The sequence below is a fragment of the Hemibagrus wyckioides genome, linkage group LG03 (genome assembly GCF_019097595.1).
Source record: "Hemibagrus wyckioides isolate EC202008001 linkage group LG03, SWU_Hwy_1.0, whole genome shotgun sequence".
Classification (NCBI taxonomy): Eukaryota; Metazoa; Chordata; class Actinopteri; order Siluriformes; family Bagridae; genus Hemibagrus; species Hemibagrus wyckioides.
Genome location: NC_080712.1, coordinates 11,816,054 through 11,960,232, shown reverse-complemented (window position 1 = coordinate 11,960,232; position 144,179 = coordinate 11,816,054). Strand labels below are relative to the sequence as shown.

Below are 144,179 nucleotides of genomic sequence, written 5' to 3'. Positions count from 1 at the left end.
CATATTGGTATTATTTTTGGGTGGCTGGAACGGATTATCCGCATTTACATTATTTCTTATGGGAAAACTCGTTTTGCAATACAAATTCACCTTGAACTCTCCTTCAGAAAGAAATTAAATCCATATGCCAAGGTTCCATTGTAAATAACTTATATACTGTATATTTAAATGGATATTCAGGTTATTTATGCAGACAGTAATAAATCCTGCTAAATACATGCAGTTGGTATCTGATTTTAATTTGTTGTAAATATTTAAAATACTGTAATTCCGCATGAAATTTGTGCTATAAACTTGCAAACTACAGGTAAACATCTGACTAGAGGTTGCCTTCATGCATTAAATACCAGTCTTAAATTAAATGTCTAATCTAACCAAGTGTAGAAAAAAAAATGAAGAGGAAAGAGCACAGAAACTATAAGCATTTGCTTTAGTGATTAAAGAAACAGACACAGTTCCATACACCTTAATATCTGAAACTTATTGTCATTTAACAACTGTTTCCATAACAGTTTACATTTGAACTCATTAAAGATGAACCATAATAAACATTCAAGGCAATTTATGAAAAGTCTTGGCATCCGGAGTACAGCCTGTAATGTACTATAGTGTGGAATAATACTTTGTTCAGGACGTCGTGATTGTTATTTCGTGGATCCGTCCCGATCGAACTTGAGCAGCATTGAAACATTAGTGCCTTATTAAAAAGTTTTGCCCGTTTGAGAGGCATAGTGCATCTCAGACAGGCACACATTCATTTTTAATACAAAATAAACGTCGCTAAAATCTCCCTCCGTATTTTCATAATACAGCTTTTCGTGATTTAACACTGTACGCAAGTATGTACTGTTCGCCCTGCGTTACTCACAACACAGACTGGAATGTCACTTGTTTGGAGTATTAGTACACTTTAGTGCTGCTCAGTTGTAGTGCTGAAGGCAGTGGACTATCATTTAAAAAAAGAAAAAAAAAAGAATACAAGGACTTGAACCAGTATGTTTCACCATACCCACGTCCTTCACTGGGCACTTAACATGAAACAGCTACCTCATTTCCACGCTGTCCATGGGGAGAACTGCTGCGTGAAATGTAAACTTCAAACACTGGGAAACAGCCATTTTGGTCACTTGTGTTATAGCTTGACACACTTGAAGGAAATCACGGCACTCCGAGTTTAAAGCCAAAGCCGGCCGTTTGGGCAGCACACACCGATGTACGTCTTATGTGGCGTTGGAGGAGCAGCGCTGGAGCAGCAGAGCATGGCACGTATCGCACACTCGCACAGGCTTCGGGGAAGCAGGGAGGGGTAACTCGTTATCTGAGCAAGCATTGCAGAAGATTTCTCCGCAGTTCCTACAGTGATGCTGTGAAAGGACAGAAGAGCAATAAGGAGAATGATGCAAACAGCAGTGGAGGCATTTCGCTGGAGGTGCATGAGATTCTTTAACTTGTGGAGAAACAGGTCTGAGATGTTTCCATGTAAGAACTGACTCATTTAACTCTAAAATGATCATTTATGAATACATTACTAAATCTTTTCATAAGTCGCTTTAAAAAGAAATTTTGTTAAACCATTTAGCATTAAAAAAAAAAAAATTATTTAAGCATTTATCAAGTCCAACTTATTTTTGGGTGTGTAAAGGGGATGTAAAGAGTAAAGAGCAGGTGAGTTGTGGTCTGTGGCTCTGACCTTTCTTCTGGAGATGGAGAACTCTTTCTCGCAAAGTTTGCAGTGTGTGGCATCTTTGTCCTTTAGCCATACCTGCCCACCCTAAAATTCCAACCAGTGTACAGTACAGTCAATCTGCATCAATTACAGCTACGATTAGTAATGCATCAATTTTATTTTCAAACATTTCTGATATCAGAGATATGACCACTGGCCAGTGCTACTGAGGAGTTTAAGCTTTGGAATTGTGCATGCTTATTTATACCTACAGTGAATGTGTGAGGAAGCATGGGGAGAACATGCAAACTCCACATACCACTGGTCATAAAACGTGTCAGTGAATCCACCTGGAAAATGTGCTCTAATGTCAGTCCAGCATTTCAGGCTGATCTCAGTTTCTGCTCCTGTTCTCAGTCTCAAATCGATACATTACTAGTTAGGTTAAAGCTTGCTAAAGCTTCAGAATCATATTGGGGATGTGGTAAGCTTAGAGTTTAAGGCACTGGACTACTGATTGGAAGGTTGTGAGTTTGAATCCCACTAGGACCCCTGAGCAAGACCCTTAACCCCTAATTGCTCAGTTGTATAAAAATGAGATGTAAATGTAAGTTGCTCTAGATGAGGGTGTCTGCTAAATGCCAGAAATGTTAATAATCACGATATTTGATGAAGCACAAACCTGAAGTGCTTTGTTGGCCTCCTTTATGTCCTCGATTTTCAGTTTTGACCTAACACGAAAGACAACAGGTATAATCACAGGTATGATCCGTGGTTTTCTCTCGAGGACACCACTAAGTTGAAACAGTTATAAATAACGTGATTATGAGAACTCACTCGCTGAGTTTGCAGCCCAACTCTTCTAGTGCCTTTTCTTGCTCCACACAAATCCCCTTCAGCTGTGTGTTTTCATCCTGCAATCTGTGAAACTCCTAAAACAGCACAACAATTTACACTCCATTACCATCCAGCACGAGACATGTTTTCATTACTGTTCACACCAACGTCTACTAGATATGTGTAAAAGCTCTGGTTCTGTTATGACTGTAGGTATCATGCGGAGATGTTCTGCTAAAACTTTTGCACAGATTTTTCTGGCTGTTATGAAACATTGGTATCCTGATGGAATTCCTAATGGGAGTCTCCTATGATGACTCCACCCACACCTACACTTACTGAAGGGATCGGAGAGGATGAAAATGATGTAAATCATACACTATGGCCTTCACAGTTGCCAGATCAGGGAGATTTTGGAGTTAAATCACAACCATCTCTACAGCAAGACATTAATAACAGTTGTAGGAATAACAGTGTTCTATGCTGCAGTACAGCTCCAGAGAATGTTTTTCTTTGTCCTTTGTCACCTGATTGATTTGCAGCATCTCCTCCTTCAAAGGGCACAAGTGGACCCAAAGCAAGCCAGACAAACGTGCCTACATCATTTTATTTACTTCCTATTTATTTACTTTGCTATTAGGAATAATTTGTTTTTTACCTTCTTGAGCACATTAATATTCTGTGCTTCGGCTCTCAGTTGGCTGATGGTCTCTTGCTCTCTTTCCAGGTCGTTCTGTAGAGTTTGTCGCCATTCCCTCTCGATTTTCAAGTCTGTCTCCAGCTGCAACCTACAGAAACCAGGAACATTTCAAATGAAACAGCTCAGGATTTCTAGTATTTTAAATGTTTAGTACTAAATCAACACATCTGACAGGCGTCATCATGTCAGTTACCTTGACCTGTGAGTGCTAGTTAAGATGAATATGATTTCACCGAGTAAAACACACACAAACAGAAACAGACACACACTAAGGAAGACGTAGCATTAATCAATTCGAAAAGTTTTAAAAGCACAACTTACATCTGTTTCTCTCTCTGGGCGATCTGCTTTTGGAGGCTGTCTGCTTTGTTGGCAAAGTCCTGCTTGAATCTGCGCACTCCGTCCTCGGTGCCGAGTCGCTCCCTCTCCGCTTCCTGCAATCTGGTGTAATTCAAACCAACTGGGTAAAACTGAGGCTCCGATCACAAGGGTAAAGGGGGTGGGAATGGGATGGAACAAATAAGGGGAAAAAACAAAAAAGGAGGGCTAAAACTCAACAGGCAAGCTACCTCATGATAGGACGCCAACAAATATGCCAAAAAGCCATATGAAAGGGGAAAGAAGGAAGCTGAACTGAAATCCGAAAAGAGGTCATTTAAAAGATATATCGGGTTCGTTTTCGGTAAGAAAATCCACAATAAATAAGGATTATTTTAAAATGTCAAATTTATTGATGAGCTGAATAAAAGACAAGATTAATCATAGCTTCGCCTTAAAATTGTACATTAGTACACTTGCCATGTTACAGTGCCACAAGAAAGAAGTCTGATGACATTATTAATTAATCAAATGGGAAAAAAATATCCATTGAACAAAACCTTAAACAGAAAATGCCACTATAGGGAAGTAAATCCTGTTACTTTCACAATATATATATATATATATATATATATATATATATATATATATATATACTGCCAAATGTTTTGTTTAGAGGAAAAGAGTAAATTGATCTTAAATTCAGAAAGAAATATCTTTAACAAGTTTGTACTGATGTTCTGTATCCGTACTGGCACATTTTACAAAGGACATGGCAAGAGTTCGTGTCTGGCTGAGCAGATCCTTATCACTAGGTTGTGTGATAAAGCAGGAGGTTTTAGAACATTAAACAAAAAAAAAAAAAAAAAACATGGCGTAAAATGATGATGTTGAAATAGGGTAGTGGATGAGGAGAAAGAAAACCAAAAGAAAAGGGAAGAACAAAAAGGGAAAGAGGATGTAAACATCAGTGAATTTCCATGTCATCCAAAGCTTTGAAAAGTCGTTCAGCAATGCATTCTTCAAATAAGCACAACCAAGATGGAGGTAAATCAATGAAGAATAAAGAGGGAAAGATGGTGTGTGTGTCTGTGTGTGTGTGTGTGTGTGTGTGTGTGTATAAACAGAATCAGCTTTGCAGCTCTGACAGCATCACACCACAAAAAAAAAACAAACAAAAGACTAAAACACTAAGGCATGAGTGGCAACATGGAAGAAAGGACTTCAAGTACGAATACGAAAAGCACAACATGCAGAAATAAAGTGCATGCAGTCAGGCAGAGAGGAAACGCTCCAAAGGAGTCTCTTTAATCTGGTGCAGTTACACGCATGTCTGTTTTACATTGGATGTGTAAGCTGAAGAGTATTCCTGCTGATTGGATCACGCAGCTGAGCAGCTGTCTCGCGTACAAGAAAGTTTGCGCTGCAACGTTGCATTGTTGCAAAAGTCAAGTAGAAGGATGAGACACAGATTTTGGGTTCAGTCATCCATCCTGCCATGCTTTTTTAAACACCAGAAGCATTTTCTGCAGCGATGTTATACTATAACACACCCCCACTAACCCCACCACCACCACCCTAATATATAAGCACGTAGCCAACTGTGTAGATGTTGTTTATTTTTTAAAAATATCATCTTTAATTTAAGGTAGACTTATATATTAAATCATTTAAATGTGTTTTTGTGTTTGCATACAACATCAAGTATTTTTCACAGTGCTGAAACTAATATATTGACTGTGTGGATCACTGAAATCACTTACATAATTGTATTCCTAATCTTTATGCTTATTTTTGACCCAAAACTATGCATTATCACTTGAATACAGCATGAGCCATACAGCAAAAATAGACTCACTCCACCTTAGTGTTCTAACCTGTTAACATAAGTGCTGAAATATATATGCGCTGCTTTTGCTTTGCCTGTGCATCCAGTGTGAAACAGGCCCTTACGCTGACCTTAGCGGAGGATGGTGTTTATTCACGTGAGAAGCTGTGTTTTTGCTTCTTAATTTTTCTCTGATGTTCTTAGATGTTTACATAGACATACGTCATTTTAATTCAAACTAGCACAAGCTCGATTAGAACATTTTTTTTGTAAACACTAATTTGCTTTAACCGAACTAATGATGAGATTCATCCAGCGATAATTAGGAGCAGTCGTTTCCTGCTGCTAAAACATAGCCGTCTGCACCAGTGGAATATGACGCGGCTTAATGTCGGACAAAATGTCGTTCGGTATGACATTAAACATCGCTCACCTTTGCTCTAGCTGTTTCATGGTAGCCGTTATCTGATTGGTCTTCTCCTCCAGTCGTGCGATCATGTCGTTCTTCTGCTTCATGCCATCATCAGATGTCTGGTGACAAATACAGTTTTTACCGTGAGGTCTTCAAAGAAGGTACATCCGTTCAACGTTTCACTTTTAGCATTGAAAACGCTTTACAAGTCTACCTGCATTTTCTGGTACATTTCCACATTGATGGCTTTAACCTCGTCTAGTTGTTGCCGAAGTCCGATCAAAGTGTCCTGCTTCTCATGGATGTCCTTCTCTAAGAGCTTCATGGCCAGTTCCATTTCCTGCTTCATGCTAACCTGCACCACCAGCTCATTCTCCACATCCTACAATACAGCGGTATTGAAGCTTAAAACAAAAACAGTCAACTTAGTATTTCATTCTAAAAGAAATCTTGGATGCCGCTAAAGATCAGATGTTAAATGTTAAGATTGTTTTCATTGAAGGGCACTCGATCGTTTAGATGCAAACCATTAGAGAACAACATCCTGATTTTCAAAACATACTATAAAAAACATTGAAGGTCATGTAAAGAGACCTGCCGGAGCTGACACTCCTCTTTAAGCTGCCTCCGTGCCTCGTTGTACATTTCGTCCAGGCCCTGCCTGGACTGTTTATAGGTGTCCAGCTCACAGTTTACGTCCCCCTGCGTAACCTGAGCACAGCAGAGCAACATTTAGCCTCGAACTATTTTCATTAAAATCACCAATACACTGTTATCTCAAGCTGCTTATTTAGTTTTAAGCAATTAAAGTATATATAGTATATAAATGTATACCATTTCCTATAGAGTGTATATATATAGTACATTAAATTATAGTATTTCTAGTAAAAGATTAAAACAACAAAAAGCCTATTTCTAGACACATTTTACTATGTGTAAGCTTTCTTGCTCTATTACAAGATTCTTTTGCCAATTTTTTTACAATTAATATCTAGAAAAATCATAATTTTCTGCCAATGGAATAAGAACATTTAAAGCTTAAAAATAGTAAAATATCCCTGGAATAATCCATGGTTTACTGTAGTCTTATAACAGGTAAATAGTCAAATTTGACTAAATTAAAGATATTATTAAAGATCACCATCACATTTTTTTACTGTACATTTTAGTAATTTCCTGTTCTGGTGCAACACCTCAACTTTACCTGATCCCTACTGTACACTGAGAACACTTTACTCTGTATTGTGTGCATAACTCAGAGAGGAGGAGACGCAAGATCACAGCAAACCTGGTCTAAAATTCAGAGAGAATCATTACAGTATTCGAAAAATAATTTACGATTATTACTTGAATTTTTTATGCAGTGCAGCTCCCCATAAAATCTACCGAGCAGGAATGATGAAGGCTAATATGTTACTCCTCTGAGACATGTAATGCAACTTTTCAAACTTCTGCATCAGTGTGCAATGTAACACTTCTGCCTGCATGAGCTCATAGATCCCCACGAGTCCCGGGTATGACATCCCTTCTATCCAGACAGCACAAATGTTGTGCTCTTGGGCTCGTGGTCAGATATGTCTGTATCATCTCTGGGATTTGATTTTTAATTGGCTTTGTATTCATTTAACCTCATTCTAGCAGGAACAAGAACACACCGTATTTGTCTGCAGGAAAACACACGACACAGTTACCTCAAGACGGCGCTGAGCCTTCATGATAATTAAGGAATTCTCATTTCTTAGTTGATGGTTCTCTTCCTGTAGTTTGATGATGTTGTTTTTCGCTATTGCCAACTAGAGGAGAAAAACAGAAGAGCTGAGATCATACCAGGATCATTCATGACACTGAGACTTACTCCACATTGTTACTGTAAACATTCATACCTCCTCGATGAGTTTGGAATTTGATTTCTCTAACGAGTCCACACGTCCCTGCAGACCTTGAACAGTGGAACTAAGGCGGGAAAATGGTTTGTTTTCAGTTTTAAAAAGACATTAAAATGAATATTATCCTACATCTGTTACAGGCTGGGTTTAGAGAACAAGAGTTGCTTACTTGAGCTGCCTGTTTAGTTCTTCAACGTAGTTCTTCTGGTCCAATATTGCAGCGATCTGCCCATTTCTATTGAAGGAATGATAAAATACACTGTTATTAGATTTGTAATTTATATGTAATACTCCATGTTCTTCTCACAGTGTAAAATGAAGACCGGACATGAGCATTGTATGTGTATACAATGTGTATACAATGTGTATACATTGATTGCTCCAATGATCATTAGAGCTGTACAATTAATGGAAATCAAATGAAACTAACTGACTAACATTAGATTATACTGCTGCATTAAAACCCAAGCTCCCATGCATGCATTTCATGGTGTTGGTGCATGCTCTGCTTGCTTGAATACAAGTCTGTATGTGTAGTTATACATTTACATTTCTGACATTTGGCAGACGACCTTATCCAGAGCTAGTTACATTTTTATACAACTGAGTAGATAATTGAGCAACTGAGGGCTAAGGGCCTTGCTCAAGGGCCAAGCAATGGTTGCTTGGTGGACCTGAGATTCAAATTCACAACCGATCAGGGGTTCAATGCTTTAACCACTAAGCTACCACATCCCTAGTTCTATTTATCTCATTATATTTATTGCAATGTGTAGTTCTATTTATTTCTTATAACTACATTTATCTGGAATATTTACTGGATACACTCAATAGGACTAAATTCATTTTAATTTAAAGACTTCTACATTTGAATCTTTACTTAAATACATTAATTAATAAATAAACGTATTGACTTCATTAGAATACAGGAATATAAGCTTATAATGTACAAAATAAAACAGAAAACCTGCTTTCTTCTAAAAATGATTTACACAATAAGATAATCTTTATTTCGATATTAAACTAAACGATCACAAAGACCATTTTAGTCATTATTTTTGCTGCTCTATATACGTCATAATTTATTATAACAACATATTAATTACAATCTATACATTTCAACAGCTTTCTGGAAGAAGGAAATGATTCTTTACCTCTCTTCACTTCTGAAGTCATCGATGTCATTTTTTAAATACATGGAAAAGTCAATCACCCCAACCTGTGAAGATAAATATGTTACAAATGTTATGTAAAATATATATATGCATGTGGACAAAATAGCTGCTTCCCTTCTGTTAAAGAAAGAAAAACCCACAATGGTCACTGAAATAACTTGAAACTGAGAAAAATAAAAATGTACTGAAAATTGGCTAAAGAAAATCAGACACTGATTTTGAATTGTGGTTTAAAGAAATAAACTAATGAAACTGGCCTGGACAAAAATGATGGTACCCCTAGACATTATTGAAAATATTTTGACCATAGGGACAAAATAATTAGCTGATTTAACTGATTTTCATTTCAAACATTTCGGTTTTCATTACGTTTTTATTTATTATTATTAATATAATTAAATAATTGTTCTTTCAATAAATAAATAAATAAATAAATAAATAAATGTTCTATACATAAAAATGCATCAACAATGGGTGTTGATGCATTCCTAAACTTCCTACAGCAGATGGAGCTAATCTGCTTAAATATTCTCCTCTATCTATAAAGGTTCAAGTGATATCCTCTGAAGAGCAGATAATATATGTTGTGAATGTAGCTGTTTATTGCATTTTACTCCCAGTTTTGTTAATTTGCCACCTATGAGCTGCACTGCAGAAAACAACATCAAACTAAAATATCTTGAATACAGTCAAAAGTGTTATAGTACATAAAAGTATAGTATTTCCTATAAAGTATATATTTCATATATTAAAGTACAGTATTTCTGGTAAAAGGATTAACTGAAATTATTAAGCCTATTTCTTATTATTTATTTTGTCTTACTGCTTATTTTACCTATACATAAAGCATATTTACATGTAACTTTAGTCTAAAGCATATTAAGCACAATAAACATGGCTTTAAGGAAACACAACCTAAATAAACCAAAGCATCTCAGCACTATATGTAAAATAGATACATAGGTCAGATATCTAATGTAACCCCTAGTATAAGAAAACAAATCCAAGAGAATTCTCCGTACTTGGGTGTCCAGGTCCTCGCCCTTCACACACAGGTTGGCATCGATGACGTTGAGTCCCACCAGGAGACCAACGATGACGGCTCCCTCCTCCTCCAGCATGACTGCCGAGCTTTCATAGAAATCACTATGCGGCACAAAACAGAGCCAACAACGTACTTATGACACTGACTCATGCTTTAGCACAGCTTTAAGAGAGCAGCTTGATGACACACTCCTTAGCAGGAAATGAGGGTTGTGTCAAATCATGTGCAGAGGAAAATTAGATTTACTCTGGAGCACTCCAGGCGTCTCTGCTATTCTGCACATATGTGATACTGAACAAAGAAAACAAGGAATTTAATTCGCTGCTTCACATATGCAGTCCTGAAAACTCCATTTACCGTGCTATTTGCATTTCCTCTGCTCTTATTCAACAGCTTATAAAAATGCTTAATAATTATCAGATGACTTTTTAAATAAAGTATTAAGCAAAGCTTTTCTAAAACTTGACTGAGTCAAAATAAAATATTTACCTCAGTATGTCTTTCCTGGTGATGAGTACGCGCAGGTAGTCCGCTAATCTCTTCTGCATCAGTGCCAGTCGCAGCCAAGCCCTTGCTCGACCCAGTGGAGTCCTGACAAATATGTATGCATATCTCGTGAGTGGAAAAAAAGCCCTTGTGTACACAATCCAGTCACCTCAAACACTGTGTACTAACAAGCGGAGACATTCGGTAGTAGTAAGCAGTAAGAGTGAAAGATATATGGGTACAATATATTAATATTAGTAATAATTAATTCATTTAAATGACTGGAATCACAGCATCACAGCCAGCATTCAGATCTGATGCCTGTATGTCCCATGTTTTCAGTGACACACATGTGTTACATAAACTCAGCTCCAGTATGATTCCAGTATGGTGTGCAAATACATTTGAATTAATCTGATATTCTGGGAGCTCTTTCTCTCTCTCTTGCCTTTAATATTACAGATTAGATTGCAAGTAATGTGTATTTATATATAGTGTTTAGCTTGTTTTTCAAGTCTCCAGCAGGGCGAAACAGACTCACATCAACGTGTTCAGGTAAAACACAGCACAAACCACAACAAAAACTTTCCATACCCCTAACCTAATTCATCTTTAAAAGTGACACGCATCAAGAAAACAAGGTTGGCAGCAGAGGCAAAGAAGAAAAAAGCAGCAGTGAAAACAATGCAGTCCATCCGTCAGAGCTCAAACAACACAAAGACATGATTTTCCTTCCCTCTTGTTAACTGTAAGCTAACATTATATCTGATTTAGATGTGTCATAGCTTTGTACAGTTATCCAGTGGGACATCTTTCTGACAAGATCTGGCTTATCTAACATTCTCTGTGCTTTGCATAGCGGTTACAATAGCTTATTTAAAGGGGAACCAAAGAAAAGCAGCCAGTTCCAGTCAACAGTCAATAGTAAGGTGTTAAGTGTTGGCTCCTGTTCTTGGCTCAGAAATCTTCCTGTAAATCTCTGGACTTCGGTTTATTTTTTCTTAGTAAAGGATTAATGACAAAATGCATGTTGAATCTGTTTATAGTTATGTTTAATGTTGTGGAACGTCTGTGAAACAGTTAGTTCCTGTTATCACATCACATACTGCAAAAATTTGATGTCTCGCTGGCCTCTGTTTGCTATGTTACAGAGAAACCACACAACCCACTTTCCCATGCTGGAAACTTTCCCATGTTGGAAAGCTTAAAGTTACAGATCTGACTGCTACTAAGAACAAAACTTGCCTGCATATTAACACTAACACATTATTGTTAATCATTTAATGCAGAACATTCACTCTGTGTAAGCTGTTACTCTCGAAATAACAATATATTAAAATGAGCACTTTTATATTATAAACCTGTGATTTTCCACGAACTGCTCAGAGCTGTTGTCAGAGAAAATTAATTCTGACCAATCAGAAACAAGAATTCAACGGGGTTGCAGTATAAAAACACTTATATTGTGGCATTTACTGACTATGTTGCTTTGAATCAGTCTCTAGATTGTGTTACACATGCAAATGAATAAAAAACAATGCACTAATCTTGCTCAAAACAAGTGGCACAAAAGAATAACGTGGCTTTTTATGCTTGCAAGTTTCATGTCTGACAGGGAAACTGAACTGACACCTACACTTCCTCTTTCAGATAAATTTATCTACAAAGAGCAGTCCTGCACACAGGAAAAGGGCTGTTTTCCACAGATGGCTACAGGTTTCAGTTGCCTGTCAAGCTCTTTCGATCTAAAATGAACGTACAGAGGGCAGGAGAACATGACAGAGGATCTCTTTAGGAATCTATAAACAACACGTCTGTTTAATATTTTGACCATAAACATAGGGGATGCTATTTATATGTTGCCCTGAGAATATAACACTGAGCAATTTTCTCTAATGTCCAGCAATGTAGTAGACACTTATAAAGGGATCTTGGTCATTCTTCCATGCACAATATTTCTATATTATTTATATTTTGAATTTTAAGAATCCTGTTGAATTCTGCAGATTTTTGATATGGCTCAAATGCAGAACATCCTGCAAACACTAGGATCATTATCTAGTTGAAGAATCTACAGCCATGTTTTAACCTTCTGGTAGCAGTAACCTGCATAACATAGCCTGGTAATTATAATGCCATTATTCTTCACATGATCTCCTTAACCACCTGCTGGTACTTTTCCTTTTACTGAACTGATAAAAACCCTTTTTTTATCCAAGAATAGCATTGTGTGACCAGCTAAGAACATCTCTTCTATCTACATCACACCATTCTAACTAACTGTAGTTCCAATACTGCTTGGAGAAGTTCAGGCACTGCAGTTTGTCTTTGAGAGTTTTTGCACTACTGAAGTTAGCTTGTTGCTATACAGACAGCATAGTTGATTTTTAGTTTTTGGTTGATTTTTAGAGCACGATTATTACAGCCACAATAATAAGCTAATCTGAGCATTGTATTTTTCCTGGCAAATGCTCAACTGTTTGTTTGTTGTTTTTGTGATGGTACATTTAATGACATTTAAACTGCAATCTATCTATCTGTCTGTCTGTCCATCCATCCATCCATCTATGTCTCTCTCTCTCTCTCTAGCTACACATGCTACTCCTTAAGAGTTTTCATCACTTGGAAACCAATTGCTGCTGCTGAGGATGACCTCAGATGGATTAGAATCTACCAAATGCTGTGGGTGGTACCACATAGAAACTACACAGGTACCACAGAATGAAGATATGTATATTATACAGAATTGAATTAACTGTAGAAATTTGCACATGTAAAAGATCAGAGTCTTGAAGCTGGTTTTCATTTAACTGTTAATCAAATGTACCACTATTTAACTGAATTGAAGCTGTGGTGTTGATAGCATTAAAATTCACTTTGCATGATGGTTATGGCAGTGAGTGAGTGTGTTTGTGTGCATACTTGAGGCCGGGTAAGTCTCGAACACTGGCTGCAATCTCCCCTGCCTCTGGGCAGAGCTTCTCCACCATCTCCAGAGGCCCCCATAGAGACTTGTTGTATCCAAGAAACGTCTTCTTCACTGGAGCAGAGACGAATTATTTTTATTGCACAGAACTAAATTTTTAATAGCAGAAGCACATGCAAGTCAGAAGTTCAATCCATCAAAGGCATCTTCTGTGCATCAGTCCAAACCCTAGGAAATTAATGCTCTTAAACAGTGTGTTCAATGTTTCCAGCAGCTCCTATGATTTAGTAGCTAAACCACAATATGATTTTTTTCCAATACTAAAAATAAGGACGAGATACATATCTAACATGAGTGACAATATATTTGCCTTGTGAAAATTAAGCAAGAACAACTCAATAATAACTTTACTATGTTGCAGACCATTGTACCTTTAAGGCCGTGTTTCAAACAGTGCTCCATGACCACAAAGAACTGCTGTAGTGGAGGATAATCGGAGTCCAGCGTTCGACCGAAGCTTAGAGCTGACTCGATCAGCCCTTTAATGCTGAGCTTGGCCATGTTGAGCAAGTTGGCCCTCTCCATAGCCATAGGATCCCGGAAGGCTAGACATCAGAGACAAAAAGAAAACTGTATTTGGATGTACCTTAACAAAAAAATGTTGACTGACTGAGATCCTGATTAAAAAAAGGCTTATTACAGATGTTCAGGAAATGCATTAGCAGAAACTAGAATAACACAAACCTCAGTCATGTGGCCAATCAGTAGCCAACTCAGCTGACTTGGGTAAAAGCCAAACCTAATCTTTAACCTTTAGGTGGGTCTGTGTGTGTGTGTGTGTGTGTGTGTGTTCACTGATGTGTGAAGCTGTAGTTTGCAGTCTGGTGTCACATTTCCTATTCCTTGCCTGCTTTTGTACAACAATCCCTGAATCTAACAAACATATACATTAAATAATGCCTCTGCAGCGCTCTATATAGTCAAGGGAAAAAGGTTTCCATGCCCTTAGGACAACATGCAGAAAAAATAAATACAGTTAAAGTCTCATCACAGATTTTTCATTCAGTATCCTAATCGCTCGAGTATTCCTACGCTAAAATACAAACATATGAAAACAAATATCTGTTGTTCTAAATGCTTCCAACCTCTTTCTACCCCTGTATTCTCCAAACAGCTTTAAATGTGTTTTCTCAATAATATTTACTCCACCACCCACACATTCTTCCTGACATTTCTGTTCCAGATGTCATACACTGCCTTCTTCAGATCAGATCAGATCGAGGAGGTTATGACAAATCTTTGTTTTCTTTCTCTTGCTTCTTTTCAAACATTTTGATCATTTTTTTATTCTTTGTTTTGTTGTAGGATACAGTCCTATTTCCCCCTTTTAAGAAATTATAAACAATTTCTGCAATTTAAAAATCATGAAAATACAAATTGTAAATAGCTCTTTTTGCACTCAGGCTATGCCATATGACACATCTTCATTCAAATGCAATTTCAATAGATGAGCGGTTCTCACTGTGGGGTCCAGAGGATGCCCAAGGCTCTGTTAGAAATCACAACCCACCATTATCGAAGATATTTTTTTTAAACAGTTTTAGCTTATATGACTGGTTGTCGTTTTATCTGAATGGATTCACCCATCAACATCAAAACAATCTATGTACACAATAACCAAGCAGAATGATGGTTTATTTTTTAAAGTTACAGGGATCGGCAAAAGGTTCAAGAACAGAGATCATATGAAGGATCTGCCTTTAACAGCAGCTGGTTAAAGGTGTCGTCATGCGTACAGATGTGTCCGAAACACGGTGATTGGACAAAATCCCAACCACGTGGTATGATACATCCTGACTATTCCTCACATGAAGGCCAAATCCCGGATGCCTCCATCAACAATGCCTGGGGTATAAAATAAAGCCTTTTACACATTAAGAGCTCCATACGCCCAAATATAAACAAGTCTGCTATTTAGCCTACTTATAAAAATATGACTTTGTGGAATATTCCATAACGTTTATAAACGCTATTTAGATTTATCATATATATAAGCATCATTAATATTAATAATCACCATATCCACAGTATACAGGCTTTATCGTGCGCTTTCCTTCGCTTTTAGTTCTTCCCTAAATGGCAGAAAACTCACCCTTGACGCTCCATTCCTCTGTAAAAGCGCACACTTTAGGCTCGGCCACTTTGGGCAGGACGTGAATTCCGCTTGAAAGGGTTTCCGAGGCTTTCCGAGCTAACGCGAATATGGGCGCCTGCCATCTCCCGTCGGTTCTACTGCTGCTGCTGCTAGCACTAGTGTTGCTTGTGGCTTTCTCACCGCCGCATTTACTCTCCTCCTGCAGCCGAAGAATCCCAAAAACCTGCGATTTGTCTTTGCCGGAGTCCGCCTCCGACAAGGTGAGATCCTCTGCAGGTGCGGCCATCGCTGCCCGGGAACGCGCCTGTCACACGGCCGGGAGGAGAGCCGCCTTCACCTCACACACCGCGGTGGACATTTGAAAACGACGCGGAGAGACAGAGAGAGAGAGAGACAGAGAGAGAGAGAGAGAGAGACAGAGAGAGAGAGAGAGAGAGAGAGAGAGCAGACGACGACGAGGCTCGTGCTAGAAGACAACACGCCTAAAACTACGACGTCTGATTTATGCAAGACCGACTGTGTGGATAGAAAAGGCGCAGAATGAAACGCTACATGGCAGATTTTTGTTTACAGTCAGAGAGAGAGAGAGAGAGAGAGAGAGAGAGAGAGAGAGAGACACGTTCACACAAGCGCTGCTCTGCTCGCTGACGTCATCCTGTCGCGATTACAGCGGGATCTGCTTCCCTCTGCTGTTGGGATCAACACCAGCAGCACATGGTGCACAAACATCATGTTGATGAAACTGCACACAAATGTACACTCAGCACTTTACACGTGAAAACATTCCGCGTGAACATGTTTGTTCTGAATCTTTTAGACTTAGGGGGTTGTTAACTGTTTTACAGCCTAGAAATGAGTGTAAATCTTCCTGAGGCTCTCAATTTAATAATTTACAGTGATGTCATAAATATTTACTAGCATCAATGAGGTTTTTTTTTTTTTTTTTTTTTAATCAACAGAATACATAAGGCACGAGTTGATATTATTTAAAGCGACGATGCCAACCCTGTGTGGACTTTGAGGACGACGACAACCTCCTAATTAATGCACACAATAACATTCTACATACACTGCATCTGCATCACACAACTCCAACTGACTGTACATGAGTGTAGAAAGGACAATGTTCATAATCACACTAGTAGAATAATTTATAATCACACTCTCCGCTGTCACCCAAATGAGGATGAGGTTCCCTTTTGAGTCTGGTTCCTCTCAAGGTTTCTTCCTCATACCATCTAAGGGAGTTTTTCCTTGCCACCGTCACCTCAGGCTTGCTCACTAGGGATGAACATTAATCTAGGACTTTTGTACTATGTTTCTTATGTTCTGTAAAGCTGCTTTGAGACCATGTCCATTGTTAAAAGTGCTATACAAATAAAATTGAACTGAATTGAAATTGAATTTAAAGGTCTGTGTCACTGAGTTTTGGATTAAATCTATTCAATTAGGCTGAGACCATAACGTTTATATTGTTTTAATGCCATGTTAGCTTCAATGGCTATATTATGGCAAAAGTTTGAATGTAGTTAAAACATAGCGTGATATTCAATAGATAGGGTTACACTGATATGTAAGATAGCAAGAAGAGTTTATATAAGTTTTTTGAGGTTTATGAGACCATAACGTATATATAACTTTGTATAATACTAGGTTGTATTAACTAAATGAACTAATCTCTGACCCCATGGCTATGTGTCACAGACCTCACTTTGTAGGTGACATCGGCTAAAGGAAGTGTGAGGCAACTGACGAGCATGATGCAAACCAAACAGCTATTACTCTTACTGTGAGCAATTACTCAGCTGCAGGGTTATTTCTTAGAAAAAGTACAGAATTTACAGCAATACAAAACGCTCATTTCCATGCCCCCAAAAATTTTAAATCATAAACCATTCAGGAAAATAGAAAATGGCATAATACTGTCTCAGACTGTACAGTTCCATATTAGTGCATGTTTTTATTGTTTTATAATAAAGGTAATGACCTTTGAAAGATAATGACCACAAATAAGGAACTGACTTTTGTTTGCAAATCTAGTTAAAGCCTTGAAAAGGATTGCAGTAAAGTAAATAAACCACTAAACCGGGTGTGTTTGGAGTTGTAAGACGTCTGCGGTCTATGCATCTCATAGAGCAGCTGTAAGCTATAGCAGAAATCATATCACTGCTTGTGTGATGCATGCAGATTTTTTTTTATGTCAATCAATGGTCATCTCCCTTATTTGGATACAAATGTTTGTCTACGTCAACTATTGACTGAATGAGGAAATCAATTGATAAACCCCTGTATGATTTTTTTAAAGCTCTTGTATCTGAGTGAGAGGATTGCTTTTTGAACTGTATTATTGTAAATCATTTTATTTGCCTGCTCTGAAGTACACTGAACCTAATATTAACAAGTTATAAATTATTATTAGGGTATTCTCAGCCACCACAGTCTGTGCAAATGGCGGCTAGGGGCAATAGAGAGACATCACTGGGAGTTAATGATCATGAGCTTCCTCATGTGTCAAATGTAGCTTATAATCTAAACTGTTAATAGTAAAAAAGCAAATTAACCCTATAGTGGTGTATCTTACCTTGACAGTAGGCAAGGCGCTCTATGCTTTCGCTGTGAGTGATGCCCCAACGATGCAGACTCTGGGGCGAGTACATGACTGCTCCACCTCTGGCCTACTCCTTTTCTTTCCACAGTTTTAATAATCCTTACTCAGACCTCAGCCCTCGGGATCCAGTCCACTGATTCCAGTGACCTAACACAAACAACACTGTTCTCTTCAAACTGGTCTAGTGGAAAATTCTCAGTTTTCTCAAGTTACATGATACAGCTTTCGAGCTGAAGCTTAAACAAGACATAACTAGTCTAAACTGAGGTTTGGTGTTTATAAATCATCTTAGTATACCAAAGCAGGAAATGCTGAGTGTAATGGTATTATAAAACAACTGCTGACTTGGATCTACTCCTCAGCAGGACTTACACAGTGAACACTATGCATTCATACTGCCCTGCCCTTAGTATCACATGACTCTTATTTCCTGCATCTCCTTCCTCATGGATTGGGATCAGTACAAATTTGGACTAGAATGAAAACACTGCATTTACAAAAGACCAGAAAGCTATGTATGGACATATGCATGTTCACATTAAGCATGTATACACACCTGGAAGCAATGCATCTTCTGTGGCCATGAAATGCATACAACCTCTCTCTCTCACACACACACACACACACACACACACACACACTCTCTCTTACCGTTCTCAGGCTGAACCCGGCTGCATGAAACCGGCTCTGGTTGCACTACCCATGAAATGATGGAGCCTCATTTGCTGCAGTAGCAGTGGTTGATGGGGAGGAGACGTCTCCTGCTGGAACGCAGCACAGAACTATGGGGGAGAGCACCAGCATGGCTGGAGGTGGAGCTTCACTCACACTGTAACAGGGGGTGGGTAAGCAATGGGGCGGGGCAACCGTGCAGACCTGCCAGCCAATCAAACGCAAGCACTGTCATTGCGGAAGTGGAGCTGACAGAGTGACGGTGCACTGCATTTAGTGTTTGTCTAGCTAAGCAGAAAAAAAGGCAAAACAATTGATAAAGGATGAGAATTTATGTTTTTGAATTGTATTTATATCTGTGTATTGAGTATTGTTAAAGGCTGTGTGTTAACATGAAATGGATAAAATAACAGAAAATCCATACAACTGACTGAAGATTTCTTCCTCTTAGACACATCATGAATAAGAGACTGGATTAAAATGGTTAATGTGAAGCCTAGAATCTGTTTCAATATTATTTTTGATGGATTTGATATGGACTAATAAAAACATCACAGAAGGTGATGTGGCATTTCTAATCCAGAAGATGGCAGTGTTGACAAGAAAGAACATTTTAGCCTTCATGAGAAAAGGCCATATTGGTAACTCACAAATCATGTGTATTTGTTTTAAGCACGTTTCTTTCACTACCTCTTTTTCTTACCACAGGATGCCCAGCAGAGGCCCACAGGCTCCTGACATCCTGAAGACAAAATATCTTGTCCTGGAGTTTATCTAGAAAATAAAATTCAAGCGTTAACTCATTAGATAACCATAGATCCACTGCATTGCCAAACGTGTTGGGAAGTCTGCTTTTACATGCACGTGAATGTAATATGGAGTCGGCCTGCCCTTTGCAGCTATAACAGCTTCAACTCTTCTGGAAAGGCTTTCAAGGTTTAGGAGTGTGTTTATGGGAATTTTTGAGCATTCCTCTAGAAGATCATTTGTGTGGTCAGGCACTGATGTTGGACGAGAAGGTCTGGCTCACGGTCTGTGCTCTAATTCATCCTAAAGGTGTTCTATGGGGTGAGGTCAGGACTCTGTGAAGTTCCTCCACACCAAACTCGCTCATCCATGTCTTTATGGACCTTGCTTTGTGCACTGGTGTGCAATCATGTGAAACAGGAAGGGGTCATCCCCAAACTGTTCCCACAAAGTTGGGAGCATGAAATTGTCCAAAATGTCTTGGTATGCTGAAGCATTAAGAGTTCCTTTCACTGGAACTAAGGGGTCAAGCCCAACCCCTGAAAAACAACACCTGAGTTCATTGATTTGGAGGGGTGTCCCAAAACCTTTGGCAATATATTGTATACACAGAGCTGCTGGAAACATCATTATACAGTATAATAGCAAAAAACCCCGTCCATGAATTACCATCGACATGAAGATAGGGTCTAAGGTGTGGTGCACTGGCATCAGGTGTGAGTGAATAACTGTGAGAAATATTGTTGGGTTCCTTAATCATAGAAAGCAGGGATCTTCAATCTCATTCTCAAAGGAATGATGAACGAATTCCATCAGCTTAATCAGTTAATCTTGATTTCAATTGACCATTAGATATGGCTCTTATCTGACTGGAATGAAAGCCTGCAGCCGCACGGACCCTGATAAGATTGAAGACCCCTGATCTAAACCTTCCAGAATGTTCAGGTCTGAATACTGACAAACACTTTGGCCTGAATTAATGACCAACTGCATGTTTACTACAGTCTGTGTGTATTTATGTATGTACAGTATATATAAATGTATGTATGTATGTGAGTACCTGTTTGTCTGTCTGTCTTTTATTGAGGAGCTATTATAACCTAATGAGCAGGATTAATATGGGTAAGAAGTTGACAAAAATTCATGAGTATGACTGTTTATAAGATGTACAAATTTGATCATTCTATCATGCCTAATAATGATGAGAAGATTACTGCTTGATGCCTGAACCCTATGTCACCAACATGTTATGCTCTGATCGACATTGTTCCAACTTGCTTCAAGATTTAGCTCACAATCCATATGCTCAATTTCCTAATTGAACCTACATGCCAAAAGCTGTGGTGGAAAAATGTTTAAAATGTTTACATGTATTTGGATATCTACGCTGTAACAACATGGACATGAAGGTTTTTCCCTCAAGCGATTTAGCAAAGTCAGTTAGAGTGGACTGCCTTGTGCTAAACTGCTAGAATACTGAACATGGTCAATTTGCAAACAAAACCATCAGAGAGTCTGCACTATGGGGTTTGCTGCCTATTTGAACCATATCTTGATATCCACTTAAAGTCATGTTCTAATTCAGAAGGTGCAGAAGGAACTCAATCATTTTTTACTTCTCTATTAACATGAAAACACATTTGATTAAAGCTGGAGGGTCCTTCAGGCATTAAACCTACGGCATTGGTGTTTGATTACACTTGTGCTCTCTGTTCTGCTGGTGTGGTTGTGTTTAAATATAAATAGCACTGCTCTTTTACTCTGCTCTGTGTGTGTGTGTGTGTGTAAAATAACATTATTTTATTCATTTATATTCTGTGCTTCAGTTCTCAGTTGGCTGATGGTCTCTTGCTCTCTTTCCAGGACATTCTGTAGAGTTTGTCTCGATTTTCAAGTCTGTTTCCAGCTGTAACCATTCAACATTTCAAATAAGGCAGCTTAGGATTTCTAGTATTTTAAATGCTTAGTGGTAAATCAACTCATTTAACAGGCTTCATCATGTAAGGGCTAGTTAAGATTAATGTGATTTCACTGAGAGAAACACACACACACAGTTAGAATGATTTATTTCATAGAAAGTAATACAAAAATAATACTTGACTAGACTGGAGTTTGTTTCACTTATGCATGATTTCTCAGTACTCCACTCTTTCACTGTATAATCTCCTGTCAGTGTGAAAGGTCAGCAGCAGCAGCAGTCATCAACTTTAAATGCATTCAGGAGGCTTCCATAATATTCATCAGTTAATTATTCATTCAAGTATTATTCAGGATGATTCAGATAGACTGGCTCTTTCAGACACAAACAAAAAGACAGATCCTAATCTGTATACCTGATCTGTAATGAAAGGATGTTATCAGACAATTATTCCCAACAACAAATATTCAAAACCAAATCCACACGGACACAGAGATAAGCTTTGACCACCAAAAGTCATCACTGAGAATTGATTCATTAAGCTGAGGTTTCATGTTTAAGACTGTGCTATTTACCAGGGTGTGGAAATGGGGGAGCAAAACAGAAACTATTGTTTTCAGTATGAGATGCTGCAATAAAAGTATTGTATTTTTGCACAATACATGTTGTCAGGTCTCAAAGTTGTACATCATTTCATTTTATTTCATTTCATTTACATTTCATTGCACATGTTCTTTTTCTTTTTTCGGCGCTAAGTGTCCTTAGCAAGGTTCATAAAGACATGGATGAGCGAGTTTGGCGTACTTAATAGCATTAATAGCATTCAGTGTAAAGACGCTGCAGCTAATATAATCACAATTCCACCCTTATTTAATATTCATATCATGAGGTTGGTTATACGTTTTTTTAGGGATTTTTTTAGAGTCTATGTCATACTATAGATCTTTGAAATGTAAAGGTGTTCATTTGTTCTATGAAAATTGTAAAAGAAATGTGAACTAAAGGTGAAAAAGGGGTTCATTCAACTTTATATGTCATAGAGATACGCCTGCTTTCCGTAAGTTTTTGCAGAAAACTTTCTGTTCATCACATGATCACAGCTCCAGCATTATATCATCTTTAAAGATGAGTAACACTCCTTAAAGCATATTTTAGGATTATAGACACTTCTTATTTTGTCTAACTATTGTCCTTCACTCTGTACAGTAAAAGTAAACCACTGTGTCACATACATTCCAGTATGTTGGATGAATCCCAACACACACACACACACTTGACTGATTTCACCTTCCATCTACAACAGTGTTCATAGACCTGTCTAAGTCTTTTTACTTAGAAAAATTCATTAAAGATACTGGATGATAGGTGGACGTTTGGGGCAAATTAATGCTCCATACTTGAACACATATAGATAGGATTGCAGAAATGAAATCGATTGTTCCTTGTCTTGCAATGAAATTCGTGTCCTTGAAGGGCAGTGGTTCTCAAAGCAGTGTCCAGGGCAGCATAACCAGTTAAGATGTTAAAATACTTCTACAACCCATTATTATCCACATTATTGAGTTTTTATATAAACCAAGTGTGTCTATAAACAATGTCAGCATGAGTCTAATGAGGTGCCTCGATGGAAAATCCAGGACATAGAAGCTCTATGACTCTAATAAATAGCCAGAATATTTTTTGTACACTATTGAATAAGGGGTTTAATATTCATATAGCAGAATTCCATTCAGAAAATTCAGACAACCTGGACTGGGTGGGTTTGTGATATTCATTTTACAGTTAATGCTCCACTGACTGCAAAACTCTAAAAGCCCCTGCTGTAGGGAATGTATTGTGCTGTCAGGATGTGATCATATTTAGTACTCTTTGTACAATTTCATCAAATCAGAATAACAGTTGTAGTGAGTAGAAGACCAGCACCTGAGATGAGCTTGAACGTAGGAGACTAATCCTAAACCTCATTAAAAATAAGGCACAAAATGTACAAGGGATATAAAAGTCTACACATTCCTGTTAGAATGGCAGGTTTTTGGGATGTGATGTCAGAACATTTTTTTTTCTATTTGTTGATGATGGCCTTCCATGCTATATTTAATGCTGTGGAAATTCTTTTCTACCCCTCTCCTGACTCGATACCTTTCAAGAAGTCAGATAGCATGCATGCTTTGTAAGATCTGTGCGAACCATGATTTCAAACCAAGAGGATGTGAAGAAAATTCTATAGAAGCAGCTGATGTTTATTAAGAGGTTAATCAGAAGGATTTAATTGATGACATAATAATTGAATTACTTTCAAACATTTCTGGTATGTAGCAGAAGCCTTATCCAGAGCAACTTATTTCATTTTATAAAACTGAGGGTTAAGGGCCTTAGAAATAGCAGAAATAGCCTTTATTTGTCACATATACATTACAGCACAGTGAAATTCTTTCTTCACATATCCCATCCTTGGAGGTTGGGGTCAGAGCACAGGGTCAGCCATGATACAGCACCCCTGGAGCAGAGAGGGTTAGGGGCCTTGCTCAAGGGCCCAACAGTGGCAACTTGGCAGTGCTGGGGCTTGAACCCCTGATCTTACAGTCAACAACCCAGAGCCTTAACCACTTGATCCGCCACCATCCTTAAGCCTTGCTCAAGGGCCCAGCAGTGGCAGCTTGGTGGACCTGGGATTGAAACTCACAACCTTCTGATAGGTAGTCCAATGTCTTTAACCACTAAGCTACCACATCCCCCCCTTTGAAACACAAGATTGAATGTGATTCTAAGCACAGGCACATCTCCCAGTTATAAAAGGGTTACAAACTACACCAGGTTATTGTAATTGTTCCTAAAAAAATGATTCAAAGTTTCCATTAAAAAAGTTCTGATTGCTTTTCAGGTTAATTTTTAAACGTTATAATTTCACATTGAGGCTAAAAAAAGTTCTGCCAGGACTGATTTGGTTCCATTTATCAGGGCTGTGTATACTTTCCATATCTATTGTAAATAGTTTATACACATACAGGTTAGTGTCAAATTTCTTTTTAGTGTCATTCCCAGCTCTGCTAATGCTTGAAGAGGTTTAATCTAATCTCAAAATGCAATCACATGACGCCGTTTGATTAGACTTGTTCTTTAATCTAAATGGACAAACAGCATCGCAGCAGCACACGGAAAGCAAACATCGCCCGCTCTCTTGCTCTTGAACTTCACAAGAACAGCACATATTAAATGCCCGTAATGTAAACAGCAAACTGTATCAGGTATAGCATGTAACACCTAATGACCCACCCTCCCAGGTGACCTCATTTCCGGGAGATCATGGCATCGATGCACCAAACGAGTAAACATGCGTCATCTTCCCTTGCACCTGTGGGCTGAATGGGAGAAGGGTGTCTGATGAGAAGTCACCCAGGGAGCGCCATTAATGTCAGAGGGGGTTGATTCCCATATCCTGATACCTGGGGAGGCAGATTCATTATACGCTGTTAAACAGTAGGGGTGAAGAGGAGATGAGGGCCGGAGTTGAGATGCAGCAGGATAGCCTCTTGGCTAATTGGAATGACATCCCAACCTCCCATGAGCGTGACCCTTACAGACAGAGACACCAACAGGAACAGTGCCCTTTTGTTTACTTAAAGGAAAGACATGCACTGTTTCATGTCTCTAAAATGGCAAAATAAAATCTTTTAAATAACATTTATAAGTATTGTTGCAAACTACTAACATACTGAGACTACACAATTATCAGCACCATTCGCACCTTACTTGCACACTCCTTATATTTTGCACACCTTTCATTTACAGTCAGCATCTGTTCCTCTTTTTAACTACCTCAATATGCTAATATATAGATATGCACACATTCATATACCGTGTATACTATTCTTAAGTCTTTCTTTTTATTTTAGCTGTTTTTGTTGCTTAAATTATATTGCTGTAGTTTGCCTGAGCATCACCTAAGCATTTTATTGTACAAACTGTCACTGACATCTGTACATACACTGACCAGGCATAACATTTTGAGCACAGACAGGTGAAGTGAATACCACTGATTATCTCATCATGGCACCTGTTAGTGGGTGGGATATATTAGGCAGCAAGTGAACATTCTGTCCTCAAAGTCGATGTGTTAGAAGCAGGAAAAATGGGCAAGTGTAAGAATTTGAGCGAGTTTGACAAGGGTGATGGCTAGACGACTGGATCAGAGCATCTCCAAAACTACAGCTCTTGTGGGGTGTTCCCGGTCTGCAGTGGTCAGTATCTATCAAAAGTATCCTTTAAGTCCTGTGAGTTGTGAGGTGGGACCTCCTTGGGCAACTTACAGGACTTAAAGGATCTGCTGCTAACATCTTGGTGCCAGATATCACAGCACACCTTCAGGGATTTAGAGAGTCCATGCCTCGATGGGTCAAGGCTGTTTTAGTCATTATATGACACCATTTTACTTTATATATATATATATATATTACTATGACACCATTTATTTGGTTAGTCTTCTCCAGATACAAAAAACAAACTATTTAAACATGATTAAATCATAAGGCACACACTTTGAGGAAGTTTTTTTTTCATCCATGATACAGTGCCCTTGAAGCATAGAGAATTAAGGGCCCTACTCAGGGGCCCAGCAGTGGAGGCTTGGAAGTGCTGGGTCTTGAACCGATGACGTTTTGATCAGTAACCCAGAGCCATTAACTTCAAGCCACCCTTGCCTTTAATTAAATAATTATTACAAAATTTAATGAAAAAAAAACAAACAACAGTTCATACATTTTATTACTTTATTATGACATTTAATGTATTGGAAGGTGTGTAAACATGTTACATCTTGTTATAACATACACTATAGCAGAAATAAACATTCCTTACCTAATTTTTCTAAAAAGGTACTAGATCTAAAACTATGGAGTTACAGAAAATTGATCAACACCTTGTGAGCAGTCAGAATCGAGGATTCAGCAGTGGTACAGTATAGGATGAAAAAATTAAAATCCAACACAGAGCTTTTTAAATCATCAAATTAAATAGAGAGAAAAAGACAAAGCTTCATTTATTCATTTTCAGCAAGATTAAAATAGTACTGATAAAGCAGACAACTGAGTAATAAAAAAAAGGAAATAAAATGTTTTATAATCTCATTCACCCATAACCCGTATGTCCACAAAAAACATTTATAGAGTAGAGAACTGAAATCTGTAATTAGTCTATTTTATTTATTAAAAGTACTGAATAGAAAATATCGTTTCTCATGATGTGCAAAAGCAGTATGGAAACTTTTTAAAAAGAGTCACATTATGGAAAATGATAAAAATCACCCATAAGACAAATTTCATTAAACGATCATTACACTAGGAGTGAAACTGATGCTAATGAAGCTGCATGTCACTAAAGCTCATTGTTTTAAAAACTGCTTCTTATTATGCTACCTTCCAACTCTGTCAAATTCAACAAAATACAAAGGTGGTGTTGGTGTTAGGAAAGTCTCAGCAGGTGCTCGGGCGAATGGGAGCGAGTAATCGTGCAGGTTTAAACATTTGCTCTGAGCTGTATTAATCTCATGGCTCTGCAAAACTATTACACCGTGATGTTAATCATGTCAAATACACCAGATCGGGGGATTTAAAAAGGTCAAGGCCAATTATATTTAACATTCAGATATGCTAAATGTGGATAAATCAGGATAATTAATATGTATGGTCTGAGAAAACCTTTCCCACTGTCTGAAATCTAGATAAAACAGAAATGTTTCTTTGGTATGTACCTCACATGTAGAGTCACAATATTTTTAAAACTCTGGTTAGCTGCAGAAGTGAAAAAGGGAGGAAGTTTCTGAAGTTTGTTGGACAGGATGATAGGAAGTAATTGAACCGATTAGATTTAGGCACGATTTCTATGGCATGTAACTATGACAACTTGCTAAAAACCGAACGTTCACTCCGAGGAAATATCTACGTTCAGATTTGCAGCTTCATTACACAATTCAGATTTTGTGCTGAGATACTGTAGGCGCATCTTAAAATGGACATTTCATATCCATCTCCTACACGTTCACATTGAAACCAGCAATGCATGATTCACATCGACTAAATAGATTACAGAGATTTGTGAGAATCCATTAAATAAATGTGCTAGTGGCATGCGATGCAATTTGCTCTAAAAGTCAGTAAACAGCTCGTCTGCTGCACACGATCAAGTGTTTTTGCAGCTATTGCTGGCACCTCTGCACAGACAGATGTGTTGGTACCAGAGAGAGGAAGAGGTGGTGGTGGTGGAACAGTGGTGTGAAGAGGATTTATATGGGAGAGGATTTATTTAGAACTGTACACATGTCTGTTTTCGGCTGTGCTCTCGCACTTCTTGGGCAAGTGTTTTAAACACTACTCAGTGTCTGTAGCAATTGTTTAAGTATTAAGCAAGTCACTAGTTTCCATGTCCTTTCACTGTGCTCTATTGTTGGTCTGCTAATGCTATATGATAAAGACGACAGTGATATGCGTGGCCAATCTCCCGTTCACGTGGCGAGGCCAAATATCGGACATGTATCTGATCTAAGATGACATACAAAAGTGTCTCAATTGAATTGAAAAGATCAAATTTGTGAATCCTGGGTGCAATAAAAAGCAGATTTGGGTCAACCTGCTAACTTAAACCCAGCCCTCTTTAGGCAGACTGACTGTTTTACTGCTTCTTTTGTGAAACTTGCTCTTGATTACTCAATCTCAGATTTCAGCCACAGGAACATCCACTGGTGGTTTTCCCAAAACCACCATAAACATTACTCAGTGAATCAAAAGGTAGCATTTTTTCCTTAATGCTTTAGAAAACGGTTAAAGCTAGATATACTGGTTACAGTACTAAAGCTTATATTAAAAAACAAAAGTTATGAGAAGCAAACCGTTCAACTTTCACATCGCTTAGAATAAACGTCATGTTTTGAAACATAAAAAAAAAAAAAAAAAGAGTTGTACAATGTATATAGTGGTTCATTTTTTAAAAACTTGTATCAATAATAAAATTATACTAAAACATTAAATATTCCATGTCATTATCTACTTCTGAAACTGAAAATAGTATCATTTATCCAGTGCAACTGTGAAGAAGTGTCCAATCTGTACAAACATAATGAATTATAACAGGGCTACACACTATGATGTCCAAAAGTTTTACCTTTAAGACAATGAAAGTATATTAAAGCATTAACTGCTGTCTTTAGCCACAGTAAATAAAAATTCGACTGGTGGCTCAGAGAACCCTGAGGACTGTCTAAAATCAGCAGCAATACAAACCCTGTAAAAGCATAATTTAATGTGAAAGTAACACGTGTGTGGTTCATGGTGAATAAGATCAGGTACTTTAGGCTGAAGTTTTTTGGTTCAAGTGTCAAAACTCACTTAGTCAAACAGAGGCATGCATTTACAGCACTTGGCCAGCTTGCCCTGTTTCTTGGAGGTGATCAGGTCGTCCTGATAGTTCCCGTAGTCCTCGATGGCATCTTCCACGCGAGTGATGTACAGCCAGGTCACAATCACACCAAAGAACTGAAAAATAAATACACAGACAGAGAACAATACACAGACTGGAGTTTTAAGCTGACCTTACTTGTGTTTGATTTTGATCTTTAAATCTTCACAGTGGAAAGAAAACGGTGTTTACTTTTGTAACTGATATCAACAATGGAAGTCGAGTCATGTTAACTGGACTTCTTTCCAGTTAGGCCAAAACGTTTCACCACTCTCCAGACCGAAGAAGCAGCTTGGATGAATAGTGAAACGTTTCGATCTAACTAGAAAGTCGTCCAGTTGACATGACTCAACTTCTAGATAACTGCACCTGGATGACTGAGAATCTTCATAGACTGATATCACAATAAAAATGATCCTTAAAAATATTTTGTGAGTATTCACTTTATTTCTCCAGTGCCACTGTGACACAATATGAATTATGTCCTAATATAGCTAGACACTGGAATATTTAATGGGATTTTTAAACCTTAAAGTAAGAAATTACATTAAAAAACTTCGTTTTGAGGTTATTAAGGAAGAAAATACCCCCAAGTCAGCTATAACATTAAAACCACAGACAGACAAAACGTGACTAGCATTGATTATAACAGTGTCTGGGTATGTGTGCATGGCTTGTCTGAGGAAGAGATGGCACCAGGATGCAGTATGGGAAGAAAGCAAGCTGGCAGAGTCAGTGTGATGCTCTGGGCAATGTTCTGCTAGGAAACCTTGTGTCCTGGCCATCTACCACTGCCGGACCACCTACCTAAACAGTACTCCATGAAAGCAGTGTCCAATTTCAGTAAAATAATGCTTGCTGCAAAAATTGCTCAGGAATGGTTTGAGGAACATGACAAAGAGTTGACTATTCCTCAGATCTAAATCTGATCCAGCATCAGTGGGATGTGCTGGACAAACCAGTCTGATCCATGGAGCCCCACCTCTCAATTCAACGTATCTGATACCAAAGCACACCTTGAGAGGTCTTGTGGAGTCCATGCCTTGATGTGTCAGAGCTGTTTTGGCAGAATAAATGGACCAACACCATAGGAGGCAGGTGTATTTAATGTAATGGCTGATCAGTGTATAACTGTGCCATTCTGAGCAACCTCTAAATCTAGAATTCACATGAATCGACAATGTCTGCGTAATTTGGTTTGGTTTCATTTTTTAAACAGTGGCTGTGGCACTTATCAGTTATGAGACAGGCATTCCCAAATGTTTAATATTAACAGATTAACACTCAGGGGTAAATATATCTCAAGTCGGTCCATTTCAATGTCATTGACTGAAAGCGCTCATTCAGTAAACCATGCACAAGTTCACTGCTGATAAGGTACTCAGCAAATCTCTCTCTCTCTCTGTCTCACACACACACAGCAGATTTATTCCATCCTAACCTTGCACTCTGCTGCATCTTGTTTCTGTTTAATGACAAAAATTGATTTTTTTCTATAATACACACAATGAAAGCTCATTTAATATATCTAACTAATGTTTATGACCAAAGAAAGTTAATATCTTTTAAACATTAATAAATCCATACATTTGGAACAACAGACGGATCAATTTTACTGTTGGTCAATGTGATCAAATACATAAAACATTTCACAAACAAAAAGCTGAGAACGTTCTATGTATCATAAAAAGAATAACCGTATTCTGTTCATCTTTATGCTTGTAGACGGATAGATCAGTGTGTGGAACTTCATTTTAGCACCGGAGAGACAGACACTTAAAATTCTTCAGCCGTTTCGTCGTGATGGCAAAGTGCTCATCATAGCTCGCTCCTCGCCTCCTCCCTGCCTCATTTCCTGTCGAGTGACTGTCTACAGACACACAGCGGCTAGGCTAATGTAAACTCCATCGTGTTTGTACTCCGCCGACATACCCGGTTCTGTAAAGTGCAGCAATTGGAAAGTGGATTTGCAGAAAGCAGCAAAATACAACCCCACAGCCATGAGAATGGCAAGTAGGCAAATCTACCAGCATACGATGATGCACATCTTCCTCAGTATTTACTTAGCTCCGTGCTACGATGATCACTTCATTAAACATTCTTCTAAAATCAGAGTTTGGTGTGTGTGATGCACGGCAGACATCAGGTCTCAAAGGGAGGCGTTTATTTAAAGTGCTAATCTGATGGAACATCAGCACTTGCCCCCTTTTAAGCAGAACAGCCATTTTATTTAAAGTGCGCTCTGCTAAAGCAGGGTGTTACATAATGAGCCTGTTCATTTGAACACAGCAGGAAACATGAGCTGCATTAATACTCCAATAAACAGGATGAGGTTTTTTTATCGAAGTCAACCATTCAGAAACTGTAATTAACGGAGACAAAATACATGTATAGCAGCGCATAATTACTGGAGGGTCATAGACTAGGGAGGGGGAAAAAAAAAAAGATTTTATCGTGTCGAACAGAGGAGCGAAAAATACTGTAGATGAAACGATCCGTGTCTGAAAAAAATTAAGCGATTACGGATTCTGTAGCAGTCCGGCTTGTTATGGATAATCACGCTCGTTTATGCAAATGATCTAGCTGAAGGCAGCTCATCAAGAACCAGAGGACTTTCATAGATATTTTTATTTAATGTCGTTTTAATGTCATTAATCTCTCCCCCAGAGCCGCTCAGAGCGCTAGGGCACGTGCTCTCAGGTTCGTCCTGTGTTCATGGTTCGATCACGTTGCCATGCGTGATGTTTTTGGTTCATGTCCCAGCTCCTCCACTGTATTGTCATTAGTTCCTGATTGAGTTATTGGTTGTGTCGTCAAACTCTCTGCCCTATTATTACTTCTGCTTTCTCCACAAAGCTGTCTGTATCATTTTTAACTGATTTATATTCTCAAAGTTTTTCTTTTATTCTGTTCCCCCTTACGTTAATCTGCATCCAGTCTGTCATCTTTTTCTTCCAAAAACTCCGGGAACATTTTAAGTGAGCATATTTTTCAGTCAGTATGTTTAGCCACCAGCTGTAGTATGCAGGATATGATGACTTTTTGTATTCAGATTTTTTCAGGGGATTTTGTGCTTTTAATGGAAAACTACTTTACTTGATGAAAACTAACCAATTAAAAAAATGTTATTAAAAACGTCAATGTGGATAAGGGTGTCTGCAAAATGCCAGAAATTGAAATGTAAATTAGTGAAACTGTAAATACACCATTCATCTTTTAAACTCCTATCAATGAAGACTCATATGTAACTTCTTTCTATACTAGCTGTGCTCATTTTTGACACACGTGAATCGAGGAGGTCTTTGGATGAATGCGTGTTGTGATGACGTCACACGTGTCTTGGACCAAATCTGCGGTAATTTAGAAGAATTGCAAGTTCATCGAAATATCACAGAGCTTGCAAAATTGAAAAAATCCTGGAGGGACGGACTCCCCCCCCTTGCTGATTACAGAAGCATTAACCAATCATCTGTCTGCTACATACATACACAGAAATGACAACTGTACATCACTTTATCTTATTACACTGCTGCTATAGCACAAAACCAAAATGCTATATGGCTCCGCCCTAAATCGTCTTTCCTACTGCACTTTATTCATTACAAAACTGTGTACTGATCTGCGCTGCACTGTCCCTTGTTGTTATTACACTGTACTATTTATACACATGCACGTTATGTTGTCTCTATAGTTCGGTATTGTCTCAAGTAGTTTTATGAACCATGAGTTTATTGTCTACTACATCAGCTGTATATGCTTAAAAGAATGACAATAAAAGCTTTTAAAACTAATATGACTTGAAAAAAGCGGAGTTAAAAAAAAAATCGGAGATGTTGATGTTTTTAATATAAGCCAAGATTAGTAATCTATTGTCTAATTCTAATTATAAAATTAAAGCAGAATTGATAAAATTGTGGCAAGCCATTCTGATAAATTAATAAATAAAGCAGGTTAAACATATAGTATCTTCCTGCTTGGTAATAAATATCCAGAACAATTCTTTCTGTACATTTGTGCAATTCCCAGGTAATTAATCAATCATAGGATGATGTGTAAATCACATGCAAGGAAACAAAGCAGGCAGAAACACACATGGAAATCACTTTGACTTGTCTGAGAGCGTGCTCAGGGTTCTGTGTGCTTTACCACCTAATAATGATCACCCAGCTGGGTCAAGATTCTGAAAGGTTTTAAAGAAAACGAGCTGAACATGAGCAGCAACCGCAATAACAAAGTGCCAGTCTGCAATATCACACAGTGTCTCAGCTTCTAGCCTGCAGTGATGACAGCACATCGGCAGACACAACACCTAGACCTGTAGCCTTTTAGGAAGAACAAAGTGTTCCAGTGTTTTAGAGAAAGATGAAATCAGCAGCTGCAGCTAACAAGAAGAAGATAATATATTTACTAAAAGGCAAAAAGACAGTTTTGCAGTTTCAGAGTCATAAGGCAGGTCAGGACCATAATTAAGACAATATTACCTGCTTCATATTCCCCAATCTGGAGTATTATATTTGTATTAATTATATTTGGACTAATTTTGCTACAGTGGCTTAGGACTAGTGGGAAGTAGGAGCTCAGAGGTTAAGAGGCTGTACTACTGCACAGAAGGTTGTGAGTTTAAAATCATAGGACCACCAAATTGCCACTGCTGGGCCCTTAACTGCTCAGATGTATAAATGTGATAAAGGTAAGTTGCTCTGGGTAAGACAGTCTGCCAAATGCCATAAAACATAAGACTACAAGTGCAGTATGATAGTTTGGGACTACAACTGCTATGAACATTTTTGCACCGACTTCATGAATTTCCTGGTTCACTTTTTTACCATATAGTATACAGTTATACACTGACCAGGCATAACATTATGAGCAGTGACGGGTGAAGTTAATAACACTGATTATCTCCTCATCATGGCACCTGTTAGTGGGCGGGATATATTAGGCAGCAAGTGACCATTTTGTCCTCAAAGTTGATGTGTTAGAAGCAGGAAAAATGGACAAGTGTAAGGATTTGAGCGAGTTTGACAAGGACCAAATTGTGATGGCTAGACGACCGGATCAGAGCATCTCGAACATCGCAAACTGCAGCTCTCGTGGGGTGTTCCCGGTCTGCAGTGGTCAGTATCTATCAAAAGTATCCTTTAAACCCTGGCTCATAGAGGTCCCACCTAGCAACTTACAGGCTTTAAAGGATTTGCACACTTTCAGGAGTCTAGTGGAGTCCATGCCTCGATGGGTCAGGGCTGCTTCGGCAGCACAAGCGGGACCAACACAATATTAGGCAGGTGGTCATAATGTTATGGCTGATCGGTGTATATGAGGATGGCTTTCCTTTTGTGTCTGGTTCCTCTCAAAGTTTTTCACCTCACCTCTTGTATCCCTTGTTCATTAGGGATAAATGCAAAATTTCTTTCTATTCTATAGCAATGTCCATTGTTAAAGGTGCCATACAAATAAAATGGAATTAAATTGAACTTCTATACATTGTAGCATTGTAGCAATATAAGCATATAAACTATAAACAGTTGAGGAAAGGAACTAGCCTCTGTTCAGAACATGCTTTTAGAGCGCCAAGCACTGAACAAACCATTTCTGAAAATATTTCTCACACTTCAAACAGAAAAATAACCTTATTTACTGTTACTCCAGAACAGAAATGTACCAGATTCGCCTTTTTACAATGCCGCTTTGTCAAATGGGAATATGAATTAGTTTATTAAAATACTACACCTGATGCTAAAGTAAAGAAAACGTTCCTTTCATGTTTGCCAATTTATCCTCACCTCAGATGGTTTAATGAAGCGAGGCGCGAGTACAGTATAAAACTGGCAGAATGTGAGCTCGAATGTTTCACTGTTGTTTTTAGGAACAATGGATTTGCATGAAAGCACAACAGCCTTTCAAAGGGTCTTTTCATCAGCCCATTCAGCCTTGTCTAATCAGACTCTGTGTCACAAACGTGAAGAGTTTTTGTTTTTTTTTTGCTTTTACAAACTCGCATGTATGTTGTATTGGAATGCAGTCGAACCCGTAACATTATGCCATGGATCGGGGAAGATTTTCTTCAGAGCTTCAAAAAGGATATTACGTAAGGAATAAAACCAGATGGCGTGTGCAGTTATAGGGAAATAACCCATGACGGGGTGATCCGACATGAAGCTTTTACCACCGTGAAATAGATTATTTTCCTCTAACAGCACACCTGAAGTGTTTTACTCGTCTTACACCACAGGAATTTGCCATAGAATAAAAAAGTTTAATGAGATTCTATTGTGGACTTATGGATTTAGAGGTTTAATCCAATTGCTAAAATGAAAAAATGCTTAAAAGCACGAGCTGGGGGAAAAGTCTGTGGATAAATGGTGGTAGAGGGCACTTAATAGTTGACATACAAGCACGATAAGTGTGCATCTAGGGTTCATACAGGGTTTTAAAACATTCCACAGAATTAACTCTTCCAGGGCTCGTCTCTCTGTAATACATCCTAATGTTGCTGACACACCTCATGTAATTTGATTTAGTTAACACTGTTGAGCTGTAACTAGGTCAAAAATCTTAGGTATCGGCATAAAGCTAGAACGATTTTTACTTCATATTTCACTTGGTGTAGGTTTTCACTTGTTTAGGCTACTGAGAAACCACTTCTGCCCTCCAGAACTGCCCGATCCTTCCATCCTGTCACTTATACAGAGTAAAATATTCCACAGAGATCACCACTCTAAGATTTAACTCTAATGCATCGATGACGATCTAATGCATTGATGACGTCACACTTTCCATGCATCCGAGTCACTTTTTTTTATCGGAGAAACTACTTTGAGACTATGTCCATAGTATTTAGAACCAAGGGTTGCTGTATGTTCCCAAGCTTTGGACTTGGCTTTCTTCCAAAGAGTTACATATATTAGCCTTCACCTCTTCCATTGGTGTTGGCTAATATATTAAATATATATAATTGATGGTCCATCAAACCACCAACTACTTCTCTATTTGTTGTTGATACTATGTTCTTTCTGAAGCTGAACTTGATATGATTTACTCGTAATGGCATCTATGGATCTTTCGAAGATCAATAGCAACCGCTTATCACTTATCCCCTAAACTTTGCACTCTGACTTGTTTTTGTTTTTCATCCCCCACTTTTTCCCCTCTATTTGTTTTAAAAGGTTAACAGATTTCTGTAAAGACAGAAGCTTTTCTCTCTTTTCATTCAACAAAAAATGTAAAAAATTCTTTTTAACCATTTATAGTTATAGCTAATGTTGTGGAACTTGTGAGAAAAGTTAGTTCTTGTCATCACTCACATTCCTTCACCAGCCTCTCTTTTATTATCTCTTGAAGCTAACAGGACAAAAATATTGTTAAAATAAATAATATTTTCATGTCACCAAGATACCCAAAGGCACCAGAACTGAAGACTTTCCCATAGTGGAAATCTTACGGTTATGTTAAACATCTTTTGACAGAAATCTTCACCATATCAACATGTTTTTAATTCTGTTTATTCCAAAGCTTTTACTTAAATCGGACTATATTTGGGGTTGGCTTCTGCCTTGTGCCACATCACAACCGTACAACAGCACAATCGATCACGTTATTCATTACTTACTATAATTTTAGCCTTAGATTATGGAGCAATCTCCTATACAATTCCCCGTGAATGAGCTGTTTATATACATATACACAAGAATAATTCAATAAAGAGATTGAATTAACATCCTCTTCCCAATCAGAAGCAAGAATTAAAAAGCATTGTGGTATAACCTGCAATAATAAATAGGCTTAACGGACTATAACCTCAAACCAGAATGATTTATTAGTAAGTATTAAGCTGAAAGAAGAGTGTGAAATTTTAAACAGCACACTTACACTATATTGCCAAAAGTATTCGCTCACCCATCCAAATAATCTGGAATCAGAATCAGGTGTTCCAATCACTTCCATGGCCACAGGTGTATAAAATCAAGCACCTAGGCATGCAGACTGTTTTTACAAACATTTGTGAAAGAATGGGTCGCTCTCAGGAGCTCAGTGAATTCCAGCGTGGAACTGTGATAGGATGCCACCTGTGCAACAAATCCAGTCGTGAAATTTCCTCACTCCTAAATATTCCACAGTCAACTGTCAGCTGTATTATAAGAACGTGGAAGTGTTTGGGAACGACAGCAACTCAGCCACGAAGTGGTAGGCCACGTAAACTGACGGAGCGGGGTCAGCGGATGCTGAGGCGCATAGTGCGAAGAGGTCGCCAACTTTCTGCAGAGTCAATCGCTACAGACCTCCAAACTTCATGTGGCCTTCAGATTAGCTCAAGAACAGTGCGCAGAGAGCTTCATGGAATGGGTTTCCATGGCCGAGCAGCTGCATCCAAGCCATACATCACCAAGTGCAATGCAAAGCGTCGGATGCAGTGGTGTAAAGCACGCCGCCACTGGACTCTAGAGCAGTGGAGACGCGTTCTCTGGAGTGACGAATCGCGCTTCTCCATCTGGCAATCTGATGGACGAGTCTGGGTTTGGCGGTTACCAGGAGAACAGTACTTGTCTGACTGCATTGTGCCAAGTGTAAGGTTTGGTGGAGGGGGGATTATGGTGTGGGGTTGTTTTTCAGGAGCTGGGCTTGGCCCCTTAGTTCCAGTGAAAGGAACTCTGAATGCTTCAGCATACCAAGACATTTTGGACAATTCCATGCTCCCAACTTTGTGGGAACAGTTTGGAGCTGGCCCCTTCCTCTTCCAACATGACTGTGCACCAGTGCACAAAGCAAGGTCCATAAAGACATGGATGACAGAGTCTGGTGTTGATGAACTTGACTGGCCTGCACAGAGTCCTGACCTCAACCCGATAGAACACCTTTGGGATGAATTAGAGCGGAGACTGAGAGCCAGGCCTTCTCGTCCAACATCAGTGTGTGACCTCACAAATGTGCTTCTGGAAGAATGGTCAAAAATTCCCATAAACACACTCCTAAACCTTGTGGACAGTCTTCCCAGAAGAGTTGAAGCTGTTATAGCTGCAAAGGGTGGACCGACGTCATATTGAACCCTATGGATTAGGAATGGGATGTCACTTAAGTTCATATGCAAGTCAAGGCAGGTGAGCGAATACTTTTGGCAATATAGTGTATGTTTGTGAGAGAGCCAAAAAACTATTCTGATCAAACTTCTGTTAGCTAATTTGATCCAAAAGTATAATATTTTCAGCAGCTTTCAGCATTAACATCTTTTTGAATAAACACATCTATTTTACTGTTATACATCAGTAGTGGGTTTTCACTAAATGAGGATGAGTGACAGAGACATGCACAGAAATCATGAATGCGAGGAAAGCATTATAAACACTCCCAGTACTTACAATGCTTTCATTACTGTGACAGGATCGGGAAACCGGGTGTAACAGCCGTTTAGAAAACATATCTGCATATGCTAGAGAATATACTGACCTCACATCCTTCTAGTCAAAACTTCAATCACTGAGCTACCATAATGTATCTCTCTAACTAATGATTAGTAAGGTGATTTTCACACTGATCTGAATATGAGTGTGATTGTTCTCTGTGCCTCTGGAGTGTGGGTCTGCTTTCACTTGATTCTACAGAGCACCGCATGCAGACTTTCCACATTTTCTGTTTTGTTTTTATTATTATTTTGGTGTTATTATTAAGGTACATCACCTTCACTGAGGAAGAGAGACAGGAGTCAGAGCTGGAGGTAGCAGAGCTGAAGATGCTGAGGTTCTCTTTGGGAGTGACGCAGTTGGACATTTGGGGGACAAAGTTAGGGAGGCCAGATTAAGATGGTTTGGACATGTTCAGAGGAGGGAGAGTGAGTATACTGGTAGGAGAATGTTGGACATTCAGAAGAAGAAGAAGAAGAAGAAGAAGAAGAAGAAGAAGAACAAGAAGAAGAAGAACAAGAAGAAGAAGAACAAGAAGAAGAACAAGAACAAGAACAAGAAGAACAAGAAGAAGAACTTCCTGGTCCATATAACCGCTTTCATATGACCAGCTATTCATGGAAACCATGCTGTGTTACAGACAAAACTGCCAGCATGAAAACCGCCTCTGTGAACTTAAACCTACTCTTATGCTGTTTAACAAACAAATACAGTACATTTCTTCTTTGCCCAAACCTGACAGTCTGGATTTTCATTTGAATTTTATTGGCATTGTGTTTAAAACCTTGTATTAATGCACAGGATTTTTCATTGTGGCTTTTTTTTTTTTTTTAAATGAATGATAAATTAATTAATAATGATCTTAATTTCATCTTTCAGAACTGAGGTTAGGTCAACTTACTCCTGAGACAGATAGGAGAGAGTAGTTATAGAGTTAAAACTTGTCTTGTCTGTATGTAAAAAATATCTTTTTACCATACAATTAGTTTTTATGTTGTTTAGTTAGTAGCGAAGTCTTCATTTGATTGTAATTCAAAATATACAGAACACTACTGTGGTCCAATCCTGGATTTTTGTATACACGACGACAACGACAACAAATATGATTCCACCGTTAAAATAAGAGAATTCAGAGTATACTATTAGCATTTTTCTTATTACATTCGTTTATGTATTACATGGTGAATCTAACTCTTACCTGAGGTAGTAAAATACCAAGTAGGAGTCCAGCCATGATCTTGTAATTATCCATTAACCAGAGGAAGATGGCATCAGTGCATCCTCGCACGTGGATGATGTCTATGACCTCTACTCTCTGATGGAACCCAAACAGGAAGAACACATTTGACCACTTCAAAAAAGCCTTGATCACCTCCACTGGTTTATTTGCAATAAACTCAATAACATATAACCCTATTAAGTGCCAGAAGCTGACATTTAACAACTTTTTTAATTTAATTTTTAAATGTTATCTGTAAACACAAATCCAATTAAAATGTACCATTTACTGTGCTTTCCATTTGACTGTGAGACACATTGGCAACTGTGAGGCTGAATAATCATACTGACCTCTTTATCGATGACTTTGTACCCACACAACGTGTTTGTAACTTCATTTGGCTGAAAAACAAACGAAATGCACATTAGCACCAACAGAGATGAGACAAAACAAGAAATAAGTTGCATAGAAACATTAATAAACCGCATTTTAAGCCTTGATGATATCATACTGCACTAATACTGATGAAAAACATTAGGCTTAATCTTCTGTTCACTGTTTTTTTTAAACCTCTTTTATATCAGCTCGCTGTTCTTTATCTGTATTTACACCCTTGTATTATCAAATATATTAAGACACTAGAAGATGCTTAAAACCTCTCTAATGATGAAATCTGCACATATTTTAGTCATTTCATTTCAATCTAAATTCTTAGGCGCTTACGAAATTCGATAAAAGCATTAGTATACTCTAACTCTTTTTCCACAAGGAACATTCAGGAGATAACTGCTAATCCTACAGAGTGCCACGAAGGCAAAATGAGAAGAAATAACCTGTGCAAATCACCATCCAGGAAGAAAACCTTCTGTTTCTTCAAACTATGTACAGACGCTTGACTTGCAATCAAAGCAGAAAGCCTCGGTGCCAGTGTTTCACTGTTCATCCGAAACGGCTTTAGTTAAAAGTTTAGAGGAAACTCTCTGAAGAGAGTTGTGGGAAAACAGCGACAAACGTTTGTCAACTGCTTTAGAGAGCCACCAGACAAACAACTGGAACCGGAAGCCAATTCACACGATTAAAGGTGAAAGAAACATACTTTTATTCAAACACATGCTAGTTCACAGACAGAAAGCAAAGCCAAGCAAAAGATTTAAGAGACTCAATCAGTAAAAAAACAGCAGGGTTTCTTCACTTTGAAATACCTTGAAGAAACAAGGGCCAAATCTGATACAAGGCATCCAATTAGTGCCTTAAGTGTGTTAAAGTGACGGTGCAAACTCTCCATTAGCTCCGGGTCCATTGTTGTTACGTTCATTAACAAGTAACTCAAATTGTGTTAATAGTTCAAACGAGAGTAAAGATCTTAATCCTGAGGGAACACTGCTAAAGGCTGCCAGCAAAAACATTCCAGGTTCGTCTCTAAAGCAGCACCCAAAAAGGAAGTCATTTCCTAGAGACCCTTTCCTAGTCTTCTTTTCAAAATTAATGCTTTAAGTCATATATCAGTAGAAAACAGAAAATGTACAGCTTGAAAATAGTCAAATATGCCTAGAAATGGGATTGATGATCTTTTATTTGGTTTATTGTAATCTTAATTAGAAATATTAGATGGGTTTGACTATATTCAAGATATTTTAACTTGTCAAGATGTCACTTTTTTAACGGTAGCTTTAAAGGGAGAAAAGATTAACGCTCATTCAGCAACAAGCTTTTAATACAGGTGTCTAGACTCGTGTCTGGACGGGTGGTTGGGGTATAAAAATAAAACAGGCTCAGCATCTATTAAACAGTCCTGCCTTCACTTGTTTAAAACATTATAAATAAACCGTATGTTTAAAGTAATGTTTGGTCATTTCTGCGGTGAAATTCAGCAGCTTATCTGCTTCGAGGGCGTCATTGCAGACAATGCTGCTCTTACTTACATATGAGGAGAGACTGAGAACTAAACAAAAAGCCAGACCAGTAGATAAAAAAGATAATACAGGACGCAAACAGGTTCTGAACACAAACGGAGCTTCCTCCGTTTTTGGAAAAAACAACAGCCGCCAATGAAACAGACCAATTTACTGTATGAACATAATCTAATTACTCAAATATTATTTGTATTCTTTCCATATAATTGAAAATATTTTATTGTTCTATTCAGGCTGTTTACTGGAGCAAGGATGTCCCAAAGACAAAACACACTTCTAGTTATTCAGGTTTAGCTTAAAACCATTAAGTTTGAGCAACCAGTTAAACAGGCTTTCCATTGGGACCACAGCACAAAAGTTGAACAGGCTAGGAACACAATGAGAAATGCAATGGCTGTGGTAATAGAGGTTAGTGAATTCCATCACAGTAACACTGTCTGAATCTACAGACTATGCTGAACTGACCCCTCACGGTCACTGGTCACCAGTTGAACCAGCAATCTAGAGAGCAGTGGACATGCAAAGATAAAAAAAAAAAAAAAAAAAAAATGGTTAAAGCTTTAATATGCTTCCCAGTATGGCTAGTGAAAAAGACAAACCTTGTTCACACAGCATGTATAAGGCACTCCGCAGGCCAGAGGTCCAGGGGCCGAGCAGTTGTGGTACATGTTTACCTTCCACTCACTCCAATCTGTCCCGCCACAGCATTTGAACTAGAGGTGAAAAAAAAGAATAAGAATAAATAAATCACACTTTTCATCATAAATCCATATATGAAATCGAACCCTGAGCTCATAATTTTGATGATAAACACTAGGAAACTTTGAGATGGTAAATGTTACAAGACGGTTGAGTGTTTCTCTTTAAATCCCTGTGCTGCTGCAATGCTGTTCTGTGTTCCAGGGTTAGATGTTGCAGAGAACAGATCCAACTCAACACTTCATTGTCAGATTGTCTGAGTGAAATGAACCTGGGTCAACAAGGTATGATATATGAATGGTGAAATGAATTATCTCTGCTACTTTGTATTCATTTATTGCACCAAAGTTTTCAGGGGGAAGTAAATGAATAAATATTAGCTCTCTGTTTCCCCTCTCTCTCTCATTGCCTAGAGCATCGCAATTCATATGCCAGTCCCTCATCTCATTCGAACAGAATATATTTGGAGGCAATTATTTAAGCAATCACTAGATCCTGTCCAGCTAAACACAAGACTCTGTTGTGGCACATGGGTGACAAATTAATAAAAATGAACATCAGCAGCAACACTAATACTACTATGTGTTTCAATACAAAAGTACTACTATTGCAACGACTACTGCAACCACCACCACCACCAATGTCGTCACTGTCGTTGTCATCATCGTTGTCATCGTCGTCACCATCATCGTCCTCATCATCACCATCGCCATCATCATCATCATCGTCATAGACGTCATTGTCATCATTGTCATCTTCATCATCATGATCTTCGTAGACTTCATTGTCATCATTATCGGCGTCGTCATCACCGTTGCCGTTGTAGACGTCATTGTCATCATCGTCGGCGTCATCATTGTCATCTCCATGATCATCGTCATCATAATCATCCTCGTAGATTGTCATTGTCATCATCGGCGTCGTCACCATCACTGTCATCGTCGTCATCATAGTCGGCGTCATCACCATTGTCATCATCATCAGAGGCAGAGGAAGAAGTTTTGGAAGGAAAACTTTGGAAGGAAGGACTTCGTTCCAACTGGACAATAATTGTCCAACTGTGCTTCTAAAAGACATTTGGTAAAACACTTCAGGACATGCTGCCTTTGAAAACCAACAACTCTGGGGTGATAACAGTAACCTTGCTTCAGGAGTTAATAGTAGCCTCGTACTTGACAACATCACACCACTGCATCATTGATTATTTTCCTCATCAGACTTTAATCTGCTTTACTCCGTCTGCAAAAGGAGTTCTCTCTTCTTATATTTGATGTTATACCAGCTACAAGCAGTTGATCTCTTGATCTCATTTACTCTCGCTCAAAAAAAAAAAGAAAAAGAAAAAGCAGCTTCTCAAGTTACAGAGAAACCATAAAACTGTCCTCTCTCTCCTGAAAGACTTTCCACTGTCTTGAAACATTTAGGAACAGTTGTACCTTTGACGGTTACTAAGTGCTGACACTGGAGATCACCTTCTATTAAAGCTAAATAAACACCTCACAGAACACACAATGCAAATAATTACAGTGAACAAGTTGTTACTATAGCAACACAATGATAGTAGATGTGCCTTGCTGCTAAAACTACAGTCAGTGCTTCTGTTGCAGAAAACTTTCGGACCAATCAGATTTGAGATTTTGAAACACCACTGTGATTGTAAAATGATTACATCCTAATATTTACGTATTCAAAAAAAACTAAATTTAAAAAGATATTAATCATTTACAATATGGAAGACAGTGTTAAAGTACTGACTTTGACAAGAAAAATACAAAAGAACTGTAATGTAATTTTACACTATAACCTCAATAGTCATATGGCACAGCCTTACTTAACATACACAATTCCAAAAGCTCCGATTGCCTTCAACTGCTACTCACAGTTACGTGCTTATAAGTTGAGGTCATGAGGTGATGCCCAGGGAGGACTGATATTTACTTTTTTGGCAGTGGTTTCAAAACTGGTGAGTAACGTCATACCACAACACAATCTGACTCTAAAGAATATGTAAAAACTCTGAATCATTGACAAGAGAAATGGCACTGCAATGTTTGTGTGTGTGTGTGTGTGTGTGTGTGTGTGTGTGTGTGTGTGTGTGTGTGTGTAGGGGGAGGGTTGTATTTGAAAGGAGCTCAGACAGGTGGAAATGCCAAAAGGCTTACGCTTAATTTGAAGCCCTTTAAAAAAGGACAAGTGTGCATAATGTGACTGTTGACAGGCATCAGACATGAGCCTGAGAGGCAATGATTACACAAACCACTGGCAACTACTCGATGCCTTTTCAGGAAATTCTGAAATAATAAATCTCTATTTATTCGAGCAAGGCTTACTACCTTTGCATAAATATCACAGCAATTACAACAACCACACTGGTGCATACAGATTCATAAACTCAGGTAGTGAACAGACAAAAGTGTTAGAGTTTTGATAGAGATCTAAAATTTCAAAAACAATTCTCAGCCTGTAAATGTGGCAGATTGTTGATTAATTAAATGGCAGCATTTAATTTCATTTACAGTCAGCTAGAGAAGGCTTCCCAAACCTCTAGGGCTTCATGATGACATTTCACGGAAATCATTCTGATGGAAAAGGTAATAGCACATTTCATTCGATTTTAAAAGTATACCTTACTCTTTCTTTAGTATTTTTTCCCCCTACTATTTTTTCCTTAAAATGGTCTTGACCCATTCCCAGCCATTTAGCATATGACTGCTACCTACCAGGGAGGGCAATCACATGCTTTCTCAGTAACACATGAAAACAGGATACAGCATGCTTTCAAGCTGTGTCACAAAGCAGCATCACACACTCAGAGGAAAGCTCAATCTGTCCCCACTTCCACATACATGATCTCGGAGACTTCTATAATTGGCACAATTTCACTGTGAAATTACAGGAAAAGGAAATTTTATGCTCTTTTGGACTCCATGGATGGCTGAAACATTGCAAAGATTGAAAATAAAGTTTAATATATTGTATTAAAATTAAACATGTAATAGTATGGGGTTCCTCTGTCAAATAAAAATGTTGGAATCAGCCTTCAGGATTAACAGGCAGGTATCCCAGAGTAATCATGGCTTTCTAGCTGGTGAACATCTAAAGCAAGGGTCTTCAATCTTATCTGCAAAGGGCAGGTGTGACTGCAGGCTTTCAATCCTACCAAGCAGGACCTGATCTCCCTTGTTAAATCAGTTCATCTTAGTCTCCAATCAGCTATCAAGTTGTGCCTCCAGTTGGCTGTAATCAAGGCCTGCAGCCATACTGGCCTGTTGTGAAGAAGATTGAAGACACCTGATCTAAAGGAATAGGTATTGTCAAAAAAAAACCCTGCAGTCTGGAGAGAGCATTTACTGTAACCTACATTGTAGACAACTGCAGGACCCAAGCAGCACTGTCCACATCTTTATATTTGGTATTAGTGCACTGCTTCCCATATGGTAAAGCAACTGTATCCGATACTAACTTAAGTAGACCTATTGCACAATGAATCAATCTTACAGCATATATATATATATATATATATATATATATATATATATATATATATATATATATATATATATATATATATATATATATATAAAACCAAATATAAATTCAAATACATTCACCAATGGCTCTTAATTCAGAATATTTTGCAGACAGGAAAATGGAAAATAATATATAGAAAATAAAACAAGACTTTATTCAGTGCATCTAAAAATCCATTAAAATCAATTTTGGACTCTCTCCAGGCTCTTACCTTCCTTTGAACAAAGTCCATGATGTTTTTGAAGTCCAGATCATCGTAGTAATTCACCATGCCTTTACGGACATTTTTGTTAAGAAGATCCACTGTCTGAGATACGGAGAGAAAATTAAACCAAACTGCACACTGAGATAATGAAAACATTGACATTTCCAGTCCAACCTCTTCTACTATTACAAGCAGGCATGACTTTGTTTACTGCTCTCATAAAGCTGAATGTCAGTCTTTAAAGATGGTAAAGGTAAAACCAATTACCTTTTTTTATACACGCACTTCTGAAGCCATTAAACTTTGAAATCAAAATAGACCAACATTTTGCTATGGTTGATGATGTTTCATGAATGAATAAGGACAGTGATTGGCTGATACAGTAGCAGTCTTTGGAGTAAATGTAAAACAAAATCATATTGTACATGAATCAGGCATAACATTATGACCATTATAACATTATTATGAACATTATAGGTGAAGTGAATAAGGCTGAATATCTCCTCATCATGGCAAGGGCCAAATTGTCATGGCTAGACAACTGGATCAGAGATCTCCAAAACTTGGATCTCCAAAACTGCAGCTCTTGTGGTGTATTCCCAGTCTGCAGTGGTCAGTATCTATCAAAAGTATCCTTCAAGTCATTTAAGTCCTCTAAGTATCCTTTAAGTTCTGTAAGTTGGGCCCATGAAGGCTTCACCTTGCAACTTACAGGACTTAAAGGATCTGCTGTGAACACCTTGGTGCCAGATAACACAGCACACCTTCAGGGATCTAGTTGAGTCCATGCCTCGATAGGTCAGGGCTGTTTTGGCAGGTAAAGGGGACCAACACATTATTAGGCAGGTGGACAAAATGTTGTCTGATCAGTGTACAAGGCCATAAAAAATGCTCATATGCCCAATTTATTTTCAGTTCAAGTTCTCAGGGTAGTCTATCATTCTATAACCTATGATGACAGGATTTGTATTTTAGCTGGTTTTCACATTAAGCATGTTTGCTGCTGTCTAAATCACAGAATGTTTGTTGTTGCGATTGGTCTGGTTTCAGACACGCATGATTGGAAACTAACGATGTAAACATCAGCTAAAGCTCACGCACAGATTAGTTTATTTCCTATGCAAGTGCAGAGCATAGTACAAGTTGCATTCACAATGACAGGAACTGCAGCTTCAGAGTAAATGAACTCACACCCCCTCCGACATGTAGTCTGCTATTGTCAAAGCCCCTTTAATGTACTTAACAGACTACTCTGTGGTGTATTCTTTACTATGTAGTTTGCAAAATACTTAAATCACTGTCTATCAATGTATGGAATGTATCCATCATGTACAATTACAGTGTAGAAAGGGTTTTTCTTCTTTGCTACAAAAACAGGACTTTAAGATAGCTGTAGTACTGCACGTTTTATGTGGCGAAGTATATTTACATTTACACCATTTGGCAGACGCCCTTATCCAGAATGCCTTACATTTAATCTAATTTTATACAACTGAGCAATTAAGGGTTAAGGGCCTTGCTCAAGGGCACAGCAGTGGCAACTTGGTGGACTTCACAATCTTCCGATCATTAGTCCAACACCTTAACCACTAAGGTACCACATCCCCAAGTAGCAGAGAGATGTGGAATTTTTCAACTCCAGCAGAAACGCTTTTCGTAATAGGTGAGGTGATGGCACTTTCAACTCCATGATCATTGCAAAATCCTTGCATGATGCCGAAATAACCTTAAAAATTGCTTACATCATGATAGTTTGAAAAGGAGTATAAAAAGCAAAAGCATGAAAAGCATAGCCGTCACACACAACTTCCTCCTAAGATGATGGCACTTTCATTGAACACATTTCTAACCGATTGCACTCGAAGTGAACTGAAACTTACTCGGTTCCTGAACAGCAGTGCTACAATTCCACCCAGGAGCTCCAAGATCAGACAGATTGCCAATGTGTAGAGGAACTGAAATGAGAAACAGAGGAGGGTGAGCACAAAAATCAATAATTTACATTTTAGAACAAGAGACGTTTCAACAGCAAAAGGTAAATTGTGCCATTGCTGCGTTTCCTCAAGGAATACAGAAGAAATAAAAAGTGACAGCACTGTCAAGGGTCACAGACTTCAATTTTTTTATTTTTCCTTAGGCCTGAATCACAGTGTACGCTAATGATGTTTCTCATTCCACATGATGGAAAATCAAAGCTGTAAGAACGTATCCCTGTGAGAGAGAGAGGACAGGATGCTCAGTGCTGGATTAGCAATAAAACAAGAACTGGGGGAACAGTTATTTTAATATGTATAATATTAATAACAAATGATAAAATTTTGCAAACATTAAACGACTTAAGAAAATATTACATATAGTTTATATTAAAACTTAATTTCATTGCTTATATTCGACTTCATTTAAACAAGTTTCTAATTACTGGATTGAATTTATCGAGCTTGTTACACTGTGAAATCTCATCAGGCTGTTGTATTTTAAATTATAACTTAATATAGAATAGCGTAGAATAGCGTAGTGGTAATGTGTCTGGTGAAAAGCCCCAACATTGTGGGTTCTCAGCTCAGCTCAGCTGTGAGCACGGTATTCGATTTGATTCATGTCTTTAAAAACATCCACTCAAATCATGTCGGATTTCCGAAAACTAATTGTGTTAATGTCACTAATTCAATCAGGTGGAACTGATGTATGCAATTGAAATAAGTAAATTCGATAAACTTTTTTTCCCCCATGGCGCATCATCGAATGAAGAATGAAAGTCGTCGAGAAGCAGGAACAGACAGAGAAATAACAGTTATCGAGATGCATTTGCATTTCACACACGACCCTAACAATGACAACTAAACCAACCAATGCTCATTATCCAACTCTATTCATGCATTCTCTGCAAATATATCTGGTGCTTGACCCATAAAAATGTCAAAGGTCTGATTACTCTCACTGGCAAATGAACCGAATTTTGATAGCGGACCCCTGGTGAGTGCATGGATATGATTAGTCTAATAGCTGAGCCCCTCCAATGACATCTTAATTACTCCATTGACCTGGAAAAAACTTTTTCCCCCGAAAATTTCCATTTCCTATTCAACCACAGTTTGCCTTTAAGCTTCAAATCCATTGCTTCCACTTCAAATCCTCCATCTGCATCATATCATCCATTCTTCAGGTCACTACTCCACATCCACAGTACACCCTAAAGACCTTTGCATGCATTTCTCCAGACTCAGAAAAATAGGAAGGTCTATGAAATCTAAAAGAGGCCGATATGTTCAGGTTGGAACTTACCACTTTGAGGAGAGTCAAGTTGTCTCGCAGTGACGCCAATACACCAATGAAGGAGACGATAAACATGACGATCCCCAGCAAGACGAGGATGATGGCTGGAGCAAGGAAGATCCCCTCCAGAGTTTTGTAGCGCTGCCTCTCCACCTCAGCATAAATGCCAATGGCCAAGATGAAGCCTCCTATCAGCTGAAACAGACACATCGCCTGGGTTATTCATTCTGCTGAAAAAAAAAAACGGTGCTGTTGCCCTGTGAATTAAACCATTACACAAGAGAGCGGTGTGGCTTGGAGATTATTATTATCTGTGAAAAACACTTAACAAGGACAAACCTATATGGAGGCAAAGACATTACAAAAAAAACTAGCACTACTACTAAATACTAGTAATGATAAATGATGAGGAGAATGAAATGGATATTGAAACTGACTCCAAAAAAAAGTGTGTTAAAGGTATTAGGCCATAACAAGCTGGAAGAACAGCTTCAAATTGCCTCGGCATAGACTCTACAAGTCTCTTTTACTGCACGTGATTCTTCCAAAGGATATTCCATCAACTGGTGTTTGGATGATTGTGTTAAAGTTCACTGTAAAGCACAGAGCTCTCAAATGTGCTGGCATAGAATTTACATTATTGAGTTCTTGTGCCCTGTGTATGAGTGTGGGGGTTATACTGGAAGTGCTTGGAAGAGGATTTTGGGTTCGAATACTATACTGGGGCAGTGGTAGCTAAAGTGGTTAAGACTCTGGGTTACTGATCGGAAGGTCAGGGTTCAAGCCACTGTTGGTCAATTGAGCAGGGCCCTTAACCCTCTCTGCTCCAGGGGTGCTGTATCATACCTGCCTCTGTGCTCTGACTTCAACTTCCTCAGGAATATGCGAAGAGAAGAATTCCACTGTGCTGTAATGTATGTGTAGAGATAACAATAAAGGCTTCTGTGGTTGCGTTTATTTGTTCTTCGTCTGCTTCCTGATCAGGGTGCCACAGTGGATCATCCGATCCGTGCATTTTGATTTAACGCAGGTTTTATGCCAGATGCCCTTCCTAAAGCAACCCTCCCATTTTTATCCGGGCGCAGGACTGACGCTGAGAGTTAACCCCTCAGTGGCTGGGTTGGTTGCCTGCTCAGGAATCGAACCACGGTGGTGAGTGTGTGGGATCCTCCCGCTGGACCACCAGGGGTCGTTTATTATTTGCATTTTCATTTACACAAACATACAATGTACGCCAAATTTCAAATTGAAAAGCAAAGTTCATTTGCAATGGCATTTCCCATGTCTTCCAAATTATGATCCTGTCATATCCAAACCAAAAGCAATTACCCTGTTTGCTATTTCACTTCATCTGTGTCTTGTATGGAGCCTGCCAAAATTCTAATAGAATCGCAAATCACTTTGCATTAGCATTTCTGATGCGTTGTGCAGAAACCTGTCGGCCACCTTTGGGGTTGGGAGTATACCGGAGGCATCTTTGTGTTTGGATGCGATGTCAGTCACAGTCACAAGAAAGAAAATGTGCTGAACAGGTGATTGTGCTGATGAGAAATAACTTTTGTTATTTGAATGAAAAATATTCTTGATATATATTTGAATCGATTGTTCAAGAATCAGAAACGATGGTTTGGTTTTTACATTTTTGTATATGATACCTCAAAATCAAATTAAACTAATAACTTTTGTATAAATATTCTTTTTTGTCTTGTTTTAAGGGACAAATAAAACATTTTTTAAGCACAAATTGTGCAAAAAATGGGGGGTAATTGTATCTATTATAAATCTAGCCAAACCGTTTAAGTGTCCTTACAAAAGTGCAGTGCCAAAATAAATAATAATAATAATAATAATAATAATAATAATAATAAAGAAGTTCAAATTAACATCCTTTTGAATTTAACAATAAAATCTACTGGATAGTATCTGTGTAAATGTTTGTCCTGTGTAAAAGAAAATATTTGTTTGGTCCAGATTGTAAATCCTTTACCACTTTAAATGTAATGTATAATGTAATGTTTATTATACTAATCTATATCATTTGTAGTGTAATCGTTTTATTAATATTAATATCAAATCATTTTATTTGTATAGCGCTTTTAACAATGGACATTGTCTCAATCTCAAAGCAGCTTTACAGAAACATGATAAAAAGTTTATAATTATTAAGTTAAGATTATTCCTTAACATTTATGTCAGAAACAGAAAGCGGTGTTCAGCACATTTTTCTTCCCGGCCATCGACCACAAGTCGCTTCCAAACATGGACTGTAACTGACGTCAATTCCAAACACAAACACACCCCATGGTACAGTCTCACCCCTGCACTGATTGACAGGTTTCTCAGATATGCAAAGAGATTTGCGGTTCTGTTGCGAATTTTGGTAAGACCCGACACTGAGGAAGTGAAACAGGTTCATAACTCGTAAGTCACGGGAAACACAAATGCACACGGACTTTGCTTTTCTGCTTGAAATTTGCCAGATGTTGTACACTCGTGTGAACAAAACACACACGATTTGCATTTTTATTTCAATTAAGCCACAATTAATTTGTCCACAAACACCAACGGCAGTTAATACACTTTATGATTCTTTTGCATAGAATGTTTTTCCAGGAAATTATTCCATATTATAGCCTGGCAGATTTTATACTCTTATTTGTGTATGGTTAACAGAACACGTATACAGTACAGCTATTAATGTATACATGCGAGAGAAAATCTGCTACATAACAGGTCATAGGTCATATATAACCATCCTAAATCTCCTATGAATGCTCATTTCTGTTTCTGCGTGAAAGCTGGTATCAAAATGACAGCCAAATTAAACATCTCTTGGTTTTTCTAACTACTGGTTATCTGTACAAATAATCACAGCTGTGTGTATAGACCCGACGTATCAATTATAATTTAATAGCTTTGGTATAAAATTAAATATTAGGCCTGCAAACCATATGCAAGATTAATAAAATCATTAAACAAATGCATCTCTCTAAGGTCTATCCGGCTTGCTCACTGAGCATCTAAACCCACACACAGATATCTATAAAACTGCTAATGCTTATTGTTAAAAGCTCCATAAAAATAAAATCGAAATTAAAAATAGGTCAAAGATCAAAGTATATCCCGGACATCTACAGAAAGCAGTAGTATTATGCGTGATGCTGAGTTGTTAATGTTATTCTGCATGTTTAATTTAGTGTGTAGTCACTCTACAGGCTACACATGACTGCCATCAAATTCGGAAATGTGCTTCTACAATCTCCGAGTCGACACGGAGCGCGACGGAAATTACTTAATGGTTTAATAAAATAATTAGCGACATAATGGGGTGTGGATAATTACAAAACCCCTCTCGTGCCAAATCGAGTTTTGTCCGACACAAGTGAGGCTAATGGTCTTACACACGCATGGGAATCTTTTCCCCTTAACACTACCAGCATTAAAAAATAAAGCAAGGTAGAAAACTCACACTTAGCCTCAGGTTCATCTTAATCCCTAAAATAATTCATTCAGTATATTAATTATCTGTAATAATAACATCATCATCTCATCTGGCAACATCTAACTTAATGTTTTTTTAACAGAAATGCATTAGAGTGGCAGCTCAGGCTGTATCATAAGCTCCGTTTACAGAGAGAGAGAGAGAGAGATCTCGGACAGAGAAACGATATCTTGCAGGGATTTAAGAAGAGTCTGCTTCCTAAATCCCTACAAAAGCCTGCTTGAAAACATCAGCAGAGTTATGGTTTTGCAGGATGTCCGTCACGTTTGAAAATAAGCTGTCCAAATCCAGTCCTGGAGAGCGGCATACGACAAAGTACGACGACATCCCTGCTAAAAGTCAAGTGATTTACCTCAGAAAGTAATTACTAGTTAATTACCAACTTTAGAGGGTGAATTAGAGAAGGGAAATGATCAGGCTGTGCTGGACTCTGACCCTATAGGACTGAAACTGATTTGGCATCCCGGATTTAATGCTCTTTCTTGTTTTTAAAGTGAAGTACAGATATTTTAACCGATATTATTTCAGCAATGCTGGCTGACAAGGTTTATATTAATGCGCTTTTAGAGTAACGGCTCATTTGCAGGGACTTGTAAGGCAGATGTACTGCATAACCCGATGTAATATAGTAGACAGATGTTTTAAAATAGAATTGTTGACATAGTGAAGTTTTCTGTAAGGACATGTTTATTAAACAGTAATGAAGCAGTCAGCATTCCGTAAGTCAGCTTGTTTTCTGCCAAGGGACACTGTGTTTAATGCATAAACCTTGATGTGGGAGTGTGTTAGTCAAAAGGAATTTATTTAAATTTATGGAAGGGGTCTGAGCTGTCCAAGTCAAGGTGCTTTGCAAAGCTTTCCAGCACGTGAAATGCCATAGAGTCTTTATTGTCATTGTAGTAAGAGAAGTGTATACATTCTTGTTTAAATATAAAGTCTTCTCAAGCTGTGTTTTTGGAAAGAGAAATATTGTGTGTGTGTGTGTGTGTGTGTATGAGAGTGAGAGAGAAAGAGAGAGAGAGACAGACAGACAGACAGAGAAAGAGACAGACAGACAGACAGACAGAGAGATGATGGATCTCTGAGATTATGGATCAAACAGATAAAATTAGCAGAGCTGATAAATGGGTTTATCCAGTTTTTCTGAACATGAATCATGGCAACAAATTTTTTAGCAGATCCTCAGTTGCAGCTAAACACACACATTTAAATAAAATGACAGCAGGCACTGAAGGCAGCTCACTGTGCTGGAGACACAGCTACAGGGCCAGAAACAGTAGGTCAGAAAGAGAAGAGTTTCCATAACTACACAAACAGAATGTTTAAAGACAAATGGAGAGTAAAGTACATGTTCATTCACTCAAAACTGCTGCCTTTCCAAAGTACCATGAAGCACCACTACAAAACAAAACAAAAAAAAACGCAATCACTTCAGATGAACTAACTGCTAATGGATATGCATTAAGAGCTCGCTTTTAGATCCTAATCCTTGATTAACAAATTAAGCAACTAATGAATACTGAAGTAAGAAAATATAAACCTTCGCATTAACCTGCAAGTCAAATATTTTCAAATGACACACTGATAACCATCTCCAGTGTTTCTCTCGACTTAAACCTGCTCAGGCAGAGCTTAGAACTATTTCCATTAACACTTGGCATAACTGAACTTCACCCCAGGAAATGCCCTCTGTGTCTTGAGGCCAATTGGATAATTGCTTTTTATCGAAGCCAAATTAAACAAGGTGCAGAGAGTTGGCATGACTGTGTGCCAGTGGTGACCTTTTTACAAATCCAGAGGAGAAGGAATGATCATTCATCAACGGTGACAACGAGTGGACAGCGCTCTGCCTGTATTAGTGGAATAGAGACAGAAAACAATCCAGACGCAATAAATCAGAGCTGCACAGAGATAAGCCTTTATATCTGCACAGGCCATGTGTGTCTAGAAATGATGGAGGAGACAACCGAGAACTAAAAATAAATATATCATATGTAATATGTAAATAATATTATATATATATATATATATATATATATATATATATATATATATATATATATATATATATATATATATATATATATATATATATATATATATATGTATGTATGTATGTATGTATGTATGTATGTATGTATGTAGAGAGAGAGAGAGAGATAAAACATATACACACACAAACACACAAGGTTCTAAAGTGTATATTCCTAGAAGCATGCAAAACAGATGCAAAACAAATTACCACCCCAGAAATTGTCCTAGACCTTCATAATATAGTAAAAGTAAAATACATACACATTGGCATATACAGTGGAACCTCGACATATGAATGTTGTTGTTTAGAGGTTATGAGTCAGAGCGGTCTGAGAGTCAAGGTGCACCGCAAAGTTTTCTAGCCTGTGAAAGTCTGCAAGAAAGAGAGGTTTACTTTCTCAAGCTGTGTTTTGAGAGAGAGAGAGAGAGAGAGAGAGAGAAAGAGAGAGAAAGAAAGAGAGAGAGAAAGAGAGAAAGAGAGAGAGAGAGAGAGAGAGAGAAAGAGAGAGAGAGAGAGAAAGAAAGAAAGAGAGAGAGAGAAAGAAAGAGAGAGAGAGAAAGAAAGAGAGAGAGAGAAAGAAAGAGAGAGAGAGAGAGAGAAAGAAAGAGAGAGAGATAAAGAAAGAGAGAGAGAGAGAGATAAAGAAAGAGAGAGAGAGAGAGATAAAGAAAGAGAGAGAGAGAGAGATAAAGAAAGAGAGAGAGAGAGAGATAAAGAAAGAGAGAAAGAAAGAAAGAGAGAAAGAAAGAAAGAAAGAAAGAAAGAAAGAAAGAAAGAAAGAAAGAAAGAAAGAAAGAAAGAAGTGTGCAGTAAAAAAAAAGTGAAGTAAATAAAGTTAATGATCCTGTGATCAGTTCACGTGTAATATAAAAGGCTGGCATGTTTCAGCCACATTGTTTAGTCAGCACTGTAATGCACTATAATAGTTGAACCACAGTCTCAGCTGCCTTTAGGACATCCTGTTTACATTATCAGCAGAATATGTTAAAGTGTGTACAGTTCTCCGTGTGACAGGAAACAGGGACACCGTGCTGTTCCAGACATTAGAAACTAGCACTGTGTAGTAGCCTTATGTCTGGGTATGCCCTTAGAGTTCATACTGTGAATTTACCATAAACATCATGAACCAAAATTATTATAAGAACTGGACTCAACTAAAGATGACCAGCCCAGAAACAATCTACACGCTGTTCGTATCATGTCCAGTGTTGGTCAATGAGTGGAAATAAAGCATTTTAGTGCTGTCAGTTCACTGACTCCTTCCGTCCACTTCCATCCATTGATAAACAACTACATTAAGTGGTAAGATTTATTGAATTATTTCAGAAAGCACTAACACTGCAAAACATCAGGCATTAAAAAGTTCACGTTTATTTAAAGCAACATTACAAAAAGGCTACTTTAGTGTATTAGCTTGTGATAAAACAGCAATGGATATCTTGATCTTTATGGTCTGCTGTTTGGGACGACTTCCTGTTAAGCTACCATGCTGATGGTCAGTGAGTGGAGAAGCGAAACAAACAAAATCTGCTAAATCTGCCAGTGCCTCACAAATGCCGGAAACATATCACTGATTTCACCGATTTCACTGATTTAAAAAGACAAAAAGATGAAAACGAAAAGCAACACACACAGCAAAGTCTCATCACATTCAGACAGCCTTTTACAATTCGTCCATCCATATTCTGTACCGCTTATACTACACATTGGGTCTCAGAAAACAAAGTGGAGGACACTTTAGACGGGGTGCCAACATACTGCAGGGTACACTCTCACAGACACACACACACACACTCACACAGACAAAGACACAGACACAATCACACACACTCTCACACAGAGCCAGACATACACACTCACACAGAGACAGACATACACACATACACACTCACTCACACACAGACACTCACACACTCTCACTCACTCACACAGACACACACAGTGGATAATTTAAAGATGCCATCTACCTTCAAAGCATGTATTTGGACTTAGAGAGGAAACCAGTCCACCCAGAGGAAACCCCCAAAGCATCAGGACCCCACTCCTGGTTCAATCAGGCCTACGGAAATCATTTATATTTGGCATTTTGGCAGACGCTCTAATCCAGAGTGACGTACTAAAGTGTTTTGAAGTCTCCATCAATGAATACATCAAGAATCATTATTTGGGAAGTTCATTGCTGCCCTTACTTACAAAGACACATGGAGTTCCCAGGTTTTAAGCATGTTTAACCTTTTTAGACACAGTTTTTGATTTGCATCTGCTAATTTGACAACACACCGGGTCATCATCACATTTCATTTATTGGCCCTTTTATGATGTGGAATGTTTTAATAAACTGAAAACTGCAACCTAAGGCACATATTCAAGGCATTTGCTGTATTGACAAATGTATGGAGACTCCACTGCATCTTATCAAATCTTATTTTTTATATCATTAGATATATACTGTTTACACTTTTTTCCACTCAGTTACATGTCCATAATCTAGGAAAATGCTTTCATATAGAATCTGAAAGAGAAAACACTAGAGCAGTAGGTATTACACTGAAAAGCACTACCAGCGATCATTACATTCAGGGTCGAGACACTCCTTTCAATTTCTTCTTTTGATGATTTGGAACAAATGGAAGCTTCGAAGTGCATCAAAGTGTTCAAAGGAGAGAACACAGAGCCTAAAACACAAACTTTCCCATTTGCTCTGCATCCATCATATATATCACACACATTACACTGCCTTGTAAAGTCAGGTGTTCTGGGGACGACACAAGAGGACAACATCTGTGGGATGAGAGAAAGGATCGTATGTCGTATAAAAAGCAGGGCTTTCACATTTTATCTCACTTGATCCCTGGAAGATATTGGAAGGTAAGATCACTGGATTTAAAGGAGGCCCTGGATTTAATCTGGATCAGCCATGAGATTTCCTGTGGAACTGATCAGGAGTAATCATATCCCCCCTGCGTTGCATATTTTCTATTATTTCATGTTGATAGTGTGGTTTAGTCCATTGCATTCCTGTAAAATTCTCTGCTTCGTTGTGCTTACCAGCACCTATATATTATTGTTCAGCAAGAGAAGAAGAAAAAAACATTGGTGATTTCCAGCCTGGAGAGGCTAGTGGTCTGCCAGGTAACAAATAATTGCAAAAACATATATTCTTCTTATCGCAGGTGTTTGGGCTACTGATATATCAACACTTGTGCTGATATACTGTAATGAAGACATTTCAATTAGTTGCATTACTCTGGTATCATATCTAATAAAGGGACTTAAGATATTTCTAGCAGCGTATCTCACTTTTAAAAGACCACACCATCTATCCATTTTCTGAACCTGGAGCCTATCCCAGGGGACTCTGGAGGAGACCCTCGACTGGGTGCCAACAAACTGCAAGGCACAATCGCACACAAGCACACACACTACAGACGGCATACGTCTTTGGACTGGAAGAGGAAAACGGATTATCTTGAGGAAACCTTTGTAGCACAGGAAGAACACGCAGGACTTCTCACACCTATGACAGAGGTGGGAAATGAACCCCCATGGCAACCATGCTAACAACTAAGAGGCGAGAAACAAACCCATATGAGGCAAACATGCTAAGCACTAAGCCACCATATGCGAATATATTCTGTGAATATTCTTCAATATTTCAGTGCCACAGAAAGTGGTAGTAGAGACTGTTTTATAAAATTGTGCTGTTAGGTTCAATGATTATCATTCAATCATTTTATTTCAAACCCCTTGCCATTTCCGTTCTCGCACAAACGTAATTCTTAGCATGCTTTTTTCACCCCAGTGTTTTCCCATTTAAATGCTGTCGATTCCCATCCACCACCAGCTAGTCCTGTCCCATCCCACAACAGCTACTAAGCTGTGAGAGTGAAAGCTAACACGAGCATCCTCTGAGACTTGTGAAGCCAGGTAATCTTTACAAACTGGTGAACATATTTGAGAATGAATTCTTCCATATACATGAGCTAACAGATGCCCGAGTCAATGGGGGGAGAAGTGTGCAATTCCTCCTACCGAAACGGCAGGTCCAATTAAGCGCTCTTGGATTCCCAGTCACAGATGGCTGGGACACCATCAAGATTCAAAGTAATAATCTCCTGATAATAGAGTGACTACTTAAACTGTTAAACCACCACGAATCTTGGCATGCTATTCTTAATATTTTTTAACCACACTGCAGTCTGGCCTTTCTTCCTGGATGCTTGTGGGGTTTATCTTATGGCTTAGTTGTTTGAATTCTGCTGAAAGGGTCAGTAGGGTGATGGGTATGGATCATTAGAGTAGTTGCTAGTTTACATCATCTTTGGCATCCATCAGTCTCAAAAGGCCACGGATCTGTGTATAGAAAGTGTGGCACTGTAACAGGTGACCCTACAACAGCTTCTGCTCTGGCTTCTGTACTGAGTTGAACCAGCTACATTTGAAGAATCCTGGCTGGTCTTCCACCAAGTAAGCGTTTCATTAGCAGCTCACCTCAGCTCGGCTTCTCCTTGTTGTACGCTTTTGCTTACATGATTGATGTACACGATTGCTTATTAGCTCCTTCCACTTTACAACATCCAGTGAATTCATAACTTAGTCACAAGCAGTTTTAAAGTGGAGGTGGGGCAGCCATCATGCTGGAAGCCAGTTCACCTGGGTGTAAGACTGAAAGGGAGTAAGGCCCTTAATATTGGTGCCACTGACACCAATAATAAGTGGAAAGGGCAGAGTCTCCAATCTTGCTGGGTATATAGAGTCCAAGAAATTAAGTAGGTAAACTTGTGTACCACTTCAGGTACATGGCTACTAATGGAAGTGTAAGAAAACATATTTTAAGGTCACTATAGAATCTACTGTAACATACATTTCTCTACTTCCGAGTCCCCTGGTTTGCTTCAGTGAATTCACAACAGAAGTAACTGGTGGTTCAATGCCCTGGACCATGACATTTGACTAAAGGAATGAACACGGCCAGCAACAATGCAAAGATACTTCAAGTAATTGCTGGATTTGTATTAAGGGCTCTTAAAAAAAAAAAAAAACATTCCTCACCGTTACACCACACCCATTAGACTGAAGTGCTGACACAAGGTAAGTTGAGTCCATGGAATCATGCTGTTGATGCCAAAATCTGATCCTACAATCTGTAGGTTACTGCAGTTAATTCGGTAGTGTTTTTTAACCTCTGTTTTCAACTGTCCAGTTTTAATGAGCCTGTGTCCAGTCAGATTCCAGTTCTTGGCTGAAGAGAGATGAACCTGATAAGGTCTTGTAGCTCATCCATCTCAGGATTTGACATATTACATTCTAAAAGAGTTACCATAGCCTTCCTGCCAGCTTAAACTAGTCTGGCTATTCTCCACTGACCTCCTGCATCAACAAGTCATTTCTACTGCAGAAACACTGCTCACTGGAGGGTTTTTGCATCATTCTGTGTAAACTCTAAAAAACTCCTGTGCATGAAAATGCCAGGAAATCATCAGTGTCTGAAATATTCACCAGCAATGCCATGGTCAGAATCACTGAGCTCACATTTCCCCCCATTCTTTTGTTTGATGGGAACATTACATGAAGCTCTTGACCTGTATCTGCATGATTTCTTGCACTGCGCCGTGGCCACATGGCTGATTGGATATTTGCATGTATAAGCAGGGGTACAGGTGTTCAGAATACAGTGGCCAGTGAGAGGATATATACCGTATATTAAAATTTCACGATCTCAGTAATTGTGAACAGATGTTCCTTCATGGCCAGTAACAAAATGGTTGAACAGTACAATTTACACTAATTAAATAATTAAAAACATTTGCATTTGCATCTATTAAAATTTCTTTCTAAAAATGATATAAATGACCTCAAATAATTAGCAAATACTACATGTAGAAGCCATACTGTTAAATTATTTTTGAAGTAGATTTGCAGTAAAATTTGCTGTGATTAATGTGATAATTACATCTTAGACAATTCATATTTTTTATTTCATAGGTATGTCATCATGTGTTCATGAAAATGAAAATAACTTTTTTATTTCAGTCTGCATTTTCTATCCACAATATTGTGTTCTAGGTGCTACCAAAAAAACATCTCTGGCAGGCCTATTCAAAAAACATGAAGTACATGCCAGTAATTTTAAGATATTTTTAATAAATTAAGAGATCCCACCTACATACACCAACTATTATGGACCATAGAATCATTCAGATTTTAGTAAAAAAAACAACAAATAGGTTTACACACAAATCCTGACAGCACAAACAGCATTCCTTGGTTTATATTTATAAAATCTCCTGATGAATTTTAATGCATGACAAGTAATTGTGCTAATAGCAGTCAGGGTCTTGCTCTGAGATTAACTACACATGAACTGGGACATTTAGGGAGATCGAGATATTTCATATTTCTGATGTCAGTTTGTTGTTCCGACTCAATAGTGCACTAAAAAAAAGTACAGTTTTTGGAGTCGGTTCTGTAGTTGTGTCCCAAATGACATACTGCACACTCTGCACAAATGTATAAAGCGCTTTCCTATTGCATGGCAACTGATGTCAAACCCGACATATTAATACATGCACTGTGTATTCTGACACCTTTCTATCAGAACCAGCATTAACTTCTTCAGCAATTTGAGCAACAGTAGCTGGTCTGTTAGATCGGATCACACGGGCCAGCCTTCACTTCCCACGTGCATCAGTGAGCCTTGGCCGTCCATGACCCTGTCGCCGGATCACCACTGTTCCTTTCTTGGACCACTTTTGATAGATACTGACCACTGCAGACCGGGAACACCCCACAAGAGCTGCAGTTTTGGAGATGCTCTGATCCAGTCGTCTAGCCATCACAATTAGGCCCTTGTCAAACTCACTCAAATCCTTACGCTTGTCCATTTTTCCTGCTTCTAACACATCAACTTTGAGGACAAAATGTTCACTTGCTGCCTAATATATCCCACCCACTAACAGGTGCCATGATGAGGAGATCATCAGTGTTATTCAATTCACCTGTCAGTGCTCATAATGTTATGTCTGATTGGTGTATTATACAATGCTGAATACAGTGAATTTTAAAAAATAGTGTGATGGTTGTTTTTGTCTCCTAATGCTGCACCTTATCTTACCTCAAAATAAAATGCAAAAGTGCCAGTCTGACTTTATTTAACTATGCAAGCAACGTAGCACTAATGACATGCCAGCAATAAGAGCTGCCTTTAAGCAAATTTGGAGTGTGTGAACTTGCCACCCTCACACCTGCTGGTTTAATGAAGCCCATTCACATTTGTACGTGAGCAAAAAAGAAAGTAATGCGTTTTGGCAGTTGAGTCATTTTCACATTGACCCTCACCCAAACCTCTGAGAATCATGAGGCCTGAGGTGGAAGTAGTGTGAAAAAGCTGGACCTGTTCATAAACCCCGACAAAAACTAAATGAAAGCAGAGAGATGGCATTTAAAAAAGAAGGCAAATTAAATTAAAAAAAAAAAAAAAAATCAACGTGTGTTGATCATTGCCTCTAACAGCACCATGGGCTAATTACGCTAATAAGCTGTGCACACTTTTATGATTACTTAGTGCTTCCACAAATCCTGTCAAGGCGTCTTTTGTACCTAAAAGCAGCTCTTGCATCAGACAATAAGTTAGCATAAGTGCTGCACCTTTTTATTTATAAATAGGAAACTAAATTTCTCAACATATTTAATTCCAAGAATCTCTGTTTATCTGTAACGCTTGGTACACAGAACTAATAATAAGATCCTCAACTAGCATTAAACTAATATATAATATAGTAGAATATAGTAGTAATATATAGTAATAAAATATTGTGCTTTGCTGCAATGACTTATAAAGGAATTTAATGTGATCACATGATAAACACATGAAGGTGCATTTCAGCATATGATTGCGAATTCAAGTAAACAAATAACATCTAAAATATGTTAAACTGGGTCAGTGCATCGTTTCAAATAACATATGGAAATAAATGAATCAGGAAAAAAATTCATGTGTGTGAAAATAATTGTATGGGTTAGGGTAAACAAATAAATAAATCCATTGAAAACTCCATTGTGATAAACGTAGGAAACTACAGAACAACCTGTCTAACTTCATATTTACATTAATGGCATTTGACAGAAAGCCTGCTCCAGAGCAGCTTACACACATCTCATTTTATACTTCTGAACAGTTGAGGGTTAAGGGCGTTGTTTAAAAAGCCAGCAGTACTCAAGGCATTCTGATATGTAGTAGTCCAACAGTGTAAACATTACAGTTTGTGGTTATTGTTAAAACAAACTGTGCTTTTCTTTGTCACTAAGAAGTGGTGATAGTGGTACCATTAATAGTGCATTGTTCGTACCATTTAGTAGGTAACTGATATGGCCAAAAGTCTGTGGACACCTGACCCCATTACATCCATATGTGCCCACTCCAAACCAATGCTGAATACTTTTCTGTTATAACATCCTCCACGTTTTAGGGAAAGCTTTCCACTAGACTTTGGAGTGTGACTATTGGGATTTGTGGCCTTTTAGCCAGAAGGACATTAATCAAGACAGGTGCTGAAGTCAAGTCATGAGGACTCGTGCACAGCTGAGGTTCTAATTCATCCCAAAAATGTGGGGTCAATGCCAGGGCTTTGTGCAGGCCTTTGTGGAGCTTGCTTTGTGCACAGGACCATCGTCAAACTATAATGTTTGGGCCTCTTAGTTCCAGTAAAGGGAAACTTTTACTGTGACATCCTATAAAACTGTGTGCTTCTAAATTTGCTTCCGAGTTTGGAAAAGGTTTAAAAATAGGTATGATGGTCAGGTGTCCAGATCATCTACCTGGGAGGGTGCACGGGGTCTATCCTCAATTCACATTTAAAGAAAAATAGGTATGATGGTCAGGTGTCCAGATAATGTACCGTTTAGACCGTAATAGACAGATAGACCGATAGATAGATAGACCGATAGATAGATAGATAGATAGATAGATAGATAGATAGATAGATAGATAGATAGATAGATAGATAGGCACTTTATTCATTCCAATTAAAAATTTACAGATAAATCCAAATAAAGTTTAAAGCCAAATAATTTACCATAAACTATTTCTAAAGGTATATATACTAGTTTCAAGGTAAACCATGCATACTTGATGTATGAACAAACATACAGTGAACCTTGAGGGTACTCAGTGGTTACTGATCAGAAGGATGGGGGTTCAAGCCCCAGCCCCCCAGGATACCTAGGTTTGGGTCCTTGAACCTGGGCTCTAACCCTAACTCCTTAAGAAGCTGGGATATGTGAAAAGACAAATTTCACTGTGGTGTAAGGTATATGAGACAAATAAAGTCTCAACAACAACAATAATAATTATTATTATTACTGAGAATGTTCAGCACTTCAGCAACAACATTTCTGTTCAATTCTAAAAAGCTCTTAAGTTATTCTAACAGAGCTTTAAATGGCGTCTCTGATTAAGAAATGTCTGTCCAAGCGGAATCACAACTTTTTTATCTTGTAATCAACTCCTTGTACATTTGCTCTGCCGAGTCTAAAAAGGTCACTTCACTGTGTAGTGAAGGAAAGATAAGAGTTTTACCTATCGCACAGGTAAAATGACGCCCACACACACACACACACACACACACACACACAGGTGTGGCCAACGACGCCATTGCAGGTAAATGAAACACCTACGTTAAACAACTCCAAAGTGTTGTTTAAATCCACTATTTTAAAGACTGCTCCTGGATCCTGAAGTCTATATCCTAACCTGGACAGCTGATTGTCCGGCTCTACTATAATATCCAGTAATCGGTAATAAGGAGTGACTGGCGATAAATATGAAAGACAAGAGAAAACTCACCCAGAAAATCGTAGCATATGCCACTAAAGTAAACTTCAGAAGGACGTAGGAGCACGTCGCACAGTATCGAACACTATCCGACATGTTTAATGCGCCTAATTGATCTTTAACATAATTTACTCTAGGTACTTCCGGGAAACCTTACCCAAAACTTTCTAGCTGCTTTCTAACGCACTAGATGGAGTAATAACCTGCACCGCTTCATGTAAATAACCTCAGTGAAGCGCGGCGTTATCTTGCAGCCTATTGGATGAAGCACATTTGATTGACAGGTGATTGATCCAATCGATGCCCGGACCTTGTAACTCACATAAAGTCGATTTATTTAGGCTGTAGATCGATAGTGTAAACGTATTGTAATAATTCCCACGTGTCTGTTTGGTCAGAAGCTGTTGATAAATTATTATGATTAATTTAACTTCATTTCTGACAGTAGAAAAGATTCTCAATTGAAATTAGACCCAGTGTGTAATCCAAAACATCTGCTAATAGAAAATTCTATAGTGAAAAAAAATAAGAATATGATGTATTAGGTTAAACTTTCCTGGCAGGAAAGATATTTTTCACTAGAACGTCTTACTTATGTAATAAATTTGAAAACCGGTCAGATTTGATCCCCTATCTGGACTATTTAACACCGTATCCTTGTGCCTATTTTATTTAACCACTTTAATATTTAAGTGGATTTTTTTTTTAATTCATTTTTTTTTTTATTACGCATACCTGTCTGCAACATTTGTTAAATTCTGAGTTTTTATGTTCATTTTTCTTGCTGGTTCTCTTTTGTTTACTTTGTAATACTTGTCTAAAATCGAAAAACTCAGTCAGTTGAATTATTTAATAAACACTTGGTAATGATCAATACTTTTCCTGCCTGAGAAAGTCAGAACTGAGAATTTTGTGTTTTCTGGTTTCTCTGAAACATGATAAGCTGAGATTTTTTCCCTTATTATCGTCAAACGAGAAGAAACAGAGGCTGGTGAGTGAACAACTGTTTATATCTGCTCTAACATAAGTAATAACAGGAACTAACTTGTGTCAGAAACATTATACAACTGTAACAATAAATGGTTAAAAAGAATAACATGATATTAATTAACAAACTAAACATTTTGATCTTTGGCAAATCAATCAAATTATGAACGGAAATGATATGAGGCAACTATAAAGTACCTAATAAAATGGCAACTTGTTACACACTTGCCCAATACGATATCTAGGCAACACAATTATTTATATAATTTCTTATAACATGTATTATACAATAATGGTTAAAAGGTTAATAAACACAGCATGTTATTTATTTATTTATTTGCTATATTAACAGATATGAATTATTCATCTTTAATGGGTAAAAATGTATGAAAGATCCTCAGTGTCATCCAGAAACAGCAACAGGTCTTATTTTTAAAATACCCCCCAGAAAACGGGATCAAGAACAAGCTTTTTATTGGTCAGTTTAAAGTCCTTTATACAGTACAGGCATATTAGCATTTTTTTTTGTCATTAAATATTTAAGAGAGATATAGCTCATGAGCTCATGTTGTGGTCACATTGACAAAATAGTAATGAGATAATCAAAATAAATTGCTAAAATTACAGTGGCTCAAAATGACAGATTGAAAAAGTGAAAGATGTTAGACTGAGAAATCAAAGGTGCGTCAGGACTCAGGTGTAGTGAAAGGCATATTATCAAGTTATCATTGCTCAGTTTTGCTGGACATTCTCCATCTGCGCACTCTTCGCCCATGGCTATAAACTGTATTACTTTTTTATTTCACACAATTACTGAAGAAAGCCTATAGGGTTGTTTTTAGTATTTGACATTGGAAAAATTTTATTTAGCCAAGTTCTGACTCTAGTGGAAGTCATGTAGGACAACAAGTAATTAAAAAGCAATATGTTTGTGCGTGCAGGGGTTTAGAGGACTTTGATTTATGAACAAAGATCCCCGATAATGATTCCAGTTTTATTCATATATAAAATTAAAATATAAGCAGCTGCCAATTTATCATTTTTTCACAAATCAGTGAAGCTGGGAAGGATCCCAGGACTGTCAAAGAGCCAATGTCAGGCTTTTAAGCAATTTTACTTCACATTATGTGAGTCTTAAGATAAAGTGTCAGCTGAAGTAGCCTGCCAGGTCACTGTGTCCCATCCTTATAAATCAGTGTGCACCTATCTATTGACTCTGACACTGAACATAACATGTGTTAGATAACCTGAAATGGACTGACATCGTACAGATGGTGTATTCCAATCCAATGCACAGTGTGCCCATGATAGACTGTGATCTGTGCTTCACCGTGATCCTGATCAGGATAAAGTGGGTACTGAAAATGAATGAATGAATGAATGAATTGAAAAAATTGTTAGATCACAGGACAATAGCTTTCTTCTTCACACAAAGGGTAGCATTGCCACATCACAGCTCCAGGTCCTAAACTCAGATTATTGTCTAAACTGATTTTCTCTGCTTGTTCTCCTTGTGTCCAGAATCTTACCTAGGTTCTCCAGTTTTCTCTTGCTTTCCAAAAGACTGGACTGGCTATGCTAAATTGTTCCTAGAGGCGTGATTGAGTGTCCAGTGTACATAGTGTCCTATATGTAACACCCGGTGCATATGACAGAAAGAAAGAATGAAAGAAATATGTAATAAAACACAAGACATAAGGAGCTGTGAGGCCAGAAGATGAACTGACAAACTAGGGTATTTTTTAAAGTATGTGGAACAGGATCCAAAGAAACTGCATTTGATGCAGAAATGTGTATTAAAATTCCAGTAATTAATAGAAATTGCTCAAATTCTGCCCAAAAAAATTTGCCCAAAGTGGTTTAACTACATTGGAAAAGAAATGGTGATCTGCTGCCAGTGGAAAGTATTTGTACTTATGGCAATGCTATCGTTCGTTAGTACATCCAACCTCACCTATTTACTTTTACCACCAAACACACCCACCCATACACACACACACACACACACACACACACTCCTCCAGAAGCTCCACTCATTTTGGTCAATTACGCACCAGTAAGCTGCAGGAGGTGCTACAGACTTCCTCGACAAGAGAAGGCGCACTGATCCTCACTTCACTTTCCCCTCTCTTAAAGACCTGAATTATTATTTGTGAGGGAAAATGAACCGCTACACGTTTTCCGCGTGTGTTCCCTGCATGTCCTCAGTCACAAGTGCGTATATGATTGCTGCAACTGGAAATGCGCTGCAACATTGATCCGTGTTGGACTCCGGGAGCGCGCGGTGTCTGATATGGAGGTGACTTCGGATCCGCTTGCGTTCACATCAGTGCTTTACGACGGAGATGATGATGAGGGGAACGAGACCTCCTCTAACCAGTTTGCGCAACCCGCTTGGCAAGTGGCTCTCTGGGCGCTCGCTTACTCGCTGGTGGTGCTGGTGTCTGTGGTGGGAAATGTCACCGTGATCTGGATCATCCTTGCGCACAGACGCATGAGGACGGTCACCAACTACTTCATCGTGAACCTGGCCTTCTCCGACGCCTCCATGGCCACATTTAACACCGTCTTCAATTTCGTTTACGCGCTGCATAACGACTGGTACTTTGGTTTGGGTTACTGCAAGTTTCAGAACTTTATCCCCATCACTGCCGTCTTCTCTAGCATCTACTCGATGGCTGCTATCGCTGTGGACAGGTGAGCACTCTGCATCACTTCTCATTTCTCTCATCCCTACATGAGATGCAGTGGAGCAAAAAGATGTCTAGAAATACAAAAGTATTACGTAATGGGTGTTGTACTGATTCATGTTTTTACTAGACACCTTCTAAACATAATCTGCACAAAAGTAAATTTCACCACACACTAATCTGATTAAAATTAGTGCTGGTATGATTGCACACAATGTGAAAAGTAATATTTCCAATCATATAAAAACAAGTATTGAGTCAAATTAATCCTTATATCAGGGGCAATTTGTTTTGATATCATTGCTATAATTTATGTTCACTTGCATGTTTAAAAAAAATAATTTATAACCTATTATCATCTGAGCACAAAATAATGACGAGTGACAAATTAAAGGGGGGAAAAGCCACCCATTGGCTCCAAAATGTTGTCGTGGTCATTTATATATTTTGCCCTGGTTTATGTCTGCTTGTCTGTTCGGAGGGAAGAGTGACTACAAATCAATACTTCTGACTGATTGTCTTCATCCTATGATAAAACATTTCTTTACCATCCTGATAGGAGTGGTCTCTTCCAGAATGACAATTTCCCCATCCACAGGGCACAAGGGGACGCTGAATGCTTTGATAAGGTTGAAAATGTAAATCATATTCTGGGTTTTACTACCACAAGCTTTGCACTGCCTTCATCGTAACAGCAGACGAGTGAATATATTCTGGAAGACTGTTGTTCAGCCCTTCAGAATTAAAATCAAGGAGCATTGACGCCGTTCTGGCATAAGTTGCTGAGCTGTTTTGTTGTCTTTGAATGTTACAATTCAGGATGTCTGTATTGAGCATTAGACAGTCCATAGAATAGAATAATATTGCACAATAAAGTATAGAAAATAGAACATTGCAGGCATATATCCAGTATAGGAATTACTAGAGGAAATATTGTTATATTTCTACAAAAAATGTCTCCTATTTCACAGCAGAAATAACTATGTCAAGCTTTAGGGGGTTTTGGAGTACAGGTAATATGGGGCACACATCACAAATACATTAAGGATCAAATGAGTTTTTAATTAGATTCTCCACTGAGGAACTGTAATTAGTCTATTATAGTAGCAAATCTTAAATATAGGTGTTCTTTATCACCTATAGTACTCAAATCTGCACTACTGCATTGGAAATTATATGTATTTTCTTCATAAGAGATTATTAGCAATGGAGTGAAATATATACTTGTGTTTAGTGGTAACATATTTGATCAAAACATTTGGGGACACAATAGTTTTGTAAACTTTTGTCTGAGGAATTGGACGTTTGACTTTTAATAATGAGCAAAAGCACATCTGAAAGCTCTGTGATTGATATCTGTAGTGAAAGAAGACAGCAGGGAATGACAAGCCTTCTGATATGAATTCATCCGAATTGTTCATTCAGATCTGTGGCTTCAATTTCCATTCTTTATTGAACGAAGCTCTTAACTTGGATGTGCCTCATTTATGCATTGTGCTGCTGTTGTTTGATTGGCTGGTTTGTGGTGTGTGTGTGTGTGTGTATATAAAAGTTTATTTTTTGCACATCAGCATGTGTATTCATAATGTATTTCTTCTACAAAATATTTTCTAACAATAAATGAGATTACATTTTATTAAATCTCATTTCCATAAATCAGTCTCCACACAAAAAAGCAATGACCTAATACAAAATGGACAAAGGTTCTCTACAAGAGTCTCCATATATGGGAAATCTGCGATCTGTTAAGTGTGTGTGTGTGTGTGTTTCTATGTTTTTGGCAATAAGAATGACACTCTTTATTTCTTGCTCTGTCAAATATTTTAATTAAATGAACCTCTTTGGCACTTTAACTTTCTCTAACACTTTATTTATTAGCATATTGGAATCATTGCACTTCATTTACACAAAAGGTGATGAAGCCCATATCCCTTCTCAGTAGGGATGCCAAATATAGCCTCACTGTACACTTTATTAGGGACACTACACTAATGCTGGGTATGCTCTCAACACAACCTTACTTCTTCATGGCAAGGATTCCACAAGATGCTGGAAACATTTCTTTAAGATTCTGGTCATTCATGTTGTCAAAAATCTTGCAGAGTGTACTTTAATGTGTGAGTCTTCTGTTCCTCCACATCCCAAAGGTGTTCTGTTAGATTTTGATCAGGCGACTGAGGCCACTGAGGCCACTGAGAAACACTAAACTCATTGTCATGTTCATGAAACCAGTTTGAGGCGACTTTTGCTTTGGCTCATGGTGTATTATCAGGCTGGAAGATTATTATCCATTAGAAGATGATAAATTGTGGTTAAATGACCAGCAGCAATACTCAAATAATCTGCAGAATTCAAGCAGTGATTGATTTTTATTAATGGTCCCGAAGTGTGGCAAGAAAACATTTATGCCACTTTTACACCACCTCCATCAGCCTGGACTGTAGACCCAAGGCATGTTAGGTCCGTAGTGTCATGCTGTTGGTCCCAAATTCTGACCCTCTCATCTGTGAACCACAGCAGAAATGAAGATTCATCAGGCCAGGCTACATTTATCTAGTCTTCAGCTGTCTGTTTTAAAGAGCCTGTGTGAGCCAGCTTCAGCTTTCTCCTCTTGGCTGACGGACGTGGAACCCAACGTGCCGCTGTCGTATCCCATCCACCTCACAGCTTAACGTGTTCTGCATTCTGAGATGCTTTTCTGCTCGACACAATTGTACAGAGGGTGGAGAGGTTATCTCTAACATTTCTGTCAGCTCTAACCAGTCTGGCCATTATCTGTTGACCTTTCTCATCAACTAGGCATTTCTTTCTACAGAACTTTTGCTCATTTTCATCAACAGAACTGTCGCTCGTGTTTTTTTCTTTATTGCACAATTCTGAGAAAGCTCTAAAGACTGTTGTGTCTGAAAATCCCAGGAGATTAGCAGCTATAGAAATATTCAAACCAGCCCATCTGGCACCAACAATCATGCCACGGTCAAAATCACTGAGATTACATTTTTCCTTATTCTGATGGTGGATGTGAACATTTCCTGAAGCTGCCAACCTGTATCTGCAGGATTTTAAGCATTGCACTGCTGCTGGCAAACAATTGGCTGATTAGAGGATTAGATAATTACACGAATAATAGGTGTTCCTAATAAAGTGCCCCATGCATGTACACCTCTTTCATTATTATTTCAATACTGATTCTTTTGAATATGATTTTTTTTTTTCAGAACTTATATCACAGTAGGTTATAGTATGCAAACAGGCCCCACTAACCCAATGTTTTTGAATGCTGTGAGAATCCAGACCAACGTCACCCTTTCTTAATGTACATTGTAATGTTGCATGGTATTCAGTTGATCCAACAACATGAAACAAAGTTTGTCAAAATGTCATATCACGGATAAATCAACAGGCTATTAACATACTGCACGGCATAATGCCATAGCTAAACATCACAAAATGGATATTTTCCACAATATCTCAACATAGATACGCATCACAGTATTGACATTTCCTACATTGCCATATTGTGGGAAATGTCCACAGGAGAAGGAGACTCACACTTAACCTTTTACTGGGAGCTTTGTTCTGTTCACACAGCTGAGAGACAATAAGTTTAGTTTTAGAATTGGTACGACGGAATAAAAACAACCTACACAATCACATTTGAATGTAATCCTGCTACAGTTCTAGCCGTTCAGTCGTCTATTATGTAAAAGTTTCTCTTTTTCTGCATCTTATAATATCACAATTTTTTGAGGCCCACGTCAAAATCAGATCTTGTCTGTTCAACAAAGTCATGTTATGAGGATAGATAGATATTGATGATTATAGCTAGATATTTCAGCTATTATAAAATAGAGAATCATGGAATATCGGACTGATATCAGTCTTGGATTCTGTAGAGTGTGTTTATCCATCACACTGAATACTATACTGGAATGGAAAAGACATTGGGAATATTTAATGCCCCTTTGTTGTAATTTAACCTTATCAATATATCATGATAGATAGATAGATAGATAGATAGATAGATAGATAGATAGATAGATAGATAGATAGATAGATAGATGGATGGATGGATGGATGGATGGATGGATGGATGGATGGATGGATGGATGGATGGATGCTTTATTGATCCCATGAGGGAAATTCTTGTGTTACAGCAGCTTAGTCAGTTACAAGATACAACACACAAAAATATAAAATGTAAAAATATAACATATCTAACATATATACATATAAATATGTAAAATATAATATATATAAAATATGTTTATATATAGTGATATAGAAAATAACATAATCTTTAAAAGTATACCAGAACTTACAACTTATTTTACAATAATATATTTACCCTCTCCTCTGCTCTACCAACTAATTGTGTGTGTGTGTGTGTGTGTGTGTGTCATTACTCATTACTCACTTCTCTTTTGGTTCTTGCTACTATACAAATATTACTAGCTACATTTGGAAGCCTTTTTTATGGCTGAACAGTACAACCTGTTAATACACTTTTACCTTTATGCAGTGTTTTAGTCCTTCTTTTCATGTTTTATTTTATTCTAGTACATTCTGCATGAGTGGCTGCTGAATTACTGGTACTGAATCTATAGTGCAAATTAATATAGGCTATTATTAATAGCTTTGCGCATGGAATATAACTTTATGTGTAATGGAAAAATATTTAATTCATAGCCTTTTACAGGCCAGCAGATATATTCCCCTATTATCTTATTGCATATGACGCCATTCGTGACAAGGAAACGGAATGAGATTTGAAATTAGAAACGTAAATTAGTAACTATTTAGAGTCTGTAATGCAGTTTTATATTAAATATTTATACGCTACAGACACCTCTTTAGTCTGAAGTGATATCACAGCAATTTCTGATTGGATTTTCTGCAGCCTCATCAGAAGAGAATTGACATAATTACTGTTGCCTTGTTGACAGGAACTGATTAGTTGTACTTATAAACATATATATCATTTGATTATGTTTGGTTTAGTCATGACAATGGGCAAATGACAGTTCAGAGTATGATAGACATTAAATAAAAATTTGTCTGTCTTTGAAATGGCTTGTGTTTCTGTCTGTTTAGTAAGATGTGATTTATTTACTTTCACAGATACATGGCCATTATCCATCCTTTGAGATCCCGACTGTCCTCTACCACCACCAAGGTAGTGATTGGTGTTATATGGGCTGTGGCTTTCTCACTGGCCTTCCCTCAATGTTTCTACTCAAGCACTAAGGTCTACTCTCATCGCACGGTCTGCATGGTGGAATGGCCTGATGACTACGGTGGAAAACACCAGCTCTCGTAAGAAAGACCACCGGGATAACGTATTTGTTTTTACAAAAAGATTATTGTAAAATAATAAACCTTACTTATATGTGCTACCTTAAATGCAATATTCATGATGAACAAATTGAACTGCTAACCCTTACTTTGCTTACACTTACTCTGATTGCTCACTTTCATAAATACATACCTCATTTATAGACTCACTGAAGTTAATTCAATTTAATTCAGTTTGATTTATGTATATATAACATTTAACAATGGACATTGGCTCAAAACAGCTTTATAGAAATATAAAAATCCAGGATAAAAATTCTAAAGTATACAAATGACAAAGTAATTCATTAAAGTTATTCATTGTTCATATTTGTTACTGAAATATTTACTTCAAGGTGAAAAGCTGAATAAAAAGGGCTTAAAAAATGCAGTGAAGGATTCATGTAGTATAAATGATACTGTTAGATGAGATCTTTCTTTAAAGCTTTTTTTAAGTCTATGACAGAGGTTTATTTTTTACCCCTAATGACATTCAGAATCCTGTGAAACTTCTCCAGATATCAGATTGCTGTCATTATCCTGATCTACTTGCTCCCCCTGCTGGTGATGCTAGTGACCTACAGTTTGGTGGGCCAACGTCTATGGGGCAGCAAGATCCCAGGAGAAGCCTCAGATCACTACCAGAACCAGATTCAGGCAAAGCGCAAGGTTAGATTTAACTCACTCACTCGCACTTCACTGGGGATTACATTAACATTATATGTACACACAAAGCCATACACATATAACCACACAGAAAGCTAATGTGTCATGTGCGTTAAGGCGTAGTTTGGTGTTTGAGTTTTGCAGTAGTAGGTCTTGTCCAAGAAAGTTGGGAACTCTTGAAAATTGGCCTTGTGTTACAGTAATAAAGATATTTTGCTGCTTATCTGGGGGCTTTATGGTTTCTTTATGCATTTCTTTATGACTTAGCTTGGAGCTGCAAATTGGTCTAAAAGAGAACAGAATATAAATTATGTTTTAGAAAAATATGGCTCCATTTAGCACCCTAAATCATTACAGTTTGCTTATAGAACTATACAAAAACCCTTTTCAGATTAGAACAGGTCTCAATGTAAACCCCTTTTACTAAGCTGTTCGAAATATCTACATGGTTGTCTGTATGACTTCCTGTCTGAGTGTATTGCTGCATTGGAAACACACCAGCCTATCTATGATGTTTACTGAACATCCTCTTGAGTTTTTGACACCCTTCACATTAGATAGAGTTGTCCAGTCTTATCTGGAAAGGGCCAGTGTGGGTGAGGGTTTCATTTCAATCAAGCATCTCATATCTCTTCCTGATGTACTTGGGTGGTGTATGACACTGTCTTCTTTCTACATCCATATTAATTCTAATGTTCCTTTGATATTGCTGGTCTGTGGTCTGTATATTTGCTCTTGTAATGCGGAACATTTCACTGAACTGACATGACTTTAAAAATGTCAGTTCATGCCATAGGGCCCCAAACAGTAACACTTACATACCACACTTCCTAATGATGAGCACTGAATCAGTAAATTTAAATACAGGCTGGTCAGAGCAACACATCTATCATTTGCACGTCAATGTGATAGCAACCACAATTAGGACTGCTGTATTAATTCTGTGCATTGCATATAGAAAATGACTCTTCTTTTTTGATTAAAGGTTGTGAAGATGATGATCATTGTGGTGACAACCTTTGCTATATGCTGGCTCCCCTATCATATCTACTTCATCCTGGGCAGCTTCAAGAAGGATATATACAACCAGCATTACATCCAGCAGGTCTACTTGGCCATCTTCTGGTTAGCTATGAGTTCCACCATGTACAACCCCATCATATACTGCTGCCTGAACCAAAGGTATACAAAGCATTATCAGTCCCATAATTCATAAATATATATGGGGTGGAGGTTGCAAAAAAATCTATATGATCTATATCTATCTATATGATAAAATAAGAATATATTCATATACTAAGTATGTTTGGAAAGCATAAATACAGTATTTTGTTGAACAGACGCCTGCTGCTTCTTCTCAGATTCCGGTCAGGTTTCCGGCGAGCGTTCCGCTGGTGCCCATTCATCAAGGTCACAGAGGAGGATGACATGGAGCTGCGGCATATGAGAACCTTCCGGACAACACGTAGCTGTCGAACAGAGACCACCAGCGTCATGGTGCGGAACCATGTCAGTGCGCCAGAGGAGGTCATGGCTGAGCTGATTAAATCCTAGGCTCAGCTTCACTGAAGGCTCAAGACAAGAGGCTCTGAAAAAGAAATGCGTTGAGCCTGAGTCAGCTCCAAATACCTCACAGAGAACTTTAACACTGAGAAGTTTAATATAAATGTTGTTCCAGTGAATTACAGCTGTATTTCCATGGCTTAAGCACTAATCTTATTTGTCGCTGCTGTATGTATTTGTTGTTTGTGTTTCTGTGTGCTTTATTAAACATTCTGTGAAATGTGTGAACTTTAAACTGTAAATGCTAACTAATAGTGTCAAGTGAAACATCTCACTATAAGGAATTGTTCTAATGATAAGACTTGACCTGCAGTAGACATAAAATCCTTTTGCAGTCTTTTTAGTGTGCTACCTGTTATGAGTCAGTTAGAAGTGATGTAAATTGATAGAAGAATGGACAAAATGTTCAGAAACTGAGGCCAAGCTTGCTCACAATAGAAGAATAAAGAACTTAAAGAATAAAATGACACAAGTGTCCTAAATATACACCGATTCTGCCGTTTGAATTTCTACTTCAATATATTTATATTATAGTTATATTGTGTAGGATTGAGGAGGTGCCTTTTCATTGCTAGTATGCCCGAGCTAAACAAACTAAAAAAAATAAATAAAATAAAATGTAAAAATTAAAATAAAAAAATTTGTCATGCTGGAACATGTTTAAGGCTCTTAGCTCCACTGAACAGAAACAATCTTCCAATGTTCTGGCACCAGTTTGGAGAAGAACCACATATGGGTGTGATGATCAGGCGTCCAAAAACTTTTGGCCATATAGAGTTCCTTTGTAAAGTTAATGTTTTAACTGTTGTACAGCATTGCTGCTTTAAATCTTCCTGAGCTCAGATTATTATCTGTGCTTCTCACGTCTACATGGGTTTCCTCTAGATTGTCCAGTTTTCTCCCAACTGCCAAAAACATGTGTGGATTGATTAATCTAAATTTCCTCTAGGTGTGAATATATGTCTTGCAACTGACCGGCATCACATCCTTTGAGTATTCCTTCCTCACTTTCCTGAAAAACACATTCCTGATCCACTGCAGCAATGACCAGGATAAACCGTTGCATTAACAATAACTGTTTCAATTTATTCATTAAATTATTTATTTATTAATTATTAAACTTTGAGTGCATTGTTTATTATCAACATTAAATGCATTGACGTTGATGTAGTACATTATACACTAATCAGGCATAACATTATGAGCAGTGAGAGGTGAAGTGAATAACACTGATGATCTCCTCATCATGGCACCTGTTAGTGGGTGGGATATATTAGGCAGCAAGTGAACAGTTTGTCCTCAATGCTGATGTGTTAGAAGCAGGAAAAATGGGCAAGTGTAAGGATTTGAGAGAGTTTGACGAAGGGCCAAATTGTGATGGCTAGACGACTGGATCAGAGCATCTCCAAAACTGCAGCTCTTGTGTGGTGTTCCCAGTCTGCAGTGGTCAGTATCTATCAAAAGTGGTCCAAGGAAGGAACAGTGGTGAACCGGCGACAGGGTCATGGACGGCCAAGGCTCATTGATGCACATGGGGAGCGAAGGCTGACCCGTGTGGGTCAGAACAGACGAGCTTCTGCTGCTCAAATTGCTGAAGAAGTTAATGTTGGTTCACCTTCAGGGATCTAGTGGAGTCCATGCTTCAAGGGGTCAAGGCAGCAAAAGGGGGAGCAACACAATATTAGGCAGGTGGTCATAATGTTATGCCTGATCGGTGTATGTAGATGCAATACTTATTTCTATCAGACATTTATTTATTTATTTAGCAAGTCATCAGAGACGCAAACCGAATCGTGGTTCATCAAAATAGTTTAATTATGTTCTTTTGTTGAACATCTACATTTACAAAATGAGTGGACACTAGACCATGTAAGGCATGCATTCATCATACCACTGCACAGGTTCATTCACAGTTACTACACAGGATCACACAAACACCCGTTCAGAGTACACACAATGACATTTACTGGAGATCTGCACTATTATATTGCAGGGCTGATGATCTATTTGCGTATTTACACAGCACACAGCACACAGCACGCTCACGCTCACGAGTATCTACTTTCACACAAGCAATATTGTAATACAGTCTGATGCAACTGTTTCTGCGGAAAGCCGTATTTTAGAAAGGGTCAGATCACAAAGGCAAAAAGTCTCCTTTCTTATTTACCTCTTTTGGACACGATCTGTCATTGCTATAAAGGCCAGGGTTCAGGAGCTGAGATTACTGAGCGTATGGAAAGTCTGTGTGGAGTCAGCAACATCTGGACTCTCTAACTAACACAGATGTGTCACACTAGCCAGCTCATTATTCATGTAGTAAGCCTGTTTCCCGAGAAATGCTAACAGATTTCAATTTGACCATCTCATAACTTACTCAAACTCAAACCCTGTCAACACTCTGACAATACACTGGTCAAATACAAAAATAAAATAAATAATATACTCCTTTATTTATATATCATTGATCTTACCTCTGTGCCTTGAATATCTTCCCTTTGTTAATATACATCTAAAACTGTTTACAGCAGAGTTAAAAAATCTTAGTATACTCAGCGATGAGGGATAAAACCCATTCTTAAACACACACCTACACGTAGACACTAACAGGGAGACATCCTGAATGGCTTACAGTTACAGTTAATTCAAAATGGAGTGAAATGTGAAGTATGGAGGATCCCATGCTTTGGACTAAATGTCCAGTAAAGCTCAGTGAGGGCTGCTAGGAAGAAGTGTTCAGCGCTCATTTACTATAAGAAGGGATTAGACAGTAGGTCTGAAACTTCTCAGTTCTTTTGTTCTTGCTGACGTAGGCGGCATCCGACAGCGGTGATCAGCGCAGCACCTTTTCCACTGCCGTCTTCAGAGAGCAGGAAATTTACATTGCATTTGGGCGCGAGTTCCGTCACAGTCTGGTGCATTATCCGGGAGAAGCTAAACACGACGACAAAGAATATTTTAGTTTTATATATAAATGCAAATAACCCAACATACTGCAACAAGTAGATCTGGATACTCACTGCGGATGGAGTTTGTAAAGCGTGCCGTCCACGCCCACAGTGATGTCCAGACGATCTAATCCTCGGTTCTCTCTGATTTTGTCTACAACGGCAGCCATTCCTGCACCACAAATCTGCGCAGCTCGGCGTGACACAGCGCCACACACTTCCTTAACGATGATACTGTCGTCGCATGTGCTGTCTAGACCCAAGTGCTGCAGAATGGATCTGACTTGCAGTAGCGCCAAACGGTCACTAGAGGTGGACATTGGTATGAGGTTTAGACAACAGCAATGCACAAATAGGAAAAGATTTAGATGTTGTCTTAAATAATATACAAGATATGTAATTTCCCTGCATTTTCCAGTTAAGTAACAAAATACCTCTCAATCTGGGACAGGAATTTGGTTTCAAAGATGCCCCTAGTCTTGAGAGTCTCCGAGATCTGTCCCCTGAACAGGAAGCCACGCTTTGTCAAGTCAATGAGGATGTTTCGTACGATTTCACCCAGGTACATCCCACTGCACATCTTCTCATATCTACACACCAAAGGCATCAAAATACAAAGTGTTCATTCACATTGTATTTGTCACAATTAACTGTCCTTACATTTACATTTCTGGCATCCTTACTTAGAGCGACTTACATTTTATCTCATTTTTTATACAACTGAGCAATTGAGTGTTAAGGGCCTTGTGCAAAGACCCAACAGTGGCAGCTTGGCAGACGAACTCACAACCTTTCGGTCCAAATCCTTAACCACTAAGCTTCCACTTCCCATAGTTGTTATATATAAAATAGTCTAAAATTGTTCGACAAATAGAAATAATGTGAACAGAATATATAAGGAAATAGATAAAAAAAAATAATAATAAAAAAAGTATATGGACTTAAAGTGACAATAAGGAAATATACAGAAATAAAGTGACAATATGAAAAATAAATAATTGAAATATGGAGGTTTGAAAGCATATGGAAATACCGTGACATGTTGATAAGAATTAATTATTTAATTATTAATTAGTATTGTTGTATATTGTTATAAAGCACAAAAGGTGCAATGCAGAGCAAACTGCAAACCGATGTGCAGAAGAATAGCTGTTCATTTATTATCAGCCATTAAACTACAGCAACTCCATCTAATATAAGGGTAGAATATCTAAACAACACAATCACAGTAGAGTTGCAGCATAGCAATTAATTCAAGCTGTTATTGAAGCAGCTATAAGCAAATTCTTGTAAAAAATCATCAGCTATTTGTAGGATTTAACTCTTGCAAGGCAGACCTTTACTTCCATCACTCAGCATAGCCAAGAACTGCCTACATTCATCAAACTTAGCTCTTTGACTGACAACCAACCAACCACAATTTCCAATCCAGTGTCTATACACTGCTTTAGAAAGTTATTTGGTGTCACAAGGTTTGCTCAGCCATTAGACTGATAAAATCGTGTGCACTTAAGTCTATATATACATGCCAGCTAACAAGTGGCTGATAGTTGAGGCCAGATAAGTGTACAGTAGACACTAGAAGAAGTTCCATTTCCATGAGGCAGGAACGGACAGATAAAGTTCTCTTCCTGCAAATGAATTTAAAATCTGTAAATCTGCTGAATAAAAATCGTCTTGTTGACTGTAATTGAACTAAAAGCTTTAAAAGTGTTAGTCTCTTTCATTCCACTAGGGGGCAAAAGAGAACTTCATTTCATTACCAAGCTAAAAACACTGACACTGTATTTCAGAGACTAAGGCTGAGATCACTGATTGACATTTATCTGTGTATTTGATTCCCTCAAGAATTCATTCATTCTGCAAGGATGCAAATTCAGTATGTTATTTAAATAAAGACGTACCTCTGTTTGCCAGGGTTGAGGGAAAGATCATCCACGTTTCGGTCGTACTGAGTTCTGATGTCATCCAGACAGCCATTGTCCCCAAACGCACCCCACTCCATGTTCACACACATCCTGCCCTCGTCTCCGTCCACCGTCTCGATGTTCCTCATCTCTTCCATGTAACAGGCGTTACTTCCCGTTCCTGCAAGTCGGGTTCATTTTGTCATTAAATCTAGTAGTTACATGCATGCTGATAATCGTTCACAATATAAAGGAATATGTTCTCCGAGAAATTTGGATTATTAGCTTGATTTTTTTCCTTTAGACTAAACTGAAGACATGGATTTAAATGTTATATTTATGAGCTACTTTACCTGCAATAAGGCCGACCTCACATGTTGGTTCCTCATAAGCACAAGTCATCATGGTTCCCACTGTGTCATTAACCACTGCCACCACATCCAGGTCAAACTCCTGTAGATATGATAATACATACACACTATTATTTAACACACATATTTTATAGTCTACACACACTCAAAACACAAAATTGTATCAGAAAAAGTGACAGATGTAACACTAAATTCTACAATACACAAAAATCAGCACTTAACTTCCCTAATATTTCCAAAAGTCACAATACTTAGACAGACCGCCTATATGAAACATGTTATGCAGGTAGAACTCACCTCTCTCCTTTTAATTCCCTCTCTTAAGAGATTGACTACATCTTCTCCTTCACAGTCTGTGGCCTTAAAGCCCTTCGTCCAGTTTACCAGGATGCCCTGGATCATAAACAAAAAGTGAAATCAGCACAGAATAACAATGATATATCCCTTAGTCCTAGAAATATGGAAATAATCGATACCTCTAAAGAAATAACCTCTATAGAAAAGGTTCTAAAAACTAAATCCAATGGAATGATTTGACTGTATAGAATGTGTCTATACCCTTCACAGGCTATGCTTAAAAAATGCTTCATACAAGAACAAATAAGCTAAGGAGCCATTCTGAGATCGTAGTAAACTTACAGCATCAAGGCTGGTTTGTCTACAGGGGAAAGAGAAAGTGAAGCCCAAAGGAAGCCTTGCGTTCTTCATTCCCATGTAGTCCAGGAAGTCCGATATACAGGTGACGATGTGATCAAAAAGCTACAAGAGATCAAGATAAATGCATTACAATTCACTTAAAGCAAAACCAGTGGAGGATATATTCCTTGCATGGTTTGGGTTTGCTTGGTTCCCGTTTAGGAAGGAAATGTCACTGCAAATCAGTACAGATGACCTTATACCTATAATGAAACATTTCTATCCTGATTGGAGTGATCTCTTCCAGATTGACTCCGCCCCTATCCATAGGGCACTAGATGGTTTGATGAGGATATAATGTAATATGTATATAACTGTGCACTATTCCCTTCACAGTGACCAGATCTAACCCCATCCTAACACCTGTTGGAGATTCTGGAGGGCTGTTTTAGACTCGGCTCACAACCACTATCATCAAAATAGGCAAATTTCAAATTTCCAATTCGAGGGAATATCTTTCGAAAGTATGGTGTTTTATCCATGTAGTACACTTGAAGAGACTTCTGTGCCGAGTGAAATATAACTGTTCTGGTGACTCGATGCGTTTTTCCTTTTAATTAGTCATCCATTTCTCATTATCAAATTTCCTGGCTGTAAATACAGATATAAATAACCGCTCACCTCTTCTCCTGTTCCCTGCATCACCTCGGTGGGAATGGCATAGATTTTGTTATGCATCTCCACAGTCCGTCTCTTCCCACTGCGAATTTTCACTAAGAGCACCCTGAAGTTTGTGCCTCCAAGGTCCAAAGCCAAGAAGTCTCCATTTTCTATAAGACACAGATACAACACATTTGAAGAAAATGATGTACGGGCAGTTTTCCGTCTCAGATTACCATTCTGCAAAATACATATATATATTAGTGCCTTCTCAGTAGAACTGACTAAAAGTAGAAAGGAAATGGGGGCTTAGACAGATGCACCTGCAGTTCAGCTTGTTTAATAAGCATCATACAAAAGGCTTTGTAAAGTCAAATGCACATTTACTTTGCAAACTTTCTTGAAATGAGTGTGTGTGTGTGTGTGAGAGAGAGAGAGATTAGAAGTCAGGTGATTGGGAACAACTTAGCAGTGGTGGATTCTGGGGTGTGTAGTCCACGATGGTCATATTTGTAGGCCGTGGCATGTTCTAGGATTGCGTGGACCTGACGGATCTGAATAACTATCATGCCGGCCGGGCTTCGTTTCAGAAACCTTTCGACCTTAATCAGTGTCAGGTGTGGGGATTTGAGCTCTTAAAATAATGTCATGTCCCTGTATTGAGTTCACTCGGGATTACAGCATGCTGCATTGCAGGGATAAAGAGCATTAAATAGGCCAGTAGGCGCAGGGAAGAAGGGACATGAGGGGCGCACATCTGTGTGGAATAAAATGATTACAAATCAATTTTGTGGCAAAATGTTAGATATCAAATTCAAAGGCAAAGATCAGTTATGTGATTTTCAGCTACAGAGGAAGTAGGTCACAGCCCAACAATGTATATCCAGTTTTGATTAAGGTTACCTGTGCCATCTGGGGTGCTGCGCACATACGTGGGCAGCATCTTCACTGTCGCTGTGCCATGGTTCTTCTTGCTCAGGCCGTTCTGGATCTCTGTATGCATCCTCTTCTTCACCTCTAACAGCTGCTCTTTGCTAAGCCGGAACTCCGCCAATGTCTCGGCAATCTGACGTGTCTGATCAGCCAATCTATAGGCCCAGGCTGTTACCAAGGCGGCACCTTTGCCACTGCCACTCTCTGAGAGCAGGAAGCGAACATCGCACTCAGGCACCAGGCGTCTCACGGTCTTATGCAGGCGACGGGAATACCTGAGACAGACATAACGAAGAGTGGCTCTGAATAAAAAGGCATATAAATTGTAAAAGGCTTTCTGCTGTCCAGATTAATTGGACTAAATCAGAGATGTATTTAAAAACAGGCACAAATGAAATAAATGAATAAAGTTGCAAGGCTAAGCAGAAAAATGGCAAGTATTTCCTGCAAAATCAATTATGTAATGAATTTCAAGGTTTAAACAAATTTATCTGACAATCTGGTTCGGTTATGTTTACACAGCCCACTTTAAAAGGTACTCTCTATAATTTATTTTTTAAAGAGCAGTAGTTCTCAAAGAGCTCATATGGACTGGTGTGCAAATGAGAACATGTTTACAGCTATAGAGAGTAACAATTTAAAACTGCTATTAATAACAAAACTTTTGGCATAAATTTGTCAAATCCAGTCTTACTTGAAAAATAAATGCCATACCCATTTGGGAATGACACCTTTTCATTACAACAAAAACAAATTATTGGTCAGACACTCCTAGGGAAGTTCTTGTTATAGTATATAACCTTTATTTTGAAAGGTTATGAAGCAAGCAGCAACTCCCTGAGGGTTCAGAAAACATCACGTGGTTCAGTGTGCCATCCTGTTAAGTGAGACCGCCAAGTGCTCTGGCCAAGCGTGCTTGATACATGATATTATTACTGAGCAGACACCTGTTCAGGCAACTGAGTCTGATGAAAAGAAATAGTCCTATTCTAAGCCCTGTAAAGTGCAGCCTGGGATGATATGTACTGTATGCTTTTGCCTTATTTTCACTTTTATTATTTAATATTCTTAATTGTACAAAGGCAGAAAATAGGTGAATCTTGCATAGACTGAAATCTAAAAAGTCAGGAATCATAAAAAAAAAAATCTTAAAGGAGTCCAGAAAGTGAATAATTACTGTGGGTGCATTTTGTAGAGTGAGCCATCGATAGCCACGGTTGTGCGGAGACGAGGGTTGTTCTTGTTGTCCTTCAGGCGAGTGAGGATGGCACCCAGCGCAGCAGCGATGAGGTTAGCTGAGCGGAAAGAGATGATAGCACACACGTGCTGCACAGCGATGCAGTCATCTGATGATGGCTCCACTCCCAGACGGGTTAGGATTTCCTTGGCTTTGGTCAATCCCTCTTTACTCCTGGAAAGCAGGATGAACATCAACTATTACGGACAAAAGAACAATTTCCAAATTCTGTTACAGATTCTCTTACTATGCATCAGATAAATTGTAACATCAAGATATGCAAGACCTTTTTTTTCTTCTAATGAATAAGTTAAAAATTAAAGACTTAACATGAGCTGTTAATGTGCTGAGGAAAAATGAATGACGTAAGACTTACTTTTCAATAGCGGAAACATGCTTTGTTTCAATTTTGCCTTTAGTCAGTAGTTCTGGTGTGATGCGGCCTTCAAACAGCAGCCCTTCTTTGGCCATCTTCACTAGGATGAGCCTCACCAGCTCCCCCATGTACATTCCACTCACCATCTTCTCAAACCTATGATCAGTGAGAGAGCTTTACTCATACCTTACCAACTTATTCCTCGCAAACCTAACCACCTGTCTCTCTCATGTTATTTAACTTAATATTGTGGTGTTCTTTAGCTTACAGCTGTTTGCCAGGGTTGAGGGATCCACGGTCGATATCACGATCAAATTCAGTGCGAATGTCCTCCAGCATGCCGTCATCTCCAAATGCTCCCCACTCTGTGTTGATGCACATCCTGCCCTCGTCTCCCTCCACCAGGTCAATGTGTCTCATCTCCTCCATGTAGCACGCGTTAGTGCCTGTACCTAAAGGAAGAAGGAAAAACAGCAACATGAGACATCTCTTCTGTTCATAAGGATCTGTGTGGATGTGCTGTGAGAGCTGTGGCGGACTGAGTAATAACATGGAAACAGGTATAAATAAGAAACCTCAGTCCACATCTTTGGTTATGGACAACAGGACCATATACACAGAGCCTAAAATGTTGTGCTATGCTGCTGTCTACAAAAATTACATACAGAACAGTAGAGTACACACACAGCTGTAAAAACACACGATTTTGCATTACTCCCTTACCAATGATCATCCCGACTTCACAGCGCTGGTCATCAAAGCCGCAGGTCATCATGGTTCCCACAGTGTCATTGACCACCGCCATAATATCAGCTTCATAGTCCTGGGGACAGTATATTTTTCTTTAAACCTACAGCACAGCTGGTTTCACTTAAGACAAGTCAACCATACAATAACTGGCTTATTGAGCCTATAGGATAACAGCTCTTTGTTACTTTTGTTACTACTATAACAGAGACAAAACTCACCCCTCGCTTTTTAATGGCTTTGTTCAGAAGCTTGACCACGTCCATCCCTTCTACTCCACTGGCTTTGAAACGCTTTGTCCAGGTCAGCAAAACGGCCTAGAATAGAAAATATACATTAGAATAATCTCTTCAATACATCTAAGACTGAATGCATGATCTCTGAGATCGTTTTAGAGAATATATATATGAATATATGAATGTATGCATATATATATGAAGAACACAGTGTTTCACTACATTATCCGGTCCATTATCTGCAAATTTATAAATACCCCATTGTAAAATCCAGCCCCCGGCTATGTCAAGCAGGTCAGGCATGAGCTGTATGCCCTGTGCCTCTCAGGCATCAGGCATGATTTCAGCAGGTCAGGCATGAGCTACATGCCCTGTGCATTCTGAAAGCTTTCCTTACCATAGAACATTTGACCAATCACGATCTACTTTCCCACCTGGCTCCTTTCTCCCAAAACTGTGCTCAAGCTTGCGCTCGCTAACTTAACGGTTTTCTCAAAAGGGATTTCTTCAGTCAGTTAAAAATGAAATAGATGTTATGGTAGTTTAGTTGGCTTAGAGAAACACCCGACTGGAACAATTAAAAGTGTACGAATTACACATGACACAGGAGGACAATTAAACTGCAAGTAACCTAACTTTATATTTCTTGAATTGTTAAATTTGTAGTCCAATTTGGACCTATACCTTTACACAAAATAAACAGAACTGTAGATGTGTTCCAGCTTGAATTTAGCAGCAATGAGACTTGTTTGATTTGCGTGCAAACTCCCATTTAAAATAAGAAGCACCATGTCTATTAAGACGGTTAGATTTCTTATGGAATTAGGCAATTACTGACTGACACAAAAACAGCAGTATTTTGGTGTATTTCCGATAAGAGAACTGTGTAAAAAGAATATGATTCTTATATAGTCACGCAATATAGATTCTGAATGTTTCAGATAATCAGAATCAGATAGAAATATTATCACAACATTAAAAGTATGCCAGTGAAAGCAGAAGAAAGATTTTGGCTCCATGATTTACCTCATCCAGTTTGGTTTGAGCACACGGGAAGGAGAAGGTGAATCCCACAGGAAGTTTCTTATCTTTGATCTTTTGCTTCTCCATGAAGTCTCCCAGACATTCGGCAACATGGTCAAACAGCTGCAGAAGGCACACAGAGGGTAAACACTTAACACTTTCTTCTTTAAAAACTAATACGCATTGTCCTATTTGACTGATACTATACAGTAAGGACAGGCAGACAGAACAAATAAAGCATACCCGTGTTCCACTGCCATGTATGATATCTTCTGGAGTCTCGTAGATCTGACTCTCCATCAGCACTGTTTGCTTCTTCTCATGAGAAACTTTCACTCGCAGGATTCGGAAATTAGAGCCTCCAAGATCCAGAGCGATGAAATCCCCTTTCTCTGTAACGTGGAATGGAAAATGGAATAAATCTACTGGCAAATGGAGACCTTTTAACATATCATTAGTTAATAGCAATATTTGTCTAGTATGTTGAAAAGTTTTATTTTGTTTGGTACATGCACATGCCACCTTTGTCTTGTGTATTGACAAACTATTAACAATGTACATTGTCACAAAGCAGCTTTACAGAACGTAAAAAATCCAGAACAAAACGTTCAAGATTAATATTAGACAACAAGTTCAAGAATAATATTAGTATTTAAATTTATTTGTATTCATCCCTAGTGAGCAAGCCTGGGGCGACTGTGACAAGGAAAAACTCCCTGAGATGGTATGAGGAAGAAACCATGAGAGGAACCAGACTCATAAGGAAACCCATCCTCCGGAGAGTGTGATTATAAACTATTAATAAACACAGAGGAGTATGTTTATAAATGATTATAAACACCGGAGAGTGTAATTATGTACTTTCTATAGTCATATACAGTCAAGTGTGGTGATATAGTGGCATTATTCAGGAAATGTACTCAAGGGAATCCTAAATTATTAATAATTTGAGGTGTTGTCTATGTAGAGTTACAAGAACAACACCATTCTGCGGCAGTACTGAGGAGAGCAGTGAACCTCCTGAACCTCTTGGCAACTGACGCTTTAACAGCGACAGTAAAACTGTGATTAATGAAACTGAACCCAAAAGAACAGTTGACAGGAACGTCAGTGCAGGAATGTCTGCGTGTTCTTTATAACTGTACCACTTTCTTAGTTCCTTCTCAGAGATGCTTAGTGTGTCCAGACTGTCAATAGAATTCGTGCAGTGCTTGTTGCCGAGCAACAACAAAAATCAGCTGGTTTGGCCTTTCTTCACACTGGATGTTGAGCTTCTTAGGGCTTGAAGATGACTGTGCTTATTTCAAGTGATATCATTTGATAAGTGCTTTCTCTGAACACCTTCTATGGAACAATAGTTACGAAAAGTATTTCTACTTCTGTTGCTGTGTACTGTAATGTTAGAATGCCCCAGAGACACTGTGAGTGTGTGTGGAGGGATGTAAAAGGTTATAGAATAGACACTGCAGTATGAAAATAAAATATTTAGATTGGCTGTATCAGTTTCGTAATTTTTTTATGTTAAATAACGTATTTTGTATATACAAGTATCAAAGTATTTGTTAATATAAGTATCAAAAACATTGTTCATGGTTTCTTTTAAATGAGGCACTAAGATTTGGCTGGACTTTGCCTGATGCTAATGCGCTACTCATTTTTTGAAACACTCTCACAGGCCCTTAACACCACCATTGTCTGCCCTGTTTGGCCTTCCCTATGCTTCAGTTGTATCATCCACAACGCATGGCATAATGGTCTTTACCACACTGTTGGCTAGGTGTGCCATCCTCCTTAAATGGAAACATGCCTCCCCAATCACATGAGGACTGGATATGAGAGGTATTGTGATGCATCCACCTCGACACTCTTTCAAAGTATCACTGAGATCCTATTACAAAATCTGGAGCCCTATAATGGGTTTTATTGAGAACCTAACTGTAACATTTAGATCTTCTCATTAGAGTAATTCTGAAGAACCACTAGTCCAGACCTTTTTTTTATACGGGGGAGATGTTGTGGGTGGGGGTTCTGTTGCTGTATTGATTGCTTTGTTTCTTGTTTCTCCCATCAGGCATCCTGTCTCATTTTATACTTTTTATATGTCTGCAAAAATGTAATAAAAAAGAAAAGAACTAAAGATTTGGCTGGACTGGATGACCTGGTGATACACATCCAAGCATATAAAAGTATATAAAAGGCATAGGTTTCTGAGGCACCGTTGGTCTTGCATTAAAGCCCCAATCATGAACACACTCAATTTAATTCACAGCCTTTGAGTAACTCAGAGTAGAGTTGTGACAATGTTTCATAAGTCTCTGATTTAAATGAAGTAAAAACCAGAGGCTTTTCCTGTTACCAAAACCACAGTAAACTAGTAGACAGCTGAATAAATTGTGTCACATTTTTCTCAAGCACACATTAGTGCACAATAGAATAACAGTGATGGCAAAGTCACGCTGTCTCATCTTGCATTGCTCTTCTGGTGTGAATGAGTCCTGTAGTGACATGGTTCAAAATAGACTTTGTCACCAGGAGACAGAAGCATGTGGACGGCGCCTTCAGTTATAATGTCTTGTTTGGGTCGTGCTCTTTTTTTAATCCCTTGGTCTAAAGTGAAATTTAATCAGGGTGATATCAGTCAAACATTAGACATCCTGGAATATTTATTTTCTCATCCTCTGTACAGAAATCTCACACTGATAATGAAGTGTAAATGAATCAGTGGAATGCAAACCAAGTCCCAAGTGTGTGAAACATTGGGTCTGAAATTGCACTCACTCTCTTGTTCACTATGTACCAAACAAACTGTCTGTCCTGCAGAGAGCATTATACAGCAGGAAACCCATTATATATAAGGAAAACCAGCAAGACGCTATTGTATCCTGCTGTTACATACAAACCGAATTCAAATTCATTTATCACAGTTATCCAGCAACTAAAACACACAACATACAGACAGTATTTGAAATGATTTTCTCTGTTAAACAAACCAGTAAGAAATACCTATTGTCTGTAGTAGCGTTTTCCCCCCCATTTATATAAAGTTCCTAGAGCAAACGCACTGTGAATAAGTTGTAGACTGGATTTAAAGTGCACTGTGGTCAATAATATCGCAAAATGTATTTTGTCCGCTGAGAATTTTGAACACTACTACAATATGTTGGCAGCCCAAATAGCGTGTTATGCGTTGAATGAGGAACGAGTTTAGACTTGGCACTAGACTACTGCAGGAGCCATGCTTGGCCTTTACAATGACCTAATCTTCCTTCTTTCCTATTAGACTGGCTTTGTTTTTAGCTTACTGCTACCTGATATCACAAGGGAGCCTCTTGGACTATAAAAAGAAAGTAAATGACCGTGAACGCTTTCATATGTCAAGCACCTATTGTTCATATCTTGAGATCTTCGATCCAAAAAGCCTTCTAATACAGAGTGTGCTGCAGCCTCATAAACACCCAGGTAGCTGTACTATATAAAAGTACTGTATATAGTGTTTAAGGATCTGCTAGATCTTTATTAGGTAGTAATCATTTCCTTACACCAGCAAATGTTCAGTTCTTCTAACGTAGAACCAGTTTAGTGCTGCTTGTGATGCACAGGACCTATACTGTACCAAAAACAATCCCTAACAGACTATAGATATTGAACGTTTATGTGATTGCTGCATAAAAATGACTGAAATTCAAAATAAACCTCAGGTTGATGTAGTTCAGTGATTGTCTTTCCAGTTCTCACAGTTGTCCCTGATATAGACTGATATTCATATAAAATTGACCTTTATATATAACAAAAATCCTTGAGAATAAATAAATAGTTTTATTGTATATTTTTTAGGACTGTAAATTGCTGAAATGATCATGTTATCTGGATTTCCATTTGGATTGAAAAGTGAACTTGTCAGTAAAGTAGTGCACGGGACATGTGGGATGGCACACGTTCACTGAATATGGAAGGTGGAAACTGGATAATCTGTGACGTAGCTACATGCTGCTGCAGGACATTAATACTGGTGTAAGCACATGACTCCAGTAGTACTGGCACAGCTCGTGTTTATTATTCAGGAACATTGAACATGGATTTCAGAGCTGCTATGCCATTTGTGACACAGGATTTGCAGTTTGCTGAACATTTTTTATGTATTATTCTTTATTCTAGATTTATATATCACATCGGACATATAAGTCATGTTTATTCTTAAAAGGCTAAGAGTGATCAAAAGAATGTAGTCATACCTGTATGTAATAAAACGCCTGTCTTCCTGCATGAGCAGGATGAATTATTTATGACTTTTGTTTTCGAGCAGGGAACATTTGATCTCCCCTGAGCTTATTAGTTTACAATAACAGCTATACTTGATCAGCTGGTTTTCACAACAGCTCCAATTCTCTCAGACAAAAAGTAGCTGATAATACAACAGGTGTAACAAAAGGGTCTTAGGCACCTTGGTGTCACAGTTAATGACTATATGCAGGATTTACTGTATGACCATGTAATCAAGCCATACCACAAAATTGCTAGCAAGTTGGGCTGCAAGATTCAGTGAACGTAAACCCTGATTATTAAAAAAAAAAAAAACTGTTTTATCAGTAATACTTGATTTACTTTTACTCGGTTAAAAAATGCTCTATGATGAAATGCCAATTTCTGTTAGAATACAAAAGAAAAGGATTAGTTAAGAAGCCGTGACCTAGTTATGAATCGGGTAAAATTATTTTTGTGAATCTGTGTTACTACTCCTCAGTTGTTAGGTGGTGGTGGTGGCAGAGGTCAGGGTTTTAGCCCCAGCACTGCCAGGCTGTCACTGTTGGACCCTTGAGCAAGGCCCTTAACCTTCTCTATTCCAGGGGTGCTGTATCATGGCTGAACCTGCACTCTGACCCCAACTTCCAAAACTGGGATATGCAAGGAACGAATTTCTGTAATGTATATGTGACAAATAAAGACTGCTTCTTCTTCTAGGGCTGACAGTGAAGATACTGCCACTTCCTAATACACATTTATGCCATTTGGCTGATGCCCTCATCCAGAGTGACTTGCATTCTGACTTATAATTTTTTAATACAACTCAGTAGTTAAGAGTTAAAGGCCTTGCTCAAGTTGCAGCTTGGTGGTCCTGGGATTCCAACCCAAAACCTTCCAATCCAACATCTTAACCTTTGAGCCTCCACTTCAGTAAATTCTAGCTTATATTGGTAAAAGAAATCAGTTGTTAGCAGTTAACATGCCTACAAATGTGTTTTGTCCCTGGCCCTCAAAAACCAATTAGGGTTAAAAAAAAAAGGAAGAAAGAAAAGTTATTATTCAATTATTATCATAGTTTCAGAAAAAAATACCAGTCCCCATTTATACAGAAGTGGAGATTTTGACAAAAGAAGAACGTATTGAAATCAATCTCATGGCTGGATCTCAAGGCTGTTTTAAGCTTTCAATGGGCATGCAATTACATGTATAACGCCAAATGTGTAAACATGAGTTTATAAGTGGGAGCGACAACTCTGTTGTTTGTGTGTTTGTGTGTAAAAATGGCAGTCATGTAGAGAGTGTACTGAAAAGAGAGTTAAATTTTGCTTAAAACTAAAATTCTTTGAGACACCCTATATATACAGATTTAGATTTTTTAATTTTATTTAATAAAAGTAATGATAACTACCACTCATTCTGCCTGATATCAAGATATCCCATATATTTTTCATTAGTTCTAATTAAAATCCATGCACTTATTTATTCAGGAAGTGGATGGCAAGCACTGGAGAGTACACACATGCTCACACACTCATATGCATGTAATTAAAGGGTTATAAACTACTTGACCAAATGTTTGTGGACACATGATCATCACACCCGTATTTGGGCCTTCCTCAAACTGTTGCCAAGGTCTGAAGCACACATTAGTAAAAGATATCCTTGTGTTCTGTAGCATTACAATTTCCCTTCACTGGAACTAAGAGACCCAGGCCAAACATGTACCAGCATGACTTTACACAAAGTGAGGTCCATAAAGACATTGTTTACCAAGGTTGAAGTGGAAGAACTTGAGTTGCCTGAACAGAGCCCTGACCTCAACCCCCCTGAATACCTGTTTACCTACTTTAGAATGCTGACTGTGCCCCAGGCCTCCTTGCCTGACTCTTGCGGCTGAATGACCACAAAAGCACAAATGGAATATAGTCAAGTGCCCACAAAACTTTTGGCCACATAGTTTATAATGATAATACTTAATATAACGTAATAACTGTCTGTCTGTTTAATTCAGATGTGAATTGTTTCTGACTTTTAGACATAGGTCCACATCTCACCTGAACCATCGGGGATGGACCTAACGAAGGTGGGCAGCATCTTGACAGCAGCTGTGGCGTTGGTGTCACGGCTCAGCCCTTTCTCCAGCTCCATACGGAAACGGGCCATGACGTCTCGCAGCGTCTCATCAGAGAAGCGCATGGAGTACAGGTACTTATCAATCTACCAAAGAAACAGAGGATAAAAGCAAGTGGTTTAAATCTTTGTCCTGTGCAATATCAATATGATCTATATGATATTACACCGTTATGATATTAGGTGATATTTATTGCCAATTATATTATAGTACCAGACCTGCTAACTAATATAAATCAGTATGTAAGATTTTGGCACAAAAAGATTAAATACATCAACAACTGTGTGTCAGATCTAACAGATTGTTAATAATAGTGTTGAAAATTAGAAAGTGATTAAATACCCCCTTTTTTATGACAGACTTATATTCTTGCTGAACAGCATCAACAGAGAAAATGTCATTTTTCTTGGACCCTGGACAAGCAGTTTCTATAAAAATGACTTTAAAATGTGATGATATATATAGGGGATGCCACATTTCTCAAAATAATATTGAACTGGTCAGTATGGCATCCACGGTTCAGTACATGCTTGTGAACATGTTTTCAGTTTTGCATATAGTTTTAATACATTATATTTCTTTCTGAATGGGCTCTCTGTGTGTGCCTGTGAGTCAACCTGTCTCACACACACTGAAAAGTTTCCTGCGAGTAAACATGCATTTAATATGTGTTAAAGTTTGGGTAACTTCGCCGGTCGTTTCATACATTCAACATAGCAAGCGGTTAAGAGAGGCAATACGAGGAAGCAGAGCCGTCTGTCAAAACTGTGGTGTGGGGACATTTCGGTTTCAGTGTGGAGTATAATGGAGAAGAGAAAATGGTAAACGACAACAACAGCTGTTGAACCAATAAGTGTCACCTATTCAAACAGACACACATCCAACATGCAGCGCCATCACCCAGCTATATCACTGTCTGGAAGCAGGACAGCTGAGCAGGTAACACCAATATGCAACAGTTCCTCACTAATGCTTTCCATTTTACATGCCCAACTGATTCAGAGAGACACAAAAAAATAACAAGAGCATTTGGGGTGTTCGTTACCAAGGATTTGCAGCCAAACGTTTTCAGTGATGGCTGTCGTCACCTTATGGAAATGCTTGATCTGTGTTAGTTACCTTTTTTCTTTGCTTCTATGAAACTACATGCAAAAATATAGAAAATAAATTGGCTAAAGCAAAGAATCTTGCTGTCAATACAGATTTTTGGACCTCACTTTCTTTTCTACGTGTTATTTATTTATTTATTTTTTTTTACATATATTTATTTTTTTTATTTCTTTATATCATACAATGCACCAGGAATGTGTATACATTTTGCTTATAAATAAAATGTGATTGTCACAGTTCCACAATGCACAGCTGATGTTACTTCTAGGCCCCTATTCTCCTTCAAATAGAACTGGTAGAAATGCTCCATTTATCGCAATATTTTACAATGGAAATTCAGTAGCGGGGTAAAAAATATCTTCTGGTGTTGCACTTCTGAAAGTCACGCCGAGAAATCATGAACTGAATTTAACCTGCTTTGTTTTAAAATTCTGCATTTTACAGTCTTTTCACAATAGTGAGATGTCTAATGGTAGTCCATCATGTAGGCAGTTGGTGTCACATCTCAAAAACAGATGACACTTGAAACAAACAGTGCTGCGTCTCACAGCGTAGAGGTGAAAGGGACACTTGAAACATGATCTCTTATTTACCTATTAGAACAATTAGACCACTAAAAGCTAATCAGAATTTATTGTACAAATTGTTTGTCCATCCAAATTAAGTACATACACTATTGTGATGATTTAGTAGATCTTTTGATATCAGCCATCTTGGTTTTGCTGATTCATGTTATCTCTGTGTGTGTTGTAGTAATGGGGATTTCTCAGTCTTAGTTGCTATGGGAGATTCAGGCAGGGTTCTGCATATTAAGTCCGGGCTGAAGAATGTGACTTGCTGGAATACAAGGACACAGGCTTTATATGGCTGGCTGAATAATTTGTAGGTATGCATATTTAAGCACTTGCTGATATATGAGGATTTTGTGGGTTCAGAAAATCCACATTTTCTATAAAGGCACACCTGTTTGAAAGACGGCCAGGTCAGGCCCTGTGATTTTCAGCTTGTTCAAACACATTTAGATAGAGGACGGTGTGTAAAGTGGACTGTTGCGCAATGAGGTCCAGTACAGCTTTCTCAATGAAATAAAGCCATTAAAATGAGCAATCGTTGGTAAAAATCAAATAAACGCTACTATATATTTAGAAAAAAACATAAATGCTACTAAGATGACCTTGCATGCTCAAGGTCTCAATCACCCACCAAATACTGAATGCAATAAATAATATAAGATGGATTTTTTTTTGTTCTGTCATGTTTTATTTGATAAAGGTCACCTGCAACACCTACTACTCGCAAGCACGTGCATAATTTATAGTATAATTAATCATTTATATTAAAAGTCGGCTGTAATTACTACTATGAACATAGTTTATTTGCCTAGACAAAAAAAAAAAAAAACAATTTTCAGATATAAGGTTGTAATAAAACGATGAGAGAAAAGATGGTGGCACTCTGGTGGTCAGAAGCTAAGAGTGGACTTTCCTGCAGCTAGTCACGTTCATCCCGGCTGTTGTCATGGCAACCTTTTTTTTTTTTTTGCCTCTTACCTCTGACACCACCCTGTGTAAATAAGCACTTCTGATCTTATATAGCGACATAACATGCTTTCCATTTTCAGGTTTATAACCATCACTTCCTCCTTGGCAGAGGTTGCTCATTGGAGGATGGCGTTAGATACATAATTGGCTAGCCGTGCACGCGATATATTTATTTCTATATACTCTATCACAAGCTTTGCCACAAATAACAACCTGTAACATGATGTGGAGACTCATTAAACAGCACGTTTGACTTAAATGTCGGAGGTAGAGAACTCCTAGCTTTGCTTTACGGTAGCATTCTCTTCCCTTGGGGCTAAACACACACACACACACACACAGTGCCGTGTTCAGGGGGAGGGAGAGCGCCATTCTGCTGAAATTCAATACTCCACATGTCGGAGGAGGGGGAAGCTTTACTCTCCCCCCCCCTCTCTCTCTACATTATACAGCAAAGATAGGGATGGAAAAACGGCAGCCCGCTCGCCATCTAAACTCATTGACATCCACATCCACATTTCAAGGACAATGCAGCAGAGGCCTCCTCCAGTGATGCCCCTATGTGTCACTACCCACGTACGCTCTCGAACCTGTCTGCTCGACGTCACCGTCACGTAGCCTCAGACGTAGCATCTGGAGAAAGAGGTACGTGCGGCAGCGCGCATCTCACCAGTCTCATCCCACCCACAAAAAAACTCGGGGTGTTAGAAGTCACATGGCCTGCAGGACAACCACGCTGTGTTTCATAGGCTAGTAGATGAGACTCACCTTTTTGACCTGATCATCCTTCAGCTCAGTGAAGTAGTAGGCCAGAAGCTGTGCGGCTATCATCCTGCTCCACTATTGTAGGAAAACTGAAATGGAGGAGGAAGTGAAGTCCTTTGTAGAAAGAGAGAGAGAGAGAGAGAGAGAGAGAGGTGTTCTGTGGCTCACGGATATAAATACTAAAAATAATAAGCCGGCATGAAGACTGTTCCTTCCAAGCGTAAATGTCTGTATTCTCTTTCTCCTCTCAGCATGTAATGCGCTTACATGAGATGCAGCACGGGCTGGGATGAGGACTGGGTTCAAACCCCGCCCACTTCCTGCTTTGCTATTGGCTAAGCTTGAAGCGCAGCCAGACAGTCAATCTCCCCCTATTTCCCTATTTCCTTCTCTGGCACTCAAACTCTGCCCCTCCCTTTCTTTCTCGCTCTCTTTCCTCTCATCTACTTCCTTCCTTCCTTGTCTAGCTCTCTCTCTCATTGGAGGAGAGTAGTAGGGGCATCAGAGTTTTCAGAGTGGGGGGGGGAAGTCACGTACTGCACATTCACGGTACGTCATTGGTTAGGACGAAGCCGAGGCATTATAAGCCCCACCCACTACGCAGCGCTCACTCTCTCCTCCGTGTAGTGAAGGGCAAAGCCTGGTGGAGGTTATGAGAGGCGTGCCTTCAGTAAATACTGCTAAACAACGCTTATCTACAGCAACACAAGACATATCAGTGAACCATATCAGGTTTTCTCTACTTCCTGCTTCGTTTTGAAATTTTTATTAACAAACTTTATGCACCAAATACTAGTGTAAAAGAAAAGGGTGAATTCATTCATAGTCCCATCCTTTCAGAGAGCCAGTAGCCCAGGTCAAAAGGTTAAGGAGGAAGGTAAACAACAGCTGGGATCCAAACAGAGGAGGAGGAGGATGAGCCTTGCTTGAGATGAAGCTTGTTCCCAGGAAGAAGTACAAAAAAAGAAAAGAAAAGCAGCTGCCAGATATCACACCAAACATGGTCGAAAAAAGACAGAATATTATCATAAACAGGTCATATTAAAAAATACGAATAAAACGTTACCAAAACAGACAGGAGTTGTAAGAGTAAAGCTGGTTATGGTTCACAAATAGGAGGAGAAGTACACTTTAAATAGAAGGAATAAGAGGAGTCGGGGGTCCATGGGGTGACAGTAGACTGAAAGATTGTCGCAACATTCTTTTATTTTAATTTGTATTTTATATATTCTGACTTTGTTTTCTTTTTAACGGTCTTTTTAATTCCTTATTTTTTTTTATTTTACAGTGTCATGTTGTCGTTTGCTTTTAGAGATAATGTTAGCAATGCGTACAGAACCAAAAACAAATTTTTTCAGCCTCTATGGCCGTGGCTGACCCCACATTTACACCGATCTTACCAAACAGTATCATATTCATTTCCCATTCCTTATTCTTCTTATTATTAGAGCGGTTCTTTGATATTCCCGTTTTTTTTCCCATTTTATTAAATCACACTAATGCTCTCAGTGTTTTTTTCGGGTAGTAATGAAATCACAGTCAGTAGTGAAATCTTGTGTAATAAATCAGTAATTGCTGCACGTAAAACACCAGTCATCGTGATTTACAATAAATCCTTACAAACCCTTTTCCTCTGAATCATTTCCTGTACAATTACTTATTGTTAACTAGGAAATCATTGACTGAATGGAGATGGTTACAAAGCCAGTGACAGCTCATAGATTGGGATTGTTTATCATGCTTCCACAGATATGATCTGCTCAAGAAGGTGATTTGGAGCAATTAAATCTCACAGAGGCAAAAGTGGAATTATCCGGATTTTACAGTTCAGATGGTTGATGTAACCAGTGAGTAAAACAACTGTTCATGCTTACTGGCAGGCATGAAATAAAAAGTCTTAAGCAAACAATTCAGTCTAACAAGTAATAAGACTGGGTGATGCTTATTTTTCTTCTGTTGGTTCTTTTAGAGATAATCACTGCTTCAAGGCATTTCCCAGATAATAAACAATCTCAGGAAAGCAGCCACGTGTTTTGAACAACTACCAGTTTCATACTGTGTAGTCTGTGTTTGAATATTTTTGCTCTTTATATAGATTCATTAAAATAATAAGTCCAGATTTGGAGCATATTTTTTAATCAGCCGTTATAATTATTCGAGATAACTCTTTTCTGGAGTGTGTGTTTAATGTAACATGAGGATTGGGGAGAAAGCAAGGAAGTCATGCATGATGATGAAGATGATGATGAAGATGTACATGATAACTATTAAACATTAGGGTCAAGACGTGTAGACCATTCCACTGAGTTTACTTTTGTACACATATACAGTGATTTCAGAAGTACTGCTTCAATGACCCGATCCTTATTATGTCAGATTTTGTTGAATACATTAAACAGCACCTTATATTTGTTCTTTTATCTTTAATTCTAACTGCTGGTATACACAGCAGGAATATGAATGTAACTATATATATTTTGTATAATTACTTGTAACACTCAAAGCATAATTGTAATATAACAAGTAAAAACAAAATGGGAAGTGTGCAACAGTTAGCAGTATTAGCCAGTGATCCTGTACAAAATTTATCACTATGATATATTACAGAGGAATCAGATTAATTGTTTAAATAAAAATAAAAGGACAGCAAGCCTAGTTATATTAAATGTTATAATGGATTGTTTTGAGGTAAAGAAATAATCTGCATATGCTGAATTACTAAACAGGCAGAAGCGATGAGCTGCTAAGACTTTTCCTGCTGCTGTCCTAATTTACACAGTGAATTAAACTAAATTTCTAATCTAATCTAGTCTAATAAGCAACATAGACACAGAGAGCATATACCTACATGTGGTAAAATCTCTATTTTCTCATCGTTATCCATGGTTGAAGACCGGTAGTCCAAGAAGTAGATTAGATAATCGCAAAGTCAGGGTGAACCAATTTGCCCCTTGAGATAGGATTGAAAGGGATTTAAGCAACGACACTTACATAATCAAACTGTGACTACAGGACTTTTCTAAGTGAAGCTGTTTAACATCTGCAGACTTATGCATGCCCAAATGAAATTTTAGAATGAAAGCTGGTATTGATGATCAATAACAAATCAGCCACAATGCAAAGTATTTATCATTGGCAGCGGCTTTAAACTTGGAGAAAGATGATGGCAGAACGTTAAAAAATGCTGTAAGATAGTCTTCTTGCTAGAGAGTATAAGAGCAGATGGGATTATCTGAACTGTGTCATGAGAAAAAGCTAAATGGAGCATTTAGGAAGAGCTTTCCTTCCCCAACATGTTCAGTAAAGAACAGATAAGTCTATAAGGAATGTTAAAATCAACAGCTGAACAAACAACACAACTACTTAACATTTTTTACTGACATGGAAACGTTTATTCTTTTATCTCAGACAATAATATAAGACACTTAATGGTGCATCAACAAAAGACAGTTTATGAAAAAATGGCATTATCTGTGTGTACAGTATGTCAGTATGTGTGTGTCAGTCTCAGCAGGAGCTCATGTATGCACGTGTGTGTGTGTGTTCCACTATAGGCTTTGCTTCGAGGTGAAAGAAATTGGTTAGCATTAGCTAGGGAGGATTAACATGAGTAGTTTTCCCCTTTACTGCAGCTGACCTGATTGAAGTCTTGTATCTGTATAATCCTGCTGAAGCTTAATTCAGTAGACAGAGCGATAGATTTGAGTTCACTACAGCATACGATTTATTTTTACATTATCAGCAGCTATCAGAATTATTTAGTAAGACAATTTTAACCTCAAGTGTGATCCATATTTCAACTAAAACTACAGTTAATATATTAATGAATTAATTAATAAATATATTTAATAGCATTTATGATACATGGCTGATTTTTTGAAGTAATAACACAATCAAACATTCTACATTTTGTAATAAAAAAAAAATAAGAACTGGTGAATTAAATACGATTCATAAACTTTACAAAACAAAAAAAATGATTCAAAATTCACAGAGATCATAAGCCATGCTCTTCACCACGTTTCTCAAAGCAATAAAGGTTTGTGGTCTTGTCGTGTTGCTGTTAATTCAATGGACACCTTGTGGATGAGAATGTGTTCTTGGCTGGTCTGAACACACTCGTGACATTCCAGTATACAAAGCCACTTTCCGCTCTAGATGAGCCTTATCCGTGCTATTCTCTCTGCCTGCCCATGCAAACCTGCTCACAATGACAATAAGGGACGGGGGATGGAGGGGCTGCACCCGGGGGGGCGGGGGCTGGGGGGGTTTGGGGGCAATTACTCACACAGTCAATGTGTGACAGCAGTGAAATCAGTGGCACAGCAGACAACCTGAGATGAATTAGCAGAAAAGGCCCTGGTTCTCGCTGTCTTAGTAATCATTAAAATGCTACACAGCTAAAATAAACTGAACATGAACATTCCAATCAAGCCAGTAATTATATCCAACAAAGCTTGTAAGACTCAGAAGCATCTTGATGCACTTTATTTGTCTATATATACACTATATTGCCAAAAGTATTCGCTCACCCATCCAAATAATCAGAATCAGGTGTTCCAATCACTTCCATGGCCACAGGTGTATAAAATCAAGCACCTAGGCATGCAGACTGTTTTTACAAACATTTGTGAAAGAATGGGTTGCTCTCAGGAGCTCAGTGAATTCCAGCGTGGAACTGTGATAGGATGCCACCTGTGCAACAAATCCAGTCGTGAAATTTCCTCGCTCCTAAATATTCCACAGTCAACTGTCAGCTGTATTATAAGAACGTGGAAGTGTTTGGGAACGACAGCAACTCAGCCACGAAGTGGTAGGCCACGTAAACTGACGGAGCGGGGTCAGCGGATGCTGAGGCGCATAGTCCGAAGAGGTCGCCAACTTTCTGCAGAGTCAATCGCTACAGACCTCCAAACTTCATGTGGCCTTCAGATTAGCTCAAGAACAGTGCGCAGAGAGCTTCATGGAATGGGTTTTCATGGCCGAGCAGCTGCATCCAAGCCATACATCACCAAGTGCAATGCAAAGCGTCGGATGCAGTGGTGTAAAGCACGCCGCCACTGGACTCTAGAGCAGTGGAGACGCGTTCTCTGGAGTGACGAATCGCGCTTCTCCATCTGGCAATCTGATGGACGAGTCTGGGTTTGGCGGTTGCCAGGAGAACGGTACTTGTCTGACTGCATTGTGCCAAGTGTAAAGTTTGGTGGAGGGGGGATTATGGTGTGGGGTTGTTTTTCAGGAGCTGGGCTTGGCCCCTTAGTTCCAGTGAAAGGAACTCTGAATGCTTCAGCATACCAAGACATTTTGGACAATTCCATGCTCCCAACTTTGTGGGACATCAGTGTGTGACCTCACAAATGCGCTTCTGGAAGAATGGTCAAAAATTCCCATAAACACACTCCTAAACCTTGTGGACAGCCTTCCCAGAAGAGTTGAAGCTGTTATAGCTGCAAAGGGCGGGCCTAAGTCATATTGAACCCTATGGATTAGGAATGGGATGTCACTTAAGTTCATATGCGAGTCAAGGCAGGTGAGCGAATACTTTTGGCAATATTAACTGCAGCTGAATAGCTCCTATGCTGTTCAATTCTAGCTACAGATAAATAGCAATCCTTCAGTATATATTCTGCTGGAAGAAGGAAACTTCAGTGTAGTTATGTCTTCTTACAATACTGACGAGCCACAGCTGTAATAAGTGCTGCTCCCTTCCCACTGCCATCTTCTGAGAGGACGAAATCCACTTTACACTTGGGAGCAAGTTCTTTCACTGTATCCTTCAGAATTCTCGAGAAGCTGCAAAGAGAAAGAGGACACTTCTAACACACTCACAAATGCCAAGCCCTGAAAATGAAAAAGAGCCAGGTTTCAAATTAAACCAGTGTAATGACTAATATTGTCCCACACTCTACTTACTGTGGATGGAGTTTGTAAAGCGTGCCATCCACCCCCACAGTGATGTCCAGATGATCCAGTCCTCGGTTCTCCCTTATTTTGTCCACGATCGCAGCCATTCCCGCTCCGCAGAGCTGTGCAGCTCGGTGTGACACAACACCACACACTTCCTTGACGATGATACTATCATTGCATGTGCTGTTCAGGCCCAAATGCTGTAGAATAGATCTGACTTGCAGCAGCGCCAGACGGTCACTAGAGGAGGCCATCACAACACATTACAGAACAGAATACAGTATCAAAAATAATCTGAGATGTATGATTAAACTAAAAGAAGTTCTTACACAAGTAAAACTTCATTCTCACTCTGGTCATAACTGAAATGTAATATTATCTGGTCTATATGACTACAGCTATCCCTGAAAGTTTACCTTTCAATCTGTGAGAGAAACCTGGTCTCAAAGATTCCTCTCGTCTTAAGACACTCTGTAATGCGGCCACGAAACAAAAGACCCCGCTTGGTGAGATCTATGAGAATCTGCCTGACAATTTCTCCCAGGTACATTCCACTGGTCATCTTCTCAAACCTGTGTGCACAAAAGAACATGGTCAAGCTCATATAGTGCTTCACTGACTCAATTTAGACTCGATTTCCTGTTTGCTATATTTAGCAGAATGGGAGGTTGTTAAATATATGCAGCAAAAAATCTTCCAAAAAAGCATGTAAACACTGTAAGCTGTCACAAGCATAGCGTGTCTGAGAGGAACAGTATTCTTAGGATACAGTGCCCTCATGTGGACAAACATTCAAATACTTACTACCACAAATTAAGGACATTAAATGCCCAAATGTTTGTGGACAAATGACACAAAGCAATATATGGGTCTTCCCCAAACTGTTGCCATAAAGTTAGAAGCACACAATTGTCAAGAATATTGTGTATGCTTTAGCTGTGTGCCTCTTTTCATTCCATAAATGCAAGATTGGTGTGGAAGAACTTGAGTTGACCTAGAATTGGCCCTGACCTCATCCCCATTGAACACCTTAGGGATGAACTGGAACCTGACTGCACCCCAGAGAATCTCACCCCCAGTATCTGTACCTGGCCTCACTAAAATCTCCATTGCCATGCTCCAAAATCTAACTAAAAAAAACCAAGTTGAAACCCTTCTCAAGAGAGGGCAGGTTATCAAAATATCAAAAATGTCTATGGATGTTCAAAAAGTACATATGGGTGTCACTGTTAGGTGTCCACATACCTTTAGGCATAAAGTATATGTTGAAAAAGCTTCTTCAGTAATTGGAACAGAATTGATATTAGTGATTATATTTCTTATAATGAATACAACCCAGTTAATAGTGTAGAGAAAAATATTAAAAGTAAATAAATAGGCCAGCATGGCCACTCTGTTACCTCTGTTTTCCCACATTCAGGGAGCCGTAGTCCACTTCCCGGTCAAACCGTGTCCGGATGTCCTCAATGTTGTCATTATCACCGAAACCACCCCACTCTGTGTTCACACACATGAGCCCCTCATCCCCTTCCACTGTTTCTATGTTCTTCATGTCTTCCATGTAGCAAACATTGCTGCCGGTTCCTGTATAGTGAGGGGAAACCCAGACAAAATCCAGGAAGCATTTTAGATATTTTCTCTTACATGCTCCTCTAAAAGAGCATGATTGCTTATGTCCATAAAATGTGATGATCATCTGTTGGATATTAACGTAATAATGTAAAGTCTTGTTATGGATGTAATAAATGAGGATATGAAGCTAGTGGGTGCAAGTATTGAGGATGTAGAAGATAGGGCTAGGTGGAGAGAGATGATTCGCTGTGGCGACCCCTGAAGGGAAAAGCCGAAAGAAGAAGAAGAAGAAGAAGAAGAAGAAGAATGTAAAGTTTGTCTTGTGCCTGCATGACTATAAAATAACCATAAAGCATAAAATTTCGGATTAAAGTAGGCTATTAGAAAGGATTTCTCTCTCTCTTTTTTTTTTAAAGGAACATATAGAGTTCATACCAGCAATTAGTCCAATTTCACAATTAGGGTCTTCATATGCACACGTCATCATCGTACCAACCGTGTCGTTTACCACGGCAACAATATCAAGGTCAAATTCCTACAGGGACAGAATACGAAAGACTTACTCACTCTGTACAATCGTGTAAGAAATATGGACTGAAACACTGTTTATAAATTTAGTGTACAAGTCTTACATTTCGTCTCTTAATGGCCTCCCTCAACATGTCCACCACATCATTACCCTCACAGTGAGTAGCTTTAAAGCCTTTGGTCCAGCTCACCAAGATTCCCTAAAATATTTTGCACAGGTTATTACACTGTAATAAAATCTTCTGTTTTCATAGTTGAGATGAAAAGATTAAAACCTGCATGAAACCTCTGCTTGGCACTGATAATGCCTTTGTTACCTTATCTATTCCAGTCTGTCTGCATGGAAATGAGAAGGTGAAGCCAAGGGGCAGGCAGGTGTTTTTCATCCCCATGTAGTCCAGGAAATCTGAGATACAATGCACTATGTGATCAAAGAGCTGAAAGGAAACAGAACATATATTAGCGTAGCTTCATTTGTATAAAGTATACCGTTTTTTATTACGACAAAGAAGTTTCTATTAATGTAACTGGAAATATTGCATGCGTGAGCTGATCACTAGCATTTACGTAAAATAATAAATAATAAATAAATAAAAACAAATCTGCACCTCTTCTCCGGTGCCCTGCATGATTTCCAGTGGGATGGCATAGATCTTGTTGTACATGCGGACAGATTTACGAATCCCACTACGGATCTTCACCACCAGCACTCTGAAGTTTGTTCCACCCAGATCCAAGGCTAGGAATTTTCCTGTCTCTGTTGAAGGACCATATAAATAAAGTTTTAAATAATTTTACATCAACAGTCTTATAGCCATTGTAAATGCTACAACTAGGATTATCAAATGGTGGGCCATGTACTTTCTCTGGCCCCCAACTCATGGTTTTGTTTGTGTGTGTGCGTGTGTGTGTGTGTGTGTGTGTGTGTGTGTGTACTTGCAGGTGTACTTGAAGTACTCACATGAACAACTAAAAAAAAAGACATTGTTAGCTGTTTGTAGACTGAAAAAGATTGCTGTTAGGCTGAGTATAAAAAATTCAGCAAACAGAAAGTATAAAGATGAAGAATTGATGGCAAATCTCTGTTTAAGCCTTTCAACATCTTAAATCAGATGACCAATTTTTCAATTTAATTTATTTGTATAGCGCTTTTAAAAATGGATATTGTCTCAAAACAGCTTTAGAGAAGTATAGAAATATAGAAGAAAAAAATTGAGAAAGTTTAAAGTTACTGTTTATACCCAACACCTTGGACGACACCTTGAGAGGAACCAGATTCAGAAGGGAAACTCATCCTCATTTGGGTGACACTAAACAGTAAATAATGTAAATGTAAATAATGTCCTTTCTACAACAGCGACCAAGAGCACCTGTGGAACTAATAGATCAGTGTATTTTCTGAGTCCACTAATACCTTTCTGCTGAAAGCTGACTGATTCAACAGCAGTTCAGAGATGGCCTGATAGTCTCCAAATGGTTCTGACCACAGCAGTCCGCTGGGTCAATTTTAGTGGTGTTTTGTTAAATAAATTGTACTTAGTAGTCGTTTTTTTTTTTTATATCTTACTTGATTAAAGACTTTTAGTGATTTTTAGTGCCACATTTTCATGCAGCTAGGCGCAGTGCACTATGCAGACTGTACAAGGCAATTAGGTTAAACCTAGGTAGAGTGAAAAAGAAACACAGGCCTATGTATAATCCTATGTATAAATTTTTTTTACCTGTGCCATCTGGAGTCTTGTAAACATATGTGGGCAGCATTTTGACTGAGGCGGATTTATGCGAGTCCTTTCTGAGGCCACGCTCCAACTCCTCTCGCATTTTATCTTTAATCTGTTGGAGTTGTGTGAGACTGAGGGTGAATTCTGCTAGCGTGTTGTCAATCTCTTTGCGCTGTGATGCTAGGCGTTGGGCAACTGCAGTCACCATGGCTGCCCCTTTACCACTGCCACTTTCCGACAACACAAAACGGACATAGCACTCAGGAACCAGGCGGCGTACGACTTTATGGAGCCTCTTTGCGTACCTGCAAAATTCATTTACAGTACAAAGACCAGCATATTTTAAATACTATCCATGCATCTCAGGATTATTTGTTTGGAATGAAAACAAGTGCAAGGAGCAAACAAGCTGTCATACTGGGGATGAGTTCGGTAGACAGTTCCATCCACACCAACGGTGGTCCTTAGAGTCTTTAGCTTCTTGTTCTCCAGGATGCGATGGAGGATGGCAGCCAGTGCAGCGGCGCACAGGTTCGCCGACCTGAAGGACACAATGGTGCAAACATGCTGGACAGCAATGCAGTCGTCCTCTGTGGCACTGAGACCCAGCTCTGTAAGGATATCCTTAGTGTTTTTCAGCCCATCTTTGTACCTGGAGGCAGAAACCAAGTAAATAACTTCAAACCCCATACATTATCTTTAAAAAAAAATCCTTATTAACAAGTTGTAATGACTTAATCATATATAGATTAACAGGTTCGCTGAATCTTGGTAAACAACTTACTCTTCTATCAGGCAGATGTGCTTAGTTTGAAATCTCCCTTTGGTACGAAGAGCATCTGAGACTCTTCCTTTAAACAGCAGGCCTCGTTTGGCCATCTTCAGCAGGATGAGCCTCACCAGTTCTCCCATGTACATCCCACTTACCATCTTCTCAAACCTTAAGGATACATGAGCAAGTAGAATGTTGATTTAGAGATTGTGAAGGAGGCTCAAAATGATCCCAGATTTGTATGAACACCACAAATTGTTTGAATCTAAAAAATGGCTGAGAAAACAGCACTTATGAAGAAATTATGGGGAAATTATGAAAATTTTAGGTAGTGAAAACAGTAAAAAAAAAAAAGCACTGGATGTTTTGTCCTCTTTTGTGCTTTATTTATTAAAGAAAGCCTCACAGTTGTTTTCCAGGGTTGATGGAGGCTGCATCAATTTCCTGGTCAAAACTTGTAATGAAATCATCGAGCACTCCGTCATCTCCAAATGCTCCCCACTCTGTGTTAATGCACATTCTGCCCTCATCTCCTTCCACCAGGTCAATGTGTCTCATCTCCTCCATGTAGCATGCGTTAGTGCCTGTACCTAAAGCAAGACAGAAAATCTCTACTGTTTGTTCTGCTTTAACATCTGATCACCAAATGATGATGTTACATGATTGCTGATCAGACTGTAATTCAGATAACGTTCAGACACGATCACTATGGTCTTACCTATGATGAGTCCCACTTCACAATGCTGGTCATCGTATCCACAAGTCATCATGGTCCCCACTGTGTCACTGACCAGCGCCAGAACATCCACATCGATCCCCTTGTTCACACAAAACACTGATGTTTAAAATCTCTCTCTCTCTCTCTCTCTCTCTCATATATAAACATATACATATACATCTAAATATTAAAAGTTTCTTTCATACCCCAACTTTGTTGATGGCTTGCCTCAGTGACTGTACCACATCAGTACCTTTAACACCTCTGGCCTTGTAGTTCTTTGACCATGACAGCAACACACCCTACATCATTTCATAACTGTATTAGTAATTATAAGGTGACATGAGATAAATAATCATAATATCAATACAGTTAAAATCTTCTGTAGAGCTCAAACTAATGTATTTGCACATTTTTTGAGATTCCTAAAGCTGTCTGGTCTTCTTGCTTCATACCTCATCGAGTTTTGTCTGGAGACAGGGGAAGGAGAAGGTGAAACCCAGTGGCTTTTTCTTCTGATTGATGTTATTCTTCTGCATGAAGGTTTTTAGACACTCTGCCACGTGATCAAAAAGCTGTAAGACGGATAAAGTAAATAGAACAAGGGTCAACTATTTTGTTTCGTTGGTAATAAAAAATGACTGTCTCGTGTTATCGAGTATTTAATAAAATGACACTAAGGTTGTGTCAAAGCAGATTATAGTTCATTGGTGATTCAGTTCTTAATTGCACAACAGCTTTAGGCTCTTGCAATAGGTAACCTTTCTGCCAACTGCAGGAGAAGTAATTATGAATGCATGATCCTTAATTGCATTTACAGAGGACTTTGCATTCCTATCCTGCTTCTTAAACGACTTTGTTTCAAGATGAAGATCTATATTTTAACAATATATTTTCTACATCTTTTCAATTGTTAAAATGTTCCCAATTTAAAAAGCTGCCAGTGGAGTACACACCTCTGTTCCTCTCCCATTGAGAACCTCCACAGGGACCGGAAATGTCTCGCTCTCCATCTGCACTTTCCTCTTCCCATCCTCAGATACCTTCACCTGCAGGACTTTGAACTTGGAACCTCCGAGATCGAGTGCCAGGAACTCACCCTTCTCTAGAGGTGCCACAATCACATAACACAGCTGTTTCTTATAAAATACTTAGAAATTCACTGTTGGTTGTTATGCTGTATAGTTTGACTGGGCGTAAATACTTCAGTAGAACATTTAACTCTTAGCTGTGTGATGTGTTGTGTACCTGAGCCATCAGGAGTGGAGCGGACGTGTGTGGGTAGCATTTTGACAGCGGCTGCAACGTTGCTCTCTTTAGACAGGCCTTTCTCCATCTCCACACGGAATCGAGACTTAATGTCCAAGAGCTGTTCATCAGACAGACGCATGGCATGTAGGAACCGGTCCACCTGGGTAAAAAGTTAGAAAATAAACAATTAATTTTTTCAACAGGGCCACATAGGACTTGAATTCAGTCATGAGGTTTGACTTGCTTATGCCTCAGACATTGCATTTGGATTTTGCCTCAAAATACTGGTCTTGGTCTTGGGTGAGAGTTTGAAAAGGCTTAGTTTGAACCAGCATAGAGGATATGGTAGCTTAATGGTTAAATTGTTGGACCACTGCTTAGAAAGTTGTGAGCTCAAGTGCAACAAGTGTCTACATCTGGCCCCTTGAGCAAGACCTCTAACCCTCATTTGGTCAGTTGTATAAAATGAGATAAAAAAATATAAGTTGCTTGGATAAGGGTGTCTGCCAAATGCAATCGTCGTAATCGTCAGCCCTGAAAAGTATTTGATGTTTTCAGTCTCAATCTTGACTTGGCCTCAACCACCTTGAGACTCTTTCTTGACTCGATCTCCAGTAGTCCTGGTCTTGGACCTTTCTTGCATGTATTGACCACATCCCTACTTTTCTGCTTAATTGCATCACCTTTTCTTGTCCAAATATTTAAAGTGAAATCAACAGTAATGATAAAAATAACTACATTTGCGTTACTTATTAACAGTGTTCTATGTTGGAACTGCTCCATGCATTTTCATGGTTATCTACAAAAAGCGTATGATGTGTAATAAGAGAGCAAAAAGTCATAATGGTAGTGATTTGGACATTGATTATAATTATATGACATTTCAAAAGATAACATGGGTGTGCCTGTATTATGAGGAAATGTCACTCTAATAGAAAACATATACTAGTCAAAACAATAAAATAAACATTTATCATCACAGATTGAATGAAATAGAGCATACTAATTGTCTTGGAAGATCCTAAGAATAAGGCGGGAAACTTAAATGGAAACTGATTCAATCTCATAGTTGACAGAGAGGGCAAGGTCCTTAGTCTACACGTTCATGGCTGTCTTTCCTCACCGCTGAGATATGAGACATATGAGAGTTAATGATTCGCCGGAGCGCTGGAACCAAATTCACTATTAGCATCAGACGAGCGGCTCAGGACGACGTGAGTGGCTCTCAGAAAAGTATGATCTTTACTAATGCAACCGGCTATTTGATTTATGCAAGGGATCATAAATTCTCAAACTAAAAAAAAAAATTTCTTGTCTAAAAACCACAAATGCAAAAGTACACAGATTTGCAAATATTTTATAGCAATAACATTTATGATTAGGTTAAGAGAAATCAAAATAGATTTAAATAAGTTAGTGAGTAATAAAATATATTAGACCTTTTTGATCTGATCCTCCTGCAGCTTGGTGAAGTAAAAGGCCAACAAGTGCACAGCAAACATCGTGACTTCTTGCAGTGTCTCAGGATCACACAGGTGAGTTTAAAATATAAATTAAATACACGAGAAAACCTCACACATTACACAAATCCTCCCTAAAAGATGCTTTTCTTCTGAGTGTGTTTAAAGTTTTCTCCTGTTAGAGCTGCTGTCCTTTTCCTCCCAAGTGTCTTATCTGTGCGTGAGATTAAAGTTTTCTGCCTTTAGAGCTGCTGTTCCTCTGAGAGTGAGTTAGCAGCTCGTCCTCTCTCGTCGTCCCCTCCCTCCTCAAGCTAAATCATTAATGGCAGCCTCCTCACTCGTGGGCCACCATTCTTACAGCTCTCCTAGCAATGTGTTTGGCTCTGTTCCAGTCAGGACTTTTTCCTCTGAGACCTGCGCAGTTGCTGTTCCATGCAAACAGTCGGCCGAGCACAACAATAGTTTAAAGAGATTTGCTCCACACCACCCTATTTGAGCCTGTAAAAACATCCTCAGGGTGCAAAGGAAAAAGTCAGAACAAACAACTTTCAAGTGAGAACAGAGTGTTTATCTCTGCAGACTTGGACTGAAGCGATAAGAAAGACGACAGTACTGTATTCTGGATTATCTTCATTGTTTGCTGATGAATCCTGATAAAAGATCGAAAGCCATTGATTAATGTCCCAGTTACACTTTAACCACCGACAGTAATCACAGCTTTATACGTACATGTTGTGAGGCAGTTTTAGTTCTAGCCTTCCTGGAGTCACATGACGGATGTTTTTTTTATTTTGTGACTTATTTTAAATGCATTGGTTTGGATGAATACATTAGGTTTTATCAGCCGTGGTTGTAATGCAGTTTCTATGGTTGCAGGAACAGGTTCAGCAAACACAAAGCAAGAGAGGGTGATGTAGTAAATCAGTGTTAAGCATTGCCTGGAATATTTCCTGTGTAATGTGAAAACTATTTTCTCAAACCATATGTGTTCTCTGGAAAAGACATAAAATTTTCTTTTTGTTGACCTCTTTTAGTAGTTCGTTTTGTTTATTGGTATTCCTCACATGGTATTCAAAGAATCATTGGGACCTGCAACATCAGCTTGTGTTTATAATCCAGCATTTTATAAATGATTTGTGAGTGTGCACAATGTACACAGTATGCAATCCCGTGTACCACTTATCCTGCACAGGATATCCCAAGGATCTCCTGGCACAAGGCAGGGCACAAAACAGAGAACAATGACCACACTACAGCCAATTTAGAGATGCCAATCAGCTGACAACAAATGTCTTTGGACTGGGGGAAGAAATCAGAGTACCTGGTGGAAACCCCCGAAGCACAGGGAAAACATGCAACTCCACACATACAGGATGGAGGCTGGAAGTGGTCTCCCAACCCCCGGAGGTACAAGACAAATGTGGCTCATCTATATATAGAGTTGAGATATAGAGCTGAGACATGAAGTATGTTTTTTCACCACAGAAGACAGTCTGGAATCTTTGTAAAAAATTTTGTAAGATTGATGCAAGATGCTAACTAAAATGGGCCAGGACACAGAATTGGAAGGTTTTTTCTTTTCCTTTATTTCCTTTCTTTATTATCATCATTATTGTTATTATTATTCTCCCTTTTCATATGAAATTAAATTCTGTAATTTTAACCATTATGCGATTCATATATGTTATTGTTATTTCAGCTGCTCCCTGTTCGAGGTCACCACAGTAGATCATTTGGTCCGCATGTTTTGATTTGGCACAGGTTTTAAGCTGGATACCCTTCCTGACGCAACCATCCCATTTTATCCAAGCTTGGGACCGACACAGAGTTAACACTTTAGTGGGTGGGTTATTTCATAAGAATTAAACCCGGGCCACAGCAGTGAGCATGGGATCCTGCAGCTGGACCACCAGCAGGCTATGTGCTTTATACATAAAGTAAACGACCTGAGGAAAAAAAAAAAAGATTGATGCAAGTTTTGTCATGTGCCACATCACCATAAACTAGGGTAGTTTTGTTTTTTGATTAAAAAGATAACAAGAAGCCCATTTTTACCCAACATCTACGCAAAAACCAAAGAGAAAAAATTAGTTCCTGTTTCAAAACAGAAGATGCTCAGAGAGAAAGCAAGTTGTGCAATACTGAACCAAAAAACTGAAAATACTAGTGTATTCAGGAGTAGCATCAAATAACCAGACAGGAACCTTGAGCAAGTTGAAGTTAATGCGAGACAGATCTCACAGAAAGATATGAGACCTCGTACAAAATGTTATTGCACTTCTGCAGAAAAAAGCACTTCATGTTTCAGTTACCAATTAGATTCAATATCATGTTAAATAAGGTCTTATTGAGGGTGAAATGTCTCTAGTCCTGTTTTGAGAAGCAAATGGTTCAGGTCAATAAAAAAATAAAGACTTCAACATTCTGAACTACAAAAAAACCCACTGTGAATAAAATCATTAGATTAGGATAACGTTTTATATTAAATTAGCTGCAGGGAGGAATTAAATTTATTTATTTATCATAGGGAGGATATGGAAGCTCATAAAAAATAGTAGTGTGTTTTATTTTGAACCTAGAAGCAATGCAGACTCACGTTCTCACACAGTCTTTCACACATATGTACCACAACCTGAAGCTTAGGTTTCAGTCAGTCACACAGATCGACATACTATTTGTTAAATAAGTCCCTATAGAAATGTAAAAAAGTGAGCCTGATGCCAAATGCTCATTTCTTTTTCTTATTTTTGCCTGTAGGTCCACTGGTTTTCTGCTCTTTTGTCCACTCTCTCTGCAGCTGCTGAAGGAGCTCTGGCGTGAGCAGACCCTCCTGAACCAGACGTGCGCTGAGCGAATTGTCCGTACCCATCACGTCTGGTTTAAAGTGAACGTTGGATTTGGATCCCCGAGCTTTTCTCAGTCTGAGTCCAGGAAGCGGGGAGGTTTTTGATTCAGCTGTAGAACCTGCACTGGAGCCTTGCACTTCGGTGGCACGGATGAGTCGTGTAATGTTTCTCACTCCGGCCTGAATGATGTTGTCCAGTTCCTGCTGGATCTCACGGACGAGGCTGGCGTCGGGGAACATGTCCATGAAGCGATAGCTAGAAGGAGAATTCAAAGAGGAAATGAGCAGACTGAAGTGAGGTTTTTATCGAATCATGCAAACGTTGATTGCATATAAGAACACTGGAAAGGAAATATCATAAAAAAAAAAAGTGTCTAAAACCTTGGCAGAGTATAGAAAGCTATGGAGAATATAATGGGTAACAGAAACAGGATTCCAGTGAAAGTCCATGTTTCAATTCGATTCTATTCTATAAATAAACGATGCAGCAGTTCTACAGACAGTAAACACTCTCAATGAGATTGGAGAGCGTTGGAAAGGAAATATCATAAATACAAGAAAAGTGCCTAAATACTGAAAAAGATGCCCCTTAGTGGTTGGAAAGCTGCTGTACTTGGAGAATATAATGGGTAACCGAAGCAGGATTCCAGCGAAAGTCCATTTTTCAATTCAATTCTATTCTACATTATTTTCTGTAGAGCTTTTGGAGATTGTCCATTTTTTTTGGACAATGGATGTTGTCTTAAAGCTGTCTTAAAGATAAAAGATTAAATTTATATTTATCCCTAACGAGCAAGCCTGAGGCAACAGTGCAGAGTAAAAGAAAAACTCGCCAAGGCGATATAAAGAAGAAACAATACTCAAAAGGGAACTTATTCTCATCTGGGTGACATTGAAGAGTCTGATTTATAAATAATGTCCTTTCTATGACTGTATTTAGTCAAGTATTCATGTTTATGCCCCAAACGTCCCACTACCACACTAAATAAGATGAAATTTTAACATACCCAAGTCCTGTTATAGTTAACAGCGAGATGCATAACAGTATTGATGTGGGTGAGAGCCAGTGATGGAAAAATGGCAAAGATAAGCATATAAGCATCTTGTCTGTGATTACAAAGACACAAGTTTGCCAAGACGCAGCCTGTCCAGGTCAGTTTTTTTGTCTGTTTGTGTACAATAATAATTACATTAATTTATATCTGTGATTCATTTGCTAGCCCTTTCTTATGCCCTGTTCACATGTATACACAGCATTTTTAAAATAATGTCTGTCCACAATTTTGCCAATCTACTGACTAGCCCAGTGTCAGTATGCAATGTCAAATGCCTCAAGAATAACAAAGAGCATGAGTACTGAGAGGTAGGGAAGGCAAAATAAATTAGAATGGCAAATATTCATATGTGGGGGTTACCACTGAGATAGATATCTACTGCATGAAGGTTACCTGAATACAAAACATGTTTAGTTTGGTCTTGCTGCTAGAATGGTGGTTTCAGGAGCAGTATGTCATGCATTGTATTCTGCCACTTCCAAGCAAACACTAAGCAAAACTCAAAACAAATCATTTATACGAAAAGCAGGGAGATTTACTTCCTGTAGATGGTAACTGACCCAAGCATTGGTTAATATTGGTTTTTGGATAAACCTAAAATAAACCCATTTACACTTTCCTAATTGTCTGCATGTCATTTCTGAAGATTTAAATCAAGGAGAAGAACTCTATCTAACAATACCTGAGCCAAAGGTAGAGGTCCAGCACATCGTGCACAGCCTCTAGGTGAACAAGGTCCTTGATATTTTTGGGAGGGACCAGCGGCCAGTTGACATGTCGACACATCCAGGCAAAAGTCAACGGCTCGTCTCTGCTGAACTGCCTAGCAAACTACAGACAAACACACAGTGTCAGGGGAATTCTACAGCATGCCCTAGCTAAATACATTAAGCTTAACTGGCACTTCTTGAAATATACTGTAAATGAGAACCCAAAGGAATGGCTGCTGGGGAGACAAGTAGAGGTTAGAGGTGTACAGGCAGGCTGATCACACAAAGCGAACAAAACATCACAACACAGGGCAGATCTTTATACCATGAGCTCTTCATCAATACCTTCAGGAACGACGTGCAAACGAAGGGCTGTTTCTTGTTGATTGGTGCTGTACAGAAGACGTAGCGAGAGCGCAGGTTCAGAGGAATGTGCTGGATCATGTCAGCCAGGAACTTAAAGTCATCGATGTTGCAGACGAAGTAAAGGCCATCTACTTGCGAGAGGCTCACGAATATATCCTGTACACACACACACACACAAATTAGTAAAGGTTTTGCGTAGGATTAAATGATGCAGCAGTTCTTCAGACAGTAAACACTCACAATGAGATTGGAGAGCGTCGCTTCAGGAAGGTGATAAGCAAACATCTCTATCTGTTCTGCAGTGGGATGTAGACCTGCAGTCTGAAATCACAGAGAAAAGGAATATCAGGATCTCCTATCACTGGATGTGTACATAAGTAACACTAATAGACCCAAGTCTTTTTCTTTCTTTTCTTATTGTCTCATGCTTAATGTCAGTTCCTGGTGCTGTGATGCAGCTCTCATGCTATGTCTTTAATCTAATATGATCATCAAATTGCCCATTTGGGAATAAATACAGTTTATTCTCCTGCAATGCATGCTCTAATATTTAGATAGAAGAACCGAAAACAAACAGATGTTTCATAATTGTCTCTTACCTCCACAGGGTCAACAGTTCTGCTCAGAATCTCCTTCAGTACAGGCAGATCATCACGATGCATGGTGGTCACCTCTCCTTCTTTAAACATGGAACTGAAGCGACCTGCTCGGCCCGCGATTTGCAGAGCCTGAGAGGTGGAAATGGTGTCCATCTCTTTCTCGCCCTTCTCGTTCACGCTGGGCTTCACCAGGGAGTTAAATATTATTCTCCTGATGCTCCTGGTGAGGACAGAAACCTGGTGATATTTCTACATGAAGTGAGGACACTTATATTCTAACAAAACAACAGCCTGAAGTGCATGAAATCCCCTCATACAGTCTGTGCCATAAAATGCAGAGGCAATTATTAGGTTCAAAGGCAAGGATTCCCCCCCCCAAAATAATCAAACTGCATTACTATTATTTTTAGTCTTATTATCTCTCAGTCAATGCCTTTAAACTAGTTGTAATTGTTTTATAAGTAGTTCTATATAAAATCTAAATTCTCCTCATTTCCTTGACCACTGTTTTTTATTGTTGATGAATATTTCATCAAAATCTATCCACTTGAATCATTCTGCCTGGAATTTTTTGCCATTATGCAGTTAGCGACTTTTTTTAAACATTTATTTCTCTGTATTTTCTTTCTAATTTGGTCTTAACCAATTCCTATCTACAATCCTGCTCTCTCCTATCATACAGCAGCTGCCACCTACGAAGGGTGAAGGGTACCATACGTTTCCTCTGAGACACAAGGAGCAAACCGCATCTTTTTAAACTGCTGCTCATACTACATCACGGGGCAGCCTAACACAATTAGATGAAACGGCTATAAGCTCTCTTCCGCATACATGAGCTCACAGAAGCCCTAGTCACTGTGATGTGCCAGAGATGAGAATACATCATCCCTCACACCCACAGAGCATAGACAATTCTGTTCTCATGCATAAACCAGACATTGTGGCATTGTCTGGATTTGAACAATATTCTGTTGCACCACAGATTTCCCAGGATCAACATTCTCTCAAAAAAATTCCTTACATTTTTTCACTGCAGTTATCACAGTACATCATGTGCTATCTATAATGAGGCACAAATCATACTGTAACAACCCTACTGTGCAATACACTAAGGAATCATGAATATATAAGATGGAGGAAATCATACTAACAAGTTCAAACCCATTCCAATGGCATCGGTAGCTACGAGGATCTTACAGGGGTCGTCTGGGTCATTGAACTTTTTTGCTTGAGCCAGCTTAGTACCTATCAGTCAAAAAATTTGAGATGTTAGGCCAATGACTGAATATCACATTGAGAAAATACCATAAATAATAAATAAATGAGAACCACAGGGTTACAGCATGCAATAATACATAATAGAACACACTATATAAGAGAATAGTTAAATATCTTTTAGTTGGAAAGCAGCACTCGGAGGGGAGTATATAAAAGGTGAATGCAGGCTTTAATACTGCTGGATTTTAGAAACTCTGGGACTCTTACCAGGTGGCAGACTGCCGTAAATGACCGCACATTCCAAGCCTCGGATCTCAATCTGCCTGCTCACTGAGTAGATGTCATTTTTACTGAAACACACGATGCAGTCACCGGGCTTCAGGTTGTCTAAATTCTCCACCGCATGGTCCGAAACAGAGAACGGAGTCAGACGCTTATAGTTACGGACCTTGAGGGTTAAAAAAAAAAAAAAAGGCTTTTTATGATCAGGTCCAAAGTAATACATTAAAAAATAAACACACACATCAACCCTCTCTTCAGCATTATAAGCCATCTACTACTGATAATTTCCTGAAACAAACATCCAGTGATCTGACTTTTGGAACCATGTTAAAAACATTTTTTACTCAGATGGAATACGTCTTATGCAGTTGACACTTGTAAAAAATGTTTCCTGTTAAATTTAAGCTGTTGGTCAAAACACAGCCAAGAACAGACTCACCTCAACCTCCTCACCAGTAGTGAACATGAGTTCAGTGATAAAGCTAATGGCTGCAGGTTCTCCACACACATGGATCTCCTCAGCACACAGCCCTGATCAAGTGAAACACACAAATAAAAAAAAGTTAAATGGAATAAACAATCAACAACCAAGCATCAGCATTTCTCTGAAATTTCTTTCTTGTACAGGAAACTTTCTTCAACATGGAAAATACTGATATTTCACTGACAATCCAGAAATTTAGAAAGCTCAATCACCACCATATACTTCAGCTATTCTCACCCAGCAGAGCTCTAGTCCAGGCCCATCCTCTAGCAGGATCTCTGATCATTTGGATCTCATCGATGACTGCTACTTCATCTGAACAGAGATTCAATAATCAGTTACACTTCATATAACAAAACTCAACACAAGTATTATTCCTTATTTAAATTCCACCACTCACATGGAGTTGTAACGCTGCACATCTCAATGGTACACGCTACGTGATTAGATTGTTTCCCTTCTGGATCCACAAAGGTTCTCTCTTCTCCTGTCACCAGATCACATGGCACACCCTAGTAAAGTCATAACCATTTAATTTTGTAATTATGCACATACACAAAGATACAGTTCAGTTAAACACAGAAGTGGCCGTACGGCCGTAATATCGGACAAGCCGACAAGTTACTATGGATATAGTTATACAAACTATTATACATACTGTTCACATAAAACCAGGATAACACGGTACAAAACAAACAAACTTACAGCACTGTTACTTTTTTCAAAGATCTCATGCGCCAGCAGCTTCAGAGGTCCACAGTAAACGCCGGATTTTGCCTCCATATATCTTTGAATGGCGTGGTAGGTCTTACCGCTGTTAGTGGGACCAGCATGGAAAATGATCTTCCGCTGAATAGCCCGGGCCTCAGGATACCTACAAAATGTGTTCAGGATTATGAGAGAACTCAAAACTTCAACTGAGCCATTAATCATCCTGGACTTAAAAGCTTACAGTTTCTATGGCAAAATCCCAAAATTGACCAAAGCAAATCAGGCCTTTAAAATATTACACTGTCTTTTATTGGTTTGTTTTAAGATTAAAGGCACATACCGATAAATATAGATTCAAGGTGAAATTAGAGCAGTCCTTACAGTGCAATTCACATATATGGTGCATGTGGTGCAAACTATACATCCATTTTAACAAAAGAACCAATGAAATAAAAACAACTGCAGTCAAGGCAATAGTAATAAATAAGTTATTTATTGTAATGATGTATAAGATATAAATAAGTATGGAAATACTATTTAAATAGATTATTAAGTTCTTGCACAATAGTTGAGTAAAGGGATTTGCATATATTAAGAGGGTATTCAAATGTCACAGAATATATACATGTCAAATAATATTGTTAGTCATTATAAAGCAGATGCTGACAATGAGTGAATTACAGCAATTATACCTCTGGCAGACATTTAACTAAACTTCTGTTTTTAACTGTGAAAGGGCTTGCTAGTTCTGGCTACTGTGTTTGTTTAGGTCACATGAGGTTAGGATGTCACAGCTCTCAAATCAGAGCTTTCTAACTATTAATTAAGTTGATAACGAGGTAAATAGTCTCTACAAAATAAAAATGACCATCATTTCAACATAATATGAAGACCACTAGAACAATAATGCAAAACAAATATAATTTACTAATCTAGTCTCCTACCAGTTTGCTGGGACACGCAAATCACTAATCTTGCGCAGGTCATCCATGCAGTCCAGCATGGGAAAGATCTGTTTAGCATGCCGCATGAAGTATGGGAAAATATCATCAATGTGTCCTGGAAAAAGCACAAGCAAGATTTTTCAACAGATTTTTCCTTGATTGTTAATAATAATCACAGTCATGCTTGTTGTGTCTCAGTACTCACCTGCTCCATAGCAGATGTCACTAAGAATAATGTGCAGGTCAGCATTAATAGAGTTCATCTCCAGAACATACTTCCTGAAACTAATAAAGGCTTGGTGGAAGAGACAAGCTAGAAGTGAATAAAAAACACAACAGCATTATTAGAGAACATAAATCCATCGATCATTGTTTGATTCATTATGATTTACTGCAAGCACTTAAACATATCCAAATTTCTAGCATGTGGACTTCTTTGTTTAGGAGCTACATGTCTCATGTCAGCTTTATGTAAATCTGGCTTGTTCATAGACAGCTGGGGACTGGCACTGTTTGCTTTTCCTGCTTCAACACACAAATGCATTAAATCAGGTGTGTTAAGCAGGGATCTCGCCAAAATGTGCTGGGCTACACATATATGCAAACGTTATGTAACCTTGAGGTTACTGTACAAGTCTATCTGAGCAATATAGCTAGCTACTTTATTAACGCTTAAGTAATGCAACATCCATCCATTTTCTGTACTGTTTATACTACACAGGGGCACAGGGAGATACTTAGTCTACTTCAGGGGACTCAGGGCACAAGCAGGGGATACCCTGGACGGGATGTCAACCCATCACAGCACAAAATCGGACACACTAACACACCCATTCTTACACTATGGACAATTTTGAAATGCAAATAAGCCTACAGCTTATTGCTTTGGACTGCAGGAGGAAACCAGACAACCAGATATTAAGATAACCTGGTGGAAAACCTCTGAAGCACAGGGACGCACACAAGGTGGAGGTGGGAATCAAACCCCAAATGTTTAATATTAAGCCACAGTGGCCACACCACAGCAAAGGCATACTTAATTATTAAAATGATCCCCCAAGTTTATAATCTTAAAATGTACGATAGACAGCATAAACCTTATTAAATGCTACCCATTTTTGCATTGTTATGCAAATTAAATTGCATAACACTCTCTGCCTGATGGTGCCGCAGTCAAAATGTCAGTACAAGGGACAGATAAGTTACTTACTGGCAACTTCACTTTTATACAGCGAAATAAGAAGAAACTCACCGTCAAGCCCCTGATCAGCAGCAAGCTTCTGCATCTCTTTCCTTTTGTAAAATCTGTTCAGCACTTTGAGTAGTTCAGCTGTAATACACAAAAACGATAAAGCTGAGCAAATCTGAAGAGATTTAGTAGCACAGTAGCATACACAGCTGCCAGGTTATCAGGTCAACCAAAATGTTCAGCACAACAAGGAAGTTGTGCAGGTTGTTCAGATACAGATGTGTTATCAGTTTTTAAACACTGTTTACACTTTACAACCTTGTGCAGGCTGGATCTGATTTGAGCTCATTTCTCTGGGCACAATTTGTATGAATTTGTATTAACTGTCACACAGTCTGGCTGATGTCTGGATATTTTGGGATGACGGTCTGTTCCCCAGTCCACAAGCGTTTTAAAAAATCCCAGCAATGCTACACTACCTAACGGCAGTGTAAACATTTACATTTCTGTCATTTAGCAGACGCCATTATCCAGAGTGACTTACATTTTTATCTGATTTTATACAACTAAGCAATTGAGGGTTAGAGTCCTTGCTCAGGGGCCCAGCAGAGGCAGCTTGGTGGAGCCGGGATTCAAACTCACAACCTTCTGATCAGTAGTCCAACCACTAAGCTACCATTTCCCACATAAATAATAATAAAAGTATTTTGTGTTGTTTGGTCAACTTTAATGGAAAAAGCCTGAAGGTAGCATATTTTTTTTAGCGGTTTACATCGTCAGGTTTTACAGTTAGCATATTTTCTGATACAGTAGGCAGCATGAATTTAAGCGAAGTGCGCACGCGCAACGCTTAATTTCAATTTCGTTTCTCTGGTTAGACACTAGGGTTGTAAATGTGGTCATGCTTCACACGACATTAATGTAATGTAATCATTAAAGGTTAAAAGAGCATGTGCTAAACTGTTGGTAAAGCGTCAACTAATAACACCTGTGTATATAGACTCTTAATGTCGTGTTACGTCCATTGTTTTGGTTGGGCATGTAATTTCACTGCTAGCACCTTAGCAAACAGCACAGAGTGTGATATCACACAACAGACAGACAATTACTCAACATAAACTCCACGTTACTTTTGTCCAGCGGTCGCGTTAATTCCGCTCCCACAGCTCCGTCTTCTGGGATGTCGCTTTTCATTGCGAGTGGCACGAACAGAGAGGTGTCCGGGGGTCTCCATGAACTGTCCGAAGACGCAGATCTCCGTATAGATGGAGAGTTGTAGAGTCCAGATCTCTCTGGCACACACACATGTCCAACAGAGTTAAACACAGCAGTAGAGCTGCATGTGATCGCACAGGCCCTGCGCTGTACGTGTGCGCGCGTCAGTAAATACACACAGCGGTGAACAGACATGATTAAAACACCAGGAAGGGTCTCATCTCCACTGACCGACCATGTAAACTGCGAGCCAAAGGTACAAAGTATTCATGATGGCACACAACACAAGACTAAGCCATGTTGTTCATCACAAAATCCTAAGGTCAGATATCAGCAACTTCACCGGTGAGACAACGTGCAAAAGGCCCCCGGAGATTTTGGCGTCTAATGTAGTGCCTGTTGGTTATTATAGGAAACGTCGATATCGTAGACATTAACAACCGCAGCTTTGGAGAAAATAACAAATGTGCAAATTTAAAATGATACCTATTCAGCGTAATTTTCTTATTTGATAAATGAACAATTCTGCAATTTACCTCGAGTTTTAGACAGGCATCTTTTAGTCACCTTAAATCCGAGCGCCATGGTGTGTTCACCATGGGGTTGTTTTTACTTTTGAAGACTCATGTTGCAAAATAAGGCACGCAGTATATGAGCCTATAATTTAAATAAGTAAGTAAATAAAGAAGGAGAATTATTTAATCCTTCAGCCTCCATGTTCCGACGTATTGCGTGTTCCTGGGATGAATTTTCTGCTTATCCCAGTTGTAAGGATTGGCTAGTTTGTCTTCCTGGCAGTTTGAACCATTCTCCTTTGACTTCTCCCATCACCTCCCAGAGATCTGCCTCTAACTGGATGGTTTTTTCCCTCCTGCACCATTCTGTGCAAATTTATTCTTAAATACTCAATCCATGCCATGGTCAAAAAGTCAGAGCTCTCATTCTTTATGCATTGTGCTCCTGTCATTTGATTGGTTAATTTCTAGTGTGCAGGTGTACCTAATAAAGTGGACAGTGAGTATAAACTTATCAACTTAGAAATATGTTTGTGTTCCATGATAATATTGGATCTTATGCAGCAAGAGTATTTTTTTTTAGTTTGTAGTAGGTATTTTTGTAACACTGGAATCTTAATTGTCTGTATAAGCCAAAAAAATTACAGTAGTTAAACTATTTCTGAATCCAAACCTATCCCACAGGGTCAAGCGATAGTGTAGCTGCATGCACAATAAGAAAGTGCAGAGTGATTTATTTACCAGTATAAACTTGCATTTTTATTTGACAGATAAACATACTGAGGCTGGATATGTACATTTTTTTTTCCCCCAAGGTCCACTAGCGACTAATTTTTCACCTTCTTCACTTCATTTCTAATATTTGTAATGCATTACTGCAGCAGCCATTGTAGGTGGGAAATGCCATTCCTATAGTACTGTATACAGGTCAATATTGTTCATATCATATCATAACCCTAATGGCTTATATGCTGGTAAATCAACATCCAAAGGAATGTAGTTTCTCACCGTCCTAGAGAAAACCGGCAGATCAGCAACAGAATGAAGATTTGATGTTAATCCAGAACCTTGAACATGTCATGCGACAATCATGACTCATTTAATCATAAGCTTATGGTCATGTGTACGTTTAAACAAACGGATGAAATGGCAGCATGTGGTATTCGAGAAAGGGAAACTGTTAATACTCTAAAATGAAAAGCGGCACGGCCTGCATACGGGTCTGTTATGAGATTGAGTGATATCAACAAGTTAAGAAACAAAAATGAGAATATTTGTGTGCCATTCTGTGTGGCTAACTCTGAATATAACCAGCCAGACCCAGGTGATTCCATCTTTAAAGAAAATTCATCATTTGAAAAGGTTCAATTCCAAAGCCTCATGCAAAAAAAAAAAATCTTTTTTTCCCCAAAAAGGTAATTACAATAGAGAAAATTTATCTACTGCAGTAATGGCCTAGAGATTAGATGCTAAGTAAGTTAAATAGTTCTGTTTGCCTTTTTTTAACATATTATTATGATTGCAAAAATTGGTATGGCACTGTGGCCTGGGAGGACCTAGAACACGTTTCATTTCTTGACTGTTGAACAACGACCCCTGCAGCCAACATTTAACCGAAGATTTGTTTCAACCAGCCAGCATGCAGTGGTATCCTCTCTAAAGTGAAGTCAAGTAAAATATATATACTTTTATATCCCGGATGGTATTGATCTATCTGGAGCTTCAAAAACTAGCAAGTGCTTTAAAAATCTTCTTCTAGTGTAGGGTGCAAGCCCCAAACTTTACTACAGGATTTTACATAGTAGCTTCTGTTCCAGTGCTTTCTATAGTGTGGAAGAAGTCCTTAAATGCTAACAGACTGGTTGCTGTGGACGGCGGAGTGGACACAGCGAAGGCAGGCACAGACACGGCCGATCACCGCAAGCTGCGAGGAGTGGAGGTGGAGATGTTTGGTGGGATTTGCTCTCCTCTCCCGTGATTGGCCAATGCGGAAACGTGTCCATGTCTGGCTGCTTGCTCACATTTCAGGCTGTTCAGCAGAAAGGCTCGGCCGTGACTCCGGAGACTCATAACGCTGGTGGAAGTTGCGTTTTCTGAGCTTCTCGGGGGCTTTTCGCCACAAAACGATCTCCTGATTTGAAAAGATAAACATATTACACTTTATTTTCTTAAGGAGAGAGCTGCTTTTATATCCACATTAAAACATTTCGCTCTTCATTCTACTACATAATGGATGACAAACTACTGAGATGCTTGACCTGCTGTTTGAAGTATCTCCTGTCCTCTTCATCCACCAGCACCAGATTTAGGAAGTACCTCACTGAGAACTTCTTGTTTACATCTCTCATTGTAGCTGTGAGGTCATAGCCAGCCAGGAAGAGGCGAATTGGAATGGACTCGCCTAGCAAACGGACAGACAAAATTTCCTTTATACTACGATGCAAATGGTCATTGTCAGTGTATCACCCTGACCATTAACTCAATCATAACATTCACTTTGCAATAAAATGTAGTACATAAGGTGCTGCAGATAGATCCCAATAAAACAAATGAGCATTTTCTGTAACACTTTTTTTGTTTTAGAATCAATTGAAATAACTCTTTTCACAAAACAGTAATTTCTTTGATACATTTACAAGTCCAGCTTACCTTTCACCGGTGCGCCATCCATAATCTCGTACTTAGCCACAGTTTCTGTCTCGGTAGTTGTGCTCGGTCCTGTCAGAGGGAAGTCATAGCACTTATTATGGAATTTCTCAATGCGGAACTAAACAGAGAGGAAAAAAAAGACGGTGATAATATTCCAGTACTATCATCCCAAAATCAGATCTCACCAATTCCTGTCATTTCTTTCTTGATTAGCTGAAGCTCCATGTGTTGGATTTTGATTCGAACCAGCAGAAAGTAGATTTTACCTACAATGACATCCTTTAGGTGGTATCTGTTGGAAAGTAAAAAAAAAAAATTCTAATAAATGTTTGAAAGCTCATTAAAGCAGTCTGTGAACAGCTCATCAAACCCTTTCTATATATTGATATCTTTGTAAATTTATATTAGGGCTTTCACTTTTTAACCGATATTCTAACATATGTTCAAACATGACATGAAAATTTCATATTCGAACTATAATTTGCCTATATGAAAATTAATGTGCAGCCCATGTGTACAAGAGAGCTTTTGATTATGTTGTTCAGCATCTGATCCAGCAGGGGGCACCCTAAAAGGTTAAAATGTCCTCGTCCCGTCAGTAGCACCCCCTAGCATTTGTCCCGCACAATGGCAGAGTCCGCTGTTTTGTGGTAGATCATTTGATCTGCATGATTTGGCACAGGTTTTACGCCGGACGCCCTTCCTGTCGCAACCCTCCCATTTTTGTCCGGGCTTGGGACTGGCACTGAGAGTTAACTCTTCTGTGGCAGGGCCAGCGCCCTGCCCGGGAATCGAACCCGGGCCGCGGCAATAAGAGCACGGGATCCTGCCGCTGGACCACCGGGGGGCCCGTCAGTAAATTAAGCTAATAATACAAAAAAGAAAACTAACAGCAAGCCTTGGGCAGACAATTATGACCCCGAATTATCTGAAAAACAGCATGTGGATGTATTGTGGGTTTGTAACTAACTAAGCTGCTGCAACACAAGACTTTCCCTCATGGAATCAATAAAGTCTGTCTGTCCATCCGTCTACACCATAGGTGGCAAAGTTACAGTCAAAGATAAGGCTGTTGTTGAATTTGTAAAAAAAAAAAAAAACAACAGTTACCTTACATCTTCACAGCAACAAATGTTCAGCCTCACTTATTGACTTACCACCACAATGAGGCCGCAGAAAGTCGGATAGAGGCACAGACGATCGGTGTACAGGGTGTTAATAAAGTAGTGAAAACAATGTGTTGTTAGCCTTGTTATTGTGGATTTGAAAATATTCGAACAAATTGCCTGACATTTGAAATTTATTTGAACTTGATTTTTCAATAAAGTTAAATAGAATTAGAATAAAATAGTAACTTTATCATTTTCCCCCCTCTATGTTTCTATACTTCTGTAAAGCTCCTTTGAGACAATGTCCATTGTTAAAAGTGCTATACAAATAAACTGAATCGAATTAATTTGTATTAGATGACCTACTTGGATTTGTTGTACTCAAACTCTATGTGTAGGCAGTCCTCAATGCCCACTTCCATCTTGATGGAATTGTTGACATCTGGGTAGGTGGCAAGCTGATGGACAATGATGTCATACTCCTTGACCAAATCAGAAAGCCTCCTCACTATGGTTACTTTGAGGAAATACCTGTGTGTGAAAGAACAGTAACATCTCTCCATATCTGATCACTCAGCCTTACCCAGGTCGCTCCCTTACGTCAGTGAAAAAAGGAAAGACTAAGATCTGATTAGATACAAACTTCCTTCTTTTGTGTGAACAGCTCAAGTCAATGGATGTTTAGAAGAAGAATAAAGACCTACTTCTTCAGTTCTTGAGCCTTAACTCTACACAATTGTTTTTTGCTGTATTAAGGCTTATATTAACTGCTCTGAGACACTGCCCTTGTTTGCACTAACATGAGAGTCTGCTGACAACAAAGCACTATTGTGCTTCGCTCTGTGCATTGTATATTTTCCCAAATTATGCGAGGGTTCAATCACCCTTTCTCAGCTAGTGAGAAATAACCTTTATGGAACACTAACAGAAATATGACACTAAAACATGACTGCCTCATCATAGCTTAAATAGAAGACTAACCTCAGTCGCACGTTAGCTCCGACATAGGACTCGTATGGCTTCTCCACCTGCATGAACTCAAAGTCATAGCTGCGGTTCTGGGTCAGCTCTCCTGGAAGAGCAAGCTCCTTCACCAGGTTCACAAACTCGTGTGTGTTGCTTTTATCACTGAACAGTTCTACATGGCAAAACAGGAATAAGAATTAAATGAGGTATGATAGCATCGCAGTGTTCAGTGTTGAAAATCATCGCTTAAATCTCGTTTGGGGACTTGAGCATTAGTGAGAAAAACATTTATAGAGCAATTTGAAGAGCAATTTCTGAGCAGGCTGCCATGTGCTGGTTTTACACTGAAAGATCAGCATGTTTTCCCTTGCTCTCCCCCTCTCTCTGCATGTGACAACCACATGCTTTCTTAAGCCTTCTGCAATAGTTTACAGCACCAACACTTTCAGCAGTGGAGCAATAACTGAAGATGTTTAACGTTATCCCACTACACACTCCAAGGAACTGTGTGTTTACGCGACTCACCAATCTGTCCGACGAATTCTATCCGAATTCCCTGATGCTCGAGCCGCTTGCCAGTTTGTTTTACGTTGAGGTTTACCTTGTGAGGAGGGGAAAGTTTTTTATTTATTATACATTTTCACACAGAATCTTCATCTCATTCTTTCATTAAATTATTACTTCAACAATTTCATGACACTGTGCTCATTTTATAACTGTTTAACGAAAAGGAACAAGTCTGCAATATCAAGCATACCGACAAGCAGAGGTGGCAATACTGCTAAGAAGAAAATACTTTCTACCAAAATTTTACCACAAAAATTTTTACCACCAAACAGATCTGGGTGGATGGAACATCTCCATGCTAACAGAATAAATGATAAAACACATGTTTCTGATATTTATTTGCAGCCTGTAAAAATATTTGGATTTATAAGCACCCGGCTGAGTGTATATAAGCTTACTTCATACAACTGTAACAAAATGAATTCTGCTCCGAGTCTATATTGTTATACCGCATATAATAAGGGTCAACGTTCTTTATTTGTGTTAGACATTATATTACAGGGATATTATGTAATGTAGTGAAATGTTTTGCCTTAGTTCCACTTCCTACATTGCAGCAATGACCACAAGCACAAACAGCAGCAAACGAAAAACATACACACACAAAATATAATGAAATAACACATAATACAATACAAATAGTGAATACAAAAGAAGAAAAAGAAGAGTGTACAGATTGTAAACAGAAACTTTCAACTTTAAAAACAAATCTGCTATAGTGAATGATACCTAAAATCACTTCTACTGACTTTTCTTACTGTCATGAAAGGAAAATATCAAACACGTCCCCACAAATATGAGTATAAAATACTTTTCAGCTACATTAAAATGAAATTATGAACTACAGCCCAGTAAAAAATGTTTAATGGTTATACAGCCAGACTTTTCTACAGCGAGGTAGATTAAGTGATCATGTGATATGGTTCATTCGCTTGCTTCGGCACTGATAGCTGACAGTTCTCTTAAAATATTTTCTTCCCTGCAGAACTTGACATGCTTGTGATCACAGGCAGATGCCATTTTAGAAGAAGAATGTAAGGTTTACATTTGAACTAAACTTAGAGAAAGTAAGAGTAAAGCATATTTTTTTTTTATTATGGTGTATCCTGTATTACCATAACAAGGGTGGAAAAAATTCTAAATGCTTTGCCTAAAACTTATTGGGCAATTGCACCAGCTGGGTGTAAAAAAAAAAACACAAACGGTTGGGTGTGCTGAGGTTTGCTACATCCAGCCTTGTGGTAAATATTGGCATCTGTTGCACCATCTACATCTATGACTAGGCGCAGCTACACCCAGTGCAGACGAGGAGTGTCCACTTGCACATTCACGTTGCTTTGCCTACAACCTTTTCTGGCACCAAATGATTGTTGAGCTGAAGAAATGAAAATGAAATTGCTGAGATTGTGATACAAGAATAATAATCAACCTTTACAGTAAGCGTAAGCAAGCAAAACAATGTCATAACAAGATGTGTGGCAGAGGACTTCAGTGGCAGTTGATAAATCAGAGGGTGGATTAGGAAGTGAAGAAAAATGGAAAGACCTTCCTCTGTGCTAGGGACAGTGCTCCTGCATTGAACACACTTTAATTCAATCCATATCTTTCAGTAAGTTCTCTAGCTCCATATACATCCAGAGGATTGGTGCCATCTCTCTACTATTTCATGCCTAAAAGCCTTTTCGTGTAGCCTGAATATTAGACATGCTATTGAATCATCGTTTTTAATTTCACCTTGAAAACTTTTTATGTTCCCCTATGTGGGGAAAATTTAAAAAATAAATAAATAAATAATTTTATTTTCCACTTTTTATTTTCACCTTGGAAACTTTTTATTTTCCCCTTGGTAGGGAAATGGTGGCTCATTGAATCCCAGGACCACCAAGCTGCCACTGCTGGGCCCTTGAGCAAGGCCCTCAACCCTGAAATCACTCAAGAAAAGGGTTTTCTGCAAAATGCTGCAAATGTATGTAAATGGAAACTAGTTAAGACTTTTCATTTTACACCCACTTTTGACTAGACGCAAGATTTAGTCTCAGACGCAGCACTACGCCTACACTGTGCAGAATTCATTCATTCTACATAGGACTAAAGGCACATTTTATATACAGCCTAGTATTACAACTTGGTGTTACAACCCAGCCATAGATGAATAATGCAGAATGTTTAATCTAATCTGCCATATTTTATAGGGAATGTGACAAGACAAGAATTTCACTGTTTCTCTGTACTGAGAGAGTGACTTATTAAATTAAATTTGTCAACCATACACAGTACAACATGCAGTGAAATGCGTTTTTCGACTGTCTACATCATAACAATAAAATCAAAATAACCTAAGAATAAAATTACAATAAAAACAGACTTGAACTACTTAGGTAGGAAAAGTAAAAAAATATATTTAAAACTAAATATAATATATAAATGCAGATCAGTATGATTGTTATGTGGGAAAAAAGTGCAGATGTGTGCAATTGTATGCAAGATATAGTGCAATATATGCTGCGCAAAATCCGGTTGAGGGAGTGGGTGTTGTGCAAGTCCAGGATGTCTAGAGGCATTTGTTAAAATGGTGAACACCCCCCCCACTCAGTAAGGAAATGAGAGTTAATGACTCACCTTTCCAGAAACTGACTCTCCATCATAAAATAAATAATGTTTCTCCACTTTCCCATCTTCTGTCTTCAGCTCTGCTGTTTTTCTGCTCTCTGCATCGTTGAGTACGACATCAATCTCACACACAGGACCAAACAGGCCACCGAGGAAACTCTTGGGTAGGGAGGAAACAAAAAACAAAAAACAAAACAAGTCACGTTCCGGGATTAGTCTAAGTCTGACAATATACACACATTTAGCAGAGTGACCTTAAATTTGCTAGGTGTCCTAAATCATATATTTATGGACTAGTTTACTATTTGCCACTGAATACTATAAAAAGTATGAGTAGTGTGTTCACACTAAAAGGAGTAGTGCACTGCAAATACCAGTGTTGAATGTTGGACACTTCATGCACTCAACACTCGCAGCTTTGCCTAAATATTGGAAGGGGGCGGGGCTACAAGGTGGTAATTCTCAATGATTTTCTAGATGGCCAACAACACTTCAGTGGAGTAGACATCTTAGAAATGTCTTTGAAATTAGCCAGTGGTGTGCGATTTATTTTTCAACAGTTTAAAAAAAAAAAAATTCACTGTATTTTGCTAAACCTTGTGGTCGCATGATGTGTATTTAACATCATCTGACATTGAGTGGGAAACATATTATGCTATAAATGCTATTGGGGACTTTCACACCATCACAGATCTGTCATTTCATCTGTCAACTTGTGACAGCAAAGAATTAGTTTCTATAAAAACCTTAGAAACTACAATGACCTAATAGTTCCTCATGGGCCATTTATTGCTGTTGTAGAAAGGACAGTTACAAATGAGGATGAGGTTCCCTTCTGAGCCTGGTTCCTCTCAAGGTTTCTTCCTCATCTCATCCCAGGGATTTTTTCCTTGCCACCGTCGCCACAGGCTTGTTTATTAGGGATAAAATAAAATAGTTTAATAATTTAATTTAATAATTTATTCTTATTTCTAGGTATTTAGTTATTTACTTATTTTATTTTCATTTTTCCGCTCCCATTTCTCCATTTCTCTTCTTTTATAAAGCTGCTTTGAGACACTGTTCATTGTAAAAGGCGCTATACAAATAAATTGAATTGAATTAAAAGACAGTGTTACATTTGGCATAATACTATACTTCTAAAATTCATACATTATGCACTTGTATACTGTCTAATGTACACCGACCAGGCATACCATTATGACCGCCTGCCTAATATTGTGTTGGTCCCTGACCCATCATGCACTGTGTATTCTGGCACCTTTCTATCAGAACCAGCATTAACTTCTTCAGCAATTTGAGCAACAGTAGCTCGTCTGTTGGATCGGATCACACGGGCCAGCCTTCGTTTCCTACGTGCATCAGTGAGCCTTGGCCGCCCATGACCCTGTCGCCGGTTCACCACTGTTCCTTCCTTGGACCACTTTTGATAGATACTGACCACTGCAGACCGGAAACACCCCACAAGAGCTGCAGTTTTGGAGATGCTCTGATCCAGTCGTCTAGCCATCACAATTTGGTCCTTGTCAAACTTGCTTAAATCCTTACACTTGTCCATTTTTCCTGCTTCTAACACATTAACTTTGAGGACAAAATGTTCACTTGCTGCCTAATATATCCCACCCACTAACAGGTGCCATGATTAGGAGATAATCAGTGTTATTCACGGCACCTGTCAGTGGTTATAATGTTATGCCTGATCGATGTAGGTGCATAGTGTGTAGTATGTCATCTAGGACGCAGGTCCTGTTTACTCAAATAGCCATGCCAAAGACAAGAATCAAATTACCTCGATTATTCTGTCTTAAGGTAATGATTCAACAAATCTGAAAAGGCTAGTGCATTTTACCTGGGCATCATAATGCCAAGAGAAGTCCACTCTTTAATAAGATTCTGTTATACTATATATAGTATATAAAATACATACTATGAACTCATCACTAAATGTGTCACTCAAACTGAATAATCCTAATCAGAACATAGTGTCTCGTAAATGACTGGCTTGTCATGGATAATGCTGCTCTGAAATGATGGGTATCCGGCCAGAATTGACATGTTTTATAATCTGATTTTCATAGTAATCCTCTTCTTGATGGTGCACTTGAACAGTGGGTAGATTTTTATCTCAAAGCCACTTTCTAACTGATATTTCACCAAACACACACTGAATCTGCACAACTGAATATCTGGTGAGTCACACAGTTGCACAGAGGATGTCATGATTAGATCAGTATCAGATCTGTCTATTACCGTCATCCTGTTTATTTATCAATCACACAGCTCATAGCCCTGCTGATCAGAACTAAAATAAATGACTATCTGATTTGGGCTGAGCAGCAGTGCACACTTTCACACTAATTCAATTTTATTTACTTGTTTGTCTTAGTACATCACCTTAACTTGCAGACAGTCTCTGTTTCAGATATTACGATAGCGTGGCAAGTATTGATAATGTACGAAATGTTATAGTTACGACTTTCTCAAATATCTTACGAAAAAAAAAAAAGAACAAATGTTCTTGAGAACAATCAACTATGAAACAGTGAAATGTTCAGATGTAATCATACAGTGAAAATGGGCAGTGTTACTAACTTAGAGACTTTCTTTGCTAGATTTGACTCCTTTAGTGACTTTATTTAAAAATGACAGCCCTGCACTTGATACAGCTCTTCAGCTCACAGCTGATAGTCCAACAATCGGATTGGACAAGCAGCATTCCTGTTCCAACAATCGGATTGGACGAGCAGCATTCCTGGTCCAAAGTTCTGATTGGACGAGCAGCGTTTCTGGTCCGGCAATCTGATTGGACGAGCAGCGTTTCTGGTCCGGCAATCTGATTGGACAAGCAGCGTTTCTGGTCCGGCAATCTGATTGGACGCGCAGCGTTTCTGGTCCGGCAATCTGATTGGACGAGCAGCGTTTCTGGTCCGGCAATCTGATTGGATGAGCAGCGTTTCTGGTTCGGCAATCTGATTGGACGAGCAGCGTTCCAAGTGTGTTTATATTTAGTGTAATCATACTGGGATGTTTTACTGTTTGTATCACTCCACTTGTCTGTGTTTGCCATATACACCATACTTTGCTCATGCACTTTAGACTTAAAATAAGAAAGGCTCATAGATGAAGATGAACAGAAGGAAAGTCAATATCACCAGATGCACCTTTAACAGGAAGGTACAAATCACTGTGAGCTAGTTTGCCAGCTTGCAGGCAGGCTATCAGTGATTGTAGCTTATTTGAGGTCTATTTCCTTTCACAGAGCAGAAATAAACAAAATAGTTGTCCATATTGTGTCTGAAATGTGATTTACATGGCACTAATATGATATTTATAAAAACTGCTGCATAAAAGATCTGTTAGATCGGATCACACTGGCCAGCCTTCGCTCCGCACGTGCATCAATGAGCCTTGACCGCCCATGACCCTCTCGCCGGTTCACCACTGTTCCTTCCTTGGACCACTTTTGATAGATACTGACCATTGCAGACCGGGAACACCCCACAAGAGCTGCAGTTTTGGAGATGCTCTGATCCAATTGTCTAGCCATCACAATCTGTCCCTTTTCAAACTCGCTCAAATCCTCACGCTTGCCTAATATATATCCCACCCACGAACAGGTGCCATGATGAGGAGATAATCAGTGTTATTCACTTTACCTCTCAGTGCTCATAATGTTATGGCTGATCGGTGTAATTCGATATGCAAATAATAACTAAATATGCAAATTAGCCCCCGTGACGTCACCCGCGCACTTGCATCGACTTTGTGCGCGCGCTTGCCTGTGAAAGGAGAGTCAGTCAGTGTAAGTTAGTTAGGGTCGGACCTGACACCGGTCATTAGCACCAGCTGACAGCTAGCTACCAGCAGCTGACCACTTAGCTCGGCGAACACAGGATTTCTGCCAAGCTTCTGCACACGGACAGCTTACCCTCACACATGTTTTTCCACGTCCTTGTCACAAAACAAAAACATCTATTTCAATATCTCTAGCTAGCCTAGCTAACTTTGCTGCATTGCTTTGACTGCCTGCACCAGCTAGCAAGTCATGCTAAGCTAGTTTAATATCGTTAGCGTACATGCTACAGCTGAATTATTTCCGAACAGTTGCCTAGTGACTGTTTGTATTTTTAAAAAAAAGCGCACAATTAGAGATTCTCTTTACATAATGACCAGTTTGCATACGGTAACATGGGATATCTGGCTAACGTTACCGCGGGTATCCACACCCATTCAAGTCAACGGTGTGGCTGAATCCCAAATGACCGCCTAGTCGACACCGAGTGATCTCCACCGGGCGCAGAAATCATGATGCTTAAACCCCATGTAGTGCACTGATACAGGGAGTAGGCGGATATTTGGAGTTGATCCAGTGCGCACTTCCTCGGATGGCCTTGTTTTGACCACCTCTGTGCCTAACGTTACTTTCTCGTCGAACAGAATGCAGAGATTTGTATCATTTCCTGCTGACTGACTCCATACACCTTCACATAAGGCACCTGCAATTTTATATATGTACAAATGCAGCTATTATATTGCATTGTTTCTTAGAATTCATTAAAAGAAATCCTTACCATTTCAGCAGGTCAGCTTGAGCTTCTTGCAGTTCCAGCGAGAGCTTGGTAGTTGGACCAAGACTAGCGCTCCCGTGTGTGAACTTGGGAACATTGGGAATGCAAACCTGGAGACATTTCAAAACAAAAGTCTGCTTTCGGCTTTCAACAGGACCTTCTGTGGTAGATTATATTACAATCTGTATATTTGGTTGTTGTTACTACTCTCTGGACTATTCTCTGCAACTAAACACTAATACGGTTACAGTTTAAATCTTTTTATTTTCTTATTTTTATTTTTTGCAGATTTTTATTTCAGTCTTCGAGCTACCTGGAAAAAAAGGGGGTAAAACTACCCCAAACCTTTGGAATCCTGGACAAATACACTGATCAGCCATAACATTATGACCACCTGCCATAATATTTTGTTTGTCCCCTTTTGCTGCCAAAACAGCCCTGCCCCGTTAAGGCATGGACTCTACTAGATCCCTGAAGGTGTGCTGTGGTATCTGACACCAAGATGCTAGCAGCAGATCCTTTCTCCATGGGCCCCACCTCACAACTTACAGGAGTTAAATGATATTTTTGGTAGATACTGACCACTGCAGACCGGGAACACCCCACACGAGCTGCAGTTTTGGAGATGCTCTGATCCAGTTGTCTAGCCATCACAATTTGGCCCTTTGTCAAACTCGCTCAAATCCTTACACTTACCCATTTTTCCTGCTTCTAACTCATGAACTTTGAGGACAAAATGTTCCCTTGCTGCCTAATATATTCCACCCACTAATATGTACCATGATGAGGAGATAATCAGTGTTATTCACTTCACCTGTCAGTGGTCATAATGTTATGCCTGATAGGTGTAGGTCTGAACTAAAAGGATGACAGAGGCCATATTTCAGTTTCCAGTAATCAGCAGAACTCAACTCTGCATGGATAAAGCAGTATTTTCTAAGCAATATTATGAAAAGACTAACAATAATTAGTAAAATTTCCATCTAGCTGGGATATCTTGAAAAGAAAAAAAAACAAACAAACAGTAAATGTTCTTAGAAATTTTATGACAACTGATTTGGTACCTGCATGTTATCAAACCCTCAGAAAATGTTGCCCTCAAAAGATTACTATTAGAATGACACCTTGTACAATATGTCTGTTACTTTACAAACACAAACTGCACAGTTTTTTCTGCTTCTTCTTTAAACTAAGCCTGAATTCCATATATATGCAAAAAGAAATGAAATTGGCACCCAACTCTGCACCCCATTGATGTAATAACCTTAACTGTATTATTCACATAACACCACATGGTGCTACTTCTGGTGAAGTGAATAACACTGATTTTATCTCCTCATCATGGCACCTGTTAGTGGGTGGGATATATTAGGCAGCAAGTGAACATTTTGTCCTCAAATTTGATGTGATAGAAGCAGGAAAAATGGACAAGCGTAAGGATTTGAGCGAGTTTGACAAGGACCAAATTGTGATGGCTGGGACGAATGGATCAGAGCATCTCCAAAACTGCAGCTCTTGTGGGGGCTTCCCGGTCTGCAGTGGTCAGTATCTATCAAAAGTGGTCCAAGGAAGGAACAGTGGTGAACCGGCAAGAGGGTCATGGGCGGCCAAGGTCGTGGGGATACACGTGGGGAGTGAAGGCTGGCCAGTGTGATCTGTTCCAACAGACGAGCTACTGTTGCTCAAACTGCTGAAGAAGTTAATGCTAGTTCTGATAGAAAGGTTTCAGAATACACAGTGTATGACGTGTCAGGGTGGTTGATCATAATCTAATGCTTGATCAGCGTATGTCAGTGTTTTTAAGGTAGGTGTAACTCAACATGACTTCACCTTTGTGACCAGAAGAGCATGCTTTTCTAATAAACCACATCTAAGTTATGAGGATAATATGTGTAACTGATGTTTAGTCATGAACAAACAGTGAACAAAGCTGTCATTTTATCATACCAGAGGAGATATTTGTTCTCATTTTCTCTCTTCTGTAAAAGCAGACTCTGCACTTAAACTCAAAAAGCGACACAATTTCATCTCTGGGTGTCAAGAAACAGGTCATGTGAAATTACTGTCAGAGGAAGCTTGCTTGATATACTCAGCACGAAAGTGTGATAACACCACTCTCACAAAAAAACAGGAAGTTTAAGTGAACAGTCAGTTGGTAGTGTGATAGAAAGAATGTCTTGCGCTTGGCTTTTTCTTCAACATGAACACAAAAGAGGTCATCTGACAAACAGACATAAGATGACCCACAGTGATCTGTCTATAGCTACTGGCTCACTAATGTCAAAAATAAAGAATACTTTGGAAAGTGAATGCTGTGCTTCACAGTGCAACCCACTCCTTACTTAGCTAGAAGAGAAACTAAGTGCACGATGCTGCATTATTCATGAGAACAACATTAGAGTCGCTCTGTGATCTACAATGAAAAATGACAACTCCTTAAGTTACATAAAAGTAGCAGGAAGTAAAAGAGACAAGTCTGTTCCTTGGACAATTTTAATTGAAAAATAAAATGCAGTGGAATAAAACCTCATGAGAGGTAAATACTGTGCTAATGAATTTCATACACTTGCTACTGATTTCAAGTGAATAATAATAATAATGCATTACACATATGATATGAACAAATTACTAGGGGGAAAAAAAGCTTAAAGCAATTGCACAGGATTGGTTCCCCTTAAACATCAAGGACCAACAGCGTTTATAAAGGAAAAAAACAAACATAAAGTGGCAGAAAATAGTAAAAACTTTTCTGAAAATGAAATTCCAGTTTATACTGACATTACCTCTGATACAACATAAATATGTTAAATGATAGCAAAGCATATCAAAACTCTCATACTATATATTATATTAACTGATTCATTTACTCTGACAAAAATAATATCTTTAGGGGCATAAAATAATTATCACTTAAGGAATGTATTGGATCACTTAAACTTCCTGTCCCAACATGCAACAGAGTGTAAAGTAGTCCGGTACAAATAAACTTGTGCTCATATTAAAGACGGAGAAATAGAAAAAAATACAGCATTTTAGGGGCTTTAGGGCTTTTTATCCTGAGAGTCTTTACAAGACTTAAGTGATATTAGGTGGAAGATTTCAGCTCATTCGATCACATTATCTTCACGCAGATCCTCAGCAGTCAGCTTGGGTTTCTCCAACAAAGGACTGATATAGTTGTAATCAGCGCTCCCTTCCAGCACAGTGTCCTCTTCTGCACTACCATCACGTGGTTTCCGGTTTAAATCAGGTAAGTTGATGAAGTCACCAGAGCCGTCTCCAGACTCAAAGCTCTCTTCACTGCTCTGGACAGGATAACTGCAAAAAACAAAAAACAAAACGAAACAAAAAGTCAGGCTCAGCCAACATCCTGTTGGCCTTCCGGCCTTTTTTTCCCAGAGGCCAGGAATGTTCCTTGACCAGTCCTCCATTTTGTGTGCGTGGTTCAAAACAACAAAGCACCTATAAAATGTGTATTAATGGATGTACAAAATAACTTGTTTGTTAAAAAAGAAGATAAAATGCAGTTCAGCAAAATGAGTTATTATTTTCTTTGTAACACAGAGTGAATATGTATTGACCAAACCTGGGCAGAGAAAGCATTTTAACATAGCACCAAGTAAACAGAATGGGAATTGACTGCAGAACCTTTTCAATGCAGTGTTATGTATTGTCTTTTTACTAAACCCATGGGTCAGAAAAACAGGATGGTTGGACACCTGAATGTTTGGTGACAATGCTGCAAGGGTTTTTTTCGGCATGGGTGCTGGTATTTAAAGCAGCATACAGGTGATGTGTGCTATAACATCACACCCCAAAAGCCTCTGTTTTAAAGTTTGTTTAGTTGTTTATGTCTTTATCTATGTTATTATTTTAGCAGCTGCTGTGATGTGTTATTATTTTTCTATGTGGGAATGAACAGTGACATATTCAGCGTCTGCTATTCTTAAAAGCCAGTGTCATGTTCCTGATTGTTGGTAGTATAATTTTTTTTTTTAATGCAATTAATTGTAATAATTAAAATGCTGTTAATTGGAGTAGATTATTCATAGTTAGTTGTTTGCCGGGTGGTGTGATTCAACCACAAAGATTTGTATCTGTTTCATCTCACAAAAAACCACAGTACCTTTTATAGAAGAACTGAAGTCTTTTTTAATGATAACAGCTAAAACCTCTTAGACTAAATGCTTGTACATATAACCTGCCTGATCCATATGTTCATATACCATCATTTTTATTCTTCATCTTTCTTTCTTTTGGAAAAACACAAATGTCAGAATTTCAAATACACTTTCCATCTGAACAAAAGCCAACTGTTGGGGAAAAAAAGTGGAGAGGAAAATAACAGTAAAACATTTAATAAGAATTCAGCATTAAGCAGAAAAGTCTAGTGAAACAAATTATCCTTTCATGGTCATCATTAGCAAACACAGTTGTTGAGAGTTAAGTGGAAATCACTCTGGAGGAAGTTGCCTAATGGGCTAGGTTTGCCTTCCTGCCTTCACAGTGTCCAGGCATTAACAGTTTCCAAACCACAAAAGTGCTACAATAAGATTACTACAAGTAAACTGTAAAGCTCTAAAGCATCACTTCACCTTTTATTTTCCTCAGTTTCTTTTTTTTTTATATATCAAAGACAGGAAACCCTGTGGCACTCTCACAGATCAACATTTTCTCACTTTAAGCCACAGAGCAATGATGAACATGTACATAAACATGTTCTGCAAAATGGTGTCCATGACTTGTGACACTGGCAAAACTCATCTAATGACTGATGTGATGGGTCATTACATGCTTTATACAGGAAACTATCGGCTGTTTAATCTCACGGTAAAATCTCCATTTTTCATGTGAAACTATGACAAGATCTTGTATGTCATATGTATGTGTTGCAACAGCCTACTACTGGACTATGTATTTCCAGGAAAAAAAAAAAACAACATCAAGAAACTGATTACTCACATGCCATTTATGTCTTTAGAAGAAATCTGGTGAGGTTTTCCTTGCAGATCGATCCACGGGCCCTTCTTTGTGAGACAGTTTGCATTTTTGCTGTCTGGACTGCACTTCACAAACATGTACCTGCCTTTGTCTTTCTTTGAGGCTTCTTAAAAATGAACAAATAAACAGCATTAATAACACCAATAATAATCATAATCATAACAACAACAATAATGTCCAACAATCCTCAAATGACCATCAATTATGATACCAAAAGCAATTTTTTGTGTTTTCTCCTAAAACAATGAATCACAAAATTGAAAATCAGGATTATTCACTTTGGTGTTACGATAATGTGAACAAATATGAATCTTTGTGTGTAGATATACTGTCAATTTGTATTAAAAGAGTAATATTAAGTAAAATATGAGTACTGATAGAACACATAGAAGGCAGACCAGTCCTTAGACTAAAACACGAAGAGGTGAGAGGGAAGTGATGAGGAAACGACACCATTTATATAACTCTTGATGTGGCATAGAAAGACAAATCCTCATCTTATCCAGTGTAATATGCGATGTAATAAGCCAGGAATATGTTTCGGTATTATTGATAGTATCGTATCGAGTAGCTTTGTGTCAGAGAGGCTTATTTAACGGAAAGTTATCGAGGTGAAAGGATGTTACAGACTTCCCTTCTGCTGGAGAGACGCAGTAACTGAGTAATGAAGGTATATATATATATATATATATATATATATAAAAGTGGAACTAAATAAAACCGAATTAAGTAGTTTCGAGTCGATATAATTCCTTTACATTTTAACACTAGAACAAGGCAAGACAAGTTTTAAGTCTGTTACTTTCCGTGGCTCAAATACAGCTATTTAATTTCTCACAAACTTACAAATACTGTTTGTATATATATATATATATATATATATATATATATATATATATATATATATATATATATATATATATATACGATACAAGATAAATTAAGAACTTAATTTACACTGACAAGAATATAAACCTAAATAAAATAAAAGAAGAAGAAGAAAAAGAAGCAGAAGAAGACTTACCGAGTACATTATCCGATATCAGGTATAAGAGGACGAGGGCTGATAAAGTCAAGCTGTAGTAGAATCGCATCTTAAAGGTTTTTTCCGAACTCCAGCACCGAATCAAAGCTCGTGATGACGGAGGGGCACGCGCAGGCACATGCGTTTTATACCGACAGGAAACCCCGCCTACGCGTGCGTCATCCCACGCTGTCTGTTTAGCATACTGATATGTGCATGAAGGACTATTGGCTCACATTCACTGACTGTTTTATAAGATAATCAAATCTTCTATTCCATATTCCCAAATATTTCCATCACACCCAAATGTGGTTCTTCCCCCAAACTGCTGGCACAAAGTTGGAAGCAGACAAGGTCTTTGTACCATTATTAGATTTCCTGTCACTGGATTTAAGAGGCCCAAACATGTCCCCGCATTACAATGTCCTGTGCACAAAGCAAGCTCCATGAAGGCTTGGTTGCCAAGGTTAGTGTGAAAGAACTTGCACAGAACCCTGACCTCAACCTCACTGAACACCTTCGGGATGAACTGAAACAGCGACTGCATGCCAGGCCTCCTCATCCAACCTTAGTGGCTTCACTACCGCTCTTGTTGCTGAATGAGCACAAATCCCCACAGCCATGCTCCAAGATTTATTGGAAAGCCTTACCACAAGACTGGATGTTTTCATAACAACAAATCTGGACTAGGGTTTTTTAAATCACATATACTGTATGTGTGATGGTCTACAAGCTCTTTTTTATTTATAAATTGTATAAAGACTTTATAAATGTACAGTTTTTTTTACTATAATTCAGAACTTTAAAAGTTTAGAAAATGACCACTGGATCATGGTTAATCAATCACTTGCGATATCAGCCATGTATGGTTTATTAAAGGAAACAATGACAATGAATGACTTGCACATTTATTTTTTTATAGTTAAAGTGTTCTATAGTGTTTTTACTTTTTTTCTTTCATCATCAATCTGTTTCACTTACACAATGGTTTCCTAAATTGACCACAATGTCATTTCCTCCCTGATAATGGCACCGGTGGCATCTTTTTTTTTTGCTTCAGATCTACCTAAAGAGAATGATGCAACAGTGTTTTAGACCTTTAGTCTGTCCAGATCTTTGTCCACATCAACTGTGCACCCTGCTAAAAAGAGCTTCAAATTTAGGTAGATAGATAGATATTGGTCCCTAATTCATTGAACAGTTTATCTAAAAATTACCACATAGTTTAAATATGTAGGTGCTGTGTTGAATCATGGGGAGTTTCCACTTTGAGGCTTACACTGCTGATGCTGCAAACACAGCCCAGTTTTAAGAAAAGCTTTAACATTGAAATGTATCATATAATTAGTCTGATAGAAAAAGAAGATAAATCTGAATGATAAAAAAATATTTTAATGAAGACCAGAAGGTTTATAACTCAGGAGCAGGTTTTAACTCCCTCAGTAAGTATCTAAAACCTGAATTTAAATTTTGAATTAAAATTTGGTTATATTGGAAATATTAAAATTAAAAAAGCCTTTCATTCATCTTCAGTATCTGCTGAACCCAGAGCATTGATGCAGTGGGTCCGGACCCTTCCCTGGGATACGTTGGGCACAAGTTGGGGAAGTCCTTGGCAGAGCATGACAGGGCACCAGGCATGTGTGGGCACACACACACACACACACACACGCGCATACACACACAAAGCTCTAAAGGCAATTTACTGTAAATGAGTAGGTATGAATGAGTTATTCTGTGCAGAAAAAATGTATCACAGTTTAATAAGGTAATACTTCATCGTTTCTTTTTAACTTCTTAAGTCTTGCCTTAAGCTGGAGGCTCAAGGTTAAGTGAAATTTGGACAGTCCTGTCACCCTTTGCCATGACTATTGGAGGCAAAATGAGTTATACAATGATACATAAATAAATATACAATGGCAAAATAAAAAAAGTGAAGCATATGTTCAGTTACCTTGCATGAGTTTTTATATTTTGATACTCATATTATTTTTTGTAATTAATAATCATTTAGTCATTTTATTTAATACTGTTTCACTATGATAACTTGCATTGGCTTACTTCAAGAGTTGCTCATAATCCTTTTGGCAGTTACTTGCCAAATATTTGGAGGTTGGCTTTGGCACGGCTGTGTTAACACTGGTTAGCGGTTTTGACTTAAGTAAAAACATGTTGCAAATCATCAGCTGAAATGTCCTAGAGGCCCCTGTCCCTTTGCTGTTGACATGGACACGGACAGAAGCGCTTTTACTACAGCTTGCCTTTCCATGCCAAATCCAACCAATCATGACATGCTGCTTTGTGGACAGCTTACTGGAACTTTCCTGAGAACTACTTCTCTAAATTCTTATTGCCTCAGCCCTCTTCTTGTTATTTCATTATTATTCAGTTTGATCATGTTTATGGAAAAGCTTTTATGTTGTAATTCACTGCATTAATTATTGACATCCCACTTTCTTCTTTTCAGTTTCTCTGCCTTCTTCCTCTGAATTGTTTTCATAATGTCTCATGATATTAAATACTTCAAATCTCTCAACAGTCTATCGACATTAGATGCACGTGCATTTGTATTATCATGCAATTATTTACGTTTATATTATTTGTATATGTAGTTAGAGCAAAACAGGATCTTGCAGTTTAGTCTGCTTGCAGTAAGTCTGCTACCACTGCAAAAAAAAGGAAACATTGCAATGTGAGGGAGAAGCTGTAGGCCAATTAACATCTGCCCACATGCTGAATTTGGTCCTGGGGTCAGATTTGGACATGTCTGATTAAACCCTGTTATGGAAAAAGCATGCTTTATAGGGTTAAGGGTTAACATAGAGGGAGGCAGAAATGTCTAAAAAGGACACACAGCTTTCAGTGATAAACTAATGATTATTATTAATCATGGTAACATTATGACTTATTGGTTAGCACAATTGCCCAAAATCTTTGGGGTTGGTGGTTTGATATGGGCCTTGACCCTGTGTGTGTTGAGTTTGCATGTTCTCCCAGTGCTTCAGGGCTTTTGACTTCAGGGTCAAAAGACATGCATTGCAGGCTGACTGGTATCTTTAAATTGTCCATAGTGTGTGGGATTGTGCCCTGC

General features: G+C 38.6%; 8 protein-coding genes and 1 long non-coding RNA gene across 14 annotated transcripts; 2 read left to right on the top strand and 7 right to left on the bottom strand.

Annotated features, from left to right (window-relative positions):
- Positions 1-413: 413 nt before the first annotated feature.
- On the bottom strand, positions 414-18,845 carry rufy2 (RUN and FYVE domain containing 2). Of its 4 annotated transcripts, XM_058385374.1 has the most exons (19): positions 18,694-18,845; positions 18,016-18,189; positions 13,711-13,884; positions 13,276-13,393; positions 10,357-10,458; positions 9,845-9,968; positions 8,802-8,866; positions 7,817-7,882; positions 7,645-7,714; positions 7,453-7,554; positions 6,356-6,472; positions 5,976-6,143; positions 5,783-5,880; positions 3,525-3,644; positions 3,162-3,291; positions 2,504-2,598; positions 2,349-2,397; positions 1,691-1,771; positions 414-1,364 (listed from the first exon to the last, which is right to left on the bottom strand). In XM_058385374.1, the coding sequence occupies exons 2-19, from the start codon at positions 18,089-18,091 to the stop codon at positions 1,221-1,223; spliced, it is 1,899 nt and encodes a 632-aa protein (XP_058241357.1). In that variant the 5' UTR covers positions 18,092-18,189; positions 18,694-18,845; the 3' UTR covers positions 414-1,220. The 4 variants fall into 4 exon arrangements, with proteins under 4 accessions (XP_058241357.1, XP_058241353.1, XP_058241355.1 ...); XM_058385370.1 differs by lacking the exons at positions 18,016-18,189; positions 18,694-18,845 and adding an exon at positions 15,432-16,031; XM_058385372.1 differs by lacking the exons at positions 414-1,364; positions 18,016-18,189; positions 18,694-18,845 and adding an exon at positions 15,432-16,032 and having other exon boundaries at positions 1,723-1,804.
- Positions 18,846-26,131: 7,286 nt separating this feature from the next.
- Positions 26,132-64,663, bottom strand: tspan15 (tetraspanin 15). The gene is made up of 8 exons (XM_058385840.1): positions 64,442-64,663; positions 49,070-49,255; positions 47,668-47,742; positions 45,794-45,889; positions 41,952-42,065; positions 39,790-39,840; positions 39,419-39,535; positions 26,132-28,902 (listed from the first exon to the last, which is right to left on the bottom strand). The coding sequence occupies exons 1-8, from the start codon at positions 64,523-64,525 to the stop codon at positions 28,756-28,758; spliced, it is 870 nt and encodes a 289-aa protein (XP_058241823.1). The 5' UTR covers positions 64,526-64,663; the 3' UTR covers positions 26,132-28,755.
- Positions 64,664-67,199: 2,536 nt separating this feature from the next.
- On the top strand, positions 67,200-76,162 carry tacr2 (tachykinin receptor 2). The gene is made up of 5 exons (XM_058385839.1): positions 67,200-68,113; positions 73,228-73,422; positions 73,959-74,109; positions 75,092-75,288; positions 75,468-76,162. The coding sequence occupies exons 1-5, from the start codon at positions 67,710-67,712 to the stop codon at positions 75,658-75,660; spliced, it is 1,140 nt and encodes a 379-aa protein (XP_058241822.1). The 5' UTR covers positions 67,200-67,709; the 3' UTR covers positions 75,661-76,162.
- Positions 76,163-77,460: 1,298 nt separating this feature from the next.
- Positions 77,461-96,892, bottom strand: hk1 (hexokinase 1). The gene is made up of 18 exons (XM_058386589.1): positions 96,536-96,892; positions 93,040-93,202; positions 86,987-87,135; positions 86,747-86,866; positions 85,706-85,801; positions 85,461-85,560; positions 85,006-85,189; positions 84,738-84,893; positions 84,302-84,535; positions 83,095-83,399; positions 82,213-82,361; positions 81,535-81,654; positions 81,193-81,288; positions 80,878-80,977; positions 80,522-80,705; positions 79,052-79,207; positions 78,690-78,923; positions 77,461-78,603 (listed from the first exon to the last, which is right to left on the bottom strand). The coding sequence occupies exons 1-18, from the start codon at positions 96,596-96,598 to the stop codon at positions 78,456-78,458; spliced, it is 2,757 nt and encodes a 918-aa protein (XP_058242572.1). The 5' UTR covers positions 96,599-96,892; the 3' UTR covers positions 77,461-78,455.
- A 3,015-nt stretch (positions 96,893-99,907) lies between these two features.
- hkdc1 (hexokinase domain containing 1) lies at positions 99,908-110,580 on the bottom strand. The gene is made up of 18 exons (XM_058386590.1): positions 110,441-110,580; positions 108,999-109,161; positions 108,707-108,855; positions 108,206-108,325; positions 107,957-108,052; positions 107,751-107,850; positions 107,439-107,622; positions 107,045-107,200; positions 106,679-106,912; positions 106,261-106,565; positions 105,148-105,296; positions 104,857-104,976; positions 104,644-104,739; positions 104,447-104,546; positions 103,840-104,023; positions 102,856-103,011; positions 102,446-102,679; positions 99,908-102,325 (listed from the first exon to the last, which is right to left on the bottom strand). The coding sequence occupies exons 1-18, from the start codon at positions 110,501-110,503 to the stop codon at positions 102,187-102,189; spliced, it is 2,748 nt and encodes a 915-aa protein (XP_058242573.1). The 5' UTR covers positions 110,504-110,580; the 3' UTR covers positions 99,908-102,186.
- Positions 108,744-111,777, top strand: LOC131351254 (uncharacterized). 2 transcript variants are annotated; one of them, XR_009204357.1, is made up of 3 exons: positions 108,744-108,861; positions 110,465-110,536; positions 111,654-111,777. It is a non-coding gene; the product is annotated as an uncharacterized LOC131351254 (long non-coding RNA). The 2 variants fall into 2 exon arrangements; XR_009204356.1 differs by lacking the exon at positions 108,744-108,861 and adding an exon at positions 109,653-110,234.
- Positions 111,778-112,902: 1,125 nt separating this feature from the next.
- On the bottom strand, positions 112,903-122,463 carry supv3l1 (SUV3-like helicase). The gene is made up of 15 exons (XM_058386592.1): positions 121,995-122,463; positions 120,928-121,005; positions 119,881-119,988; positions 119,676-119,790; positions 118,726-118,894; positions 118,421-118,532; positions 118,258-118,335; positions 117,976-118,067; positions 117,522-117,702; positions 117,188-117,281; positions 116,037-116,256; positions 115,678-115,758; positions 115,417-115,593; positions 115,044-115,192; positions 112,903-113,562 (listed from the first exon to the last, which is right to left on the bottom strand). Exons 1-15 carry the CDS (start codon positions 122,272-122,274, stop codon positions 113,190-113,192), a joined length of 2,307 nt encoding a protein of 768 aa, XP_058242575.1. The 5' UTR covers positions 122,275-122,463; the 3' UTR covers positions 112,903-113,189.
- An 870-nt stretch (positions 122,464-123,333) lies between these two features.
- Positions 123,334-135,206, bottom strand: vps26a (VPS26, retromer complex component A). The gene is made up of 9 exons (XM_058386593.1): positions 135,067-135,206; positions 130,505-130,654; positions 127,844-127,919; positions 127,334-127,490; positions 126,719-126,883; positions 125,429-125,535; positions 125,244-125,312; positions 124,853-124,995; positions 123,334-124,725 (listed from the first exon to the last, which is right to left on the bottom strand). Exons 1-9 carry the CDS (start codon positions 135,067-135,069, stop codon positions 124,612-124,614), a joined length of 984 nt encoding a protein of 327 aa, XP_058242576.1. The 5' UTR covers positions 135,070-135,206; the 3' UTR covers positions 123,334-124,611.
- Positions 135,207-137,542: 2,336 nt separating this feature from the next.
- On the bottom strand, positions 137,543-141,246 carry srgn (serglycin). Of its 2 annotated transcripts, none has more exons than XM_058386610.1 (3): positions 141,089-141,246; positions 140,026-140,170; positions 137,543-138,381 (listed from the first exon to the last, which is right to left on the bottom strand). In XM_058386610.1, the coding sequence occupies exons 1-3, from the start codon at positions 141,156-141,158 to the stop codon at positions 138,168-138,170; spliced, it is 429 nt and encodes a 142-aa protein (XP_058242593.1). In that variant the 5' UTR covers positions 141,159-141,246; the 3' UTR covers positions 137,543-138,167. The 2 variants fall into 2 exon arrangements, with proteins under 2 accessions (XP_058242593.1, XP_058242594.1); XM_058386611.1 differs by having other exon boundaries at positions 140,026-140,167; positions 141,089-141,221.
- Between the last annotated feature and the right edge of the window lie 2,933 nt (positions 141,247-144,179).

What these genes read in the sequence shown, in the direction of transcription:
- rufy2 (XM_058385370.1), bottom strand. Translation starts at nt 15,720, where the DNA reads ATGGCCGCACCTGCAGAGGATCTCACCTTGTCGGAGGCGGACTCCGGC. An exon ending in ACCAGGAAAGACATACTGAG is followed by an intron (nt 9,969 to 10,356) that starts GTAAATATTTTA and finishes TGTGCCGCATAG; the next exon opens with TGATTTCTATGAAAGCTCGG. An exon ending in ATTCCAAACTCATCGAGGAG is followed by an intron (nt 7,555 to 7,644) that starts GTATGAATGTTT and finishes TTTCTCCTCTAG; the next exon opens with TTGGCAATAGCGAAAAACAA.
- tspan15 (XM_058385840.1), bottom strand. Translation starts at nt 64,525, where the DNA reads ATGTCGGATAGTGTTCGATACTGTGCGACGTGCTCCTACGTCCTTCTG. An exon ending in CATATGCTACGATTTTCTGG is followed by an intron (nt 49,256 to 64,441) that starts GTGAGTTTTCTC and finishes TGTCTGTTTCAG; the next exon opens with CTGATAGGAGGCTTCATCTT. An exon ending in ACAAAGTCATCGATAAAGAG is followed by an intron (nt 39,536 to 39,789) that starts GTCAGTATGATT and finishes GGGTTCCATCAG; the next exon opens with AGAGTAGAGGTCATAGACAT.
- tacr2 (XM_058385839.1), top strand. Translation starts at nt 67,710, where the DNA reads ATGGAGGTGACTTCGGATCCGCTTGCGTTCACATCAGTGCTTTACGAC. An exon ending in GCTGCTATCGCTGTGGACAG is followed by an intron (nt 68,114 to 73,227) that starts GTGAGCACTCTG and finishes TTACTTTCACAG; the next exon opens with ATACATGGCCATTATCCATC. An exon ending in TACTGCTGCCTGAACCAAAG is followed by an intron (nt 75,289 to 75,467) that starts GTATACAAAGCA and finishes GCTTCTTCTCAG; the next exon opens with ATTCCGGTCAGGTTTCCGGC.
- hk1 (XM_058386589.1), bottom strand. Translation starts at nt 96,598, where the DNA reads ATGATAGCCGCACAGCTTCTGGCCTACTACTTCACTGAGCTGAAGGAT. An exon ending in AGGATGATCAGGTCAAAAAG is followed by an intron (nt 93,203 to 96,535) that starts GTGAGTCTCATC and finishes TTTCTTTGGTAG; the next exon opens with ATTGATAAGTACCTGTACTC. An exon ending in TGCAGGGAACAGGAGAAGAG is followed by an intron (nt 81,655 to 82,212) that starts GTGAGCGGTTAT and finishes GATCTCTTGTAG; the next exon opens with CTTTTTGATCACATCGTCAC.
- hkdc1 (XM_058386590.1), bottom strand. Translation starts at nt 110,503, where the DNA reads ATGTTTGCTGTGCACTTGTTGGCCTTTTACTTCACCAAGCTGCAGGAG. An exon ending in TGAAGTGGGACTCATCATAG is followed by an intron (nt 107,623 to 107,750) that starts GTAAGACCATAG and finishes GTCTTGCTTTAG; the next exon opens with GTACAGGCACTAACGCATGC. An exon ending in GTCTACCGAACTCATCCCCA is followed by an intron (nt 106,566 to 106,678) that starts GTATGACAGCTT and finishes TGAATTTTGCAG; the next exon opens with GTACGCAAAGAGGCTCCATA.
- supv3l1 (XM_058386592.1), bottom strand. Translation starts at nt 122,274, where the DNA reads ATGTCTGTTCACCGCTGTGTGTATTTACTGACGCGCGCACACGTACAG. An exon ending in TGCTGATCAGGGGCTTGACG is followed by an intron (nt 119,989 to 120,927) that starts GTGAGTTTCTTC and finishes ATTCACTTCTAG; the next exon opens with CTTGTCTCTTCCACCAAGCC. An exon ending in ATTGGAATGGGTTTGAACTT is followed by an intron (nt 116,257 to 117,187) that starts GTTAGTATGATT and finishes TGTCCTCACCAG; the next exon opens with GAGCATCAGGAGAATAATAT.
- vps26a (XM_058386593.1), bottom strand. An exon ending in TTTGAGTACAACAAATCCAA is followed by an intron (nt 125,536 to 126,718) that starts GTAGGTCATCTA and finishes ACTTTCCAACAG; the next exon opens with ATACCACCTAAAGGATGTCA. An exon ending in GAAAGAAATGACAGGAATTG is followed by an intron (nt 125,313 to 125,428) that starts GTGAGATCTGAT and finishes TCCCTCTGACAG; the next exon opens with GACCGAGCACAACTACCGAG.
- srgn (XM_058386610.1), bottom strand. Translation starts at nt 141,158, where the DNA reads ATGCGATTCTACTACAGCTTGACTTTATCAGCCCTCGTCCTCTTATAC. An exon ending in GATATCGGATAATGTACTCG is followed by an intron (nt 140,171 to 141,088) that starts GTAAGTCTTCTT and finishes TTCATTTTTAAG; the next exon opens with AAGCCTCAAAGAAAGACAAA. An exon ending in TCTAAAGACATAAATGGCAT is followed by an intron (nt 138,382 to 140,025) that starts GTGAGTAATCAG and finishes TGTTTTTTGCAG; the next exon opens with TTATCCTGTCCAGAGCAGTG.